The sequence below is a fragment of the Thalia democratica genome, chromosome 8 (genome assembly GCF_965202585.1).
Source record: "Thalia democratica chromosome 8, ktThaDemo2.hap1.1, whole genome shotgun sequence".
Lineage (NCBI taxonomy): Eukaryota > Metazoa > Chordata > Thaliacea > Salpida > Salpidae > Thalia > Thalia democratica.
The window spans coordinates 49,822,013-49,946,212 of record NC_139172.1 but is presented as its reverse complement, the minus strand read 5'-3'; the positions used below and the strand labels follow the sequence as shown (position 1 = coordinate 49,946,212).

Below are 124,200 nucleotides of genomic sequence, written 5' to 3'. Positions count from 1 at the left end.
AAATCTAAACAAAAATTCATACAAACAATAAATAAAACACTATTTTTTTTAAACAGTTTTACAAATATATTGTTATATAGTTATACTTTTTTTTGTTAATTGACGACAATAAAAAAAATAGGCTCAAAATATTTAGTCCTAGGACTTGGTGCACAATGAACCTTTTATTTATCTAGTCGCATCACAATTGGATACCTTTTAACGTTTTGTCCAGGACAGTTTAAACGTTTAAAGTATTGGTCGTCAACCTTTGAAAATCTGTGCACCTTAAGTTCTAAAATACTGAGCCAATGTTTTGAATATTTTTAAAGAAAATGGCTAAATAAAATTTAAAAAGTACTTGATTCTAGTAGTTTATAAATTTTTCCTTAAATTATTTTTATTTTCAGTTTATTTTTAAACATCCAAATTTTATGCAGAAGATCTACAATCACATTTTATATTTAAAATAAAACATAACACTTTTAAAGATGTGGCCTATTTAACTTTTTGTTTTAATTTGCGTTGTCGGAATTTGAGTTGTCATGTAACCGAAAGAAAAAGAAACAATATTAGCATTTATATATATTAATTTATCAAAGCTTAATTTTCATATCATCTGTACCTAACTGGATAGTCAACTGTTTAAATCATGCTTCGCTGATATGAGGCCTTAAATTCCGTATCCTAAATGTTAGATTCTAAATTTTAGGTGATATAACTATTGCAATTTGAAGCATAAAAAGTTTTCAAGTGATTAACCCTATTTTTTAATTTGAATAATTTTAAAACGTTAGTACTTATAAGAATAGTTAACTAATAAAAATAATCAATTTTCAAAACTTTTAAGAATTATTTATTTATAACAAATATTTCAAAAGTTGTTATCTTAAATTTGGGACATACCTGTTTAAAAAAAAAATTTGTATTTATCTATTTAAAACTTAATTTATATGGTCTAATTAAAGCTCCGATTTTAATACCAAGCATTAAAAAGTTGTGCTAAAATTTATTTAGATATATCTTTCTAGTTGAACATTCAATTAACTAAGCACACTAAACTAAGCACTAAAAACAGTACTTTTAGGTTGGTTTTCTAAATATAAATTAACTGTCTTACTTTATATATGGTAAGATTATATAGATTTTATATACTTTAAAAACCATAATTCTAATGTAATGTCTTTGTAAATTCTAAAAAAAAAATCAAGTAGGCTATTAAAGCATGTTCGACTAATATTTAATAACACATACTTATATCAGACTTAAACTCTTAACAAAAAAATTTTTTTTTAATAGTATTTAAAGTCAAAAACTAAAACCTAACACTCTTAGTTAAGATTGATAACCTATAATTTACATACAAGAATCTACAACATTAATTTACTAGAGACAAAATTTAACACAGTTTTAATAAAATTAGTCCGAAGTTTTAAAACGCTTAAACTAGCCAGAGTTTCTTAAAGCTATCCTAACTAGATTGAGTTTCAATAACTATTTGATTTGACTTTAACTGCACTGGGCTTGAGTTGATTTGACTATAAAATAAGTTTATTTTAAAACATATAAATACATCTTAATTATAACTTATATTTATTAAAAGTTTTAAGGTTAAGTGAAAAACTCAAGAACTTATAAAAAATATTAAAATACTATTCTGTAAATGAAGATAAATGATAAATCACATTCTGTGATTTACAGGATACTTAGGTTTTATTTTTAGTTTTTCAATTTAAGCTTTTAATTAAAATTTATTATTCTTATTATTTAATACTGTTTGAGGCTATTGAAAAAGTTTTCAAAAAAACTTTGTAATTCAGTTGTCATATTACAAATGAATCTGATTATTTAGTAATTTTTTAGAAATAAGAAATGAGATTACTAGTTTTTAAGCCTTTCGGAATGGATTTATTGCTGTTTATGAAGTATAGTTTTATGAAGCTTGACTTTTATGAAATCAAAGTTCAAAGATTTTCAAAAACTAACATAATTTTTATTAAACTTAACCTAAAAACTAAACACCAATAAATATTAAAGTAACGATTAATTTTTTTAACAAATAAAACATGTTTGAAGAAAAAAAAATCAGAGCCTGAGCAAATCCAACCACCCTGGTTTTTTTCAAAAGTTTTAATCTACCTTGATTGTGTGACACAGCTAAATTATATTGATAATTTTAGCTATATATTCAAAAGACTGGAATAAAATGTGTTAGTTACAATAAAATAGCTTGATTAAATCACCTTTAGTTTGTTAGAAAAGATGTGTAAACTAATAAAAGAATAAAAAATTACTTGTATGTAGTTAATAAAGGCTGGAAACCTAAAAAAATTAACTGTCTCACATAAGGACTTCAAAGCTAGAATAAAAAACAGTGATGTCACTGGTTTTTAAGAATTTTCTTTCAGGTTTTCGCAAATTTTCCAAGGCTTTTTATAGTGAACTTTTTTGTAACTATTTTTAGAATAAATTAAGCTTTAAGTTTAAAAATGATGTTAAGTAGTATATTAACAGTGAAATAGTAAGTAAAGCTATTTTAAATGTGTTTTTATCAATAAAATTAATGATGAAAAATGTTTTTTAAACCTCTATATGATAGAAACCATAATTTTACTACTTCTACTTAACAGATAAAAGTTGTTAAAAACTCCAGGTTTTTTAGTGATTACTGTTCAAAATTATAGGCCTTTTTTCAAAATTTCACAACTTCAAAATTTTTTTAGCTTAAATTGTCAAATTTCAGGTTTTGTGGTAACCCTGTAAAAAACAAATTTAATGAAAACAGTTTTTGAAACCATAAAAAATAACCTGAAATTTTAGAAAAACTCCAAACTAGCTTAATTTTTGAAAAAAATTGAAGAAACTTAACCAACCTGAGTTATTCAAAAAAAAAACATTTAAATGTTCAAACTAGCCTAAGGTTGTTACAACTCTGTAGTAATTCAAATGTTAGCCTTTTTTCTTAATTTTAGCATTACTTATTAAAATCAGAACAAACACACTCAAATAAATATAAAAATGAAATAATTATCAATAATACTTTTTTAGAAATAATAAGCTACAGCAAACGATAAAAAGTACTTTAAATGTGAAACTTTTTAAACCTTAAAAATATTTCTTTAAACAAACTAAAGTTAACATACTAAAAATAAATTTACTAGTTAACAATAACCAATTCATTTTACTTTAAAGTATAAGATTTTAAATTTTAACAATGAGTATTATGGAAATTTAATATTTATATATAATTTACTTTTGACTATGATACAAAAAAAAACGTTTTTTAAATGTTTGATTCTTGTAATTTTTTTTGAGATACAGGACTTGCCCTTCCCAGCATAATAATATATCTGAAAAATGTCACATGGTTGCCATTCTTTGAGTAAAAAAAAACTATATTGAATAACCTTCAAATGTCCTCAGTCACCCAGAATTTATTTTATAACCTTTAAAACAATTATAAATGAATAAATGAAAATTTTGAGAAATTTTATAATTTAATTTTTTGTAAAGTTAACATATCAAATCATTGAAAATGGAATAACTAACTACTATTTTAGATCTAGAATAATATAGCTTGTGATTATAAAACATTTGTTGAACTATCTGTGTTTGTCTAAAATAACCTTGCTGACATTAGTTTTTAAAATTTTTAACAACTTTGAGTGATCCTAAGTCATCCTGGGGTCTTTGAAAGTTTCAAACGATCATGAGTTTACTGAGAGTGTGGCTTATGTTACTATTGAAATATCCAGTTTTCAACATAAAAATTTTTATACTTATTGTATTTAAAGTTAGTTGGAAAATTTCATTAACAAAAAATGTAAAACGTTTATCAAATTTTAACAAATAGATTAATTAAGAGTATTAACTAACATTTTGAATATTCTTTAATTTTAGTAGTTCAACTTCAAGTTTGATGCTAAAACAATTATATATATTTATTTCTTAATATCATTCTATACTTTCATGACAATTGCTTACCTTTGAAAAAAAAAGTTCATTAAAAATTTTTAATGTAATGGTCAGAATACTAAAGTGGTCAAATAACAATATTGGTTATTAAATTAAATGCAAAATATAATACCAGGGCTGAATTTAACTTTAATGTTAAAAGTAATCGTTTGAATTTAACAATTTTTCTAAGATTTTTATTATTTAAAAATTTTGAATATAGTAAATTTTAGCAACTGAAGATTAAAAGTTGTGTGTTTGGATATTTTCTTGTTGTTGAGGCATTGATAAAATTTTAACTTAACTTTCTGTTGGTTTTGTGTAAAAATAGAAAAATACTAGCATCAAAAGAAATTCATTATATTATTGCTTTGTTTTAACGAAGTAGAATCGTTTAATACTAAGTAAGAATACGAAAAAATATTTATTTTACTTAATTCTTTTTATATAGAACCTGCTTTACTCTTTACAGGGTTGTCATTAATGTTTAGCTATTTTTTTTAGGTTTTAAAAAAACTTGTTTTTGGGTCTTTTCTTAATTTAAATTTTAGTTAAAGGTAAAAAATGTGTTAAATAGTTTAAATGCATTGCAAATATAATGTAAAACTACTATATTCCATTTTTTAAGTAAAAAAAAAATTAACTAGACTATTAAGACTATTAACAATTTTTTTATCTATGTGATAGATGTTTAGTGTCATATTAAAGTTTCACTACTTTAACTATTAATAAAAAAACTATTTGTTTAAAATTCCAGGGTTTTAGACTAAATTGTCGAATTCCAGGTTTTTCCAGGATTCTAGGTTTCGTGGCAACCCTGCCTTTTTTTCAGTATTATTTTTTACAATCTAATTTGAAATTTAAACAGTAATAAGAACTGCTAGCTAGATTAAAAACATTGAATGTAAAATAACATGTTAATACACTGTGACACCCTTCTATGACCGTAACTAATGCTATAGTTTGAAATAACTTAAGTATTCAAAAATCAACACTAAGTTGAAAAACTTCAGTGTTTAGTTCAACTTCCTTTGATGAAGTTTGTTAAAGACAGGTTAGTTTTAGCGATTCTTTTGACAAGCTGTAAATATAAATTAACTTCTTTTAAAATTTGTTTCTATATACTTGAATGATCCAGCAGTTAGTACTATATTTATTAGTTTTCAATATAACTATCAGAGATATTGAAAAAAATATAAATTTTCTTTTTCCTATTAATAACTAGATAATATTAATACAAATATTTTTTAGATTGAGATTTTTCACAATTTAAAAGCTTTGAGTAAACAACTTTTAGCTAAGTTTTGACCAAAAGTCGTACAAAAAAACTTCATTAAAGTATTCTATTAAGAACTTTTTGAGTCTTTTTATATTTAAATTAAGTTAATGGTTCTAATCTAGTGAAACACATCAAAATATATAAAAAAACTTAAATTGTATTATGATAAAGACAAGATCTATAAAGTCTAATTACATATATTTTAACACTTTGTATAAATCAATTAGATTTAAAACTACTTAAAATTGTTAGTAACTTATTAAATAAATTAAACTTAAACCTAGATTGTTTTTATATACTTATGGTTTAAAAAAATATTAACTGTTTTAATACAAAACAAAGAAGACATATGACAAACAAAAAATATTCTTTATAAATAATCTATATGAAACATTTAAAACAGTAAAAGTTCAGCTAAACCATAAGGCTAGTGCTACCTGTAGGAAGTTTTGAGTAGAATGATGCAATAGTAATTCTGAAGGGAAATAAATAGTTTATGTTACGCATGACTGAACATGAGAAAATTGCATCCGAAGCATTTAAACCAAATGTTTTAAACAAGCTATATAAATATGATATATTTAAATTTATTCTTCATAGACTAATAAAGATTAAATATTTAATTGCTTTTGTTTAACAAAATATCTGCTTTTGTTTTATGTATTAAGCACGTTCTCACTTCAATTAAACATTGAGAAAAAAATATAAGTTTAACTATAGTTTTGAATATTTAGTTGTAAATGAAAAATTAAACTTCATAATTATTAAGGCTATATGGTATCTTATGTTTATTTTTTGCAAATTAGTTTTAATTTAAATACACATAGTTAAATTAGGCGTAGAGTAAACATATGAATATAATGCTAACTTTATAATTTTAGTTCGATATTTGTACGATATCACGATAGGAAATTACCTCAACAACAATCATTTTATTTAAGAAAAAATAAATACTAGGTATAATTACAATTACCACCAGTGATCATTTCCAACCCGGTCAAATCCAAGTCGGGTACAACTTCCACCTTCAAATGTTTTATATTATTCATATTTATTTATTCATCATCAATATTATTATTTTTATCTAAATATATTTTTAACTACTACTGTAACCCAAACCCTAAATATGGTCGGTAATTGTTTCTCAGTTTTGATCGGGTAGGAAATTATCAAGTTAAGCGGTTCCCATTTTTTTTTATTATAAATGACTGTTTCTTATGAGTACTAAACACAGGTCTGAATAAAACTAAAATTTTTATTGATTTAAACAAAAAATAAAAATATTAATTACTACAATTATAACAAATGCAATGAGATCACATAAATATAAATCAAAACTTTAAAAAAAAGAAAACAAGTTTAATAACAAATTTGATTTTAGTTTTTCTACCACTAAAATAATTTAAAACCTAGTTCAACTTGTTGCAACTATACTTATAGCTTTTACCTAAAAATTTACAACACTAAATTTCTACTTTTAAGAGTTGATGATTTCTTTAAAGATATATGCTTCCATAATCTTCATCATTAAAAAAAACCTTTGTTATGTTGTCTATATTTTATAGACCAAAAACTAATAAAAAAAGGTAAAGCAATGGAAAAAATTCAAAAAATTTTTAATAAAGACTTTAAGGTATTACTTTATATAATTTTTTTCTTAACTTACAACCATTTCAGGGGTAAAAACTTGGTTACTATAAATAAATTAAACTACAAAAATACCTTTATACTATGTTCCTAAACTTTATTAATCTGAACACCTTAATTGTATTGCTACTAAAACAATTCAAAATTACTACAATAAATCACAAAAACTTGGTTTCGTAATTGAATATTAGTTCAGCAATATGAAAATCAGTTTAGATTTAAGCATTTTGTGAATTAATATCCTTTCATTTCAAGTTTATAGTGGGAACCATAATTGTATCTGAAAATTGTAAAAATTTATATATTTGTTTTAAACAGGTCATCAGACGTTTTAGGTGTAAAATTAACAAATTTTTTTTAAGGGGTTTGTCAAACATTTTTGAAACTTTTTTCAGCTTTTCTAAACTTGTCGAAGATTCTAAAAGTACAAGTTTATTTATCCAATTTTAGTATGAAATTTTAAGGTAAAAAACGGTATAAATATATTGAATAGATAATGCTATGCTACTTTTGATATGTTTTAAAACAATTACAATTGTGAATGATAGAAAAAAAAAATTAGCTTTGTACTTTTTGGTGATTTTTTGTACTTTATCAAAATTAATCAATAAACAAGATAATAATTGTTTGAAATTTCGGGTTTTTTCAGGATTTAGGGTTTTTTGTAACCCTGATTTAGTAATGCTTGAAAGTGATTTATAAAATTTATGGTCCTTAGCTTTATATTCTTGTATAATACTTACATGTTTGTATAACTTTATATATAACTTATATACTATAATTAACTGAATGTCAACATTACAAATCAAATAAGTTTTATGCCATATCATTTTTAAAATAGTATAAGAATAAAAAGAGTTAAAATTTCTATATGATTTGTATTTAAATTAGTAGGGTTTATTAGTTAAGGGCAGCCGTTTTTTTTTTAACTCAACTTTATTACTTTTTGTATGTGGCAACTGGTTTTAGAAATACTGTTAGAAGATACTATATATGACAGAAAGTTTTATATGTCTATTGTATATATTAATGTTGTCTAAATTTGATACAATGATGTAAACATGTTTTTTCAAAACTTAAACTCACTAAAAGCACAATTTTGTACCAATTTTGTAAGTTTCTAGGAATATTTTGCAATTTTAGTCTTACTTAAGAGGATTTTTAATTAAATTTCTACCATTTAAAGGCTTTGGAAAATAAGGAATTTGTAAATATAAACAGACAAAATTTGACTTTTTTTCAAATTTTCTTATATTTTTTCACTTATTTTCAAAAACCCCCATGTTTTCCTGACTTTTGTCTTTTTGTTTTTTAGTTTTCCTGACTTTTACTGATTTTCCTGACATTGTGGTAACCCTGGTACACCTTTGATTAATGTGAAAAATAAACTTATGAAATATGTGTATGCATATGTAATACCTATATGATTAAAAATACAAAAAAAAGTATTTTATTAGAACATAAATAACTTCAGTTAAATGCAGGAAGCCGTATCTTAAATTTTACAACAATAAATGTTATCAATTTATTGCCATGAGGTATCCTATCAATTGAAAACCTAAAGTAGGCTAAGAAATGTTAGTTTAAGCCTTATGTATATTCATTTTTAAGTTAAAACTTGAAAACTTGTTGACTTAATAAAATATAAATTAAAATTTATCATTAAATAGCTTTAAAAAAAAAACAAGTTTTTATGAAGTACAAATTTGTAGGTCTATCTATACTATAATAATAAATTAAGATGGAAACTGTCTTAAATAGTATAAAAAAATTAAAAGATGCTGTAGGGGTACTTAAAATGTGTTTTAAATAAAATAAACAATTGATTGATAATAAGAAAAAAAAATGATTGGGTGTTTGTGTCAAATCTAAATTTAATTGTTTTACATGCAAAAATAGTTTATTCCAGGTTTTAAAGCTTTTCAAATAGATTTTTCTTCAGAACTTTAGGTTTACTTCAAAGTTTCTCAATTTTCAAAATGATAGATTTATTGAGTCAAATATGAATTTCATTACTTTACTTGTAAAATTAGTTTAAAATTCCAAGTTTTGCCAGAGTTTATGGAGAATTATATTCAAAATTCTAGGTTACTTTAAAAAAGTTCTAAAATTTCAAGTATTTCCACGACTCCAGATTTTTTAGCAACCCTGTATATGTTTGCAAAAAGTTATAAAAACATTTCTAAACATGTATTTACCCGACATAAGGCTTTTTAATAAATAACATTAAATAGTTATACTTGGTTCAGTGTTGCAACACACTGTCCTATTTGACATTAAACTGTCCCTACTTATTATGAGTTTTTTCAAAACAATACAAAAAAAAAATTTCAAAATCATTAAAAATAAAGCTCCTAAAAAAGAGGATATAAAATAACAGAATATTAAAACCAAAAAAAATCTTATTCATAATCTAGAAAAACTTGACTCATATCCAAAGAAGTCTTGAAACTATCCAGAATTTATAAAAAAAACTATCCCCAGTAAGTCTGAGTTTGAAAAAAAAACAAATCTAAAGTATCCTGAGTTATTCTGAGTCATCTTGATATTTTCAAAATTTCAAAACATCTTAACTTATCATAACTGTTTTAAGTATCTTGGCGGTGTGGCAAATCGTTTAACTTGTAAAAAAATTAAAATTTTGTTAAAAACTTCATAAAAGATATTTGGAAATATTATTACAATTTTGTGTATCAACAACAAATCTTTTTAAGAACTGTATGATTAAAAACTTAAAGATATTATTTTTTTTTTAATTATTATTTTACAATACCTTTAACCACTTTGTTATTAAATGCAATAAAATACTTTTATTATATAATTTTTAAAAAAAGCTACAAATAGTACTTATTTAAGATTCATTTATTATATTTGTTCCGGGAAAAATTAAATATAGAATTAAAAGTCTCAAACCAGTCGTATTCAACCAGGTACTATAACAACTCAAAAGAGCTCATCTATATGTTTAAAAAAAGTATAAACTTTGTATTATAACATGTTAATTAAAGTTTTCTATGCATTTTTAAATTTAAGACTTAATTTTAGAATATAATTTACGTTCAATTTATACAACTTAGTACTAAGGTTACTAAAATTGAGATTTAAAATGAAATTTACGACCGTATATAAAATAAGTAGTTCTACTTCATTTTTTATTATATAAAAATATGTTGTTGATGCTTTATTTAAAATATGTCGAAAGCAATATCTTCTTTTTTTAATTAAGGTCATGAAACGTTTAATTTTATTCGAAAGAGAATATCATTAATATAACATCAAAATGTACATATACTGTTTAATAAAAGAAAAAAAAAAGTTTAAAACATTTGGTCCAGGACCTGGTGCACGAAAAACCTTTAGGCTATTGAGTCACACACCACGAATACCTTTTAACGACTTGTCCAGGATTTGCAAAAACTAGTAACTTGTTTCATGTGTGCTTTAAAATTGCACATTTTTGTAACTTAAATTTCGACTATTAAAATAAGTCAGTTAAATCTAGAATTCCTAATACTAAATGTAAATTCTATCACTAAAAAAAATTTATGGATACTTTTTGTTAATAAAAGCTTGTTGGGTTATATTTTTTGGGATTAAATTTTGTAAATTAATACTGTTTAATTTGAAACAAAATAACAGTTTTAAAAGCAATTTTTTATATATTAACAACTAAAAAAATTAAGGTATGTTGTTAATGTCTGTATATTAATGAAACTTTATTATTTAGGTTGTAAGTAAGGTGTACTGTATTCATATTTAATTTTCCAAATCGCAGTAGATTACAAAACGCAGTAGATTTTCATTTGCCTTCGAAAATGTAGCCCTAAGCGATATAAGAGCTTCATATTGAAGAAAATTCTGTGTTTCTTAAATAAAAGAAATAAAGTAATAGCTAAATGAACTCAAAATATTTTGAATAAAAAAATTTCAAAATGATTTTAAAGAAGACATCATGACAAAAACAACAAAAAAGTAGCCTTTACTGTAGTTTTTTAGACAATATTATTCTTAAAAGTGCAGAGTTGTTAGTTGTTATAAAAACTGCGCAGCCTTTTTTGGTATAATACTTAAAATACAAAAAGAGGTGTATTGTTAACTGAAAAAAAATGTTTTAATTGCGTTTTTATTTTGTCTTTTAAACGATCTACCTACCGATTTTGTATTTAAATAAAAAAACAAAATTGTTTTAGACAAACAAATAGTGTTAACATTATCGATCAATTTACCAGTTTAATTATTTAAAAACTTAAAAAGATGTATTTACAAATAAATTTTAGAGAAGGTGTTATCATTGCGTTTTATCGAACTTTTTACAACACATAAACTTTTGTTTTGTGTTTTCAGATGACTTTCAGTAGGATTATTTTAAATCGATCTTAAAGTTAAACCAATGTAACTTTATTATTAAAATAAACCAATTTGAGCTTTTTTGAAAATACATACAATTTGGTCGGCTAAATTACAATATGCTCAGATATGTAAAATTGTCTAAAAAACTAACTTATATAACTAGTAGTAGACACGTAAATAAGTTTGGTAATATTATATTTTAAAATCTTGTTAAACGTAGACTTTATGCATAAGTCTTGAATATTAGACTCATCAAATAATTTAAAATTCAAGTTTAAAATTTAGTTTTGTTTTTTCGTTTCAAGATTATTATCGAGGCAAGTATATAAAAACAGATATATGCCTGGGTGCGGCATACTTGTTGATAATTCAAATGATGAAACAAATTTTCCTATACAGCGAAAAAAGTATAGTTAGGATTTTACTTTCAGGTAAATGCTGAAGTGTAAATATAAACAATACATTAAAAAATGTTATACAGTATGCATTTGAAACTTCAGTTTTACATTTATAATTATAGCACAACATGTTTAAACACAAAATTAGTGAAATATTCTATGTTTTTTTCAGATGTTAAGTTAAAATTATATTTTTTTAAAAAGTATTTTGATTTTATTGTTTGCTGTCGGTTTGATAAACTGTTTGAGATATAAAATTTATGTTAACAGATACAAGCCAACTATTATAGCTGTACGAATTATTTTCGATTTCACTTAAAAAATGAAAGATTACTGCAAGCTTGATAAGTTAGTTTACAAAAATATTTTGTGATTAATAATTTCAAAAAGAAATTTAAAAACATTTAATGCTTTAAGCTACAAGCAAAACATGCTGGACAAATGCTAAATCTTAAATGAGCTTTTCAAGTTTTACTTTTACAAACACTTTCATGTTGGCTATCAAAAAACTGTAAAATTAAACGTTAAGCAATTAAATCAATTATTAGTAATTTAAATCCAAAATACTTTAGTTGTTTTAAGTTTTTTTAGTTGCTGGTTGATTTCTTGACTAAAAAACCATCATTATTTTACTGATTCTAGTTTTAATTAGAATCCTTTACTCGAACACTGAATTCTTTTAAAAATAAAAGCTGAATTGTCATGTACTAATTGTGTGGTCGTATTAATCAAACATGATTAAGAAATTCTCACTCCTTTGATACGAGTAGTTTGAACTTTTTTTTACCTCCCAAAGTCGATTTAAATTTATTTATAGTTTTAAACAACAAAGTTAACTATTGACAATGTTATTTGGAATATTCATTAATTATTAGTTTGATAATCTATTTAGATGCATTGCTAAACACAAATATTTATAACATTTTGACGAATATAATATTAAGTTTTATATGTTTTCTTACGAAAAACGTACTTAATGACGTAACGATTACAAATTTTTATGTGTAACTATAAGAGTAATTATTTATACGTACCGTTGTGATGTGGTAATTTTCATTCAAGGTGGACAGCATTTTCGTTGTCAGGAAAGATTAACCAGAGAGTAATATTATATAATGTCAGTTTTATCAATGAAAAAAAAAATTCTCCAGGATCGAACACTTATAATCAGAGATAAAAAAGTTAAACTTTCTTTACTTAAATATAAATTGAAACTCATCAAACGAGATCTTCAGTTGTTTTAAGTCTTGTTCAAATATAGTTTGAACATTGTATTGTTAATAAAATTTATAATTGATCATTTTCCTTTTATTTAAATGGAGAATTTGATTGATACCTTTAAAGAACATTTTATTTGCTCAATTAAAATGCATTTAATTACAGTATAGTGGCAAACTTTTCTACTTATATTTTAGTTTTAATAAAAAAAGATTATTCGCTTTTAGAACTATTTTATATTAGTACGGTTTTAAGTAAGAGTAATCTTTTTAAGTTTGTGTAATCCAATAAGGTATTGAAATTAAAAAAGCTATGGTCCCATCTATTACTTCAAAAACTACAATTAAAAAGCACCTAGATCTTTATCATCAAGTCCTAAACATATATTTAGTGAAGTTTTAAATTACGACCTCATACCCAAGGGGCTTCTTTGGCAAACCTGACCTACTTTTTTTGCATTTACCTTGTTATGAATCTTTACTAGTTCGAACTGATAAACTTAAGCAACTAAAAAGTATTGATTCTAAAATCCGCATTGAATGGGCAAGATAGTTTGAAATTAGATGCACTTAAAATTCTTGATGGTCAGCGGCTTACTCTTTTTTTTGATTTGAATTTGCGAGAGATGTGTTCAGTACAATAACATTATTTGAAGTTGATTCCAGTTCGTCCCAATCTAAATTAGTCTCAAATAAAATATTGAAATTAATTTTTCTTTACAAACTATACCTATATTACTTAATTTTTGATTCATATGTCCTACAAAAAGATAATTTTTAATTGTTATACGTCTTAAGCAGGGTTGGAAATTATTATATATCACTAAAAACTGTCTATTAATTCCTTTAAAAAATTTAACCATTGCTTCAATAAGGTTGTTGAAATTTTATGATAATTGCTATTTTGCTTAAGGAGCCTGTAATTTAGAAAAGTTGCATGTTTGTAAGAAATATCAACGTGTATCCACTGGCTGTAGATAGTTCAAAATTTATATCTTATTTTCAAGGTTGTCACTCATTTGAGACTTATCAACTAATAGCTGTAAAAAATCCAGCCAATTTGTACTCTACATAAAATATCTCAAAAGAACATACCACACAAGATATGGAGTTATCTCAACATAACTTTAATGGCTAATAATATTATACTTGCTTACAACGGGTAGACGTCATATACAAAGGAGAAGTAACTTCTAATTTTACAATAACTCTTACCCTTGGTCGGTAACTTTGTTTTATTACTACTTCACTTATTTATACTATCACTCTTACTCCCTTTTCTATCAGTTTATTATTATTTTAAGAACCCTTCGTCAGAATTTTTTACTATTTTCCTTAACTGTGGGTCACTAATTCTTATGGTTGTTTTAACTCTCGTGCAAACTAAACCTTCGCGCAAATTTGACCCGTCCCCGCTTCCACGGGCTAATTAAACAAAAATTTCAATTATTATTAATAATTATTAACTTTAGTGTCAATTTACACTGACCATAAGTGTATCATGGGAACTTAAAAAAAATCTTATCAATACCTTGTTTTAATACATAAAACAATTTAGTTATTTTTTAACCGGAATTAAACTGTTTCCGTATTACTTGCTCCCTTAAAATGAAAACAAATTTTACTAGAGTTTGTAAACTTTTGACCAGTCTGACTTTTTAGAGGATTTACACGAAATCAGCATACTGTGTTTTTCAAAAAAGAAGTTTAAAGAACACTAAATACTTCAGGGATGTGACTAACCTGATGCTTTTTGTTATCGAAACAAACTTAACTAAATAATAATAGATAAAAAACAACCAAGCAGAAAAATGCGAAACAAACACTAAAAAATAAAGAAGAGAAACAATAAATGATTAACATTAAAAAAACATAACTAAGTTAAAAAAATATTTAAAATTACTATTATAAGATAGTTAAAAAACGGAGTTACTTAAAACAAAAAAAAAACATAATAAAGTATTTTGAAACTAATAAACATTTAGATTACGAAAAATACTTATACAATTTTTCTTTTATAAATAAATCACAAATAAAATTTCACTAAAAAATTTCAATACTCCATTAGCAATATTTAATATTTTTGATACTCAAACTTTGAACCTTATTTAACAATCTGAAGTATTTGTATCTGTTATAAAAACCATTTTATACAATTCATTAAAATGTTGTAAAATACCAAACAAAATAAAATGTTTAGTATTATTCAGAACCAGTCGTCTTTCTGATACTACCTGACTCAAGTTATTAAAATTGATTTTCAAACCTTTAAAACTTTTAACTGCTCTTTTGATTTTAGCCTACCAAATGTAGAAGATTAAGAAGCTTTTTAATATTTTTACTGTTAATATAAGAACTTAATTTACTTAAGCAGTTAAAGTATAACAGTTTATAGTTTTTCTTACAAAAAATAATAATAAGTAAAAAATTTAAATTAATAAATAGAAGTATACTTATTAAATACTTTTTTAAACATTAATGCTGACCAAAAATTTTAACACATAATTACAAATTTAAATAGCTTATCTTTTTATAGAAAGTCCCAACTTTTTAAAAACAAAATTATTTTATTCAACTACTTAAAAACCTGCATATCAAACTTCGATAATAGTATTTATAAATTAAAACAAATTTAAATATTCTAACCGGAAAAATAAGCTTTTTGTTGCACAAACGTCAATTAAACATGCAACAGAGGTATTGAAGACGTTTTTGTGACAATAAAAAGCTTCTGTTTGCAAAATACGGTTTTAACTGTTGGCGTGGTGAAACGACGTTTGGCCAAAAATAATTTCGGTTACTCAGCGCACCCAGTACCATTTGTGGGTACGGCCTTCGCTGCAACAGTTTTAATGTATTTTACAAACATGCATATTTCAAGAAATTAGTTAAATTGAAACAACGAAGCTTGAAATGTAGGTGTGCAAAACTTGTATATACTAATTGCAAGTCTAAAAATTATGAAATTTACAACTTTTATTTAACCAAATTGTTAAAAACCCAAATTGAAAAAATCGAGTTTTGTTCTCGATTTCTGTAAAAAAATTCAAATTTTTTTCAAAATATCTTAAACTCCAGTTTTTTTAAACCTACATTGTCAAATTCCTGGATTTTTGGCTACCCTGAAGCTGATTTCTTTAAATTTAACCCTAATTTTTTATAAGCGAAACTATTTTATTTAACTAGTTGAAAGATTGCATATCAAACTTCGATAATAGTATTTATAAATTAAAACAAATTTAAATATTCTAACCGGAAAAATAAGCTTTTTGTTGCACAAACGTCAATTAAACATGCAACAGAGGTATTGAAGACGTTTTTGTGACAATAAAAAGCTTCTGTTTGCAAAATACGGTTTTAACTGTTGGCGTGGTGAAACGACGTTTGGCCAAAAATAATTTCGGTTACTCAGCGCACCCAGTACCATTTGTGGGTACGGCCTTCGCTGCAACAGTTTTAATGTATTTTACAAACATGCATATTTCAAGAAATTAGTTAAATTGAAACAACGAAGCTTGAAATGCAGGTGTGCAAAACTTAAAAAAAAAACTCTTCTTTCCTAGCCAGATAAATCTTCTTAGTATTAAAAATTTATGATCAGCAATAAAATTTCTTACTTTGCTTAATTTATTTTTTACTATTCTCTAGTAAAATATATAATAAATACTACATAATTATGATAACCTTGGTTGAAAACAAGTCAACTAGATGCATGTAGTACATCAAAACAATTGTCTCAAGATAAAAGAAACTTAAAATGTTCTTGCTATTAATAATTATTAAAAACTTTTCAAAGTTTGAGTACTTAAATAAAACTTTTAAACGTGTCAAGTAAAAAACAATTGCGTAATAGAAAAACTATTTTAACACCTTTATTATTTGTACTCCTAGTTTTGTTCCAAATTCCTTGACGCTTGATTTGTCCTCTATGAATCTGTCATTGTATAATTGTATATTTAGTAAATGCTTACAATAATTTAGTTATTTAGCTTTTAGCAAGAAACGTTATTAAAAATAAAATGGGGACGGGACAAATAAACACAAGACACTTTTGCACAAGAGTAATGCAAAAGTGACCCTTCATGTAAAAGTGTATTCGTGAATATTTGACACCTATCCCAGTAAAATATTCATGTACTCTGTATTATAAAGCTAATACCTAGCAACAATTGTACATGTCAAAATATGAATAGCTACACACTAGACTTAACTAAAAATATAACAGCTTTAGAGTAACTATTTTTGACCCATGGTTATAATAAATTTAAAGCTTTACAGATGTCTAAGCATACAAAGTAAAGTTATACGAAAAGAATAAGCACAAATACTGTTGATAATATATAAGATTTCAAGTTGCTAGTTTCAAATCATGTACACGTGAAGATAAAATTGCTTTGTAAACTATTATTCAAAAAGATGTTTAAAACTTCGTTCGAAAACGCTTATATATCATGTATTAATTCAGACTATTTAATTAAATTAATTTCAGTTAAATAAAAATCTTAAAGCTAAAATGTTTCTAAGTTTGTGAAACACATAAGAAAAAAAATAATCACAAAAACTAATATTTATTTGTCTGTTCTTTAATACAAAATAGACAAAACAGTTTTACAGACTTAAAACCATTTATTGTTTGTTATGGCCATAAGGGGGGGGGGTAAATCACTGTTTTTGAACAGGGTTGCGATTCTTTGCGTCAAAAAACTGTCCTGAGCGACCTTAAACTGTCCTGAGTGTTTTTTTAATTCTTCAGATTTTTATTAGCTTTTGAAAATTAACAAAAATCAAGTTTTTCAACAAAATTGATTATAAAATAACACAATATTGACACTAAATCTCATTCGAACTGTAAAAAATCATTGGAATTAAGATTTTTTAAATATTTATACTTCCCTGAGCTTTTTCATTAAAAAAATATTTTGAAACACCCTGAGAAAAAAAACATCGAGTGTAAAGCAACCCTAAAATTTGAATCTCTTTTATATATATTTTTTTTAATTTGACTAAATTTATCTATTACTTTTCTTATGTTTGATCCCAAATGTTTGATCCCAAATATTTATAAATATACCTAATTTGTAATCTTATTTAAACATTTTACCTTGAAGTACAGGATGATCCTGGCACCTCTGGTAAAATCATTCTCGCAACCTCTGATGGTGATAGAACCTCTGGCTGAAGATTCCTAGCAGCAGAGATCATCATCATATGAGTAATTTTGGCGCTATCAGCAACAAACAAGTCGGAGTAGAAACCAGATTGACCAATCGTGAAAATGTCGGCTCCAGACTATTAACAAAATCAATTAAAAAATGGGCTACTTTAACTACTAAATTTATATTTGACTATTAAAGTATTTGGAGACAATTTATTTATTGATAAGTGTTATTTACATAAAATTGTTGTTGTCAACTTTTTACATTTCACTTAATTTTATATATTTCTGATTTTATCTATTTATTAAGCATATTTTTAACAACAATAAAAAAATTAAAACAAACTAACAGTAAGAGCTTCCGTGTAAGCCTTTGTCTTGGCTTGTCATGACTTTCTTAGTGCCAAGGTTGTTGATCAATTCAGACTTGGTCATACGAATACTGGTGTCCATTAATGTAATGGTTCTTCTGGGATGAGCTCAATCTTGAGTCCATTCTGCTTGGGTGGGTATCATACCTGACCTTGTTAAGGGTCTGCAATATATTTATTTACTTGAATGTGTTTTTGGTTGTAATGTTAAATAGTTTTTAGTTTAATTTTGAGAAAAGGTAGTGACATTGGACAGTTTTGTCATATCATAACATTGTCAATCAAGCTGACTTATCATCGTCAAATTTCATTTAATTTCTGCTGTTGTAACTATATATAATAAAAACTACCTTAATAAACAATTACTTGTACTTAAACTTTAGCCTTAACATATCATTGTAAATAAGAATGCAAAATTTATTTTAAAAAAATATTAGTTTTAATTTACTTTTTGATGGAAATTATTAAAATTTCATTTCAGATATTACATATAAGTTTTTCATTTAATTTATCAATTGTCTAAAAAATATAGAACTCAATTCACTTTTACTTTATTTCCATAATAACCCAATTATCACTATAATTTAGTATTTTTAATAGTAAATTTATTTATTTTTCATTTTATTTGATGTTATTTATGATATCCTTAAGACAGCTCAATTGAAATTCATGCTTTAACTTTTTGAATTAATAAATCACATGTTACAAAAATACTAATGCTACACAACAACAGTTTAATATGCAAGCTTCTATAAAAATTATATAATTTCTTATTTAAACACAAATAAAAAGAGCTTGAAAAAAAAAAGTTTTAATACAATTTAGTTAAACTAGAATTATATATTATATTAATTAATAATTAGTTAACTGACTCATAAGAGTTGAAGACCAATTTTCCGAGGAATATTTCCATGTTGCTTTAAAATGCGTTGGTGATGGGACTCATCAACTGGACAATTTATGCCTGAAAAGCGAAAGTTTTCTTTGTTAACTCCATCAGAAGACACTGTAAAAATAAAGTATCAAGTTCATCTGCATAATGGTATTTAACATTTTGAAATGTCTTGTATGACCTCAACTTATTAAAAAAATAATAACAGGTAATTCAATTATGTGTTATATGGACCATTTTACTAAATTCTATATCTTACACGTCCTCTACTTGGTTAGGATAACTTATCAGTCTTAACTATTTCAACACAAAACTTTACAAAACAAAATTTACCAAAAAAAATATTTATTGTCAAATCAAAATTTAATTGCTTTATATGCAAAACTTGTTTAAAATTTGAGGTTTTTTCATTCTAATTGGCAAACTCAAGATTTTTCCAGGATTGCAGCTTTTTTGGAAACCCTGTTAAGATGTAAAAATTCTTTAAAATTCCATATTTTTTAGTGATTTTTGTTCAAAACTACAGGTTATTTTACAAAATTTCTCTAGATACATGTTTTTTATATAAATTGTCAAGTTCCAGGCTTTTGGACACCCTGTTTAAAATCATAAAAAACTTATTTAGTTTATGACACATAAGTAAAACTCTAATTTATAATTTTTCTATATTTGATAACATAAGATGTTTTGTGTAAAGTATAGAGGAGTGAAAATAGAAGTGAATAAAATATTTACAGAGTATTATATTTAAAAAAAATTAACTAATCTATTGCTTATTTGCAAACCTTATAATCACAAGAAAAGTTTTATAGGTAGTCTTTTCAAAATTCTTTAAGTTTAATAGTCTAAAACAATTCAAGTACACAGATTGCAACTGTTTATAAACAGTTAACACAAACCTGTACAGTGTCACATGTCTGTTAGTGTCATTTTTTTATGTGTCAGGAAAAATGTCAACACCACGTATGTAATCAAACCAAAGGTGAATAGTTTTGTCAACAGACCAGTCTGTTGTGTCAATTAATCCAATATCTCCACTGATACCACACCTCTGTTTCAAGTAGTCAAATTTAATATAGAATCCAAATTGCATTTTAAAATTAAACATACTTACAGTGTAACTTGCCAGCCAATAGTTTTAATTTAAGTTTTTTTTTCAAAAGTATATATATGTCTTTAAAAACTTATTCATACTTTCTACATAAATACTAGTTATATTGTCAATAACTTATTCCTCTTGAACTTAGTAGTAGTTCAACGTTTTTGTTACTTTCTCATTTGTTTTATACATGATTTTTTAGTAAATTATTTTAGTTCATATACACGAAATCTAAATAAACTACAACTTAAATGAACAAAACTACCAAAAGATTTTTTTTCTAACTATAAATTTTAAACAATAATTTTTAATTAGTATGACTTCAATTTAACCCGCCAAAAAGAAGATATTTTAATCAAAAGCCAGTGAGCATAATAAACATTATGAATAATCAAAAATAGGTGGGACTTATTTTAAAACTTGTGACCTGAATTTAGACTAATAATCATAACATTAAAACCTGTAACTTTCACTATCAATAGTCAGTATTTTCAACTTTTTATCATTAGGGGGTCTACATGGCTAAAATCATCTTCAGTGTCTTGTTTGCATGCTGCCTTTTGTTGAATTGTGCCTCTTCTTTAATTCTTCGATTGCGTTTGCTGTAAATTTTTTTGTTCCAAACTTAAAAATTATCTAACTACTAATAATGTTCTAACTGTACAATACAAATTCTAATTAATTAAACAGTAATATATTTTAATCATTTTTAGAACTAACTACATATTTAGTTTATTCAAGTTATCTATCATGTTTTAGTATGCAAGAAAATTAATTATACTTGTGGCTAATAACAATTTGACCATTGTTGATATGGAGTATCTGTAACTTTTAAATTGATAATTAACAAATTAAAATGGGATGAAGGTAGTCTTCTTTTTTTGATTTTAAAGACCGGACAGGATTGAATTTTAGATAAACATAAATAAAAATGGTAAGAACCATTAAAAAAATCAGTCACAGTCTTATACAACCACTTTGAAGAGATTGCAACATATGCAAAAATTTATACATTGGACAGACTATGAATAGCTTTACTAAGAGGTGGAATGCCCACAGAAACATATGGAAAAACAATAAAACTGAACTAAACCATGAAATAAAAGACCAATTTGCTCTAATTATACATTATAATAAATTTCACAAAAACAATATACCAGAAAAGATAGAAAATGCCTACACAGTCCAGTTTTTAGAAAGCCCTATAAGAACTAATTTAGACTACACAGAACAATGGTGGATTAAAAAAACTAAGGCAAAAATTAATTTAAACAGTGTTTTTAAGGAATAGTTTTAATAATAAAAAAGTGAAAATGTCATCAAAAAAATTTTTTTTTATCAAGTACAATACTAGGGAATTTTTTTAATTGTTTGTTGTTTATAGAAATAGTTTTTCTTAGTTACAGTAAACAAAAATAATTTTCCAAAGTGTCTTTTTTTCAGTTTCTCAAATTGAAAAATTATATCAAATTTTACTGACTAATCTCAAATATAAGTGTTCCATTAATTTTAAAGTAAAAGTATGAAACTCAGTATTTTAATAATATGGTAGTGTTTAGTTTTATTTTAAATTTTGCTAAAAATATTTAATTTACAGTACTTAATTTTCTCTAGTTGCTAGTATATTTTTTTGTTTTCTACAGAATTTAAAATGTTTGTTTTTTAATAAACGAAAGATCTCTTCAAAGTGGTTGTATAAGACTGTGACTGATTTTTTTAATGGTTCTTACCATTTTTATTTATGTTGATAATTAACACACCTTGCGCCTAACCCTTAATAGCCTCCAATTTGTATTTAAACCAGGAAACATTTTGAAATTTTAAATTTAAGACTTACAGGTTCTAATCCAAAGTTACATATAGCACTTATTAACCTTGTATGTCAATATTGTGTACAGAAAAATAATTCAAAAACTTTACTTGAAGTTCTTAACATTATTTATAAATCTAATTATGCAAAAAGTGTGATTTAAGATCAACTTATTTAAAATTTCAGTTATTATACTTAGTCCAAGTTTTTAGTAATTTGAACTTTCTACCGTTTACAAAAAATAATTACGATGGTTTTAAGTTTAGATAATGCATTTATAAAACTATGTAAAAAACTTTTTGTTTACTTTATTATATAAGTTAGAATACTTAAATATAAAAAGCATTCTTGTTTGAGGAAGTTTTTACTGAAGAAGCAGCAAACATTGACCGAAATTAATTTACTTTATCAAAATATGAAACACTTGAATTTGGTAAATGAGAAAACTTATTTGCATTGCAAACATCAACACAATAAAAGGTATATAAATCAATTATAGATAGAAATAAGAAATAGTTATACATATCAGACTAATGTTTATTTTATTTTTAATTATAGATAGCTTAAAATAACTACTTACTCTGCTTAAGGTGATAGCTCCTTTGTAGGACAGTTGAGCGCAGGTGCTTATTTACAAAGAAGTTGAAGTTTACTAAAATTTTCATTGTTTGCTAATATTTATATCTGCTGAAAACATTTGTGTATTTTTTAATGTTGTATTGTATACTTTTTAAAAGTAGACGTTTAAAAAGATATTTGAATTTAGCTGCTGAAAAAAAGTGTTTAAACAAAATAATTACTATTAAAAAAGTACAAAAATGATAATTGTAAAAATAATGAAAAAACAATACAAAAAGTTCAACAAAATTTTCAAATTACTAAGTTTTAAATTATTATAAGTTAGCTGAAGTTTACATGTAAAAGATGTATGTATCACTATTTTTTTCTTGCAAATTTTTTAAGTAGCTTAAACATTAATTAATAATAGATCTAATAAAAAAGTGTATGTCACAAAACTTAAACTAAAAGATCTGTTTTTGTAAATGTAAATCAAGTTTTCTAAAAACTAAAACTTTAACATCTGCAACTCCATAGTTAATGAAAGAAATCCACAGCCTTTTTAAGTAGCCAGTCAGTTTTCCTAAAAAAATGCTTGCAACCCACACTGTTTAGCAAAAAGTCTTTAATGGGTCACAGGTATTTTAATCTATTGTAAAAATCAACATAAAAACACTATTTAAGATCAAAAATAAGACAAAAATATATTATAAAGCACCAGTAGTCTGCAACAATTAGAAAAGCTCAACTGTAAGTTTTTAGAAACAAAAATTCCATTATTGTTTTAAAAAATTATGCTATTAGCTGAAAAGAACAAGTCGTTAAATATATCTAAAAACTGATAATATAGAAAAACACGCAATAATTAGTATGAGTAGGGTAAGATACAAGATAAAAAAAACTATTCTTCAACTCAAGTTCTAAAACACTTTCATTAACAAAAACAGTTATTGACCAGTTATACTGAAATTTTGCTTTAAAGCTTTAATTAGACTTTATTAAAACATTATATTCAAAATCTAGCAATACAACTATGAGAAATCAGTGTAGTGGCATGCTTGTCTAGAAAAAAAAACTAATTTCAGCTTTGCAAAAACGTCAGAAAAAAAAAGGCATGAAGATGGTAGGCAATTTAAATGTTGGTCTTATTTTAAAGATCTTTAATTTGGCTAATAGTTGCATTTTACTGTTTCTTATTATAATAATAAGTTTTTGAAATATGCGGGGACAAAGTCAGAGAGTTTAATAGGATTTTTATGGAAGAGCAAATTTAAAAAAAAAAAAAAAATTCATAAAAATCTATTTTCTCCTACAGTTTTTAAGCAATATTTCTCAAACTTTCTCAGTTTCTTAAATTAATAAAAAACAATTTTATTAGAGGAATTTTTTAAATTTTGAGTTAAATTGAAAACTTTTTGGTAATACAAAAATTATATTTTAACTTATTATTAAAATTGTTACAATAGGATTTTTCTCAGAACGCAAGGAACATTTCCTAAAATTTCAAGGTCAATAGCTTGAAAAATGAAAAAAGAGATAAATTTTCAGTGAACTTTTCAAAATCCCAAGAAATTTACCCTGAAAAATTTAGAATTTCATACATTGATGTTCAATATTTTTTTACAAAACAAAATATATCTCTAACTTTAATTTTTTTTTTCTGCTATATAAGTATTTTATAGAGTATACTTTACTCTAAGCTTTCAAATAAGAGTCCATGTTTATTTTGGAACAAAAAAATGTAACCCCCCTATGCCCTGAGACTTTTCTGATATTTTGAATAAACAAAGTGTAATCTATACTTGAAATAAATATATTTTATCAAACTACTTAATCTCAAAACTAGAATAAAAAAATTCTATTTTGTAAAGTCTTTGTTCTTATCCATAGCATTTTTATACAAAAAGCTGTTTTAAATAAATATGTTGATGCTTAGTAGTAGGGTGCTTATTTTAAAGCTCTTTTTACTTTTCTGACTAAAAAAATAATAAATTCAAGAATTATCATAAAAATACACTGTGCTTTGCTTAGACGATTTGAAGAAACTTTCAGCTTGGCTCCAACTGATTTTCTTAAAAACACTCTCAATGCAAAATGTAAGGGATCAAAAAAGTGCAACCTTGATTATTAAGCTAAAATTTTTTTACATGTGGCTAATTATCACACCAATACATTGAGAACAATTTAAAACAATTCAAAGATAGTTTTTTTGTGGAATTTCTTGTTTTTATGTAATTTTTTTAATTTTTGTAAGTTTTCCTATAGTTATACTTTTTTTTTTCAAAAAATAAAAACTGCTACTATAAAATGTTCCTTGAATTGTTCACAATGTGTTTGTGTGATATTTAGCCACATTTAAAAAAATTTTCAGCTTTATTATCCTAAGTTGCATTTTTGGATCTCATCATACATTTTGCATTGAGGTGATTAGAAAATCGGTTGGAGCCAAGGTGAAAGTTTCTTCAAATTATCTAAAATTTTGCACAGGGTGTTTTTATGATATTTTAAAAGAGTAAATATTTCCAGCTAGAAAATATTAAGTAGCTATAAAAATAACGCGCTTTAACTTAGCTAGATTAGCATTTTTTGCTTGTTTTAAAAAATTTCCAAACTTTAGATCTAATTATTTTCCTTATCTTTTAAGCTAACTTTGATTTTTTTTTTCTAGAGTACACTACTTTGCCTTTAATTAAAAAAATCCATTGGATTGGCGTTTAACTTTTAGAGTGGGATAAAAAAAAATGTTTTATAGATACTTTTAATTCATCCGATGTTTTAGCCATATATTTTTTTATTGTTTTTACTTTGTTATGTTTTTAAGGGAAGTGGGTTTTTTTTAACTTGTAATATTTCAATAATGTATACAAGTATGCCCAATTGCAAATTTCAAAGACCCTTAATTTTCTAACGGTCACTGTAGCAAATAAAATTAAAATATGTTTTTAAAACTTTTTTTAATACACTTAATTATGACTATTTTAAATGGATTATGTTTTTTAAGGGCATAGGGGGGAAGGGTTGACGTTTTTTAAACTAAAAATAACATTGGATCTTATATGAAAGCTTAAAGTACAAACTATAAGCCAGTTTTTATAGAATTAAAACATATTATTTAAATTTTGAGATACTATAATTTTTATAAAAAGTTTCTGATACAAACGTATGGACTGCAAGTTTTTTGCATCAATTTTCTCCGAAATTTAAAATATCACTAAAAACCTATCTTCTTCTTCATTTTTTGAGATAGAGACCTCAAATTTTAAGAAAACGTTCTTTTTACAGTTTAAAAGACTTTGAATGTTGGAACTTCAAAAATATAAAAAAATAAAAATTTTGGATATAAAAACAAAAAAATAGGTAGTTTTTTTTTTTATAAAAATTTTATTTTTCAAAATTAAAAAAACTCCTGCATTCAATCTTCTTAAAATTTAAGGCCATAGGGGGGGTAGAAGCCATTTTTTGACCAAAAATAACATATAGACTTATATTATAGTAAGTTTCATAATCTTTCAGATGCTGTTTTTAGATTTTGAAAATATTAAGTAACTTTTTTTTATGACCGGTTATATAAAGGGTTGTCTTTATAAAGGGTATATAAAGGGTAACTTTAAAGCCGTTTTTCTCAAGTTTTTAAAAACAGGCTTTAAAATCTATCTTCTCCTTCATTTTTCAAGCAATCTTCTTCAAATTTTCAGGAAATGTTCCTTACATTATGAGAAAAAAACGTTATTTGTGAATTTTAATAATTTGAAAAAATAAAAACTTTATGAAAAAAATAAAAAAAAGTGATTTTTTATCAAAAATTTTTTTTTTTTCAAAAAAAAGGTATTTTTACTTGAAATTTTTTAAAGTCACAAATAACGTTTTTTTGTTATTGTATAAAGAATAGACTGTAAAAGTTTGAAGAAGATTGCTTAAAAAATCAAGGAGGAGATAGATTTTGAATGCATTAGTCTTTTTTTGCCGTTTTAGCTTTTCCTTCCCCATAAGGAACCTGTTATGCGGCCCGACTTTGGCCGGTCATATCTCAAAAACTAATTCGAATTTTTAAAATCGGTAAAAAGCAACTTGAAGCTTAGTAAAAACTCTATAAAATAAGATCAATTTGTAAAAAACATGGCCTACCCCCCTATGGCCTTAACTTATACACTTTCTGTGAAAATTTGAATAAGATTGCAAAAAAACTGAAGGAGAAGATAGATTTTTAGTAAAATGGTCTTTTTTTTGCATTTTTAGTTTGCACCTTTTCATTAGAAATTTATTGAGGTCACTAACTTTGACTGTTCATATCTCAAAAAATACTTTCAATTATTTTTTTTCTGATGATTAAAAATTTCTGATATCTCAGATAAAACTCTAAAAAATAAAATCAACTTGTAAAAATCAAGGTGGACCCCTCCCCCCTATGCCCTTAATCTAAATTGTTTTTATGTAAGACATGACCCATGCACGTTTTACTAAAATTACCATTATTTGTACTAGTAAAAACTAGTGTTTTATCATAATTGTCTAGAACACGGATTCCTAAAGTTGGACATATGGCCTCCTTGTTGGCCATAAGAATAAAAAAGGGCCAAGGCAAGGGGTGGCGTGAGTAGTAAAAAGGGTTACTTCACAGGGGGCATGAGGCCATAATTTGAAACTGACACTAGATATTCTGGAGTTGATGATGAAGAGCAATAAAAAAAAAGATCTTAGTATCATAAGAAATTTTCAGGAATTTAAGAAACCATAAGCTGAAAAAAAGGCATCAACCAAGTTTTAATTTAAAATTTACATAATTTAAGCAAAAAAGGATGCGTAGCAAAAAAATTTATCTTGGTGTGTTTAATGGATGTTTTTAGATAAATCTTGCAGGCTGGCACCATAGCTATTATTATTTCTTAAAAGGGACCTTATAATAAACATTTTGAGAAACTCTGGTCTAGAGAAACCCAGTGTACTGGGAGCAATGTTTATATAAATACTATAAAACAGGAACAACATGTATAACAAATTCATGGGGGTTGATTAATCACTTAATTTTAATAACTTCAAGTTCGTTTGTATAAAACTTGATAATTTAAATTAGATAATGGTTTGTTTGAGTTTGCAACAGCTGATTGTGAGTTCACACTGGTGGCAGTGATCACATGATTGGATTGTTGATGTGTTTTTTGTTGTAGCGCCTGTGAACACTTCCTCGGGATTTGAGCTTCAAAATTTTCTTACACTTTGTGGCTTTTGGTGTTGCGATTTTAACCTTGTGAGTGTTTGGCTAATAAGTATAATTAGGGGTTTTTTTCAATAAAGGGTTAGTAAAAATTTTTTGAGTATATAGACAGATTTAGTTTTATTTTTAATTAAAATGTAATTTTTTTTTTGAAAATGTTAAGATAGGGCAGATGGAATAACACGTGATGAGCTCAAACTCACTTGCTTGACTTTTATAAAACATTTATTGCTGCAGAGAGGAGAGTGAGTTTTAATGTTTTTCTACCATTAAGGCCATAAGTGGGATCCAACATTTTTTTTACAAAAATTAACTTTGGCTTTTATATGAAAGCTTTAAGTACAAACTACAAGCCAGTTTTTATAGAGTTCTAAAATATCATTTAACTTTTGAGATATTTAATTTTTTATAAAAATTTTCTAATATAAACGTATGGACTGCAAATTTTTTGAGGTCAATTTTCTTGGAAATTTTAAAATTCACTAAAAATCTATCTCCTCCTTCATTTTTCATGCAATCTTCTTCAAATTTTCAGGAAACATTCCTTATAATAAAAGAAAAAAATGTTACTTTATAATTTTAGTAAATTAAAAAAATAAAATTTCATTACAAGAATACTTTAAAAATTTTTTTTTTTTAATTCCGAAGTAATGTTTTTTTGTTATTGTATATAGATTAAACTGTGAAAGTTTAAAAAAGATTGCTTGAAAAATGTAGGAGATAGATTTTAAAATAAATAGTCTTTTTTTGCTGTTTTAGTTTTCCTTTCCCATAGAGAACCTATTATGCGGCCTGACTTTGACTGATCATATCTCAAAATAAAAATTTGAATTTTTTTTAAACAAAAAGCATCTTGAAGCTAAGAAAAAACTCTATAAAATAAAATCAACTTGTAAAAATCATAACTTAGCCCCCCCCCCCTATGGCCTTAAAAAAAATTTACTGCTTATTTAAAATTAAAAAATGTGTATGCAACCAAACTTTAATTGTTTTATAAGTTTTTTTTTGGAAGGCTCAAAATAAAAAAAATACTTTTCTACATAAAATCTATCTTTTTTATCAATTTTTAAGTATTTTTTAAATCTAATCAGTTAAAAAATTTTATAAACAAGAAATATCAGTCAAATAGATTTTTAAATTTTAAAATAGTTTTTTTTAACAAACAAAAAATAGACTTTTTTTTGTTATTTTTACCACAAAAAATTTTATTTGTAATATTTTAAAATTTGGTATAATAAATTTTTTAAAACAGGATATTTTATAAAAATTAAAGGTCCCTAGATCTAAAATTAGAAAATTTATTAGTTTTAATAAAAAACTTAAATTACTTTAGATAACTGACAAACAAAAATTATAGTCCATAGGTTGGAATAAAAAAATAATTGAAATTTTATTAAAAAAGACCGTCATAAAAGTTTTTTTATTATTTAATGGTAAAAACTACTCAAACTAAAAGCTGTAAAATCATACTGTAAGTTCATGGTAATATGAAAATCAATAAGAAAACATTATAATTGAAGAAATTACAACTAACTGTTGATGGAAAACAGTAATCTTCTTGGTAATTTTATTGTGCCAGTAGCATTACTCATCACTAGTGCTTACCATGTTTTGTTGCTATGACTTCTAAAACTATTCTATGGCAACCTACTCAAAATTCGAAACAGCAATTAACTTTGAAATTATGTTTTTTTGTATGAAACATCTTATCAATTCAGGTCCTGCACATAAAACTTTAATTTTTGATAACGTTTATTTTATAACTTAATTTGTAAAACAGAAAATTTATTGTACTTAACAAATGATAGTTATAAATTAATTGTTCTAATTATTTTCAGATTTCACTAAAAAAATGTTTGACCCTATCAAATAACAATAAAATATTAAGTTGCAGTAGGCAATTAGTTTTAAAAAAGTTAATCTAAAAAAAATTCTAGAAAAACACCTATAAGTTAAAATCTATAAAAATAATATACTTTCGTATCTGACCAGTAAATACAAAAATATGTCTTTAAAATTTTTTTATCAGTTACTTTTAAATATTGTTTAAACTACTTTGTTTAATAAACAAAATAACTGCAATAATAAATGCATTTTTATCATTAAAAGTTATTATTATTTGCTACAAATTTACGTAGTTTTTTGCAGCTGACAAAATATATCGTGACTGAAACCCTAGTTTACTATTTTTATAAAGCTATCTACTTCAAGTTTTACTTACTAAGTTTAAATAATTCATAAAATATATTTGCTTTAATAAAAGTCCTTTATTTTTAATTACATACAAACAAATAAAAATTTATCGAAAATATTAAAATAAACATCGGCCTAGAAAGTTTCCTTATTAATATTTCTAAAGGTGAAAATGTAAAATGTACAACAAAAACATTTTTAGATAGTTACAAACTATTATAATGCTACAATTTAGGCAACTGCGAAACTAAACTTGCACTCTGAGGTAGAATTAATATTATCAGAACTTTTTCTTCGTATTCACTGAATCTTTGCATAAAATCTTTTTTGTCGGACTAACTAAAACAGAAAGTGACTTTGTAGCATTGTAATTTAAGCTAAGCTGTAACTTAAACTAATGAACTTCCTCGTTCTTGCTTTAACACAGCAGTTATTTTTTAATTACTTGTTTTGTACAAATCATTTTGACATATCAGGCAGGTCCAGTATTTGGCATTTTTTTTCATCAAATCAGTGATAATAGTAAATTTAGGACCCGGCAAGTCGAGCACAAATATTTCACTAGTATTCTAATTTGTACATCATATTAAGATAAACAAACTTTGTTCACTTTCCATAAAAAAATACTTTTTGTCAATTTCAATGATTAGAAACTTGCTGTATTTTTTTTTGAAAACTGATTTTCAAAAATACTTTGCAACGGATCGCCAAATACTTTATTTCAAAATCCAGTTTGCAACTTTTATAAGTAATGCTTTGAATTTTCCCTTTTGAAGTTTTATATGGCTTTATTAATTTTTCTTTAAATACTCGAAACTATTTATGTTTTCAAAGTTAAGTAATAGTCTAACAAGGACAATTACATTTTATATGTACTTGTAAGAATATTTCTAAAAATTCTTTTTTATAAATAAAAAAACGTTTATTGACCTTAATTTATTATCTTTTAAGGATTTAAAAAAGTATCATAGTAACTAAAACAAAAAAATTATCGGGAAATATTTCTTTATTAAGTGTTCAAATTACTACTGAAAACTAGACATTACTACAAGCATACATGAGGACCCTTTTGAAAAATCTGGTCATTGAATATAATTAAAACAATATCTGCAGGTTTTTAACAAATTACATTGCCAAAATATTTTCAACTTTAATAAAATACTAATAAATCTGGAACTTTAAGTCTATTGCTTTTCAGTTTTTTTTCTGCTCAGGGGAGTTTTTAATACTACAAAACGTTTGTTTACTTTTTAAAGACACTTTCATTGAGACTAATTCACTTAGTCAAAATTTGTTACCATTTTTGTGGACCATTTAAGTTTGAATTTGAAAATATAGTCAAAAACTTGATATTTTTCTAACAAATCCAGTAAGTTTTAACCAAATTTGCATAAAAAATGGTTAATTTTTTTTATATAAGAAACATATACATAAAAAAGTTAATATATATTAAAATTATATCAAGAACTTTGTTTCTTATAAAACACAATTTAGCATTGCAGTAACTTTTATGAATTTTAAATGTATATTTTAACCTTAAGTTTTATTTTATAAACCTTTTAAAAACCTAGAAAAAATTAGAAAGTCAATCCAAAAAAAAAAGAAACACTAGCTTTTTTGATTTGTACAATAATCTCTGTAAAATAATTTCATAACTCAACCATAAGCTTAAATAAAGAAAACTTTTTACTAAAAGGTTAATTATACTCTACTTACTGTCAAACAAATTTAAATTACTATAGTATATATACTAATTTTTATATCTAAAAATCATTATGGACCTTAAGGAAGTTTGAATCATTTCTGCACTTAATTGAAAAAAATATTTAAGAATGAACTAAAAATTTAGAGAATTTGTTAAATATTGAAGTATGATTTTAGTCAAAATACTCTTTTAAGCCTTCTATAAATCCCTGATTCCACAAATTTGGAACCCAAACTAAAACTCCATAAATAATATTTTTTTCAAGTGTTAAAAATGGTCCAATATCTTAGAATTCAGTAAATTAAGATAGATTTTTTAAAACTGAGCAGACATTATTGTTTTAATTTTTGAATCAAGTCTTGCCCTTTTTTTATGTGCATAACTGGTAAACTGTTTGAATTATTTTATTTTTTCCATAGAAATTTCTAAGCATGATTTGTTTTAAATATATAAACCATATGTTGACTAATTTAAAACAAAAGGTCTTTTTTTAGGTTTCTGTACCTGACAATTTATATAGCATAACATAATTTAAAGTAGTTTTTGAGATATGTGAGATCAAAGTTGCTGAGTTCAAAAGGTTTAGAATGGAAGTAGGAAATTAATTTTTTATACAGTTTGTTTTATATCTAACTTCTTCTCTTTATCAAAAAAATACTTATCTCCCTGTTGGCAGTTTACTAATTTGTTTTCAGTTCATCTATAAAAACATGTTGTAAGTATGAAAATTTAGTCTTTAGAGATAATAAATTTCAATAGTTAGTTCTGTAGCTTACTTTTAAAATATTCATATTAGTGTAAGGGTATAGAGGAGGCCCAACATTATTTTTACTCAAAATAACATTGGATTTTAGATGAAAGCTTGAAGTACAATTTTCAAGCCAGTTTTTATAGAATTAAAAATTGTGATATTGTAATAAAAAAAAAATTCCAATACAAACGTAAATACTGCAAATTTTTTGTTTTTTTTTTTAATAAAACTCATATTTTCTTAAAAATTATATAGATTGCTGCATTCGATCTTTTTAAAACTTTAGACTTTCAGTGAAAACTTAAAGAAGATTGCATAAAAAATGAAGGAGATAAATTTTTAGTGAAATGGTATTTTTGTGTTTTTAGTTTGCACCTTCCATTAGGAACCTTTAGAGGTTACTAACTTTGATCGCTCATATCTAAAAATTTACTTTGAATTTTTTCAATCTGTTAAAAATGTCTGATAGCTCAGATAAAACTCTATAAAACAAGATCAGCTTGTAAAAATTGAGGTGGATCCCCCTTTATACCCCTTAACTTTAATAGTACTATTGGTTACTTGTATAAATATGTTTACTTAAAATGCCATTATTAAGCAAAGTAAATGTTTTGTTTTGCTTCTATTAATATTATCAGGGTTGTTACACACTCAGGTTATTCAAAATAACTCAAGCTAGTTTAAAGTAAAAAAAAAGGTAATAATGCTAGTTTGAATGTTCTTTGAAAACTCATGCTAGTTTAGATATTTTTCATAAAACATTGGGTTTTTTTGACTTTAAGTTTTAATTTAATTTTTTTTTATAGTTGTGAACAAAAAAATCATGTGCTATTGTGATATTTAGTTGTTTAATAATAATAAGTTTTTTGAACAATAAAAAATATTATCAATTTTTTTTAACGACCTGGTGTACAATATACCTTTTGATTATTGAGTCAAACATCAGGATACAGTTTTATGTCTTGTCCAATAGTTTTTATTAAGTTGAAGCTTAATTACCAGTATTAATTTTGGATTTTGACCTCTGTTATTTTTTGTTTATGTTCTCATTAAACTTTAGTCAAATTAGGCTGGTTTGATGTAACTCATGCAAGTCTTCGGTCACTCAGGAAAGCTTTTCAGTCTCAAATAGTGGAAGTCCTGTACTAATTCGTATATTCACTTTATTTTTTACAAAAACTTCTTTAAGTTTTACAAAAACTTGTCTAACAATTTAAATAACTTTTTTAGAAGTCTTCAGCATTAAAATTTTAAATATGATCAAAATCAATTCCTCTAGTTTGAACAACTCTGTTGTCTTTTATCTGACATCAAGCACAACAAATGATCTTGGAGACTGGAATTTTTTCCTGACAGATAGCAAAAACACTTGGAAAAGTTCTCTTAACCACATTGAAATAAAAACTTTGGCTGTATCTAATGGTTTTCAATATAAAGATTACAAAAATTTATTGGTATCAGCATTTTGTGAAAATTCTAATGGAGATGGTTTTGAGTTTCTGGTAAATAAAAAAGAATCAGTACAAAATGAGTTGATGTTAAGTTGGTTTCAAGTTTTAAATGAATGTAAATTTCTACTAGCAGATTTAAAGTTCAACATTTTAATGTCAAGTGGAATAAATATGTTTTTGGAGACCTTACACTCATCTTTAAGTTCAACTATAAAAAACGCTCAAAGGGCAAAAGAAAAAAACAACACTTTGGAATCAGATTGTATTTCTTTGGTAACCTTGAGTCAAAATCAAATGAAGGAGACAAAAAGTTGGCTGGAAGAGAACATGATGCCTAAGTTTTGTGCAATTTTGAATGAAAAGAAGAGAAAAATTAAACAACTTAAAAGTTCTAACAAAGGTAGTAGTGTAGGTTCTGTTTGTAAAACTAAAATAAAAAAAGAAGAGGTGGAACCAAAATGTAAAATAAATAAATCAGATAATGATCTAACTCAACTGCCTGATGATTATGATTTTTTAGTTAATAGAATTGACAAAATAAGTAAAAAAGCTAACATATTTGACAATGTAAGTGATAGCTCTGATACAACAATAGGACCAGATGAAATACTATAAATTTATGTAATTAAAGTCAGTGTCATTTCCAAATTAAATAAGCATATGCATTTTAATACATTGTAATCGAAAATATTTGCATAAACAATATCAATATTAAAAGTAATTTAAAAGTATGAACAAAGTTTTTAGACAATAAGTATTTTTTTTAGTTTTAGTGTATTTAATAACATTTTTATGTTATAAGGTTAATATTAATATTTGGTTAAATGGATCTGGTCATTGCTTGCCAAGATCCGAGCCTGACCATATCTTGGTTAAAAAATGATCCTGTTCTGACTGGCACTCAATTTAAATACATGATCTGGCTGAACTAAATTTGAAAATGAGTTTGGCTGGAACTGAGTCTTAATCTAAATTAACATTTGGACGGAACCAAACAGGACCTTTTTAAAAATCAAAATCTAGCCAGAACTAGATTCTAATCTCTTTTTTTAAATAAAAATCTGGTCAGATTTAGATCTTGGTATTCAATGGCCTCATCCACAATTTAAATACCCTCGACCAAAACTAAGTATTTCTGATTGTAAAAACTTTTAATTGCATTATTAAACTTTCAAATTATTTTTCCTATAGTGAAAATTCAGTTTTTACATATTTTAAATTTGTATTTATACACTGTGTATTTTTTTAGATAACATGTTGAAAACATTTTTAGTTTTATTTGTTTGTTTTTTAAAGAAGAAGTAATATTTTCAGAAAATGCAAAATAAAAATAAAAAAATTGTTTTTGTTTTAAAAAATATTTTTTTGATAATGCTAGTTTTGTTTATTTTATTTTTGTGCTTTTTTTTTACATTAAACATTAATTTTAGATGCTGCAAGTTCTGTTTTTTTAATATTTTTTATGTTTGTTTGTTAATATGGATTCTATTTTTGGAACAGATGAAGAAGATGATATGTTAGGGTTAGTTTATTGTGAAAAAAAGCTTTATATGTAAAAAACTCTTTACATAATTAACTTTCAAAAAAGCAAAATTCAAAAAAAAAAAATTAAAAACAAAATTTCGTATTTTCTTAACAAAATTACATGTTTTATGCTTATTTAAAAAAATAAATTTGTATAGAAATTTAGCGTGTAAAACCAACTAAAAATATTTACTTTTTAGTTAAGTTAGAAATGCTACGCAGCTAGCTATATTTCATATCTCTTGTAGTGCATGAAAAAAATTTAAATAGTATCAAGCTACATAAAAAGACTATTGACTACTTATTTTACATATGAATAGTTAAAATTTTAGTTTTAAACTTGAATAACAAAAAATAAAAATGCACTTATTTAACTTTTTTTTTAATGTTTAGATTTATTATGTGGTTTGATATAAGACTTTTATCAAAATTTGAACAGCAGTTTACTTTGTTCTTTGTTATAAAACTTGTTGACAATAGTAAGTAAATTAAGACTAGTTTAGTATAAAGAAAACAGATAAGTAATAGTTTTACATATATAAACTTTGTAATTGTCAATAATGGTTCATTAGATTTGAAAGATAGCAGCATAATTTTATAAAAATTAAGCCCATATTTACATATAAAACTAAGCTACTAGTTGTTTTTTAATGTTTTCAAAAATTCAAAGTAATTTTTAAAATATAAGCAATTAAAGTAAAATAGCTCAATAGTTTCTATATGGGAGGTGCAAATTAGTAAAGCAAAAATAAACTATTTTGTTTAAAGATAATCTATCTTTTCTTCAATTTTTGGGCACTGATTAAAAAGATTAGAGTATCTTTAACATATTTTCAACAATTTTGAGGAAGCATGAATTTTTAATATTTATAAGGTTATATTATTACAAAAATTAAACAAAAAATATTTTTTTTAATTTTTGTCTTTTTTAAAATTCTTTTCCTGCAAATTTTTTGTTATATTGAAATAATTTTTTTTTTTAAATTTTTAGTAAATTACTTTAGAAATAACCAAAAATAGAGATTTTTAATAGGGGTAGGGAGTACAGCACATTTTTTTGGTCATGTTGTAAAATCCATATGAGGAGTCTTGATTTGGATGTGTTTTGGTATCATTAAGAAGAATTAAAAAAAAAATTGAAAAAATTTTTAAAAAACAAAATTGCACCCCAAAAAACTGATCTGGACCCCAAAATTCACATAATTTTTGATTTTTTGACTTAAATAGTAATAAAGTCACTCATACACGTCCTAGACTTATATTTTATATCTTAAACGAAAGCTAATAATTATAGGCATACACTTAATGACATTTCAACTGCTTTTGGAATATTATGACGTCATAATCACACAAAATATGTAAATTTTATCTGTAAAATGGTGCGTTTTGAAAAATTAAGAAGCATAGCTGGTTGTCTAATCTAATTAAAACAAAATATTTTAAAATAAAACTTTGTAGATATACTTACTTACGTTTAAAATTTAGGTGATGTTGTATGTATATTAATGGGATATTTGATGTCATAATTCATTTAGCTATAAGTATTTAAAAATAACCTAAGAATCTTATTCAATTTGCATTACAACAACATAACGAATTACAAAAAAGTTATAATTTATTATAGGCAACATAATGTTGTATGGCATTAAACATTAAGTTAATGATTGCAAAACAAATAGAGACTAGTATAGTAAAGAAATAAAGAACATTGCACTGTATCATTTAGTATTAACACTTAAGATTACTGCAAAATGACTGATACTTTTAAAAATACTAGTATAAAATAACTGTCAAATGATTGATAAAAATCTAACTGACTATATGTACATAATACTAATAAAAATACATAAAAACTACTTTTTAACTTTATGTAAAAGACATCTGTTCTACTATTAAATCTATTTGGACATGGTTTCTCAGTGAAAAAGTAATAGATCTTTCATTAGAAACATCCCATTTCCCATCAACTTTATAATCAAGAATAGAATCTAAATGCAAGTTTAGCAAATCACGTTTAGGTGGGTGTTTCCACTTCGAATTTCTTCTGTCTTGAACTCTCATGAGGTGGTCCATCTTATAAGTCCCATCATCATTTTTACCTTCACACATAGCAATATACCATGTGTCTGATGACCCTTCACTAATTAATGTGACATAAAAATTCCCTTCCATAATATCTTCATTTTTTTCTTTCTGTATATTGGGGGAAGAACCCCCTACATTTAATAATGCATCAGTGTTTGTTGGTAAAGAACATAGAGAGCACTCATCATTTCTGCAACAAGAGCACATAAGTTTAGAAGTCTTTCTTCGTGAGTATTACCATTAACTTTAAAAAGTTCAGGATTGTATAACACTTCAGATTTGTGAGACTCTCTAAAGTAAATTAACTCATTACGAACAATAACTTCATTTCGATCAGGATGAGATTTTAAAATAGAACGCAGCTCTTCCACGCTCACTACAGGCCCACCCCAACTTTTACACAGTTTGAGACGTTTCTGCACATATTGATCCCTTTTTTTCCCTTTTTCAATTTTTTCATTTATCTTTTTGAGCTATAAACTTTTTTGATCTGCTACCGACCTTTGCTCCATTTCATTCAGAAATCTAACAACTTTATTAATTTTTTTTTCATTTAAAGTTTGAAAAGAATCAGATATAAGTAATGTACAGTCATTTCTTATCCCTTTTGCTGTGAATTGTTGGTTTCTAAACTTTGCCACTGCTGCTCGCCTTCCAAAACCAGCAAGGTGTCTTTCAGATTCCAAGTTGTTTGTTGGGAGTCCAACCAGTTCTTCATTACTTAATAGGTTGAGCTCAGTAGCACGTGGTGGATTTGACAAACAAAACTTTCCAAAACCATATTCTCTACCTGTTTGGCGATCAACAACCTGAGCGGCATGGAGACACATCTTCTTAAGAATTTTACATTATATCTCAGAAGTTGGGTTTAACACTTTAATATGTGGATAATGTACAACATAGGCATCCAAAGTATTCATTATTCCATTGCTGAGATCTTTGTATAGTTTAGGAAATACTTTGAGAAGGTCTTGTTAAGAGCTAATGTAAAACAAAGTGTAAAAATGGTAGTGTTACCTTGTGAGTAAAGTAAGAAAGTGCCTCAAGTTCAGTCATTAGAAATTCAGAGTCAAGCAGTCGTTTGACGACTTCCACATGCTGATTGCTTAGGTGCGTTTCATTTATAAGCATGCGAATAAACAGAAGGCTTTGCAAAATAGATGAGGCAGAATACCCAAGTTTGGTAAACCTGCGTTCGTGATAGATTGCAAGGCGATTAACTTGGTTTTCTCTGTTTAAAATGTAGTCAAAGAGATCTGCTTGATTTGTACTGTACGCTGACTTTTCATGACTGACCAAACTTAATATTGATGAAATTGCACACTCAGTTATACTTTTTTTTCCTCGCAAAAATGGTTTAACCGATGGATTTAAAGCTTGAAGCTTTTTTGAAAATCTAACTTTGATTCTATTTCAGCCAATACTGTCAAGTTAGAACGATCAAAGGCCTCCACTGGATGGGATTTGCACAACAAATGAGTTGGTGGTGGAACAGTTGATTTAAAAACTTTAGAAACTTCCTCCCCAATGGTTAAGTTTTTGCTAACAGAATGTGTCATGATTGAAGTTGTATTTTGTCAAAGCTGAACAGGTTTAACTGATTCTTGGGAAGAAACAGTTAAACCAGACAAAATTTGCATATTTTGTGCAATTATGACGTCATAATATATCAAAAGCAGTTGAAATGTCATTAAAGGTATGCCTATAATTATTAGCTTTCATTTAAGATATAATATATAAGTCTAGGACATGTATGAGTGACTTTATTATTATTTAAGTCGAAAAATCAAAAATTATGTGATTTTTGGGGTCCAGATCAGTTTTTTGGGGTGCAATTTTGTTTTTTAGGAATTTTTTCAATTTTTTTTTAAATTTTTCTTAATCAGACCAAACCACATCCAAATCAAGACTCCTCATGTGTCTAGCAAACATCACCCAAGTAATCCCTACCCCTATTTTTAATAAGTTTTTTTAATTCTGAGAAAATCAGCCAAAAATTAATTTAATCCATACATTGGATATTTTTTACAAAACTGTAATATCTCAAAAATTAAACAAATAAAAGAAATCTTATGGTATCTATTCCTAAGTTTGTGAATAGATTCCAAATTAATTTTTTGTGGAAAAAAATTGTCAGACCTCCTTTATTGCCTTAAGTTTAAGGACTAATTTAAATTTCAACAGAGTTTCATTAAAAGCAATTTGATTAATTTGAAATTTCAATCAATTAAATAATATTACAATTATGAAGATTAGTTTAATTGTTGTATATCAACAGAGGTTCATTAGACTTGAATCAAGGCAACAGCAATCTTGATTCACTGTTTGGAGCTCCTTCTGCCAACAAAAAAGCACTTGTATTCACCGCCCCTAAAAAACCTGGTAAACATCCACCCAGTAAGTTTTAACCAGTTTTTAATGCTGCACTGTATTATACTTTTAGCTTAAGTTTGTTCGGTTGGTATAAAAGTGAGTTTGAGACAGGCTTTTTAGCAATTGTCTTATATAAGATTGACCATTTTTTAACTGTAACAAAACATAAACAAATTTAGTAATAAGAGTTTATAGTATAATATTAAACAGTAGTCACACACTCAGCCTAGTTATTTTTTTTTTAATTTAGGCTAGTTATTTTATGACTAAATTCTTGCTTATTAATAGGTTTTTTGTAATTCCTTTTATTATTATTTAGTATATTTCAAGTATTTATGCTTTATTAATAGTCATATTTTCAGTTTTATGTTTGTATGAATTAGTTTTTCAATTTTCTCTTAAACTCAGGCCAACTATATGTAACCAAGGCTAGTTTTTGATAATTTAATCTTCTCTCATAGAGTGGCAGCTCTGGTTTAAAGAGTTGCAAGCCTCTGTATAAGTAGAGATATTGAAGTTGAGTTATAATTTTTGATGCAAAATTCATTTCCAAGTTCATAGTTACCCAACCTGTTTTTTTTGGAAAATATAGTTTGTTAAAAGCAATTTTTGTTTTGCCTAATATTTCTTATTTAAACAGAACATGAATTTAAACATGTAGGTTTGTTGCACTCTAATAAACACAGATTTATCCCTTTTTTATATCTATCATGTTTACTGTGTGCACAGCAGGGTTTCCAAAAGTGGGCGATGACAGAAATTCGGGGGACTGTGAGGGGTCAAAGCAGGGTCATATGTTAATAAATTGAAATTTGATATTCTGGAGTTGTTGATGAAGAGCAAAAAAAAGGTCTAAGCTGCTTTCAATGGTAGTTTTTTAAGTAACTCTGTTTGAGGGGGCCATGAATTTTTTAATTTCTTTGAAGGGGTCTTTTGAAAAGAATTTTTGGAAACCCTGGTCTGTATTAATCAATTTTCTATCTATAATATATAGGTCTATATAGTTCAAAAAGTTCAATCAAAACAAAAAAAAATTGGTTAGTAAAAATAGAATGTGGTTGGAAATTAGACATTTATGTTTTTCAAAGTTTAAATAAACAAAACCATAATAAAACATGATAATTAATAACAATGATAATAAAACTTAATTCATGTCTATTTGAAAAAAACTTTCTTTTCAGAACCCAAACCAGAAACAAAACAGCAACCTTCAGCTAATCCTGGTCTTTTTGCATCTGTAGTTGCTGCTTACAGATAGTTAGTTTTGATTGTTTTATTATTTTGAAATTTTTCAAAAACTTTTAGTCTTGTAATCATTACATTAATGAACTGTTTACAGTGCCAATGGTAAAAATGAAGGAGTAGGAAAATTGGGAATTGCTGTTCTGAAAGACGTTGCTAAACGGGATGTGAGTTCGATTTCTTGTATTTATATTATAAATAAATATAGTATATATATTATATATTTATATTAGTATTGTTGTGTAGGTACTTTTGTAACATGCAAACTTTGTTTTTTGATTTTGTTTTTGTCATAAACATTTTGTTAGTTCATTCAAACAGTATTATTTGAACCAAATTTTTAAAACTAATTTCCATTTTAAAATCATTGAGATCTATAAAATTGTTAACAGATTTACATGAACCATTCAGCTTCAAAGTATAAATATTGTTTGTAATTTTGTTATGGTAATATTTAAATATTAATTTGGTGAATAATACAGGGTTGCCAAAAAGTCTCAAACCTGGAAAAACCTGAAAATTTTAACAATTTTAACATCTTCTGTAGTATAATTTCGATTTGATACAAATAATCTATCATATAGATATATATTTTTGTCATCATCATTTTTTTAAATTAAAAAACACATTTTAAGAAGCTATAAGATATGTTTTCTATGTTTTTATACTGTTTAACACAGTTTCTTAACTTAAGCTTAAGCTTTAACTTAGGCCTAAAAATGTGTACTTTTGAAAACCTGGAGAAAATTTGCCAAAAACATTTGGCTACCCTATTAACAGAAAACATGTTTGTCTTTTTGAAAATATTTTTACTGTTGAACATTTTGCTTTTGAAGTTTCCACAGTATAAATGTAAAAAGCAAAAATCAACTAATTGTAATTATTATTTTCGTTATGAATTTTTTCTTTCAAGACTTGATTATTTTAGTTATCATAAATTTTAGTTTTCAACCAGTAAGTACAATGATTAGTGTTAGTTTTTGAACTTCCGTAAAATTTAAGATTTGTTGTAAAAATTTTCAGTTCAAAATCTTGTTGTACTTATCAAAACAAAAACCTGTGACCCAAGTTCAAATCCATTCCCAACTGACATTGAATGTAAGTTTGTTTGTCTTAATTTGAGATACTTAGTTAAAAAGTTAAATTAGGTTGTTTGTGTTGAGTATCAGTTAGTTTTAATATGTTTTGTAAAGTTAAACATTTTCTGTTTAGTTGTAAAAATATTTTTAAATTAAAAAAAAAAGTAAATTTGTGTTAAATTTTTCTAATAGCTATGAACTATAACAAAAATTTAGTTTTCAACGTTTTTTTAAAACTAAAATAACTAAACTAGCACTTATAAAAAATTCAATTTTTAACTACTACTTAAATCTTAGCTCCAAGCATTGATACTTTAAATGATGTTAGTTTACAATTTATCAAGGTTCAAGGCAAAAATTGTTCTGGATTATTACTATTCTTAATTAATAATTCTTATTTATAATAAGTAAATACATGTACTGACAATGGCGTAGCGTGGTATTTTGGTCAGGAAGTGCGCAAATTTTTTCTCAAAAATCCCCTAAATTAAAACTTTTGGGCCGCAAATTTTTTGGGGTCAATTATTTAAAAAATTATTAAAAATCTATCTCCTAATTCATTTTTCAAGCAATTTTCTTCAAATTTTAGAAAATGTTCCTTACACTACAAGAAAAAAACGTTACTTATGAATTTAGATGATTAAAATAAATAAAAATTTTATAGAAAAAATTGAAAAATGTCTTTTTTTTTCAAAAAAAAAAATTTTTACTACAAATTTTTAAATTTACAAGTAATGTTTTTTTGTTATTGTATAAAGATTGAACTGTTAAAGTTTGAAAAAGATTGCTTGAAAAATGTAGGAGGAGATAGATTTTAATAAAAACTGGCCTTTTTTCGCTGTTTTAGTTTTCCCTTCCCTTAGGGAACCCATTAAGCGGCCCAACTATGACTTGTCATATCTCAAAAAATAATTTGAATTTTTTAAAACAACAAAAATGCATCTTAAAGCTTAAAAAATATTTAAAATAATATCAACTTCTAAAAAACATTGCTTACCCCCCATATGGCCTTAAACTACAAATAAATAGTCAAGTAAGTATAACAATTAATACCTGAAAACATTTTTCTCTGTGAAATTTCATATAATGTTCAATATCTATTTAAATCAACAAAAAAGAATTGTATTAAACTCAAAAAACTCATACTTTTAGTTTGTTACAGGTTTTAATATACTATCTTTACCTTTTATATAAAAATGTCACATCTTCAGTATTAAAATTGAAAATTAAAAAATTTTTTTTAGAAGAAATCTAAAGAGCTAGTTTTTTTTTAACTTCTACATTTTTACCTATATTACAATATAAAACTAAAAAAAAATCTTTACTAATGAAGAAAATCTGAAATATAAACAAAATTAAAAACAAAATTTTTATACCACTTGAACTGCAGTCTTGAGTAATAGCAATATCTGGGCTTTATAACTAGGCTTTATAACAAAGCTTTCAAAACCAATAAATCTACCCTGAGTTAAAAAAAAACAAATCTATCCTTATTCAGCCTGAGCTTAAAAATACTTAAAACATTCTGAGTTATCCTGATTTTTACTGAGTCATACTAAAGTTTGCCAAAACTTCATAAAATCCTGAGTTATCCTGAGTGTGTGGAAAGATTTTACTAAATGTTTCTGATACAAAATGTTTAAAAGATACATTTTTTAAGGTCAACTTTTTTAACGCTTTGAAAAATTCACAACAAATATAACTTTTCACTTATTTTAAAATCATTTTTTCTTAGATCTTTAGGGAATAGCATTTTTTAAAAACTACAAAAAATTGGTAGAAAGAATTTTTTTAAATACCATTTAAAATTTGATTTAAAACTAAATAAATTTAAATTTAAAATTAATCAATTATTTTTTTTAGACTAAAAATTGATTTTTAAAATTCTGTTTTACAAGTTGCTATAAATTTATTCATGATGTGACTAAAGGAATTTCAAAATACCTTGCTACAAAAATTGATTAATTTTTAAACTTTATGGCTGATAGAATAACAAAGTTTGATTTGTTTGTTATCTAAAACATATAAAATAAAAAAAAATACTTTTAATAAAATTTTTAAATTTAGATAATTTAAACAATACTTTTTGTATAGAGAGATTAAAACTGTAATCACAGTATGAACTGTTTGTTTATTTTTTTTTAATTTATTTTTATATTTTTTCTGGTTTTATTATTTTTCTTTTAAATTATGTTGTTTAATAGTTTTTTATTCTTATTATCAATTTATTTTTATTTTATTAGCAGTTGTTAATTGCTATTTTTACTACAGTTTGTTTATTTTTGAATCATTATCACTATAAAACAGGTTTAGCGTTATGGTTTGTTAACAAAATATTAGAATTTGTCCTTGTAAAAAAATCTGTCATAAGGTTATACTACTGCGGTGCACTAACTGGTTGCGTACTGTTTGAGTGTAAATTCTTATGAAGTTAATGAAGTTATAAAACTTTTCCTTATGGAGTTTTTCATCAACATCGGTGCGCATTTGCAATTACGCACCGAATCAGTATACTGGGTAATTTCCCTAACTTGTCACTAATTGGTATTCGAAATTTCGTTTTACTTTTCAAATACTAGAAAAACATAGTTAAAAAAAGACAAATTAACCAGAAAAAATAAACAATAAAGATTATGCATTTTTTTTGCTTCTTTTTTTTTGGGTGGCACGCATGCGCCAGCGTCCCTCCCCACGCTACGCCCATGGTACGTAATATTTTGTCAAAATTTAGTAAATTTGTAAAAAATCTTTCTAATGACCATGAACTAAAACAAAATTTAAATTTTTAGTATAAGCTTTATACAACATTTTTTTTAAACCGAGATAGTTAAACTAGCAATTATTAAGTTGAAAACTTTTAAAACTATTTTATAAATTATTGATTAAAATTTTAATTATTTTAATTATTTATCAAGGTTCAAGGCAAAAATTGCTCTGGATTCTACGATGACAGAAGGCAATACTGGACTGTTGTTTTTGACAATGAAAATTTATTATTTGAATTTTCAAAACAGGTTAACAAAAAACAACAATTGGATTTATATTATCTTTATGTCCACAACATATGATAAACTTTTCTTTTTAGAACACTTTAAAATATTCTTGTAAACTTTTTTGATTTTTTTTAGAATAAAAACTTTGTTTTCTATACTTACAAAATAGATTTGAGTAGGTTCTAAACTTTTTTCTAGGTAGCAATCTGCAAGTTTTATTCGAATCCGGCAAGTAACCAGTTAGTAAGTGTTGATATGAGAGCTAAGAACAAAGAAAATACAACAACTGTTAACACAGGTATGAAAACGCACAATTAAGTTTCAGTTCTTCAATTAAGTTGATTGACTAAAAGAATAAAGTTTATATTTAGAGTAAAGATGTATTAAATGAAATGAATTAGTATCAGGTGAAAATTGTAAAGTGAAATATACTAGTTTTTTATTAAACCACTATTAATGTGTGATACATATTAAATCAATTAAATATTTATCCCAGGTGATAAATATTAAATACATTGATTGGTTGTTACAACCCAGCTTTGATAATATTTATAATGTTGTTTTATGAAAGTATGTATATTTAATCAAATTTCAAGGTGACAACTGTGAAGTGAAGTACACTGGCTGGTTGCTGCAACCCTCTACTGCCTCATGTGGCCAAATATTCGACTCAAACGCCAACAAGGACAAAATGTTCAGGTTCAAAGTGGGTCAGGGTAAAGTTATTAAGGTGAGTGTTTTGATGATACGAACATTATAAAATAATTTTATCAGGATTACTGAATTAGGTTGTTCGGTAAATCCTTTTACAAGTAGGTTTGACTAATGCAATGCTGTTGTCTTTAAATATATCTTATTAAAAAAAAATTATTGTTATTTGATTTTATAAAACAAAATGTCATTGTTTGTTATCTATTTAAGTTATATTAAGACTAGTTTAAAATACAACAATTTGATTAATCAAAACTAGCAACAAAATTCGTCCACCTTAGTTAGAAATATGCCCATATTTTAAAAAGTCACAAAATCACACCAGTCCCATTGTCAGTTGTTGTCCCTTAGGGCCGATATTACCCTTTTAATGAAACCCTGGTTTAAGAACATAATAGTATTTCAATTAAGGCCATATGGGGTATGCCATGTTTTTTACAAATTGATCTTACTTTATAAAATGTTTTTAAAGCTTTAAGATGCTTTTCATGGTTTTAAAAGTTTCAAATTATTTTTTGAGGTATGACCAGTCAAAGTTGGGCCGCATAAAAGGTTCTCTGTAAGAAGGGAAAACTAAAACAGCAAAAAAAAGACTTTTTTTTAAAATCTATCTCCTCCTACATTTATTAAGCAACTTTCTTTAAACTTTCACAGTCTAATCTTTATACAATAACAAAAACGTTACTTGTAAATTAAAAAAAAAAATAAGTAAAAATGTTTTTTTTTTTGAAAAAAAAAAACTTTTTTTTTAGATTTTTGTCATAATTTTTTTTTAATTATCAAAATTCATAAGTAACGTGTTTCTCTTATAATAAAAGAAGCATTTCCTGAAAATTTGAAAAAGATTGCTTGAAAAATGAAGAAGAAGATAGATTTTTAGTTACTTTAAAATTTCCGAGAAAATTGACCCCGTAAAAATTACGGTCCATACATTTGTATCGGAAACTTTTACAAAAAATAGAATATCTTAAAAGTTAAATGATACTTTTGAATTTTATAAAAACTGGCTTATAGTTAGTAATTAAAGCTTTTATATAAAAGCCAAAAAGGCATGAAAGTAGGGAGTAGTTGGTATGAAAAAATATAATTATAAAATTATTATAATATTTGATAAATATAATTGTACCCAAATTTTTCAATTCAATTACAAACTTCTTCCAGGAATGGGAGCTGGGAGTAAATTTAGTTAAAGTGAAACTTAAAATTGTTTAGTAGATCCTTCCAATCATACTATACTAGCGTACAAACATTTATATAACATTTAATTTTGTTTAAATAATTGGTATTTCTTTTCAAATATGTTTCATTTTATTCCAGGCATGGGAACTGGGAGTTGTCGGTATGGAGAAATCGATGGTAAGGTTCTTGGTGGTCCCTCCCAATTTGGCGTATGGACAAAATGGTTTCAAAAAGGTGATTCCCCCAAACAGTGCACTCGCCTTTCAAATCGAACTTATCAGGGTTGGTTTTATGTTAACGAGTTTTTAATACATTTTTATTTAAATTTATACAATAGTTAAAGACACAATAAGTCCATAAATGATTATGTAGCACAAATAAATTTTATATATACATTTTTTTGAGTTTTAATTTATGTTGTACTCGCTTTTTAAATCGAACTTATTAGGGTTGGCTGTATATTTGTTAAGTTTTGATTTGTGTTTTGGGTCAAAATCTTAATGGATATATATAATTAATATAATAAAATTTTATCTGTAAATTTTTTAACATGAAAAAGTTTCAATTTATACTTTAAAGGTTTAGTAATTTTATTGCGTTTTAAGTTTGTAGTATAAAAAGCTATTTTAAGCTATATTACAGATATTTATTAAAAATTCGTATTTTATTGAAGTTTATACTACAATAATGTTGCCATAAAGTAACTAGATTGATATATAATTTCAGATGAAACAGTCGAGAGAAAGATCTTCTACAACAAACAGCATTGAGAATATTCAAAATAATATTGTTGGTGGAATTCAAATGCCGAATAATACTCCAGTTGGAAATGTTCAAATGCCAAATAATAATCAAATTGGAGGTATTCAAATGCCGGATAACAATCAAATTGGAGGTATTCAAATGCCGAATAACAATCAAATTGGTGGAATTCAAATGCCGAATAACAATCAAATTGGAGGTATTCAAATGCCAAGCAATAGTATTGAACTGCCGATAAGTTCCGTGCAAAATACACCTACAACCACTGTTGCCAACAACAACATAAAGTTTGTTCAGTTTCGTACTAAGTATAGATAGATACTTTTATTTCTACAGGATAAATATTATCATTATATATCTTTTAAATGAAATTATCTAGTGTGCTAATGTTCATCTATGTTTATAAAGTAATCAACCTAAAATTTAAGTTTGTCTGTTTTAACTAAATAGTTGATGATAATCATGACGACTTGTGATTTTTCAACACTTAATTAATATACAATATTCTAATAGTTACCCACAGTATCTCAGTGCGATTTATAAACTAAAAAAATTAATGAATTAATATTTAACTCAACATAATTTGTAACTTCAGTTTACCTGTTTCAACAATCCAAGATACATCAACAAGAAACTCAAGTATTATGAGCAGAATACAGAGCATTGGTACTCCAATGATGTTACCAGTTAATCAACAACAGCAAAATAATCAAATTGATAGCCAAGTTGTTGTAAGTTTTGTTGTTTAATGTATGGGTAACATTGGTACTGACTGTTTTTACTGAATTCAGCTTTATTGGCTGAATTAATCATTTGATGTTAAGATAAGAAATTTTGAATATCATTTAGTATTATAAAAATTGCTTAGTGAAGTTTTATAAACACTTAAAACTGAGTTTTACATTTACACAGTTTGTTATTTAAAACTCGAAAAGATGTTGGAGTAATATCATTGTTGTTTTTAGTAATTTTTGACAACATAAACACTGATTGCAAAAAATAACCAACCTGTTTTTTTTTACCTGGTAGTTCAAGTTAGGTTTTTATGCTTTGTATAACAAATTTAACATCATTCCACAGGCATCATCATCTTCATTGACTTCTTTCGCCACGACTCAATCATCGTTCTTATTGGACCAGCAACAACCAATGAGCAACCAACATTCCGTTCAACAGCCAATTAGCAACCAGCATTCTGCACAACAGCCAATTACCGTTCAGACAGCCCAACAGCCGATCATGCATGCGATGCAGCAACCAATGAGCGTGCAGAGTTCTTTCAACCAGCCAATAAGCAATCAGAGTTCTTTCAACCAGCCAATGAGCAGACCGGATTCCAGAATGAGTCAGATTAGCAATTCTACTCTGGATGGGGCATTCCAAATGGTTGGTTTGCTTTTTAATAGATAAGTTGAGAAATTTATTTTTATCAATATTTTTTACGGCATTATCTTAGCTTATGTTTCAAATGGTTGGTTTAGTTTTTATTAAAAGTAGTCAGATCTCAATCATGTTTATCATACAGTATTAATACTTTTTTTCATGGTAAAGTCTTATTGCATTATATAGATTTGAACCTAAGCTACTAATTTTACCATTCGTGTTTTTACTTATATTCAATCTTTTTGCTGAATAAGAAATGTAAATTGTATATGCCGAGTTTTTCTAAGTTCTAAATTACAGTTGAAAGCAGTAAGAAACCATTTAAACTATGAACTTCTCTACAGCAAACCCAACAACAATACTTTAATCGCAACACAACCAGCCAATTATCCAATCAGCAAGCTTCAATTTCGGGTGCAAACCAATCCAGCGATGAAATAATTCCGATGTTGATGATGGAATCAAAAGAACAAAATTCACAGATGAGGATTGTACAGCACAAGCTTGATCATGTTCGTTTCTTGATTTTACATCTTTCAATGATTTTTGATACTAAGTTTGTAGATTCAAAACGCAATTTCAATAATGTTTGTTCAAATTGTGTTTCCAGAGTTTTTGGTTTTGAACCTTAATGAAGTGCTTCCATGTTTTTATTCTAACTAAACACTTATGTTTTAAATTAAATTAATCACGTTCGTTTTTGCTTTTCATAAAGGATTGAACGTTTTAATGAACTTATTTTGCTAGATTCTAAAGTATAATCTATCTTTTGCTTCTTTAAACTAGTTGTGTTTATGCAAAGATTTTTCGTCTTGAAGCTGAAATTATTTTATTTTGACAATAAACTTATGACTGCTTACCTTATATGTAATATTGTAGACTATAAAATTAAGTTTATTTTGAATATAATATACTTTCAAGTTTTTTCTTCTTTTATTGAGTCTGAGTTAAAGTAGGTAAGTTCAAGATGAGTTACTATTTGTGGTTTTTTTATTAAATTTAATCTATTTTATATCATACTTGTTTAGAGTACTTCTTACAAACTCACATTTTTGTTAAAAGAAAAATTCGTAATCAAATATAAAAAAAAGGCAAATAGTGGTATCAATTGATTTGAATATTTTAAATTTAATACCTAATATTAGATCAAGTATTCTTTAGGTACCTCTGTTACAAAATTACATCTTATATGATTGAAATTCATAAAAACAAGTATGAATTGGTTATTTTGGTTTACTTATTTGGTTTTATTTTTTTAGGTGTCTCTGCTACTTCACGAAATGAAAATGGAAGTTTCCAGAACAAACATCAAACCAAATGACATGCCTAATCACCAACATTTGATAAAAGTAAATAGCTTATTTATTAATTTAAATAATAAATTAGTTTAATAAAATGAATCACCTAATCACCAACATATGATAAAAACAAATAGTTTATACAAAATAATGTCTATTAATTATAATAATAGATAAGTTTAATAAAATAGGTCACCAACATCTGATAAAAGTAAATAGTTTATAAACTATAATATTTAATTACTTGAGTAATAAATAAGTTTAATAAAATGACTTACCTAACAATCAACATCTGGTAAAGGTATTTTAAACAAAATAATATTCAAAAATGTCGTTACAGGAGAAAGAAGCTTTGGAGGAAAAATTGAAGCAAAAAATTGCTGAGTTGCAAAATGAAAAAGACACTGTCACGCAACTGAAAAACTCAAAGTAAGATCTATAAAGTTTAAAATTAATTAAAATAGTTTTACATATTTTCTACCCTGCGAATTTAGTTGTGTCAACTTTTAAAGTTATATTGCTCTTATAATAGTGATTAATGAAAAATAACAACTTTCTTACAGTTCGCAAGACTCAACTTTGAAAGAAAGAAGCAAAAAATTATCAGCTGAAAATGAAGAGTTAAGATCTTTAGTGGAGTAAGTCTAATAGTAATTATTAAAACAGTCATTTTTCACATAGTTACTCTAGGCTTTAAACGGATATTTCTAATTATGAATTAAAGTGTTGTTATAAGATTATTGAAGTTTTCAATGCATCTTATGATAATACCCAAAAATTTGGTTACATCGTAAAATACCTTCCCTTTTAAATAGTTTTTTATACCTATGTAATTATCTATGTAAGTCCCTTATCTACTTAATTTTTCATTCGAATTATTTTTATTCAAACAAAAATTCTAGACAGTTAAGCAATAGATGAGATAGAAAATGTTATTATTTTATTTTTCAGACAAAGCAAACACCAATTGACTGAAATGCACACTAAACTCACAAACTACAAGGAAAATAAAAGTATTTTGAAGGAAAATTTTAACAGTGAAAAACAGAGAGCTGACCATAATGAAAATAAACTGAAAGGTATTGTTTTTTTTTTCATTAACTTTTTTAAAGCATGATAGAGTTATTAGGTATTGAGTTATGACTGTTCATCTTTTTTTTTCAGTTTAAAGTTTAAGTAATTTCAGTAACTTGTTTTGTAAAAGTTAACAAGTGACAAAAAACTTCCATTTATTTATTCAAAAAGAAATTTGTAATAAAGTTTTGTCATAACTTGCTTCTAATTATTAACTTCTAAAAAATAGATTTTGAGTATTAATTATTGTGTTGCTAGCTCGTTGAAAGATCTTGTTTGAGTTTTTGGGTCCAGTTTTTAAGAGCTACTACTATTATTGAAAATTGTTTATATTTCACCCATAAAGGTATGACACTTCAAGTTTTAACCGATAAATTATATTTTACAACTTTAATAAAACGTGTTTACTTATTAATTTTGTTTTATTCAGAACTTCAACAAATGTTCAGTGTTGTAGAAAATGAAGTAGAAAAACTGAGAAGCCTGAGTTCAAATGAGGAAAATAATAAAATAATTGAGCAACTACAAATCGAAAATAGTAGAATTGTAGAGGTTTGTAAAAAGATTATATATAGAAAAATTATCAATGTGATAACTTTTTAAGCAACAACAATTTAAAAGCAGGCTAATTATTAAGTTTGATAAACACTATTGATTTAAATTTGTTCTAAAAACACAAAAATGTTCGACCTGTAGAAATAGATGTCATATATTTTGACTGTATTCTGATGTTCTTTAATATATTTTGCACTGGTCTGTATAATTTCAACCATGCAAATGAATTATTTATGTATATTGTTTTCTTGGTGTGCTTTTATTTCAACATAATGAAAATTATAACAAAGCAAAAAGTATCACAGGAACAGTTTTCGTTTTTTTTACTTACTTATTCTCACAGGAACACTCGGAGCAAGCGAAGATTTGGCAGGAGGAAAAGTTGGAGTTGGAAAACAAAGTTGAAAGTTTGAAGCAAGTCCACGAGGAAGCTGGTAATATTTGCAGGGAGGCTCAGGAAAAAGTTATTGATTAATTGTATACTTATTTGATTATTTATTAAATAAAGAAGATGGCAGTATTTGCAGGGAGGCTCAGGAAAAAGTTATTGATTAATTGTATACTTATTTGATTATTTATTACATAAAGAAGCTGGTAATATTTGCAGGGAGGCTCAGGAAAAAGTTATTGATTAATTGTATACTTATTTGATTATTTATTCCATAAAGAAGATGGTAGTATTTGCAGGGAGGCTCAGGAAAAAGTTATTGATTAATTGTATACTTATTTGATTATTTATTCCATAAAGAAGCTGGTAATATTTGCAGGGAGGCTCAGGAAAAAGTTATTGATTAATTGTATACTTATTTGATTATTTATTAAATAAAGAAGATGGCAGTATTTGCAGGGAGGCTCAGGAAAAAGTTATTTGATTAATTGTATACTTATTTGATTATTTATTCCATAAAGAAGATGGCAGTATTTGCAGGGAGGCTCAGGAAAAAGTTATTGATTAATTGTATACTTGTTTGATTATTTATTCCATAAAGAAGATGGTAGTATTTGCAGGGAGGCTCAGGAAAAAGTTATTGATTAATTGTATACTTATTTGATTATTTATTCCATAAAGAAGATGGTAGTATTTGCAGGGAGGCTCAGGAAAAAGTTATTGATTAATTGTATACTTATTTGATTATTTATTCCATAAAGAAGCTGGTAATATTTGCAGGGAGGCTCAGGAAAAAGTTATTGATTAATTGTATACTTATTTGATTATTTATTAAATAAAGAAGATGGCAGTATTTGCAGGGAGGCTCAGGAAAAAGTTATTTGATTAATTGTATACTTATTTGATTATTTATTCCATAAAGAAATGGTAATATTTGCAGGGAGGCTCAGGAAAAAGTTATTGATTAATTGTATACTTATTTGATTATTTATTCCATAAAGAAGATGGTAATATTTGCAGGGAGGCTCAGGAAAAAGTTATTGATTAATTGTATACTTATTTGATTATTTATTCCATAAAGAAGATAGTAGTATTTGCAGGGAGGCTCAGGAAAAAGTTATTTGATTAATTGTATACTTATTTGATTATTTATTCCATAAAGAAGATGGTAGTATTTGCAGGGAGGCTCAGGAAAAAGTTATTTGATTAATTGTATACTTATTTGATTATTTGTTCCATAAAGAAACTGGTAATATTTGCAGGGAGGCTCAGGAAAAAGTTTATAATTATTATTTGCAGTTTTATAAAAAATCTAAAAGCTGGTTAAATACTAGGCACTTTTATGCCTCCAAGTTTAAATTTAGATTCAGTTTAAACGTATTTAAAAAAATGTTTTTAGTTGAATTTGTTTAAGAACAGAGTTTCTGAATAAGAATTAGGCTTACCTGAGATACACAAAACATTTTTTCAGATGAATTTATTAAGAAATAGAGTGTCTCAGTTAGAATCAGATTTAGAAAAGTATTCAAACGACAATGAATCTCAAATACTGAAAGAAAAAGTAATAGCTTTTTGTTATGATATGTATTTGTTTTTACTTTGCATGAAAGTTATAGATGTGTTAGAACTTATTTTAACCAGATTTGATGAAAACTACTTTACGACTTTATAAATAAATAAGCTTACAGATATTTACATTTTTTATTTTTACTTTAAAAAATAACATTGCAATCTAATTAAACTATTAAAACATTTATGAAGTTTATGTCAAGAATCCCATGAAAGTTATGAAATAGTTTTTCTAAAATAATATACAGTCAGTAATTAGGTTTAATTGTCTATTTGTTTTTAAAATAACATTCTTAATCACACACATTTAACCAACTTTAGTTTATATGATATTATTTATGACCTTTCTTTCATAACCTTATTGTTTGTTTACTATATGTTTTTAATTTGTTTCAATTCAAACAGTTGACTTCAGTAAGAGCGAATTGCGAATCTCAAAAAGAAGAGTTGAGTGAATGTCACGAAAAAATACAAGCTTATAAAGAAAGAGTGAGCTTTTATTCTGTTTCTTATATATACAAAAATAGAATATTACTTGTTTATGCTTTATTATTTCAATGAATATCGCGTGAAAATTACAGGCTAGTCTTGATAAAGAAAGTGTGGGTATATTGTTATTTGTTATTTAAATTAAGTAATAAAACACTAACAATTGTTGTTTTCGCTATAAATATTTGTGTTTTACTCTGAGGAAACCTTAATTTATATCATAACTTATTTGATATGTTATTAAGTTAATTCAAGGTGTTATTACTCTTGCTTTGTAAGTCTAATACACCTAAAGTTCACAAACAACTGGTCAAAATATTATTATTTTGTTTCAATGTGGTTTTGCATCATATTATACTAAAGAGTTTTTGGAAGCGTAAAAAATAATTTGCCACATTCAACTGTTTAGAACAACTTGCAAAATGTATTTTTTTGTACATATATTATTTTCATATTTTTATACATTTCTAAGCACGACACGCTACGTAGCAAAGCGGCTGAAATGAAGCAAAAGTACACGAACGAAATACAAAGACTTCAGCAAATATTGCAAGAAAAACAACAATCCAGCGGTGGGGATAATTCTACTGAAGTTAGTAAAAATTTACTTTTAAACAACTGTGTTTAGTTGTATACTAGTTGATAATTCTAAGAAAGTGAGTATGTTAGAACTTACTTATAATTATAAATAACTTATAGGTTCTTAACTACATATATTCTTTTTACATGTTGTTGACATCTAACTATTCTTTTTTACATTAAATACTTTTTATTTACGACAATGTAAAAAAGTTATAGCAATTTTTTGTGTTGCTTTTCTATCTCTAAAATTTTACTTGGTATTTAAAGCATGTTTGACAAACTCATTGACTAGAACTAACAAGTTTTTAAGTTTTTTTGACTATTTAAAGTGATATCAGATTGAATTGATCTAATAATATAACCTTGATTTATATTAGATAATAAATAAAAAAATATAAAAAAATTGCGGAGTATTCGTTAATAGTGTTTTTTCAAAGCTTTTAATAACATTTTTTTTTAAGTTTAATTAGCTTTCAAATATTTCTTGAACGATATTGAAAAAAGTTGAGCTGCATCAGTACTGTAGTTCAAATACTCTCAACTTAAAGTGACACATAGTTACAGATCGATTTGTTGTAGGTAAAGAACATAATGAACAATGTTTTCCAAATGCTGAGAAGTCAAGTTGATATTGAAGAAAGCTACAGCGGAAAAAGCGTGTTAGAAATGTCACTAAAAGTTATTAAGGTAATAAATTGTAATTGATTTGTCGTATTTAGTGCAAAATATGTGCTTTATGTATCACATAAAATTACCAAGTTAAAATTTTGCTACGTTTTTATTTATTTTGTTATTTTTAAATTTTTTTTTCTGTTTTCAACAGAAACTTTTAACTTTTTCGGAGTTTTGGACCAAAAGTTTTAATATATTTTAATTTGCTGCTTTTAAGCTTTAAAAGTATGTTTCATAAAACTTTGAAGTCTCTAGCTCAATTACTAAAAAATAGTAGCTGTACTTTAAAGAGTGTTTATACTTACCATAAAGTCCACAATAAAAATTGCAACCCTAAGTTTGTATTGGAGAAACGTTACAAAATTAAAACGTTACAACTAATTAATTTGACTTTTATACAAGTACCAGTGTTAAGTTTAATGAAAAACACCTCGACCTTTCCTATGGCTTTGTCTGTTGTTAAAAACAGGCATATAATGATATGTAGAATGTAAATAAAAAATGAAATTGTTTTTCTCAATATTCTTTTTACTTCTTTGCTAAATAAAGTTAAGGTTTAAACTACAAAATGCCTATAACATGTTCGTTATAACTAATGGTACCGATATCTGCTTTTCAAAGCTTTAGTTTATAACTAAACGCCATATGTATATAATAATAATTAATTAATTGTTAATTATAAAGTATTATTCAGTCTTGCACACTACAAATGCTGGGTGAAAATAAAAAACCCGATGATCAGAGAAAAAGTGAAAAAAAAGTTTCATTTTCAAGCGATGTTCCACTGGCTTCTATGGGAAATAGTGGTTAGAATCAATTATTTAATTGTTATAAATATTTATTATTTCATAATTGTTTTATTTAGAAAGTTTCATTTTAAGCTATGAACAGTTAACAAAGTTGTTTTAAATATATTTTGATAATCATATATTATATAAAGTTTATAAATATTTTAGTAGAGTACAATGTTTGATAAATTTAGTTTTAAAAATGTACGATTGCATACGTTGTTTTCTAAGAGCTATTTTAATCTTTATGATTTTTTTTTCTTAGATAAACTGAATGATAGCCAAACAGCTGAGGCCAGCCAAGAAGATTCAAATAATGAAACTGTTAATGAAACGTATGTATTAGAATTATTCATCTGATTTGTACGATTTTTTCATTTTAAAAATTAAATGTTTTGTTAGATTAAGTTTCACAAAGAAAATTATATGCACTTTAAATTTATTTTAAAGTTTAGATTTCGGTTGCTAGCAATCTTAAGCAAAAATTACTATTCATCAAAATAGATTTCAACTTATAGATATTAACAATAAATGCAATGTTTTTTATTCATTTAATAGAATAAATTACAAAATGTTTTCAATTTTTTTAAATTGATTTTATTTTTATAATGTTTTTGAAGAGCTGAGAACGAAACTGTAGAAAACCAAGAAGAGAACACTGGAAATAATGATGAAAAAGAAAATAGTGAAGAATTTATTGAAAATAATGAAGAAGTATGTGAAAACAATGAAGAGAATATTGCTACAAACGATGAAATAGTTGAAGAAAAACCTGTTGAAGAAAATTCTACCGTAGATGATTTACTGAGTTAAAATTATATTTTTTGATTACATCAACATTTTTATCATACATTCATCTTTTGTTGTTTCTGTTGCAGTTAAACATTTTGAAAAGTTTTATCTGATTTAAAAATTCTAATAAAAAGCAATGAATACTACATCTTTTTAATGTAAAAATAAATTTGCAAACATCATTCTAAATGCCTTAAATTAGCGTTTTGCCTTTAAAGATATTTTGTGCAATAATTTTTGTGATTTATATGCTGTTATTTAAATTGTTGCAGAAATTTAGACTTCTTGAAGTATGTTATTGTTTTCTTTTGTTTATCATTTTCGTACTTGTAAGCTATGTCAAGATCGTATAACTATTAGTTGTAAAATAACTAATTAAAAAATATATTTATTTATCTATATATATTAATTTAACATAACCATTTTCATTTATATATCATAAGTCTTAAATTTTCAACACTACAGTAAATATTTACTTAGAATAAACTAAGAAGATTACAGCGTTTCTAAGAAGCCTTTACAATAAAAATTAAAATCAGGTTTGCCAAAAAATCTGGAATCTCGAAAAAAAACCTGGAAATTAAGAAATTTTAAAAAAACCTGGTATTTTGAACAAAAATCATTAAAAAACCTGGAATTTTAAATAACTTTTACGTATTAAGTGGTAACATTTCGACGCAAAAATATATTTTATAGATAATTTATTTTTCATTAATTTTTTAACAACATTAAAAGAAGCTCTGAAAAATTTTTTCATTGTTGTTATACTATTTAACACAGTTTTTGCCTCAAACTTAATTTTAAACTAAAAATAGGATGCAAAACGTGTAATTTTAAAAGGCCGGAGAAAATTAGCAAAAAACACTTGGCAAACCTGAAGAAAAAATTTAATACGTATAGAAACAGCTTTTAGTGTTAATGAGACTAGGTTATTATTTAGAGAGAAAAACTTTATTAAAAAAACTATTTATGTGCTCAATACTATGGTGAACAAAATTTCATTAATAAGATCAACCTAGATATCAAATAAAATATTTTAGGTTTAAATAATGAATATTTATGGTTATTTGAAAGCCTTCTTGTTTATTTAAGTACATATTTTGGTTTAAATGACTTTCTTTTTACTTTTAATAAACTACCATTTTATATAATTTGTTCAATATTGGGCAATTTTTTAATTTGCGAGCCAGATATGGCAGTCTTTTGTACATAACTTACCATGCTCCTTATACAATTCGGACCGAACTCTTAATAATTTTTTTAAATTTTAACAACAAATAGCACCTCGTTAACACTTTACTTATTATGCTACATACTTGTAAATTTTGGAAAATTAATTTCTCTTTTTATCTATAACAAGTTTTTAAAATTTAATAACTAGCCGTTGGTACCCTAACCTTAAGAACGAGTGTTGCCCACCCTTATTCCAAAAAAGTTTATAAATCAAAAAATATTTTCATTTTATTATCAGCCACAACATAGTCATAGGTAAAGATTAGATAAGGCCCGCGAAACAGGAACCTGTGAAGTTCTTATATGTTTAAAACAACTTGATCAAAAAGTTTGAAAGCTGAGATTTTATATAACATATTATTTCAAATTCTCTATAGATTCGCTTTTTCGCGTTTGTCAAATTATTATTTCAGTAGAATTTCGTGTTTTTGTATTTAGAAACTGTTTTCTAATATCATTTTCTTAAACTATAAGGTCTGCAAAGATTTATTCTGGTAAATCTGGTCAGTCGACAAAGACTTTCAACCTTTCTACAGATTAAAAAATTAGTCATTGTTAGTTCTGAAAAAATTATAACTTTTTTATTATTCGGTTCCGGCCTGACGTTAAACTTAAGAAAATCAGATTTTGGTAAAAAACTTAATAAAACAAAATTATTAATTTTTTATGAACTTTAAGATAAAAGAATTTTTTGCCGAAATTGCTGCAATAGATTTAAGTTATAAAACTAATAAATCCGGCTAAATTACCCTAATAATAAACTTAACATTAGCTTTGTACAGTCAATTTAAGAAAGATATGTTTATGTTCAATTTATTTAAAATAAAAAATAAAACATGTAAGAAATAAGTTAGTTACGCTCACAATAAAATTTTTAAATGTTTAATGAACGAAAACGTATTAAACAGTAAAATAAAAATAAGCAGTATTAGATAAAGTACAAAAATCATATAGCTTTTTCTATAGCAAGCCAAAATAATGGCTGTAAATAAATAAAGGAGTAGATGAAATAATTACTAGACTTTTACTGAATAATCATTAGCCTACACAGTCTACTGGCTTTTAATATAGTTTGCACTAAATATAACTCAAAATATTCAAAATTATTATTCAAAATATAAAATATTAACCTTTGAAGAATTTATGCATAAATATACAAGTTAAATAAAACAGTTATTTTTTTGAAGTAAATGTTTTACATATAAGTCTAAAAGTGTTAGTAACACAAATAAAATAATAAAAACTGTATAGATTTGAAAAGTAATGTTAAAACTACACCTCAATGTAATTACAAGTTAAATATTAGCTTAAAAAGAGCATATTTCAAACAAATACATTGAATGAAATTTAGAGGCTCATATTTTTTTGTAAACTTTTATTTAGATCTTCGTAAAAAGTAGTACACCAATAACAAAGCAAGTAAAAGAAATATAAGATACTGCAAAAAGTAAAACGTGTTAAAGGATTTTAGAAATGTGAAAAAGTATCAGCCGAATAATGTTATTTATTTTTTTGTTGGAATAAATATATAAAACATTAAAATACTTGGAAACGTTATACAGTGATGTTTTTATAAACTACACAAAAAATTGCAACTTTAAAATACAAACTTTATAAATTAATTGAGTTTAAGTAAAAAGTAAAAAAGGTACAAATGAATAAGCATGTTCAGATTATGAGAAAAAACTGCTAAAAATTAAATTGGCTTCATTTTAAAAGCAGAAAAAAAATTGCTACACAAAATAAAGAAAATTCTAATTAACTTTATTCGGATGGTATTTTACTTAACAAACAGTTTAGAATAATATTTTTTAATGTTTTTCAATTCGAATAGAGTATAAAATGCAATAAACAAAATTTTATACTTACAATCAGTAAGTTATCCACATACAGTATTAAGGTAATATAAAATGAACTAATGTAGAGTTAAAATATACTGGATATATAAATTTATTTTTGAATAATTTGTTAGTCATAATAGTTATTACAATATTAAAAAAAAAACAGCATTTATTCATTAACCAATTACAAGTTTACAAACAATCAAATTGACATAAATCAACTTTCAGCCAAAAACACTCCTTCTCTATTTAAAAAACGCGCCAAAATATTTTCCCGCCAAAATCGCTCTACCGTATCAGTCATCAGCTCTCTTTCCTCTTGCTCTTGCTGGTGAAGTTCTTGAACTTGCTGAGAAGGTTCTTCTTCTTTATCTTCAGAGACGAGGTGCTCTTCGAGTCTTCGTCTTCTTTCTTCGGCGGAGCTTCCGATGATTGGGGTGACTGAAAATTTTTATTAATTAATTCAAATTAAAACATAATAAATATTTCAAGTATATTCGTCTTCTTTTTTCCGCTTCCGATGATTTGGAAGGCTTAAGAAATAAAGATTAATTTTTTATTTAAACACAATAAATACTTTTAATAAAATTTTTATTTATATTATACATATAAGCACCTTCTTTTTTGAGTGGAGCTTCTGACAATGGTTGCGGCAAAGTTGTTAACTTTATTTAAAAAACAATATGTTTAATTAAAGTTGTTGCATGGTGCTCTATGCTTTATAAGCAACTACTTTATGTCAGGTTTTAAAAATTCTTTCTTCAACATGGAGCTGAATAACAATAAATTTAACTCTTTCTTTGTTAAACGTTCTTTACTAAAAAAAAGAGTACTGTTTAAATCTGTTATTATTGTCTAATCCAGTGAACTTGTTTCGCTAGGATCTTCATTAGCAAACGATTAACTTTTTTGAAGTTAATTTTAAATACTGAAGAGCTAAATATGAAACAAAACTAAATACTTGAACACTTTTACAGATCTTTCTTAACCGTTTTATAGCAATAAATATAAATTTTAAAAAATTATTAATTACTTGATTTTGATGAATTTCTGAAACCCTGTCTTCCACGGGACTCTCTCTGACCGAATTTTTTGAAAACTCCGGAAGACTTTTCGTTGTCTTCATCGTTTTCTTACTTATTTTCGGTGATTTTCCGTTGACAATGCCTTAACGTGAATATAAAATTAGATATGAGATTATGTGTCTGTTTTATGTTTTTATAATGAAAAGCAAAGAAGAAAACAAAGAAAACTGCTACAGAATCATAAATTTTTAAACAAACTTGGTAATGTACACATTTTTTCACTTGATAAAAATGTTTTTTTTTGTTATCAAAAAAAAAAACCCAAGAAAGTTGTACCAAATATTGAATGATAACTGTTCAATCAGAGTAATCAACAATAAGGTTTTGAAAAACAACAACACCGTAAAAATTACAAACCTCCAAAAGCACCAGTCTCAGTGTTGGACCTGAACTTGAGAGTTTTGTTCTGGGTGCTTTCCCTACTTTTTCCCGCCGTACTTGCATCATTTCCCGCGCTATTGTCCTCCAAGCTGCTAGTGTATGGAGGCGGAGGGTTCGACAGCTCCTCCTCGGAGTATTCGAAATCCACGGTTGACACTCTGTCCTCGGATACAGAGGGGGTTTCCGTCGGAGGAGTTTCGTCGGCGGGGATTTTTTCCGATGCGGGGGGTTTTGGGGTGTCAGATATTGGAATGAGCGATTTTGATCTGTAAATGATTAAGTTAGATTAAGTTGAGTGAGAATTAAGTTTAGCGCACCTCTTATATAGTATGAAATTTCAACTGTAGCTAAATATTTAAACTTAAACTTAAATATAGATTTGTGACATTTTTAAGTTTCCAATTTAGTAAATTCGATTATTATAAAGAAATCTTAAATTATTAACATAAAATTTTTAGACAAAGGTTTACATTTTGGTTAAACTTCTAAATATTGAGAAGAACACTAAGAGAACTTTAAAGTTGAATTAGAGCTTAAAATAAGCTTCAAAACAGTTTAAAAAAATTGTTAGAATAAATTTGCAGACATGCAACTTATAATGATATAGAAAATTAGGTAACTTTTAAAACATGGTAAAAAATTGTAGTTTCAACTATAGGTTTCTACATTGAATGAGTAAAAAAATTAATTGAAAAACTAAGGTAGTTTAAAAGCTTTTAATTTATTATGTGAGAACTTAATGTCTATAAGTTAAAATTTATACTCTTTTATGAATATTTTTGTTTAATAACAACACAAAATCCTTCCGAAAATATATATTTTAATTTAAATTACTAAAAATACTTTACTTTCAGTATTTCTATACACCTAAATTATATGCCAAGTAAATATAGAAAATATACAATCACCATAAAATGAAAGACGAAAAACTTGTACATATTTAAAAATTCTACACATAGAAAAAATATTTAAAAAGACTGTGACAAGCTTTAAAAAAGCTTTCTGATAATAAACAATCATATAGACCAGGGATTTTTAAACTTTAAAGAAAAAAAGATATGGCCCCCTCCGACAAGATTTCTCAAAACACTCCCTTTAAATACGCCTACGACGTTTTTTTTGCTCTTCATCAACTCTATAATATCTATTGTAAGTTTTAAATTATTTCCTTATGGACCCCTATGCAGGTATAGTCTCCTAAATTTCTAAAATTGCCCTTTTTGGAAACCCCTGCTATAAACTACTTAAAGTACAAAAATACGTAGTGTGTACAAAAAAAAACAACAATAAATTATAACATTATATACCACTTAACATTATATACTGAAATACTTTGAAAACATCTTGTTTTATGTAATTTGTGCTTTAAGTTTTTAAAAAAGATAAATACATTTAGTCTAATTTGTTAATACAAGCATTAAGTACAGCTCAGGCAAACAGTTAAGTGTTTTTTGCATTAAAGTGTTAAATATTTCATTCAAAGTTGTTAGTATTTATTTTGTGAAATCAGACACAATAAAAAGCACATAATGAATCACAAAATAGACGATACAGAGCTGTATGAAGTGTAAAACAAACACATGGTTTGAAAAAAAAGTTGTGTGTAATTATGAGTTACAAAATACACATTATGATGTCGACTGTTTAGGTTCTTTCCTGACCCAGATCTTTTTTGAACTTGGATTCATTTTATGCAAAAACATTAAACTATAAAACTATAAACTGTATTCTTTTAATACTTTTAATGATTTCGTTTTAATTTACTAAACAAAAAATAAAAAACTTTTAAAATGTTATTTTCTTTATGTCTAAAACTTTAATTTATTAGGTTTTATATTTTTTATTTTCAAAATTTACTAGTTTTTTAGGTATTATTTGCAAAAAAATTAACATTTTATAAGGTTTTATTTATGGAACCTGCAAAAACTAGTGACTTGCCATATACTTTTTTTATTTAAATTATATTTAAGTTAATAACTACATTATTACTAGTAAGTTCAATAGAAAGACACCATTAAAATCTGTAAGTGTGACAATTATAACTTGTTCTTTTTACTATTTTTCAAGTAAATTTAGACAGAAACAAAACCCAGAACTGTTAACATTAAACATTCAGCATTAAACACCGTTCTAAGCTTTTTACGAAACATCCAAAGCAATATAACCTGGTTTGAGTGAAAATTTTCACTTTGTGTTTTTTACTTGCAGAGTTCCAGCTAGTAAAGTCTTGACATTATTTCTTATTTGTAAATATATATTTTTATTTTTTAACAATTTGTAAATATATATTTATATTTTTTTAACAATTTGTTATTATTTTAAATCAGCTTAAAACATAATTTTTACAGGGTTGCCACTGTTCTTGGAAAATTTTATACAGGTTTTTAAAAGTACAAGTTTTTGGGTCTAATTTTAGTTAAAAATTAAGTTTAAGGAAAAAAACTGTGTTAAACAGTATAACAACACTGAAAATAATTCTTAAAGCTTCTTTAAATTTTTTTTTGATAAAAAAATTTTAATGATGACAAAACATTTTTATCTATATGATAGGTTTTTTGTGTCAAATCGAAATTTTACTACTTAACTTGTAAAAGCTGTTTAAAATTCCAGGTTTTTCCAGGATTCCAGGTTTTATGGCAACCCTGTTTTTTATGAAAATAGTTTTAATTACGGTAAAGTACTGTTAAAATTTATTTTTAAAAACAACTTAGACTGTTATTATTTTATATTTATGTATCAATTATTTATATTTACGTATAAATTATGGTTACAATTCTAATATAATTTTTAATTTCTATTACTAGTATTAAAAAAAGTTTGTTAAAATTCTATTCACAAAAAAAACTATTTTCCATTTAAAAAATTTAAGTTTATACGTAAACATAAGATCCGGAAATAAAAGTGCTTACTAATAACACAAATAGAAAAAAAATAATTTATTCTAAACTATATTAAATACTTTCTTTAATATTAATTTTATTTCATTTAAGATTGGTGTTAAAATTTATTAAATTAATTTAATTAAAACATAAGTTTCATTTAAAATCTATTTATTTGTTAGACTAGTTTTTTATATCCCAAACAAAGAACCATATCAAATGAAACATACATAAGTAAATTGTAAAGCCTTAATAAATACAAATTATATAAATTTGAAGAATTTTATAGAAATGACAATTGATGCAGCTTTATAATACAATTAATCAAAAAATTACGATTTTACTAACTCAAAAGAAACCTTTGTGTTTTTATTTATTACTGAAAATAAAAATTGGCAGTTTACAGAATTTTTTTAATAAGTTATATAAAAAACTAACTGAATTTATTTATAATAAAACACATTTATAATACTAAATGGCTCAGTAAGGATATGATACAATAATAAAACTTAATAAAATCTCAAATATACTACTACTAAAATATATACACTCTTGCAACTTTGATACTAAACAGTCATTTAAGTTTATGTGAAATATATTTAATAAGAAACTATACTTTTTGAATACAAAAAACATTTAAATAAGAAACAAACTTATTAGATGTAGAAGCAACTGTATTTCTTAAATAAAAAGCATTTAAATAACAAACAAACTTATTTGATGTAGAAGTAAATGTATTTCTTAAACATAAAACATTTAAATGATAAACAAACTTATTAAATGTGGTTGAAATTGTATTTCTTGTTAGACCTGGACTACTTTTGTGATTTGAATCTTTCTCAAGAAGAACAGTTTTTGATTCTGGAAAAATTACATTTAAATATTTATTTATTGTCAATAAAAAAAAACATTACTTAACTTCTGTAGAAACAAGTATATCCTGCCAAAAAAAAAACATTAAGGTATTAAGTTTAGACTAAATAAGTTTCATAAAAAACAGCAAATAGAAATCTATAAAGTTTTTTTTTTTTTTGAAAAGTTCCTTTATATGTGAATTTCGTTTTTTTTTTTGCAAAGTTTTCATTCTACTAATGGTAAAAAATGTCGAAATTAAACAATCGTTTAAAATAAGTATACAATGTATAGTGTTAGTTTCCGTATAAAAAGTTTATGATGTTGATGAGTATATAATGTGTACAATATTTACATTTTACCTTTATCAAAGAAAGTTAAAAGTTAATACTGTGTAAGCAAATTTTATATTTTGATTTCCGTTTTTGAAGTTTTATTTTCAATTTTGATGACATTTAAACATGAACAAAAAGTTAAACTAATCCGGTAAATAAAAACAAAATATAAATATCAATATCAAAGTTTGAAGTTATTACAAGGATTATATTTTATGAGATTTAAAATTATTGCAACTTTGAATGTAACATTTTGGATAAGATTTATTTAAAGCTACGGATATAAAACAAGCCTTTATATTTCATTGTAAATATTTTTGTTGTTTGAAAATTTAAATAAAACTACGTAAAGAAGAAAAAACCTATTAGTATAGTTTACTTTTTAGTATAATAAACTTGAAAATAAAAATAGAGCTTTTTTCAAATTGTTGTGAAATGCATATTAGTTTAGTTTACTGACCTAAACATACTGTATAAATTAATTTTAAAACACCCAATAAGTTGTATAAAAAAAATTAAATAATGTCAATATTATTTATCTAATAAGCTGAATTTTTATTTGTAAAATGTACGTCATTTTTAAGAAAAAAACTAACATGATTTTTTTCTTATTCAAACACGACTTAGCTGTTAAAGTTATCAATTTAAATAAACTAATATTTATAATACCCTGTTAGTACAGTTAATTTTAACAAAACCTGCGTAAGTAAATTTATTCAATTTATTTTCAACCGTCAAAGCTAAATTACCTAATAAAACAAATGTTTAAAAAAGTATAGAAATAATAAACAAGACCTGTTAGTTAGTTGTTTTTACAATAAAAACTACGTAATAGAAGACAAAAGTAATTCTTTGATCTATTACAATTACAATTAAGTTTCTAGAAAAAATTATAACTTAAAAAAAACTCTTTAAATAGGCTTTTTTTATTGATAGTTTTGAAAACTAAAAACATAATTTTTAGCATTCTAACTCTAAATTCATGACATAAACGACAAATATAATTTATTACCATTTTATTTTTACGTTAATTTTTTATTTAATAATTAGAATATGCACATTGGTAATTTTAATTTTTACTTATATTTTGATAATTTTCTACAAAATATCAACGTTTTTATAGGTGAATCCAAAGATTATAAATTTATCAAAAAATAAAACTTTAAATTACTGAAATAAACGATGTATAATTTAAAAGCAGATTTTTTGCGTTAATAATTTTAAAATAAAACATTTTATGCTAATTGTTTTTTTTTACAAAAAGCAACGTAATAAACCAAAAATCGCTTATGTCATAGCATAAAATAAAATCGCTTACGTCATAGCATGAAACGTATAAAAGAACGTGCAAGTTAATAAATATTTAATTATGCCGCAAAACTGATAAATAATTTAAAAGTTTTGTACTACCACTAAGGGTGTTCCTAACGTAATTTTACTGAATGCTAAAAAAAATGTAGATAATTGTACTAGTTTCTGTTTTAATTTTTTCGTTATTCTCTTTAATTTTAGAATGCTTTTTTTATTGGTACCTAGATATAAACCTGTAGATCAGTAAAATGTTAAAATAGTCTGTTTTGTATTTTTTTATTAAAAAATTTACAAAAAACCTATTTTGTTACAAAAAAACTTTACTAGTTGGAGATTTGCTAGCAGGAGAATAGAATAAGAAAATATATTTCAATTAACCTTTATCAAAACTTTATTTGCTAATCAAAAAGTATGAAAACAACCTTTATTGGTTGGAGATTTACTGTTAGAAGATTTGCTAGCAGGAGAAAAATATTAGAAAGTAAATTTCAATTAACCCTTATCAAAACTTATTTTACTTAACATAAAGTATAAAACAACCTTTAGTGGTCGGAGATTTAGTAGTGGGTGATTTAGTAGTTGGAGAAGCTCTCATCTGTATGAAACTCGTACTGGAAGACGAGCTCTTCAAGCTTTTATCGTCCTTGTGAGAACCATCTTTAACGTCCCTGTACGACTCCTTGTACTTCCTGTTGGGTATTATGTTGTACTTGCAAACTTGTTCGATCTTCTGCCACCTGTGCTTGAAGTCCCTCCCGTTCGAGTGCAGCTGTTTCAACGCGTTGCTGTGAAGAAAAACAAATAAAACTTATGAGGTTTTTGAAAAGCCATATCATTACTACTCGATTAGTACTTGGTATAGTACTCATGCTTATAACATTTGTTTTTGAAATTGTTTACTTTAAATAATATATAGTTTGAATGCAGTTGTTTCAACGCGTTGCTGCTCATATAATAAAATAGTTTTTTCAACAATGTCAAGTAGAAAGACTTGTGTAAAACATTTTATTTTTGAGCAAGTGCTTCCTAAAATACAAGTTAATTATAACTATATTTGATAATCAGTATAAACTAAAATTAAGTAGAACTGAACCTAAAAAGTGGTATATACATAAGTAAACTTTATTTGTCTAACACTTAAAACATACGTATATAGTTTACTTAAATAAGTTACTGTTTTTTTCTTACAAGACATTATAAATTGTCATTTCTGTCTTAACCTGTTGCAGTGAAAAAATTTAGGCTTAAGAGTAAAAATGTATCAATTTAACAAGATTAACTGTGTACAAAATAAAATTAATATTCAAAATATTTGGTAATAACTCACACAAGCAGTTCATAAAACAAAAGTTTTCTGTAATTAATATCAAACATTTAATGCAACTCCCTAAAACGAAATAATTATTTGAAGTCAAATTTATTTGTCCCACACTTTAAATACGTGGTTGTAGCTTGCCCAAATAATCTGTCGTTTTTTGTGAAGGAGTAAAATATTGGTTATGTCATAACCTTTTGTGGGAATAAAAAGAAAATTTAAAAACTAACTCCTAGTATTAATGCACAAGCAATTTGAAACCTTAAGTTTTAAAATAATTATTTGGTAGTGAAATTGACACTTACCATATAAACTAAAATTAAAAAAAAAAAAAATGAAACTTAAAAATGCGTTTATATCTAAAAGGTTGAACATTTTTAAAGTTTTTGTGTAAAGTGTTTTTCAAAAAAAGTTCAAACATAAACAAAATTGTTTGTGAAAAGAATATCTACGTAATACTATATATACGTATGTTTGAATTTCACGGTACAGTTTTGCTTAAATTAAAATCCTTTGATTTTAACATTTATACAGGCATTTAAAACATTTATTTAAAACTTTTTCGTAATTTTTCACTTAGGGTTAAAATATAAACAATAACTGGTTTTGTTTTAAATCAAACGTGGAAGCAAAAATATTTCGTTTACATATGAATAAATATTTAAATAATAATAACCAAAAGTTTTAAACACAAAAAGGTTCATGTTTTCATTTATTAAACAAATAACTTCATACATTGAAAAACATGTCAAAAAAAACTAATATTTCAAAATATTGTCAAGTAATGACATTTATGAAATTATCATTCTTGATCTTTTGATATCTTATTATCTCTTTTCTTTGAACTCTATCAATAACATGATATTTTTATATCACAAAAACCTTTAAAATTAAAAAATAATTCAAAAAGTTTTTCAAAACAACTCTTTTTATGGAAAGAAGAAAGTTCTGCTGCAAATACTTTAATTTACAACTCATAAAAATTCTATGTTTGTTCGTAAGCTAAAACCAAATAAAACTTAAAGTACAAACTTTATTAGTAGTTACGTGAATTTATTTATAATTTACTCATAGTTTTCCAATAATATATTTCCTATCATAAACGCATTTTTTATAAACAGTAGTAATTAAGAAAAATTATAATTTGTAAATATAAAAACTAAGCGTAACATTTTGCTTTTGAGAATTTTATGGTAATAATTTAAAATAAATTAACAAAATTAAAGCTGTTAAGAAAACGTTTATCATACTATTTTTGCATTAAACTAAGTATTCAAAATACCTTATTCTTAATAAGGTAACATAATTTAAAGAATCACTAAGATTATTACAATTTAGTTGAACTTTTTTTTAAAGTTAATATTATCAATTTAACAATGGAATTTCTAAACTTTAAATTTAGATAAAATTTTACATCTAAAATTGACGTATTTAAAATATAGAATTTTTGTTACTAACTTGTTGAAATCCTAACAAAATTTAAAATAAAATATTTATCAATTACGTCATAATTAACTAACCATGCTCGTTGGACTTTCTTTTAAAATTTTCATTAAATTAATTAACATATCAATTAAATATGACATACAGTAACCTCTCGCTTATTTACGCACATTGTGTCTAAAGAAAAAGTGCGTAAAGATACGAGAGATCGTAAAGATACGAGAGGTACCAAATAAACTCACTATAATGGCTATTGATATTGTTCTAGTTAAAAGCAGACTGAGGACTTTCTCACTTTTAAAAATTTGTTTTCTTAATTTATATATATGAAAACAAAAGATAAAGCTATACATATAGAAAAAATGATTTAATTTTATATAAAATAATAATACTTGTAGAACAATTTTACTAATTTTAATAATAAGTAGATTTTATCTTTATCTTTACTTATATCTGACTTATTTGATACTTAACATTTATATTCTATTCCACTTAGCAAATTGCTGTGCAAAGCAAGTGTTACAGAAGAAGAACCTAATTTAGAAAAAAACGTCAAATGAAAATTAGTGATATGTTTACTAAAAAACGATTGAGATTTGTTTTAAGTGTGAGCTTTATATTTATTAAGTATCACTGCTACTTTTTCCTAGGAAATTTCATTAAATTTATTTTTTAGGTGTTTATTCATATATAGAGCAAGAGTACTGTATTATTTAATTGTGTTACAAACTCTCATTATTTCATTATACTTTCATTATTTAACACAGTCATATTTCAATTCAGAATTTAAATTAATCTCTTATTGCTAACAAAATTTCTGATATACTGAGGTATAACTAAATGTTTATCAATTAGTCGAGGAACTTAAGTTTACAAAGTATAAAGATATAGAGAGGTGAATTAGTATTTAAAAACATGTTTTACATTAAAAATTTACAATAAACCTAACTTGTGCAATTAAAAAAAAAATAAAAAATTATTGTTTGAATTTTTTTGAATTCTAAAATGCGTAACTAAACGAGAGTGCGTAACGTCACGAGTGCGTAAAGATGTGAGAGGTTACTGTAGTTAGAAACTAGTCAAGCTTGTTCAACTTTCTCTTAAAACTTTTAACAAATTTATAAGTATTATTTAATTATGATGTATGAACAAACTGACCAAGGTTGCTGGACTTTTCTGTCAAATAAATGTTAGTGTAAATAATAAACAAAAATTAATTATTACGTCACAATATACTAACCAAGCCTGTTGGACTTCCCCGTCAAATTAATATTAGTGTAAATAATAAACAAAAATTAATTATTACGTCACAATTTACAAACCAAGCCTGTTGGACTTCCCCGTCAAATTTATATTAGTGTAAATAATAAACAAAAATTAATTATTACGTCACAATTTACTAACCAAGCCTGTTGGACTTCCCCGTCAACTAATATGAGTAAAACTTATAAAGAAAATTATTATTATTACGTCACAATATACTAACCAAGCCTGTTGGACTTCCCCGTCAAACTTGTCGGTTTGTCTCGACGAAATTATTTGAGTTGGCAGAATTCCCCATTTCTTGTTCACTTTCATAAACTGTTTTGAAAATGTAGTAATTATAAATTGTTGTGATAGCTGTGAATGCAACCTATACATGTGAAATTGAAGCATATTGGTTTACAAAGATTCTTATACAATTTCGTGCACAATTTATTATTAAAATTAAAGATTTTCAGTTTGAGGTGTTTGTACAGTTAGTAAACCAAAAAAAAAAGTTTTTTTTTAATTGTCCTCTTTTTTTATTTTCAAGAATTGTTCAAATTATTATCTTTAATAAGATAATTTATTTTAATAACCCAGTAAAAGATAATCAAAAGCTTATAAGGTAAACTAGTAATTGATGTCTGATTTTGCATGTGTAAAATATCTGAAAATAAAAAATTGAACAATTAGCAATACTAAAAGTTTTATAACATAAATTTTTATAACAAAATAATTTTTCAATACTTATGTATTTAAAGTGTAAAATATCTGAAGTTTAAAACTGAAAAATAAAGAGTATTATCAATATCAAAAGTAAATTAAAATTACTTTTAACAAAACTAAAAAGTTTGAATCAAAATTAGCATTCTTAACAACTAAAATATTCAGAATTTGTTTTTACTTTATATCAAATAAATATTTTTTAAACACTATATGTACTTAAAAAGGTATTTGAATATAAAGATGGAAAAAAATAATTTACAACAAAAAACAATAATCAAAAAGCACAAGTTTGATTATTACAAAATAAACTAAATTATATTTTTTTAATGAAAATTCTTACTCTGTTTGGACCAACCATAGTTGTGAACTGTTACAAAAAAAGAAAAGAATAGACTTTAATTATATAAACTTCAAATCATATTTTATTTTTACCTTAAGAATCTGATTTGGTTCATTTTACAGCAAATTTAAGAAAATAGTCAAGAATTCTGTTTTATTAAAACATTTTGATTTTTTTCAATGTTTAAGTATAAAGAACTTCAAAATTACCAAGTACTAATAATTTATTTATACATAATGAAATTAAAACATTTGTTCAGTTTGACACTTCAGTTTAAAAACTACGTTCTTTTAAAAAAATATAAAAACAAATATGACATACTGTGAAAACTTATATTATTATGATATCACATTGATAATGTCACAAAAACATCTAGAAATTTCGAGTATTCCGAATTTTAAAACTATGTAAGAAAAGAGTCGGAAAACGTCAAAAAAAAAAACTGTCAAAAGTGACATGATTATAAATGCCACAAGACTATTTTTATCTCAAGAAAACTCCTAAATTTTTAAATAGTTTCTTTAGATGTTTTAAAATCATACCCATAACAAGTTTTCTAAAATAATATTTTTAAGGCTATATTCATAAAACAGATATAAATATGGATATAAAATTTCAAAGATATACTTGGAAATAATTTCATGATATTTTTTTCAAACTGGAATAGATCTATTAATAGCTAAAAAGTTTATTGCTATTTTTTAGGTAAAAAAATACATAAAACAAACTTTTTTTATCAAATTCTTTAGGAAGTGAAACTTTTCTTACCACTCAAATTCAAATGATAAACTTGAATAAAGTTTGAAAAAAATACCAGTATTTTTCACTAAAATGGTGAAATATTTTTAACAATACGCATAACATATTGTACAAACAAGTGAATAAGACCAGCATATGTTTGTATGTTAAATATTGCGCGTTTTAAAAAAATCTAAATCTGGATTGTGCGTATAACTTAACCTGATTAACTTATTTCTTTTTTAAAATATTTATTACGCAAACTAGCATTTGAATATTCAACTCAGATGTTGTTTGAAATATATTTCAAGTCTTGAAGTAATACTTGTATGAGATGTTTCTTGATTGTATGTAATGTGTATTTGTTTTTATAGAAAAACGTTAAGTTATTTAAATAAGCTCTGATTCTAATCTAATTTAGATACATTTCAGTAAACTGAGCAATCTTTTATAGTTAAGACAAATAGGTATATAGGAAAAACGTTAAAATAAAACCATATTAATATTTACAAGATATTTTATCACTATTTCAAATCTCAAACGTATTGTTTTGTTAAATTTTATGCATACTAAAAAAAGTTAAACTATAAGAATAACCTATTGAAATATAAAGAACTTTTAACTTTAGTTAAGTAACCACAAAATTTATGCTAATATTTGTATACCATGGTATCTTATAAAAAAATAGAAATTAAAAAACTAAAAAAAAAAATAATTTTGCAGACGAAATCATTCATCCAATATAAAACAAATATTTCAGACAAAATTGTGAATATAGCCGCCATAAAATGTGCTTTCTCGTTCAATTGAGAATTCGTCAACACATGAGTTTGTTTAACACACAGCCCAAACTTTCATTTATCAAGTCACACATATTCATAACACACAAAAATAGTGATAAGAGTGGAATAGAACGAACACTTAACGTTTTAACTTTTTTTAAACATAAAGTTTCAAAAGTATGTTGCTTTTACTATTGACAACTCAACTACTTTTAAAACAAAAATATAAACAGCACATGGACTTTTTAACATACAGCCGAAAACTTTCACTTCGTAAGCCACAAATGTACAAAAACAACGAGTTTTATTTGATTAAAAGTATCAGTAACGCTTACATTTCTTTAAGAACTGTTCTGATTTACTAAATTATATAAGTAGTTACTTTTACTTTTTGACAGCAAAAACTACTTTTTAAACAAAGTATAAATAGAAAGTATTTCTGAATTTGCACATTTACTCCAAGCTACATTCTGAAAACACATACAACAATCAGTGAATTCAAAAAATTTATCATTTTAAATGCTATGTACAACAAATGCTCACTGATATTTTCTTATAAATATTTTCTACAACAAATGCACACTGATATTTTTATATAAATACTATGTACAACAAATGCACACTGATATTTTCTTATAAATACTATGTACAACAAATGCACACTGATATTTTCTTATAAATATTTTCTACAACAAACGTAGTTCATAATTGCACACTACAATAAGGTTTATATTGTAGTTAAAAATTCGTTTCTTTTTTTTGATAATTTAAACTACTACTAATCAAAAATACTGTAATAAGAAACTAAGGACCTTCTTCCAACTTGAGAACACATACAATTTGACGCACACACAAAAATACAACAATCATTAATAAGCATATGATGTTTTAAGGTCATTTTTTACAACAAACAGCCCAGGTATATGAAACTTTTGAAAACTGACCGTCAACAATTTGTTTCTGGAATGAGCTGCCGCTTTGTATTTTTGCTAAAATTTAGTTTAAATATTTAATTTTTAAGATAAAAGTGTGGAACTCTTGTTTTATAAACATAATGATTTTTGTAATTAAAAACATAAACATGTACATTTGTTAGAAATATAAATACCATTAGATTAAAATATATAAAGACAGCTAGCTATCTTTGATATCCAAACTATTAAACATGATACTGTACAAAAAAAAAAACTTAAACTGAAGCTTTAAATATTAGTAAAACATTTATACTATACTAGTTTATAGAAACTAACAAATTTAATAGCTTAAAAAAAATTAACTTCAAGGTATTTGATAAAATAACATACTAAGTTGAATAGTAATTAAATGCATTTCGTGATATGATTAAATAAAAATTTACACGATTTTATTAGTAGTAAAACTATTTTTTATACTTAAATCTAATAACTAAGTTGATACAGTTTATAATAACCTATAGAGTAGTGAAATGTAATTTTAAAAATAATTTTTAGCTTCTCTAACTATTACATTACCATTAACTTTTCACCCAATAACTAAGCGTAATCAAACAAATTTTATGTTTTTTAAAAAGTTATGAAGTTAATTTAAACTACTTGACATTTTTGAGAAAAATATTTAAACTTTGGTTATTTATAATTGCAGTATCATGAATAAACAACTTATTTATAAAGTTAGATAAGTACTTAATGTTGTTGATTTTAATGATAAGAAATTGCATAAATTTTAGAACAAACACATTAAATTGTTTGGAAAAAAGTAAACAAAATTGATCTTAAATCTTCTGAAATTTGAAAACTTCAGTTATAAAAAGGTACTTATTATAACTAGGATGAATACGTAAAAACAATTTGCTTTTAATAACAATAATATTGAAAATATTTTAATGATATTTTCATGAAATCAACTATTAAATCTAAAAATTTGCGACCAATTTTTATTAAGTAAGCTAACACATTATAATCTATAAAATATTTTGACTTCATAAAACACATACTTAAACTATATAGTATCCTTTAATTACAAATTTGAACGTTTGCTTTATTTTTTATTCTTTTTTAGTACAAAAAACAAGTGGTAAAAATAGGAACCAGTTTACTTTCAAACAAACCACAGAAATAGCATAAAATATTTTCTTACTAATTCTTTTATCTATAAAGATTACACGTGAAGAAATTTTTTAGATTATAAGCCATAAATAGAAATATAATGTATAGAAAAGCTATTTTTCTCAAAGTTTTAATGTTATTAGCACTTTGTTATTAAATAATATTATCATTATTATTAATAGTTACAAACAAACATCCCAATTTTTTGCTCAAGCAACTAGACATACATTTTTTTACTTTTAAATATTTGATTTTTAAAATAAAATAAACAGTTAATCTTAAACATTCAAAGTAATCTTTAAAAACGTTTAGTATAATAAGGCTTGTTTTATCTTTACAAAATAAAAACTATGTATTCACAAGAGGTGCTTTTTTATTTGTATAAAACTGTTCATTCTTCTAATGATTGAAATATCGAAGGTTAAACGAGTATCTAAGTTAATTTTAATATTATTATAAATCGTCTGGTAATTTTGCGATCGTTTTCACTAGACATCAGACTTGTTTACACAAAATTACTTAAATTAAATAATTGTTGTTTATTCTTTTTACTTAAGACGCAACAAAAATACTGTGCATAGAGGTTAGACTAGTATTTTATGTAAAATAATATTAATCACATAAAAACACAATATTTCTCACATCTGTCCATTTGAACAAAACAAAAAAACACACATTAAACGAAACAGAATATTATTCACTCAAAAACTCCACATAAAAAACTAAATAGAAATATTATTCAGTTTAAAAGCCCAGTTAAAAACTAGAACCATATTTTATCCACTCAAAAAATCCACAAAAAATATTCTAATCAGAACACTCACTACGAAAGTTGTACATACAAAAAACTCGAATCAAAAAATTTTTCAATTAAAAGTTTCACATCGACAAATTAAAAACAAAATATTCCCTTAAAAATCCCACGTACAATCTACTTTGACATGTCGTGTTTTTGTGTGTGTAATTAGTTTTAAATTATAACATTAAAATAGGAATTACATATTTTGTTTTTACCTTTATCGTTTCGTTATTAAGATAGAAAAAAGTTAGTATAAATTATCTGTTTGTCAGATTTTTTCACTAACAACAACTAACTTATATACTTAATCATTATTTTTTATAAGTGTTGTTTTTTTAACTTTTTCAACTTCATCTTTATAAATTTGCAATCAAAATTCAAAATATCTATATACCTGATTTTCAGAACTTTTTCAACCTATTTTAAATATTTTTTACTAAATTACTTTTTAATATTAACTTACTTGGTTTTGAGCTTTTTCAATATTTTATTTAATTTTTAATATTTTATTTAATCGTTATTGAGCTTCTTTTAGTAAATAAATATTCACCTGTTTTTGAAGTTTTAGAACTTTTTATTTTAACTACTAATTATTTGTTTTTGACCTTTTTTTAAACTAGTTAACTTTATTATTTTTTACTAAACAGTTTTTGAGCTTTATCAACATTTTATTTTATTTTCTATATTCACTTACTTGTTTTTGAGCTTTTTCTACATTTATTTTATATATTTTATATCTAACTTACTTGTTTTTGAGCTTTATCAACATTTTATTTTATTATTTTATTTATTACTTGTTTTTGAGCTTTATCAACATTTTATTTTATATTTTACTTACTTGTTTTTGAGCTTTATCAACATTTTATTTTATTTTATTTTTTATTTTTTACTTACTTGTTTTTGAGCTTTATCAACATTTTAATTTAACATTTTGTATTTCACTTACTTGTTTTTGAGCTTTATCAACATTTTATTTTATTATTTTATTTTTTACTTACTTGTTTTTGAGCTTTATCAACATTTAATTTTATTTTTTTATATTTTACTTACTTGTTTTTGAGCTTTATCAACATTTTATTTTATATTTTACTTACTTGTTTTTGAGCTTTATCAACATTTTATTTTATTTTTTTATATTTTACTTACTTGTTTTTGAGCTTTATCAACTTGTTCTTTAGCTTCTTTGTGTTGCCTCGCCAAATGTTCTTGCTCCATCTTGTATGTTTCCTGTAAAAAAAAATAACAATATATGTTCAAAACTATTACTTTTAGACATGTATTATTAGTCTGTGTTCTAAATGAAAATTTTAGACTGAGTAAAACTATCAATATACAGGTTACAGCGTTTAAAGTTTAAAAATTATAAATATAAATGACTATCACTCTACACTACCTAAGATTTTATATTCTGTTTTTTTTTACTGTTTTATATTAGAAAAAATTAAATAAAGCTTCAATAATAGGTAATGCCAACACTAAGTAATTATAAAACTACTATTTTTTATTCAAAAACTAGCAACCAAAAGGATTCTAAATACATGTACTTCCATATGAGTACAAATATTATTTAGAACCGATGAGCAAATGAATTAATTATTTATCACATTTTTTCTTTCATGTCAGCTGAATTAGCCTAATTAAGTTCGGCACACTAAATAGGTTTGTATGGGATTTTCGATGTTTATAAATTACGCTAAGATGCAAATTTAAGCTTGAACTAATTCCGAAATGCGTTTTACATTATACATTATTTATATTTCATTATATAGTAAACTTGTATAATTAATTTAAACTGGCTAAATTAAATATGAAGCTAACTATGGTTTTTTGTGCCTTTTAACTTGTCAAAAAAAACTAATAGTTTTTTTCGTAAGCAAACTTTAAGTTTGGTTGTTAAACTTGTTTTACTTGCAGTTTTTATTCAGTTGATTGATTTAATCAAATGCAGGGTTGCCACTCTTTGAGCCAAAAAATCTTCCCTGAGTGACCAAAAATTTCCCTGAGTAACCTTAAATTTCCCTGAGTTTCCCTGAGTATTTTTCAAATCTTAAAAAAAAAAATTCTCTTCTAACACAAATCTAATTAATACCTCATTCTTATTTTTCTTCTTTAATAATAAAAGGAAGGTTGTATGTGTATGCTTCTGTATTAAATTTATGGAAAAAACTGTTTTCAAAAACTCAAATAGTTAACAACAGCTTTCATTTCTCTAAACTGTTTGATTTTACTTAAGTAAATATAAATTTAAAACTTAAAAAAACTACAATGTTAATACTAAGAATATTGAAGAACTAGCCGCAAGGCTAAAAAAATTCTAAATAACCACTTAAATAATAAAAATTACTGCTTTTGAACAAAATATTGAAACTGGATTAACTAAACCTCATTCTAGATCTAGAAAAAAATTTTCCTGAGATTTCCAAAAACTTCCCTGAAATTTAGAGAAAAAATCAAAACTTCCCTGAGTTTCCCTGAGTTAAAAGAAATATGCCAAAATTCCCTGAGTTTCCCTGAGATTCCCTGAGTTTCCCTGAGATTTTCTACAGTTTGAAAATTCCCTGAGATTCCCTGAGTTCCCTGAGTTTGTGGCAACCCTGCAAATGTTTTGAAAACTGTGTAAGTAAACTTAAGACGAATCGCATTCTGATATAATTACACAAAATTTAAAATAATTAAATACACGAATATAACATTTATTTCAAGCGACTTTACTTTATTCTCAAATAAACCATGAATTTCGGGTTGTGACATTCTTATTATATTAATAAAATTAAGCTTAATATTTATCCCTTAAAAAGAACAATCAAAATAAGAAGTACTTTTTAAAAATAAATTATTTCTTTAAATTTACCTTCATATGCACAATCAATTCAAAAAGTATATAAATAGTTTCAAACAAAAATAAATTTAGGAGATATCACATTCTGATTGATCTAAATTATAATACAGCATTCTGATTTTAAAAAGTATAACATTTACCTTCAAACAAGCAATTAGTTTAGGAAATAGAACGAAATTTTGAACATTTGATTCAACTTACTTTCAAATACACTATAAGTTTAGGAGGAATGACGTTCTATATTTTAATAAAACTCTAATTGTTTACCTCATTTAATTCAACTTACCTTCAAATACACTATAAGTTTAGGAAATAGAACGAAATTCTGAACATTTAACTCAACTCACTTTCAAATACACTATAAGTTTAGGGGGTATGACGTTCTGATTGTTGGATCTCAACTGATCTTCGGCTTTTTCGAGGCACAATCTCGTTTTGTTCAGTTCCTCCTGAAGATCTTCTATTTGCGTCTGGAGAGAAGACTCCGAAGACACTGATTGCTGTGAAGATTTTATTTCACATTTAAAAAAATTGTTGAAAAATGTTTAGATGCTATTCGCAACAATTATTAAGGAAAAAAAACAGATTACTAAAAGAACATTAGTTTGAGTTATGCAGCTTAAGGTTAATTTATTTATAAACAAAGCATTTTTAGGCAATTCAAATGTTTTTGATCTTTTAACGCCATTTATTGAAAAGAATTTCTATCTAAAAGTAAAACCAACATTATTTAGTTTATTATGCAAACTAGTTATTGTAAAAAATAGTCTTTTATATTGTATGCATTACAAGCCAATGACGATGTAAAAATGCCTATATAAAAATTTTTACGTATATTATTAACATAAAGTTAAATAAAGATAATGTCTTTTTTTTTTAATTAAAAGAAATTGTTTTTATTGTTACTTTCTATCTAAAACTTATAACTATTTTTTTGCATTATAACTTCTTTATTGTCTGGTGTTGTTTTTTTACTAAGTTTTAAGTAATACTACATATTTTTTATTATATTATATTTTCATTAACAGACTATAGTTTGAAAATTAAACTAACTTCATCACAGTCTTTTTGTGACCCGGAATTTGCATTTATATCCATCCTGAAAATTAAAGGTTGTAAATTAATTAAAAATGGAAGACATTGTTAAACTATTTATATAGCCATGTTAAATTTATAGTAACTTATTTATTATATAAAGTAATTTCAAAATAAAACTAAATTTCACAATCATACGTAAAAACATAAAAGTTAAACATTTTTAAACTTATAAAAGACATTTTGAATTGTTGAAATTATTATTTAGTCGCATAAAGCAAAACCAAATAAAAATACTTAGTAATTAGTTTTTTCTCGTAGATAAGAATCAGAATTAACACAATTTTTTTAATTTCATACGAACCACTTTGGCATTTAGACATATGTTTAAACTGAATACAATGTACTAGAAATAAATATTTTGTAAACTTTATCAAAATATAAAGACTTGAATCAGCTAAATAATATACACAACTAGACATAAAGGTTAAAGTATTAAGTGGATTATCGAATTTATCAGTTAATAAAACTTTGACATACATTTAACCGCAAGTAATTAACTTTTTATAACACTGTACAAGTAGTTTTTGTTAAATACTGATTAGTCCCGCTTTATAAAAATGTGCTCAATAAATAAATATAAAGATAAAACTAAATAAAATAAATATTGAAGATATAATAGTGTTTTTTTATTATAACATATTTTTTCAATTACGGTAGAGAGTTATCTAAAAAACAACTTTACAACATTATTATAAAAAAACAAGTACAGTGTTGGCAAAACTAGTAACGTAAAACCAATATCAACATTTTAAAACGCAGATAGAGTTTTTAGTTAATTGTAAAAACAGCTTTTTAAAGTTCAATGTCGTATAACTAAAATCTTTCCAAAAAGTGGTTAACAACTGAAGTTTAAACAACACAAAATTTCCAAGTTAGATAACTGGTAAAGATCGAAAATATTTTCAAAACTATTTTCCAACAAACTGCACAAGCAAGTCTCACACAAAATTAAATACCACAAAAAATACTAAAAAAATATTTTAGGGGTTATTTCCGATAAACAACTTGCTGTAGTATGAAAAAAAAAATGCTATTTAATTTTAAATCATTCAAAGTTAGGTAGAATCTAACATATTATAAAACTAGTGAAGTTTATTTTTAAAACAAAATTATTTAGAATACAAGTAATTTTAAGGATTACTGTCAACAAAAAATTTACTGAAATAAACATTATTGTGTAATTCTAAACTTTTAAAAGTTGTGGTTAAACAAGACTAGTAAGTCGACTAAAAAGTTGAAATATATTTCAAAATATTTTTCAAACAATTACACAAGTTAAGCCCAGACATAACAAATAACCAGTAAAAAATTGCCAATATCGTCCAAAATTGTTGTTAAAATCAAATAAGACAAGTAGAAATTTACAAACAAAACTTCCTGTCTTCTCACAACTTTAGAGTGAAATTTTATCGATTAAAGCACCCCAGTGCATTTGTAAGTGAAAAAGTTTTCATTTAAGGGGAAACTTGGAATAAAACTACTGTGATGTAAAACTTGACGTTGCTTCAACAAGCTACAAATCAAAACAACTGGTTCAAAAGGTGAACTTGTTTTTTAAACTTTGTGAAATTGCTAACTAAGTTTAGACAAACTTTTGCTTTAATTCAGGATTTTTATGAGTGAAACAGTCAAAAATTAAAAAAACAAAGTGTTCAAGTTACGTTGGAGGGTGACCGCTTGTTTTTAGTTGGGGTGTTGAATTTTATATTTCAACTCTTTAAAATTACTATGTTTCGTCTGTTTAATGGTATAAACTATGTTTTTGAAATGGTATATTTAAAAAATCTGAGGTTTTTATCAATTAAGTTATACATTGAACTTTATATTTTAAATAATTTTCAAAGCTGTTTCTTAAATGGCAGTAAATAAATTTATTTTTGAATTTACTTAATGATTTTATTTTAAATCTTTAATAATTATTTCGCAGTGTGTAAATCCCTAGTAAAATAATTAATAAATAAAAGCAAGCCATAAAAACAACAGCTGTTAAAATTTCAAGCACAAATAAACTTTTCAAGAAAAATGTCAAACACACATTGACTTTTTAAAAAAGGATTAGCATTTTAACATTGTTAAAGAAAAGTTTTAATTTTCACTATGTATTATTGTACGATAGTAAAAAAATACTTTATATACTTGAATGTTAAGATTTACAAACTCTAAAAGAAAATATTAAACATTAGTAACTTTAAAAAATAACACTAGAACTAATTATCTACTAAGTGTGTTGCTTCTTAAATTATCAGTTGCAAAGTAAAAACAGTATAGAGATAAAAAAAAATATTTTAACATCTTGAAAAATCCTCACCTTATAAGTCAATTCAAGGGTTCAAGAAAAGTTTCTGTGTACAAAACAAAAAAGAAAATATGTTTTTAAGTTGAGTGGACCACGCATTTTTTTAAATTTTCAAGAGGACACTTCCTGAATTTATCAACATTTAATAGTAATTCAGATTTTTGGAAAAAGTTTACAAACTTAAAAAGCAAAAAATGTTTTGGTTCCATTCGTTTGTGTTCTAGTTATAACAATCTTACCTGCTAATTTTTTTTAGTATTCTTTTTTATAGAAGTACTTTTTAAAATAAAGTTTAACAAGCAAATAAACATAAAAGTCGTAAATTAAAGCTTAAAATGCAAACACCACAAAGATACTCATAGTTTACATGTCACAAATTTCTCATTTTCAAGTGCGTAAAACTAGCTACATTTAATTAAAATATCACATAAAAAGAACTAACAAATTTAATAATCTAAAAACATTTTTATACGTAAGTACAATTAATTTATCAATTTATAAACATGTTACCATGTTAAATTAAGTTACCAGCTCATAGTTTGTTGATCTAACTTAAGCAAATAGTATTTTATTTTAAGGATAAGTTATATTAACTTTTAAATTTACTATTAAAACAATATAAACTTTAATTTACCATGACATGGTTTGTTCGTCCAACTTGAGCTGCAAATCTTTCATTTTGAGGTCCATTCTTTCTTTCAACATTTGAGACTGTCTTTGAACGTGGTAGGCGAACGACAAACCTATGCATGCCAATATCAGCGATATGCCCATCATAATGTCTTTGCGGGCTGAATTATCTGTAAATAAAATAACTTGTTTCAATATGTTTTGTTTAATAACTCGTTTATTATGCAAGCCAAAACCAGTGATATATCCATCATAATATTTTCTTGCCGAGTTGTCTGTAGGCTTGTACAAGATATATGAATTAAATTAGTCAAATATATTTATTATTATTACTATACAGGCTAATGTTACTTATATTCCTATCATTATGTCTTTTCTTGCTGAATTATCTGTAATTTAAATAAACTTATTAGTTATATTCACTTATTATTCTTATTTAATTTTATTATTTTAACATAAGTAATTTTACTTTCATTGTATCTTTGCAAATTTAGTAGTCTATAACGTTTTTAAAGGTAAGTTATTCAGATAGTATAGTTTTTTTTTTAATTCATTGAAATACTATGTCTTAATAAAGAAAAGATTGTAATGTTTATTACAAGGTAACTTCTTAGTAGTGTATGTAAATTAATAACCATAATTTATTGTAAGACAGTCACTCTAATTAAAAAATTGGCGAAATAGCCATAACTATTATATGTAAACTGTATACAGAAATAATTAACTAAATAGAGCAAGTTTTCTGTATAAAGTTTAAATAATAGTATAAGTGTTGTAATAACTATAAAAGTTTGTTTATTTAAACATTAAGTACTAGGTTATCGTTATGTAAAGGTGTTTTGACTTACATATTTAACAACACAATAAAAAACTAATAAAAAGTTTTAATATTTTTAGTCTAAATACCTAGAAATTTTATACACAAACAAATTTGCAGGCTTTGTAGTCTGAAAAATAACTGTTGAAAGAGTTATTTTAAAACCCTGACTGTGCTTATTTTGATATTTACCATACTTTTTACAGATATAAGATATCTTTTCAATAAATGTGTAAAGAGCTAGTACTAAAACAACAAATTTCAATTATATAATTGTTTTCATAAGTCTTTGTTGTTCACAACAAAAGAGTTGTGTAATTATTAAAATATCATATTTTAACAATTAATGTATAATTAAATAGTTAGTTTTATTGTTTACTTTTAATCTTACGAAAAATAAAAAGTTGTTTTTTTATCTTTACTCTAGTAGACTGAAATACATTTTAACAAGTTAGTTTAAAGTTTATATTATATTTCTAAACACTAAAAAATATTTTAAACTTTTCTTATGATAACTATGTGTATCTTATTTTTATTGGTTCAAAGGGATATCTTTAAGGCTGTAGTTAAATTCTATGTGTAACTTATGTAATTAAATAAATGAATAAAAGGGTTACGATACAAGATGAAAAAAATGTTGAACAATATTTAAACTTTATTCATAATGTAACAATACTAAACAAGTATCTCTTGTAAACAAAACAATTTATTTTTTTAGGCTAAAAAACCTTTATTAAAATTATTTTATACAGATCAACAAAAATATTGGCAAAATCTACACAAACGAAGCATGGACTTTTATATGCCGTGAGACAAGCACAAATTTACTAGGTTAGATTGTGGTCTGATGATCTAATTGGTATGATCAAACCTTGTTAATACAGATCAACTTATAAAAGTTGAAATAAAAATCGGAATATAAAATGATAGATGACAGTATTTCAATTTATTCTATTTGAATACTAAATTATGAATAGGTAGTATATTAGGCAATTACGTAAAATGTCTCATTTTCTAATACACACTACTATGCAAACAAATAAAATTAATAAAAACCAACAAAGCATAAAGTTTGAAAGTACAAACTAAAAATTATTTGGATGTTTGTTTGACATATATATGGTAATAAATATAAAATTTTAAAACTAAAGTTGTTTTAAAAGCTTAAAGTTTTTAAATAAGATATAACAAATACAATGCTTTGACTTAGCCATAAAAACAAAATAATACAAGTGAAAAATTAAGAACTATTAATTAAATATATAATGTTGAATTAACTATTTTAATTAAAATACTTTTTTTATGAATTTTTTTTTATAAACTGCATATACCTTCACAAGTTTATTGAAACAGGTAGAAACATCATCAAAATTTAATCATATCTTTTCAATAACATTTGAAAAAAATTTTCCTACAAATTATAAAGTTATAAAAGTCTTCAAAAAAAAAAACCTATTTCAAAATAATAACTAATACAGTTCAATGAACTCTATTGTTTACAAAAAAGTTTAAAATGTTAAATGTATGGAATTCATAAAACAAACCTAGTACATTTCTGATCTAGATTAGAGTTTATTTGATTTATGAAGTACGCAATTGAAAAACATCATAATTGGTATATGTTAATAAACTCTTTTAATTCAACAAACACAACAAAGGCATTTTTGGAATTTTAAAATTTGAATTATTAATCTCTACAACAATATAAGTTTATTTGATTAAAAACTACGCAATCGAACCTCATTGTAACTCACACAGTCACATGGAATTACTGAAAAACGAAAGTATTTCGCGCCAATTACTACGTAGCAGCAAAGTTCAAACAAAAAACACATCTGCATACGTCACAAACACATTTGCGCTTTCTGTGAGTAAACAGATTACAATCACCATATAAATATAAGGTTCTAATAACCCTAATAGTAAAAAAAGCAATCAGACAAAAAAGAAGTGGGTCCAATAGTACAAAACTTTGGCAATTTAAATGGTAAACAAGCTAATAATCTATTTTTAAAATTGAAAACTTTTTATAGTTTGGGCAAAAAGATTTACTCTCTCTATTTAAATTTTTGATGAACTTGTGAGTATGCAAATTTTAATCAGCATGAACTTTTAAGATGTATAATGAGGTTCTGAAGACTGACAAATGCAGTTTTAATTTAAAGAAAAGTAGTGCATCCATTAACACAAAACTTTGGCAATATAATTCGTAAATAAGCTAATAAATAAACAAACTATAAAATGAAAATTTGTAATAGTTTGGCTCAAAAGGGCTTACTTGCTCTGTTTAAACTTTTAATGAACTTATGAGTAAACAAATTGTAATTAGTATGAACTAAATACTTATGGTTTGTAGGCTCGTTGTAATATGACGGCATTAACACATGCATTTAAATAAAAAATATATATTTGCATTTGTTTAACATATGGCTTTGAACTTGTTCAGTTTGTGCAGATAGATTACAGCCGTCACAAAACTCAAATGACTATAAATACTACAATATGACGTTATAGAATCATATATTTATCAGTTTAAATAAAAAATTACATGTTACAATGCTTAACAAGCAATTTAATTCTAGCAATTTAAAAAAATAAATTATACCAAAACCTTACATAAAAATTGGAACAAAAGATTTTTTTTGTTTAGTTTTGTTTTTAAACTCAATTTGTATCAGTAAACAGATTGTAACCAGCAAAACATAAACGCTTTGTTTTTCGCATTATGACGTCACAAATTGCGTGTTTTTGAGGGCAAGCGCAACCCATTGTTTGAACTTGATTAATTCGAGCGTGTAAACACAAAACAATTGTTCTTGTGACGTCACAATCGGCTTGATTACACGTTTCTCGAACCCTTGTGACGTCATAAACCTTCTGTCAATGGAGGTGGAAATTTTGCAAAAAGGTTATCAAGCAAAATGAAATATTTATTTTGTTTTTGAATCAGTCGCAACATTGTTGTGGTGAAAAATCTGATTAAGAATTAATTAAATTTGTAAGTAGTTTAAAAGTTAAATATTTAGATATTATAAAAATTTTATTTCGGTATATACTGGTGCTTCCAATAAAAATCATTTATCAGTTGAATAATTGTATATACAGGGTTGCCACTCGTTTTTTCAAACTTTTTTCCAGGTTTTCCAAATTTCTTCCAGGTTTTTAAAAGTAAACATTTTTGGATCTATTTTTAGTTTTAAGTTAATTTCTATAAAAGAAACTGTCTTAAATATTATAAAAATATTTAAAATATGCTATAAAGTTACTTTAAATGAGTTTTTTAATGAAAAATTTTTTAATGATAACAAAAAAAATCTTATTTATATGATAGATTTTTTGTGTCAAATTGAAATTTTAGCACTGAAAATGTTAAAATTATTAAAAATTACAGGTTTTCCCAGGTTTTTTCAAAATTTCTCAAATTCCAGGTTTTTCCAGGTTATTTTTGCCTAAATTGTCGAATTCCAGGTTTTTCAAGGTTTTTCCAGGTAAAGTGGCAACCCTGTATATAACTTTTAATTAATACTAACATCAAAATATCAATTATAATGTTATTAAAAAAATATAATCTACATTTTTGCATCATAAAGTCTTCTGCAAAAAAAAATTATACTTTTTTAAACTGTGTAAAAATTTCGTAATTGTATTTGTGTTGAAAATTGAGGAACATGGTCTCATCATAAAATTCATTTTAAATAAATTATGATAAAAAAGTATCATAAAAGAATTGATAAATGTCAAACAGTTCAAAGTTTACATCATTAAACTAGCAAGAAAAGTATAAAAGGACCAAAATTACAATAGTTATTAGGGAATTCAATTAAACTTCAAAGATTTTTTGTTTAACTTAGGCTTAGTTGGAGATTTAAACGAAAGGTCTAGTTTTGTAAAAGTACTTAGCAAACACAAGATTATAATCAGCATAAATTAAATATTTTTGTGGAGAGCTTATTGTATTGTGAAATCACAGTTACACATAATTATCGAGGTCAAACGAAACTCTCATTTTTTTATTATTGTACATTTTGTTATTTTATAAAGACATAAAAAATAATAAATACACACTAATACATTGTGATGTCGTTTAACTTTATTACATAGAAAGCACCGGTCTACTAGTTTTTTCAACTGGAAAGTAATGAAATTAAAGTGAGTAGAAAAATTCAAAAAAAAAATTTAATGCATTATTTAACAAACTTATATTTAAAGCTTACCAATAGTTCTATTAAGACTACATATACTTGTTAATTTATTGCTGCAACTTGAAAAATAATTTAGTTCATTTTTGACGGGTTCTTGCAACAATAATTGTAATCTCTAAGTGTTACTTTGAAAAATATCCCCTAAAATTATATCAGCTGTTGCTTTTACTTTTTGAAAAAGAGTTTAAAAAAATTTGACGTTAGATTTTAGAAATATAAACTGTTATTTTTTTAAAAGATGAAAACTATAATTTCTACTGTAGAAAACACAAAAAAACAATATTTTTTAATTTCAAGAAGTTGTCTGGAAATATATCCGACACTCTTTTCTTTTTTTTTTTTTGCATTATGGAAAAATCGTTTTCGTATTACAAGACTTAAGTATCATTTGAAAATGTGTGAACTAATAAACACTATTCAAGAAAGTTCCAAAAAAAAATTAAAAGAAGTTTATTTTATAAGAAAAACTTTCTTTTTTACATTTAGATGGAAAATATAAAAATGTATTGGGTATCGGGTATCTTTTATAAAAAAAAATAAACAACAATGTATAAAAAAAAAACACTTTAATTTAACAAACTTCTTATTAATTTTATAAACATTTTTAAGACAGATAAAAAAATATGTACGTTGGTACAAATAAATATTTTTTTAGCAATTTTAGTTTATTATTTAAACTTTTTTAATATATGCTTTTTAAGTTAATCCAAAACGATACTACTGTTTTTTTTTTTTTTGTTTTTTATAGCTCTGTGAAATAAAAAGTAAACTTAGATTTCAAAATAAAATAAATACCACATATCTTTAGCCACAAACAAAATAAATCCGAAAATTAATAAATTCAAAGTAAATATTTAAAAGGAAACATGCTTTTGACCTTATGATTATAAAAAGTTATATTGTAATTGGAAAATTTAATCTAACTATATATGTCAAACAAAATTTATTGTTCTCTTGTTTAACTTGAGCTTAGTTGAGCTTTTATTACCAAAAGTTCTAGTTTCGTTTAGTAAAGGCGAAACTAAATAAATGAAACCGGAAATATTTGGAAATTTCTCCAAAATAAATAAATTTCGCTTATTCATGTGTATAAAACTATATGATTATATGTAAAAATTACCTACGAATATTTTTGGTTTTGAACTAAAATATTTTAATTAGATGGAAATCGGCACTAAAACAACATTAGCACTACAGCATTTCTGAATATTATAAATACATCAATGTGTTTGTACTATAAATCAACTGTTTTTTAAATTAAATTACGACTAAAAGTTTTTTTTTTATAATGATTAAAAAATTTTAATTATCAAACAAGTTTTTAATTACTACATATTAAAAAATTCCGTTGCCTGTTAATACAAAGTAAATTCTAAGTAGAGTCAAACTTTTAACATGTACTTTATTTTCTGTTTAAAACTACAACAAGCTTATTTAAATATTGGTCATATTTTAGTTATTAAAGTGAACTATAGCGTGCAAATAGTTTTAATCATTTGCTTTAATGTGTTGCTGCAATTAATTCAAATATTTTCAAGAACAACTTTTTGTACTAATAAAATACTTATTTCACAATTTCAATTAAAAATCACAATGTATTTAATGGTCTAGGATAAAATAATATCTTACAAATAAAAATTTGTTTATAGTATTAGAAGCAACAACAGCAAATGGAAATAAAATTTTATTTGTAAATCAATTTGGAAAATACAATATGCAAACACAATTATCAAGTAAACTCAAAAATTTAAGATAGTAATTTTAGTTAGTTATTAATATTGATATATAATCAATAAGCAAATTGGAATTTATTGAAAAAAATTCATAAATGCTGCGCAGTAACACAATATTGGAATAGTTATTTGGTTTTTAACCAAACTTAGTATTATCTCCTTTTTCTCAAACTTATTTAAAACAATAGCCAAGTATCAAGTTACTTCAGCTCAATTTTTTCAATCGATATCGCAATTAGCTTAATACATTACGACTTTTAATTTGCATTTAAAAGTAAAACAGTTAAACATAGTAATAATTAAGCCATGTATTAAATTTTTGTCGAAGTTTAATCTACACGCCAAATTTAATAAAGCTAGGTTAAGAAAATTTACATTAAGCCAATAGCGTATATATTGAAACTGTTTAAATTTAGCTATTATAAACAAAACATTTTAAAGAGTACACAAAACTCTAAATCATCAGCTTAAATAAGTGTGTATAATATTATTTTTTATTACCTTTTGAAACCATAAATTAAATTAATCGTGATAAACGAATGAATTGGGAAAGTTTAAAAATTTGGAAATATTTTCATTTTAACTTTTTTAACCCCTGTTAAAATTACCAGTCTTTTCTTTAAAGCAAAATATTAAAACAGTTATTTGTGGTACGAATTTTTATCCGAGTTTAATCTAAAAGGCCGCATTTAATGAAGTAAACTTATAATAAAACTATACCAATAAATGCGTGTACTTGGTAGTAATTTAAACAAGTTGTTACAAAATGAAATTTTGAACATAACACAACATTTTAAACTAATTACAGCTACACTTATTGCGCAACATATCAAAATTGATCAATATTTTTACAATGTAACTTTAATAAATTAAAATTTTAAAGCAGTTGTTTAATCTGCTAACAATCAAAGCTGCCTGGTAACACAAAAGAAATTGAGCAAATATTAAATAAAAACAACATGTTTCTGCGGTTTATTGTGTACATTTCAATATTTGAAAGTGGAATATTAAAATTGCAGTGTAATAGGTGAAAATAATTATTTAAAATCTAGTTATCAATTAAGAAGTAACTATATTCAATATTTTTACCTTATCTAGAAAATATTAAATAAAAACAACATGTACCTTGTAGTTTACTGTGTACATTTCAATATTTGAAAGTGGAATATTAAAAAGTGCATGTCATAAGTGGAATTTATTATTTGAAGTATAAAATCAATCAATTAAAAAACTATTTTTATCTTATTTTAGAAAATATTTTAAATAATAATATGTACTAGCAGTTTATTGTGCACATTTTAATATTGAATTTTTTTTTAAATGCCATGTTATAGGAATTCCAATATACTTTAAATTACAAATAATCAACAACAGGTGCTGTTATTTACGTTTTTATTAACATTAAAATGGTTATTTTATTTTAATGCTGAAAATCATAATTTAAAACAAGTGCTTACGTGATTACATTTCGTACACTTAAATATTAAAAAGAATTAAAAAAATTTAAAGTTAAATGTCAGATCTAAATATTTAACTTTAAATTTTGAATAAATCAATTAAACATATTTTCAAATTCATGATTTCATCACTTACTTTTTTATTTGTTATTGTCTGAGTAAGGCAAACGTTAAAAATATGTTTTTTTTTGGTTTACACTTTTACAGTGGTAATAGTAGTTTTAATTTTACTAAAAAAAATAAAACTATTACATTATGGACTTATTTATCAGACTTATTTTATTCATAACTTTTTATGGACAGTTTAATTTCTTCTCTGTAAAGCAACTTAACAAATTGAACAAACTACGTGCTGCATTGTATAACAGTAACAGTGAATTAACAAATAACGAAATATGCAATTTTATAATTGCATTTTATTATTACTTTTAATTCAAAACTGATAATTTATAGATGTAATATGAATCTACACTTTTAAATATTTACTTTTATTTTTATCCTAACATCGTAAATATTAAGCTAAACAAGATATTCTGCGGTCTACTGTGTACACTCGAAAAGAGGAAAGTGCTTAGTAATAGTTATTTCAACATTTTAAATAAAACAATATTAATTCCAATTCACCAAAGATTCACCAAAAACATATATTTGGTCTACGATGTTGTCTTACTGAGCAAAACTGTTAAATTGTGTAATTTTGAAAAATTAAAATTTATCCCCAACTCATGCAATTAATTTATGTTTTTTATTTATAACGTTGCCTCTTTTAAGTGTAAAACTGATTGAAAACTTTTATAATTGGTTAATTTTCATGAATTATGAATAAACATCTTTTTCATCAAAGCTTTTACAGTTATTAGCGCACTGAATCAATAAATTAGCTACTAGAAAAAAGTGCAGACAATAAAAACAAGTTACATTGTAAAATTAAGTACAAGCAAGTGTAGGGTCTGAAAGGTTATGCAAATATAAAAGTTTGAACAATATAATATTGTGGTTTAATATTGTACAATAAAACTTGGATAAAAAATAGTTTATTAGCGGTTTTTACATTAATAAAAAATAATCTAAAGAGTTGTTTTGATAACATCAGTTTGAAGTTAAAAGATATTTTATAAAAAATAGTTTTAAATGTCTAGATTGATTTTAATAGTTTTATATTTTCAACTTTTTCACGTAAGATAAACTTTTTATTCATAATAAGCCTAATTAAATGAATTAGTTAAAAATCATTATTTTAAATTACCATTTGGACTTAATTTATAAAAAAAAATTAATAACAAAATCAGAGATTTTTCGTAATATCGCTACTAAACATTTAAATTTGAACTATGTTCATACATTCAAATTTTATTTTCTGATGAAATGAAAATTTACGGCAATTTATATTTATTTCAGAGTCAAATGAGTTGATGTATTTTACCCATTTAAGAAGTAATTTTAAAACTAATTTCAATCATAAGCGACACCATCAAAACAAATTTCAGAGTCTTAAGTAAAATAAACATTTCAAATTATTATAAAATTTCGCTTAACTAGTATACTACTGACTTTTGTCATTTTAGAAACTACAAAATTATTAAAACTTAAAAAAAAACGTAAACTATAAATATATAATAAAAAGAAAGAGTTTATTTTTTTATTTTATAACTTTTTTTATACTTATTAATTAAAAGTTTAAATCGTAAAAAAAAATCTCAAATAAAAATATTAATTAAGAAGATAATTTTAAATAACAAAGTTTTAATAAAAAAATATTACTTAGTCACAACTAAAAAGGAATATATAATAAAACCTTAAACAATTTTTTTTTTTTAAGTTGAAATTTTTTTACATGCATAAATAGCTTGTTTTACAGTTTTATCTAATTTAAAAAATTCTAAAGCACTATATGAAACACAATCAATTTGATATTATTGTACTTTATATTTTAACTATTAAAAAGTTTATATAATTATTTTAAGGTACTTTGCACTATTTTTAGTAATTGCAAAACATCCAACTAAACTATGACTCATCAATAAACTTGCAAACTTTATAACAAGACTATTGAATGTTACTACATGTTATTAGAAATAAGTAAAATTTTAGTTTTCAAGTATTCATTCATGTGAAATATAAAAAAATAAAAATTAAAATATTATTTTCATAAACAGAGAAATATTTTATTTTTATTTGCCAAGCAACAAACGTTATAAACATTTAAATTACTAATTATTTCGAATCAGTAGTTTAATATAAATTTAATTAACTAGTGCATATTTAGAACTTAAAACCTACTTTTAAAACAGTATGTTATAAAATAATAAACCTATAAATTTATTAGCCAACAGTGAGTAAATTAAAAAAATTAAATTAACTGAAAAACATATGTAAACACAAGGACAGCATAGAAAGTTAAGTTTTGTGTAACATTAATAATTTAAACTTTGTCTTAGAAACACTTGCTTCTAATAAAACTCATTTCACTTGAAACTGTGTTTTATTTGACATATATTTATCAACCTATTAGTTATACTACAGAAAGGTTGTTCAATAGTTTCAAATAGAAAAATATTTATTATGAAACAACTGAAAATTTTATCAACTACTTTATCACACATAATGGTTATAAATTATTTTACTATGAAAAATGAATTACAATGAAACAACAATGAGATTTAAATGTTGTAAATATCAAGTAAAACCATTTTTTACCTGTCACAAAAATGTTGATAAATATTCAAAAACAAATGGTTTTTCATATAATTTGTCTTACCAGTTGCCTAAAAACAATTTTCTAGTGTAAGTAATCTACATTTTGACCAACATTTGTTATTTTCTATCAGTCGGTACAATTTAAAAATAATGCAAAAGATCAGTCTTTAACAAACAATTTTTTTTCTGGACAAACAATTTCATATAAAATTTTGAAAGTTTTACTTTATTCTTGTTAATTTTTTAAATCAAGTGTGTTTTACCCTTTCACCTATATTTGTTTTTTTTTAATTTATTTTAAAACAAGTAATTTTGTGAATTATAATCTTTTAACTTTAATAAAAAATATTCAGTTTATTCGAATAAGAAATAACAGGACTTTGGGAAGTTGTTACTAACAATGTTTTTTTTTGTAAAACTTTAAATTTTTAAACATTCACACTTGATATACTTAGACTCAATTTTTTTACTTTGTTATAGAAACTCATAAAACAACAATGCACAATAAAATTCTGTTATTCTAGATACAACTGTAAGTAGAAAAAAATTGACAGTTTAAAATAAATCAGTGGCCAGAAATATTTTATTGAGTTGTATGTTCATAACTATTTATGAAGTAAGTGATATTCAAAACTATGGTTTTAAGTAAATGTGTAGTTCTACACAAACAAAAAATATTTTTATGGACAAGAGGTATTACTTCTGGTTCTTTTAAATATTGATAAGACATAACCATTTCAAAGCTAACCATAACCAGTTTCTGGAACCAAATATACCAAAAAAGAATAAAAAATACATAGTTTCTTTGATACATTAGAAAAAGACTAACAATACAGCTTATAAATTACGATAATAATCAAAGACCTAAAAATTATATAACATTTTGTGAAATAAAAAGTTAAACTTAGCTAGGTAAAAACATTCTGAACTTATTTTATAATGTGCTTCATATCTATTTAAGAACAAAATATATTAAAAGAAGCATATCATACAGTATTGCTAAAATCAAGGAGTACCTAAAATATTTCAAATTTAATTTCAATAACATTATAACAACATTTTCACTATTTTGTAGAGAAATGTTAATAGAAGTAAATAAAAAAACTAATAATTACAACATACGAGTGGGTGAAACAACTAATTTATCTAAAATGTTTTATTAAAAATGATACATTAAATCAAACAACTAACGGGTGGATATTCCAACAATGACTTGTGACGCCTTCACTTTCAAATATACTGAATTTTTTTCCGCTATTTTCGACCTCACTTTGCCGTCTGCTGCAAGTCTGTAAAATTCTTCATGTTTTTAATATATACTTTAAATAAGTTTTTAAATACATGCATTTGATAGTTTGAGAAAATATGTATACCACTTACAGGGTGGTCACTGGTTTATAGTTTATATTAGCTTAACTGAAATTACTTTGTTTATACCACTTAATAAATACTACTACTTTTATGATACAGTTAGATATCTAAAGAAAACTCATCTCTATTGAATCAACTTTAATACGAAAAATTAATAAAAACGATCAATACTTGTAAAAAAAGCTAAACAAAAAATTACAGGATATATGCTAATATAATTTAATTTAACGTAAACAAACATAACTATTTTAAGTACTTTATATGTAATTTCAGTGTTTATATTTTGATGTAAGAAAGAAGCTCGCTCTCACTTATATATTTCTATTTTATATAAAATATGCACACATTAAACAAAAACACTTGGAAAAAGTAGTTGAGACAATTTTTTGAGTTTTCTTAAACTTATTTTAGCTTACTTTCTAAAAGCTATTGATGAATCATAAATTTTTATTATAAACTCATGATATTGCTTATATTTTTTTCAATATTATATTGTTTTTTAGGCAAATTTTCTCCATGTTTTCAAAATTTCCTCCAGCCTTTTAAAAGTACACGTTTTAAAGTCTATTTATTAGTTTAAGGTAAAATACTGTGTAAAATAGTATAACAACATTGAAAAGATACTGTAAAGCTATTTTAATAAGGTTTAAAAAAAAAATTGCCAATGACATGATAGATTTTTTGTGTCAAATCGTAATTTCACTACTTAACACATAAAATATGTTTAAAACTTCAGTTTTTTCTAGGTTTTTTTTTTTCAAAATTTCTCAAATTCCAGGTTTGACCAGGATTCCAGGTTTTGGGGCAACTGTGATGCTTTAAAGCTAATTTTTGAGCTTCTCTGTATTTTTAAATAAATGAAATCAAACTCTAAAATAAATTTTTGGATAAAGCTCAATTTTTACTTTATTTTTAAGATGTACAATTTATTTCAAACAATTTAAAGTTAAATTTGTTATAAGGCTGTCAAAAACAATACTTTATTTTTGCTCATCATAGGTTAATTCTGTTGGAGATTAACTTTTAATATTATAAAAGTTTTAATAACTCACATTGGTAATGACATTCCAGTCAGACCGTATTTTCTGACGTTGTTGGCAAAAGGTTTCAATTTCTTTTCAGAACTGAACCACCAATACATCTCATCAACTGTCCAATTGTATGCTGAAAATATTAGAAAATAATTACATTTCATCAAAAGCTCAATTATATGCTGGAAAATTATTTTTAGTCCAGTTATTATAAGCTGAAATAAAATAATATCAAAAAACTAAAAAATATAAGTACATAGAGTTTAATTACAAGCTGAAAAAATGTTTATTTAATAAATAGATAGTACTAAATACAGAATAGAATAAATGATACTACTGGAAAAGAAATAACTAAAATACCGATGCACGTTAGTATAATTTAATCATATATTTTATCTATACTATACTAACATTATTTGCAGAGTAGTTGTAGAATAACACAGAGTTATTAAATAAAAAATAAGGTCAAACGAGTATGCACAAAACGATTACTGTTTCAAAACCAGTATATTTCTTGAATATATAACTTTCATGCCTAAAATAAAGCTATAACTTCATAAAACTATACAAAAACGCTTCAACCCTTAAAGTATAAGCAAAAAATAATGATTGAGTAAAAATTAATACAAACCGGTATGAACAACCAGCTTTAAACCAATAAATGTACTGGAACAGGATAATGTATAAATAATGTATAATAAATGTACAGAAATAAAATTATAAAATTATAAATAGTACAAGTGAACTCATACCTATAAATACATATACAATTAAATTAAATAAAAAAATCTTAGTTATAGACTTTTGCCCTTAATTCAAGATGGTGGTACAGAACGTTTATTTGAAATAAATTAAAAATTTATAAACTCATCACATCAACTCATTAACTTTTTTTAAACAAAATTTAAAATTTATTATAAAAGTTTTGTTTTAAACTAAAGTGGGGTAGACAAATTAAATAGTATATTCTGTTATAATGGAACTTTAAATTATTCAACATGCACAAAAAGTTATTGATTTAAATGTGCTTTCATCCTTTATTGACATTTAAGGAAAAATTAATAAGAGATTTGATCATTTAAAACTTTTTGTTTTAAAGTAATGATACCTTTTAAACTAAATCAACATTTATAAAACCAACTTTAAATTAAAACTATTACCACTTTGTGGTTAAAAGTTTAACTTCAACAAACTAAAAGGTACTTTTTTTTAATTGGATAAAAACAAATAATTTCTTATAAAAGGTAATTAGCAAAAATCACAAAAACAGTAAGGAATACAAAAGCTCAAATTTAAGCCAACAATTTAATTCAAAGATTAAAACAATCACACATGTATCTGTTATAAAAAAGAAACTGTTTTTTATAAGATCTTTAGTGAAGTTTTTTTTTTTACAACAAACCTTCAAAACTAACCCAGAAGTTCAAAGCTCAAATTCAGTGATACAAAATATTGTTTATACCAGGGTTTCCTAAATACTTTTTCTTAAGGCCCCTTTTAAAGAAATTGAAAACTTATGGCCCATCCAGTAACATTACTCAAAAAACCTCACTTAAATACACATAAAACCTTTTGTTTCTCTTCATCATCAACTCAAGTTTCAAATTGTGGCCTCATGGCTCCCCCTTTTACAGCTTATAGCCCCCTTAACTTCTGAAATTTTCCCATAAAATCTAGCATAATTTTTAAAATTAACCTTAAATAGACTTTTTTTTTGTTAATTTAAAATTATGACCTCATGCCAACCTCCCCCTACTGCTTAACCCCCAAAATTTATGCCCCAAAGTGGGCAATATGGCTCACTATACAAAACCCTCGCTTATACAAACAAAACTTGTAATAAACAAGTGTAAATTATTTTAAAACCATTTAGATTTTTAATAGTTTTTACTTCACACTTACCATCAAGATTTACAAGAAACTCCAACATTTCAAATTTAGTAATATAAAATGTTGTTTGTACAAATAAAAACTTACAATATATATTACAATTGTAAATTTCATGAATATTTATTTTTATTGATTTTTAACTTACCATCAAGATTTACCCAAAATTCCCACAGTTCAAACTCAGTAATGCTTCCGTCTGTGTCGGTTTCAAAACCTGGTAGGTTCTTGCCCTGGTTCTTACTGTTCAATTTCTTTTGGCTCACAAACTGACATATTTATTGTTGATTAAATTTAGATATTGCGCTGCTTTATTGCTAGGTGTTTTTGTTTTTATTGTTTAATTCAGTTATTAAAACCATTTACACTGGAACTAATCACTTAAATCTATATTCTAGACTATAGTTGCACACAAACATATTGCATTACTTTTTTTTGTAATAACTTTTTATTATTATTCTTTTTTTTAACTGAGTTACGGCAACAATTGAATAGGCTTCAGAAAATTCTAAAACCTATGATTATAGTTTGTATAAAACAAAAACAACTTTTTAAAAACACATTCTCACTAGTCAAAAACTATAAAATATTAAGGAATAAACTCTCTATAAACATCAAGTTACTTTAAAAACTAAAATTGCTAATTGCATGACATAGATATAAACATTATATTGTGTGTCAAACAACAATAACTTACAATTTAAAAACTATTACCCCAGCTAAAACTAACAAATATATTATAAAACCTTTTTGTTTTCTACTTTGCTAAAAGTAAATATATTTCAAAATTTTATATGTTTGTTAAATAAAAATATATACAATATTATTTACCTCAGCTCCTTCTATTCCATTAATGACTCCATCATCATCTAAGTCTGCATCATCGTGGATCTTTTTCATGCAATCTTTGGCTAATTTGTTCACTTGGTATATATCTAAAAACAAAATTAGTTTTCATTAAATTGACTAACTAGTTTTTTTGGTTTACATCTGTTAAAAAATTAAGTGTTGTTTATCTTAATTAAGAAGGATAATTAATCTTTTTCATACAATCCTTGCCTAACTTGTTTACTAGCAATACATCTGTTAAAAATAAGTGTTATCCTTTTAGACTAATAAGTGTAATAGATTTTTTTCATGCAATGTTTTGCTAAGTTGTTCACTTGCTCTATAACTGTGAATGACAGGCATTTATTCTACACACACCAAATACCATATTGATTTTTGTATTTCTTAATTAGCTTGTACGATTAGTTTATTTGTAGATAATAACAAAACTTAAAAAACTCAAATAATATCTACTGTGAGTTTCTAAAACTGAAACTATAAAGAATTAATTGACTGGTATATTTGTGCAAAAAAACAACGAGAAAAAATTAATATTAAGGTCATTACAAAGTATTTGTTTAATGCCTCCTTTTTCAAAATACTCAATAAACTATATTTCAATAAACACATGATAGTTTTTACATATGTACATTTTTTGCGTTTACATCTTTACAAAGTAAATTTGTAGTTTAATTATTTGTTCTTGCTTCAACAAAAACTCAAAACTTTTAAATCTACATATAACAATAAACTAATTACTGTAATGAAGTAATTTTCATTAAACTTATTAAATTGGAAACTAATACAAATAAAATTCAGATGTCATACATTTAGAAGGAAATTTCCTCAAAAAAATCAAAAGTTTGTTTCAAAAAATTTAAACACAAGTACTGAATTATTAATAACAAGATTTATTAAAGCCATTGGTTTAGGCCACAAATGAAAATCTGAAATGAAATACTGTAACAAAAAACATAGACACTTAAGCTTACCCGTGAAGTTGATGTAATCCACCCCTTTCAAGTGAGTAACTTTCAGTGGTTGGACCTCACCAATGTACTCAATTTGTTTTGGTCCAAGAAAGCCTAAAAAAATTTGATAGAATACCGCAGTGATGGCCACAACTCCACATATTTTTGCAATTTTTGTGTATGCATTGTTCATGTTTTTTGTGTCATTAAGTTTCAACATAACTTCTGTTTGAAAATATTTTTTGGGTTTTGATTATTACTATCATATATTTACGGGTACCTAACACACTATTCAAATGAAAATCACCTTCAGAAGTTTAGATGTAAGTAATTTTCTTTATCAAAGTGTTAGGATGTATATTTTGTCAAAAAAAGTTAAGTTAACTTAAGAAGAAAGATAGTATTGTATTACGATAAGGATTTTCCCACATTTGTTTAAAACAACAAATATTAATACTAGTAGGTAACTTATATTACAAGACCAAGTTTTAACTGATATTTTGTAACAAAAATAGTAGTTTTTTATTTATGTTTTTTTTTTTCAGATATCAAATAAAAAGATGTTTTTAATTTTTAAAACGGCCTCAATGAAACTTTCTTCAAATTGTTTTAATAACTCAAATGCATTTTTGTTATAATTACTACATGTAGAACAGTTTCCTAACAAGAGGTTGAATTTTCAAAGTCCTATACAGTTTATAATGGGCTTGATTTCAAAAAAAATGTTTTCCCTCAATCTATGTTTCTCCAAAGCAGCTTAAAATTTTCAAAGAATGTTGTTGTGATATTTCCTAAATGTAAAATTAACTCCAATAAAAATATAAAGGTCACATTTTATTTATAAGCACCCTAGTATATGTTACTACATATATATTTTTTTTATACTTTAAATGCAGGGTGGCCATAAAAGCTACAATTCTAGGAAAACCTAGAATTTGAAAGTTAAAAAAATAATTTAAAATATTTTGAAAGATAAAACTTAAAAAAACAAAAGTTTTAAACAATTTTACATGTAAAATAACAAAATTTAGATTTAATACAATATTAAATAATTTATTTCTGTGTTATTTGAATTTGTTTACTTTTAGCTTATTTAAAGCAACATTTAAGTATCTTTTAAATTTTGTATTACTATTTACAATAATATTTCATTTATACTTTAAATTGACAAAAAATATTTTCAACCTGGAAGAAAATTCAAAAACTTCAAAGAAATTTATATAAAACCATCCTGTAAAAACTTGGGTGTAGAATATTTGTGTATTTTTTACATTTATCCCACAGGCTAGAACTATTTATACTCAAAATTTTCCTTTTAAAAACTTTTTCTTACTCTTTGTTGTATTTCTCTAAACTGTCTGCCTTACAAAATCTTATTTTCTATTGATTCTGGTCAAAAAAAAACTCTTTTAAAGTAAATTTTAAAACTTGATACATGTGTTGCTTACTTAAATTTTATGCTATAATTTATAAATAAAGTACTAAAGACTACTGCTGATTAATAATTTTTTGCATATGTGTTGACCACTGGTTTCTGATACTACAATGTTCAATTAAGAGAGCTTTTAAGTTTTCAAAACCACCATTAAATCCTACTACAATTTAAAAACAATCTGTAAAGTTCCAAACACATAAAGTGTTTGAATAGCAAGTATATATATATTCAATCTGGTCAGTTGGTCAATAAATATTAATTGAACTGTATTGACTATTTTTCCAACACATGTTATAGCTTTGTTGTAGCTTGGATTATGTGTACTTACCACAAACAGCACACATGTGGTTAAAACTAAAACTACAAATTATACCAGGGATTAAAACAATATTTTTAAGATTTTGTTACAGACTTTAAACTAGTGAACATACAAGAAAACTTAACTTAAATTAATTTTAACTATTAATAAAAAAAATTAGATAATAAAAACTATTTTAGTTATATAACTTATACTTTAGTATGTACTACTTTCTGCAATATAACATACAGTAACAAAAATATTTGTGTTTATGAACTGTAATTATTATTGTAAATAAGTATACGACTCAGCTTATTTGTTTTAATGCTAGGCTAACTACCTTGCTACCTATATTTAAATTTATTCTAGCGCGGTCTATAATATCAAAACATTACTTCTATAATTTTATTTCAGATTAGTAACAGTAATTTTTATTTATTTACATTGCATTGTAATAAAAAAATTGAACTTAAAGCCTTTTTAGTGGTAAGTTGCAAACTAGAAAAAATTGTTGAGCATTAAAAAATGAAAATCTATGACACCCTTTTTTAAATTTCTAAGTAGTAGTTTTAAATTTTTAAGCTGAAAAAGTTAATTTTTAACTTAAATATTCTAAATAATTAGAAAAAAGTTTAAAAAGATATTTTTCTTATAAATTTATCTTATACAAAGTTCCAGTGGTAAGACAATCCTATAAAAGTAAAACTTTTGCTTGTATATATTATTGCTTTAAATAAAATCTATGTAATAAACGACTATTATACAAACAATATTAAATAACTAAACGAAAAAAAAATACAACTGTGCTTTTACCAAACAAATGAAAAATTTGTTTAAATTAAAAGTGTTTGTAATCAACAAAAATAAACCATTTAATTTCGAGTAATTCGAATTCCGACGATTTAAAATCTTTTTAAATTTTATAAGGGCCGCAACTAAAAACTACTCCCTCTTTTTTTTTTTTTATATGTTTTGGTTTTTTATCAATTTTCACTACCACTGTTACCCCTAGCCATAGAAGCCAAATGTAGCTGAAACGCAGAAAATGTGTTAAAAAATGAGCTATTTTCCACAATAGCTGTTAGCTTAGCATAAACCTCTTTTAACCTAAATTTTTATTTTTGTAGCAGAACGGCCTTAAGGGGCATCACGTAAACGTAAAGGGGAATCTCGTTGTACAAAACATTTTGAAAAATAATTTATCAAAGTTTATAAACTGTAGTAACAATGCTTGTAACTACAAGTTGTAAGGTTTAAAATAATAAATTTAAACTGTGACAAGTTAAATCATTGTAAAAGGTTCTAAAGGAACACTGCTCTTCAAATAAAGTAAATTTGGAAATATTTAAAAAATGCTCATGCTCATAACTTTTATAAAAAAAAATCATCAGTATTAAAATGCCAATTTTTAATATGTTTAAAAATTTCAATTAGTTATATATATTTTTCATTTTTTCAGATAGAAAATCAAATAACTTATTTAAATGTTAATTTAAACTTATTTAAACTTTTTTATATTGTTTTACGAAAATAAGACTTTCAGCAAAATAGTAAGCTTAGTAAGTTGTTTATGAAACATTGCCAAATCCTTAATTACACTAAAAATACAAATTTTTAAATTTACAAAGTGTTTAATTTAATATTAAGAAGCAAAATAGAGGAGGGTGGAGTAAATGGTTGATCTGATGGTTGTCTACCATAAAAAATTAAAATATCCTAGAAATAAAATAATAAATTGTGATTAAAGTCTTAGAATACTTAAAGATTTTTATCAAAAAGTTTTCTTTTTATTTAAATTTTGGTATTCTATTTTATATATTTGAATGTTATAATGAATTTTCAAATGCCTTATTTAAATTTCAAATTTTATGATTTCATTCAAGTAATATAGTTTATAACCAAAACATTACTATATTCAAATTACTATTTATTCAAACATAAGTTTATCATTTTTTCAAAAACAAAAATAAGGTTTAACATTTTTTTTCAGTTTTTAGAAATGTCTCTTTGACTTAATTTTTGCACATTTTTGCTGGTCACTCTTTACTCAAAAAAAACAACAGATTGAGTCTTAATGAAATTGGTAAATAAGTTTTCTTGTAACAATCTATCTGCAAGTTTTAATTTAATTATGTCTTGCATAATAAAGTCTAGGACTGTTTGTATAGTAGCCATATACAAAGTAGCCTACAAATGTGCATAATTGTGTTAACCATTGAAATGATGAAATTGGTTAACCTGTGTTATTAAATTAGTCCAGTTTTATAACCTAACTCTTATTAAAAATATCTTTGAAGACTCTCCTTTTGTAACAACTAAATATTTTAACTGTATACTTATTAATTATTCAAGAATTATCTAAATGACTTTAGACTAGTAAAAAACACTTTACCTATTATTTTAGAACTTGACAGTTTTATAATGTTTTCTTTTTAATATTTATCATTTTATTTACTCTTTTTAGCTCTTCTTTGATTTCTTAAATAAGTTCTTCTGTTACTTGATAAATAATTTTGTTACAATTTTGGTTTTGATAAATTATGTTTTACAAGAATTCTAGAAGTTATGATTTTATAGGTTAAGTTTAGAAGTGTACAAATTTTTCTAAAAACAGCTGTGTTTAAATCAAAACTAAACAATGTCTTTTATTCACTAAAAACAATTAATCAAGTATTATGTAAAATAATCCTAAAAAAATTAAAAAAAAAGTTTTGTGTAATAAGTATAACAAAATAATAGTTAAATAATTGATCTTAATCATCTAATTGTTATAAAAAAGAATCATTAAGAACAGTTTTAATAAAATATTCATTATAAAATTTGATGGATTTGCTTCATTAAAAAAGTTTTCAGCTCACATTTCCTATATCCTACAATATATGAGCAAACAAGTAAAGTTATGGCTTTTAAAGCATTCAAATAGTCAATGAAAATGTACTTTAATTTTTGTGGTTGACTTTAGATAAAATGTTTGTGCTAAGAATTAATGTTTCAGTTTTAAAGTTTGTTTGTATCATGTAAAAATTTAACATCAGTAGATTAGTTTTTTTTATAGTATCATCCATCAAGTCTATACTAAGATATTTTATACAACAAAAAACAGTTTCAATTAACTTTTAAGATATATTCAGTTAAAAAAAAGTTTCAGATACATACTGTGTGTGGTACTCTTAGGCTAGTATGAACTTTTTTTGAAATCTCATGCTAGTGTTGATATTCTTAAGTATCTCATACCAGTTTTTATGCCTTAATTATTTCTTATTTCTTACAAATATTGATTTTTTAAATTCTTCTGTAACTATTTAGGTATCTTTTTGTATTTAAACTTAATTAGTATTATTTTTAATCAAAAATTTTATAACAAAAACGTGTTGTTTCTATTTAATTATAAACTTTAACTAGTCTGAGGTAACACAGGCTGACTATTTTGTCTCAAAGAGTGGCAATTCTGATTAATATTAACTCAGCTAAATTATAATTACTTCAACTTAGTAGCTAGAATAGTTGAAAGCAAAGTATACATTTGTAAGTTGTTTAAAAAGTAGGAAAAACATCTATCTAACTAACTAATGAATTTTTTTTAAGTATTAAGTAAAGAAAAAATAATAATATTTATTATAATAGCTTATTACTAACAAAACAATGTTTTACTTCTATATTTGCATATAGGAGATCCTCAATTGTTGTTAACAAATTTGAAAAAAAAGTTTGACCAAATAAATGGAAGTAAAATAAAATAAAAAACAAAATATTGAAATAGGCATTTAAGTCAAGAACTTTAAATTGATTAATTTAAGGCCATAGGGGGGGTCCACTTTGTTTTTTACAACTTGATCTTATTTTGTAGAATTTAATCTGAGCTATCAGACACTTTTAACCGCTTAAAAAAACTCAAAGTAACTTTTGAGATATAAGCGATCAAAGAAAGGGCATTCAATAGGTTCCTTATGGAAGGCAAAAACTAAAAATGCAAAAAAAGACTATTTCACTAAAAATCTATCTTCTCCTTCATTTTTTGAGTAATCTTTCTGAAATTTTTACAGAATATGTATCATTAAACTTTAAAGAGATCTATTGTAGGATTTTTTTAATTTTGAGTAAAAAAAAAAATATTGTCAAAAAACTACCCTTTTTTTTAGTTTTTTGTGGATAAAAGTTTTATTTTTCAAAATTTAAAAAATTCCAACATTAGGATTCTTAAAAATATTAAAAGGAACATTTCCTGAAAATTTGAAGAAGATTGCTTGAAAAATGAAGGAGAAGATAGATTTTTAGTGAATTTTTAAATTTCCGAGAAAATTGACCCCAAAAAATCTGCGTCCATACGTTTGCATCGGAAACTGTTTACAAAAAATAAAATATCTCAAAAGTTAAATGATATTTTTTAATTCTATAAAAACAGGCTTGTAGTTTGTATTTTAAGCTTTCATATAAAAGCCAAAGTTAATTTTTGTATAAAAAAAATGTCGGACCCCCCCTATGGCCTTAAAAAAAGTAACAATATTACTAAAAAAATATGTATAGTTATGATTCCCAATATTTATTTAATCCAAAATACTAAAAAAATATTATTTGTTATTTTATATAGTTAACTTTATAACAGCCTATTTAATATAAAGCACTAAAACATTTATTTGTCACAGCTGGTTAAAAATGATAACTGTCAAAATTGAAGCACCTACTAGGAAGAATAAACAAAAATACACTTCTAAATGGAAATCTGTTCCTGAGTTTAAAGGTAAAGTAGTTGATTATTGCTTTACATAAATAAGACTTATCTATTAAATATAGAATATGATTTTACTAATAGACTGGATTATGCCTGATGTTTTTAGTTCATACCACAGAATGGTGTAGATATTTAAGAAGAGATTTAAGTCTTAAATACCTTGCTAATACTAGCCAACATTTGAAAAAAGTTAGTTTTAAATAATCATCCTACCAAAAATTTTGAATAACAAATAAAAACATAGGGCATAGGGATGTAGATCACCATTTTTACAATTTAGTCTTATAGTATTGAATTTTAACTAAGCTCCAAGTTGCTTTTTATAAATTAAAAAAAATCAAATTATTTTTTGAGATATAGCAGGTCATATTGGACAGCAACAATAGGTTCCTTTTGGGAGGGGCAAAGTAAAACAGCAAAAAAAGACTACTTCACTAAAAATCTATGTTCTTCTACGTTTTTCGAGATAAATGCCACAAACTTTCAGAATATGCTCCTTGCAACTTTTAAAAAGTTGTGTCGGAAGAGAATTTAAACAAATAAGATAGATAATTTGTGACAAAAAAACAAAAAAAAAGCTGTTTGTTTTTTTTTTATTTTTTTATAATTTTGTTTTTTTAATTTTTAAAACATTCTTTCTGACAAAGTTTTGAAGTACTTTAAACAACATATCCTGAAAGTTTGAGGTATTTATCTCAAAAAACGTAGGAGAATATAGATTTTTAGTGAAGTAGTCTTTTTTTTGCTGTTTTAGTTTGCCCCTCCCTAAAGGAACCTATTGTTGCCTCCCACTTTGACCTGATATATCTCAAAATTTTTTTTTTATTATTAAAACCAGTAAAAATCATCTTGTAGCTTAAAAACTCAATAAAATAAGATCAAAATGTGAAAAAAGTGTTAACCCTCCTATGCCCTTGATACTTTTATTAAAATTTGTTTGCATTTCTTGATTTTAAAAATAACTAAATTAATTTTCATACTGCTCTATTATTGGCATGTAGTTTTCATAGATATTCATGATTAAAACTTCAATAACAGGTTTTATTCATTATTTTTTTCATAAATGGGCTAGATTATGCATGCTTGTTTTCTAAAATATTATCATTTTGTATAAACTTTACCGGAACACAGTAAGCTTAAAGCGGCCATTGGTTATAATAAAATAATCTTGCTAAAAAAAAGATTCTACAAAATTTTAAACATAGTTTAACAAAGTTTGATTCTTTTTGTTTTAAAATTGGTTTTGTTGTTTTTCTGCTTGAAGTATTTAAGAAGTTATGTAAGTTTAAATCCAACTAGTTTTTGCCAATACAGTTTGAAAACTACTCCGAATTCTTAATAGTTTTGACAAAATTTTCTTGCAGAATGTTAGAGATAAATTTCAGTAAGACTAATTTAGAGAAACTTTTTTAGCATTTTTCTTAAACTTTGTTGAAATAGTATTGGAAAATACAATAAGTTATGGGCATAAGGGGGGGGGGTAAACACTCTTTTTTGGTTTTTGATCTTATTTTATATAGTTTTTACTAAGCTACAAGATGCTTTTTACAGAATTAAAAAATTCAAAATAATTTTTGAGATATAGCCGGTCAAAGTCGGAGGCAACAATAGGATCCTTATGGGAGGCGCAAACTAAAACGGCAAATAACTAGAAATCACTAAAAATCTATCTCCTCCTATGTTTTTTGAGATAACCACCTCAAATTTTTAGGAAATGTTCCTTGCAGTATTTAGAAAATTCTGTCGGAAAGAATTTAAAAAAATTGAAAATAAAAAAATTCTATAATAAGAAAAAAAAAAAAACTGTTTTTTTTGTTTATTTTTTATATAATTTTTTAAATTCTTTCTGACAGAATTTTCTAAATACTGCAAGGAACATTTTCTAAAAATTTCAGGATGTTGCTTGTATAAACCTAAAATTAGTTAATTTCCTAATGATTGTTTCATTTTGTAAAATTGTACATAGAGTTTTCATCACATTTGCTTAAACATAAAAAATGAAGATATTTCAGCACCAAGCAGTTGAAATATTCTCTTTTAAAAATACTTTGTAGTATATTACCATAAATCATCAATTAAATTTTCAAAAGATTATAAGTTTTAAATTGAGAAAATATACACTTTTTTTTTAATCTTTAAAGAATTCTGACATTTTTTAACACTAAACCAAAGAAATCGAAAAACCTAAAAAAGTTTTTATATAAAAGCTTCTAAAGTATTTTTTAGCAGTTGATGTTGGCCTTAATTTTGATGTTTTTTCAACTTATTTTTCTTTTTTTAAAAAGGAAAAATTTGCTACATTTAAGCTTACATAATTTAATTTTATTCACAGGCCACAAATGAGATATTTATATATTCAATACTTTTATAATTTTTTTTTACTGAGATATTGTTTCTTCCAAAGTATTTGAGTCCACAGTTTTCATTTAATAAGAATGTTTTCTATTAAGTTTTTAATTTAATTTAAAATTTATTATTAAAAATAATTAATAATAATATACTACACGTTCATTTTTTTGCATATAAAAGCAATTTAAATCTAATTAAATTATATTCGAACATTTTATAAACATGATAAAAGTTTTATCAGTAAATATATAATTATTTCTAGTTATCTATTAAGTTTGATAAAGTGTATTTGTATGAAAGTTGTTTTTTTTTTTGTTTAACTTTTTAATTGAAATATTTGTACAAATAAATCAATTTTTAATGTTTTATACTTGAATAAATTTTATAGCTTTCTACTTTTAATTATATTTTTTGTTTAGTATTAAATGTGTTTGTTCTAGTTCAACCTATTTTAGAAAAATTTTTTGACTTGACAGGAATTTATATCACTTGAAGCACTGATTTTAGTAAAGCCAACCGCAAAAAGTTAGTTAAGATTTCAAGAGAATTTTTCAATTTTATAGTGCCTGTCAAAGTTGTAAAACAAGTAGGATTTTAATTGTCCCAGGAGCACTCATCTCTTTAAGTTAGTTTTTGTTTTAATACGTTTATTCTATATAACTCATCAGTGTTTGTAATTTATCTATTTATTTTTTTTAGACCATCTTCCCTAATTAAAAAGATACTTTGGTCTTTAAGTTAGTTAAAAAAAAAATTACCTTTCTAAATTTTTTTTTAAACTTAAATAAAAGTATGATTCCAATTTTTCCACTTCATAATATCTATATTGTTTTTCTAACTCTTTGTTCTAAAATGTATAATAATATTATGTTTAACTACAATGGATTTTCAAATATTTAAAAAAATATTTTTGAGTGATAAACAAGTTTTTGAAATTCTACTTCTCTATAAAAAGTTTCAAATACAAACATATGTAAAACAAAGCTTTTGTAGTTATATTTAAAAGTTTTAACTAATTTACACAACTTTTCTTATGTTCTTAAGCAAGAAACCTTGAATTAAAATTTTTTTTTTGCAATGAAAAAAAACATAAAATTATCAATTAAATTTAGATATAAATTTACTCAAAAATCAACAAGTTTTGAAACTTTTGTATAAAGATTTTTATTAGAATGCTAATCCAAGTTTAAGTAAACATTAGAGATTAAAAATACTCAAAGTGCTTTATTTTTGTTATAATTTGCTCTTGCTTAGTGTCATGTAATACAACTTTCTGATCAAAAGAACTGTAATTTTTATTTTTGGTTAACTTAAGTATTACTTCATGAATACTGTATCAGTTGAATTGAAGTTTAATAGATTCTAAAGAATTTTAAAACAATGTGTAGCTAGATCTTACTTTGTAGACTTTATGTTGTTTATTTACTGTTTATTTAATTTATTAAACAAATTTTGAAATATAACTGTTTAAAATTGAGAGCACAATAATTTTTAAGATATTTAAAAATTTTAAAATTACAATTGTAAAAAAATAAATGATTTAGATAAACATTTAAACTAGAAGAAAAGTTTTAAATTAGCTTTAAATAAATATATATAAAGGTATATGTTCTGTAACTATAAATAAATAAATGTTTGTTATATGCCAGTTATTTCATTTCCTAATTGTTTGCAATTTTAATTATTATACATTAGAAATAACATACTTCACTGCTAGGGTAACTTGAAGTAATTTGTTCTAAATGTTTTTTCAGATTAATAAAAAAAATATAACTCTTTTAATTTTTAATTAGTTTAGTGTATATTTATGATTTTATTACTAACAGTTTTATGTAACAAATTTTGCACTTAAGTAAATTTAGTTGTGTTAAGTATGTTCACAAAATGTTGTTCTTGTGTTTTTTGAAGTTATAGAACTAATAGTTTTATCACTAACTGTTTTGTAAAACAACTTTAGTAATTATATAAACTACTTGTTTTTTAATCAAAATATTTCTTATATTATTTAAAAAATATTATTTCAAAAAATATTTTTCGTTTTATTAGATCTTTTAAGTTTATTTAATTTTGAAGAAAAACATAAATTTCTGGTTATTATTTATAGTCATGTTTATTAAAAGAACAAACATTTTAAAAGTTATATACTGTAGCAATTGACTTTTTAAAGTGATATCACAGATGTTCTTGTGCTAAAACTTTATTCCGACTAACGGCGTTTCACTGCTCTCAAATAAATTTAAGAACAGATCTACGGAGTCTATAAAATGTTAACACACATTAGAAAAAAAGCAGAAAAAAGCATGTATAATTATGTATAGTGTTTATCTAGGTAGTAACTATAAATGGACTTTATGGTTTAAAAACAAAGTTTGGGATAAAAGCGTAAAATTATAAAATTGTCTACAAAAAAAACAAATTTAATAAAAGTAGGCACCAACCTCAAAAAGCTCTAAGAATAGGCAAATTTTAAAAATGAAAATTAAATTGAGTTGTGCAGAAATGTTACGTCATAATAATTTTAACAAATTATTCAATAATTTATACAGCTCGAAAATATAAAGTATTGAACTTGCAAGAATATATAAGTTTTGTGAAATAAATTAGTACATAAATAGACAGAGTTATTTAAAGTAGAATCGTCGGTTATGGGGACAGATATTCGATAAATCTTGCCGCTTATTCAGAAGTAGGTCTTTATCTTCTGCTGCAATTACTGCTCTTTCTGTATTGCAAGTTGGGCAAATTCTACTTACTCCGTTGGATGTATGTTTTATCTTTGAAACAATAATCCACTCCATGTTTGGCCTTTTACCGTACCTGTGAAAAAAGCTCCAGACATAATCCGATAAACGCGTGCTTTGTTTTTTATTTATATTTTTAAAAGTATGTTTATGATTAGCATATCTATCCTTAAAACTACCTGCTGTACTTCCGATATAGATTTTATCTGGGCCCTTACTTTCAACTTTAACTTTATAAATTACATTTTTAATTAAGCAATTACCTTTTAATGGGCAGTTATCTTTGTTTAATTTACGGCAATTACATGTTTTAGGCATATTACTTAACTTATTACTATTAGGGTTAGCTTGTTTTGAATATTTATTTATAGTTTTATTGTTATGCATTTTACTTATACTTTTAGCGCTATTATCACTTACTTGTTCTAAATTTTCTTTTATCATTTTAGAAATACTTCTAGTTATACGTTGATTATTATAATCTACATTATTATTAGTATTATTGATATCGATATTTTCATTATCATTAATATTAAAGTTATCATTATAGCTTATATCTTTAATGTTTAAAGTTTTAATATGTTTTACATTATTGTTACCATAATTAAAATTTTTACTATTAGGATTATTATTATTATTACTGTTATTAAAATTATTATTATTATTATTATTACTGTTATTATTAATTTGATTAGTATAATTAGAAATATTGTTCATATCTACGTTATTACTAACTTTATTACTAGAGTTATTATTTGTATTAGCTTTGATATGTCTATTTTTAAAATTTGAAATTACTGTTTTGTTGTGCGATTGTATTAAAGTTTTAACATTACTCATGCAACTATAAGAAATTTTAACTGTCTTTCTATTAAAAATTTTGTTATAAAAGTGGCTATCGGGGAAGTGTTTATCGACTAGCTTTAAAAATTCTTTACCTAAGTTTATATTAACTGAAGAGCAATATGGAGGATTATACCACATTATATGTCGGTTACGCGGTTTTTTGCGTTTTTTATCTACATCTAATTTTTCATACTTTAATTTACATTTAAAACCTCGATTTTTTAATTCATTTTCGTACGGTGCTTTTATTTCGTTAAATATCTTTTCGTTCGAAGAGAGGGTACTTAGACGTTTTTGTGTCATTACCGGGAGGCATTTTTTTACATGGTAAGGGTGGTCAGAATTAATATTGATAAAGTTTAATAAAGAATTCGGTTTACGGTACGGACGGTAAGTATTATTAGATAAATTTAAAGTAACATCTAAAAAATTCGTTATTTGCGCTCCTATTTCTAAAGTTATTTTAAAACCGATATCAGACATCAATCTAAACGTTAACTTTTTAATTTTTTCGTAAACAAGAGGTTTTGAAAGATCAATAACACCGAGTCCATCATCTCTATACAACCCACAATTATCAAAAATACTTTTGAGTTTATCTAGGATGTATAAGCCTACAAGATCGCATACCTCCGCTCCATGAAAACTACCCATTGGTATATCAAAAAACTATCGGTATCATTTTTCTTCCATACATCATCACCCGAAAAAAGCAAAGAGTCGCACGAATGGAATATAATGTCTGTATCAGATTTATTAAAATTAGAAAATTGGGATGCATAATCTAGTGCGTTAATTAAGTGCGCTTTCGTAATAGACGGGTAAAATTCGACGATATCAAAGCTAATAAAACGCTTACTACTTTTATTGTTAATATTATTAAACCATTGTAATAGTTCACCAGTGTTTTTCCATTGGATTAGACTAGTGGCTGTTCTTACGTCTTTAATTATACTAGTTAAAATTTGTTTAGATATTTTACCAATATGCGTTTTACTTTTACTTATTAGTCTGCACTTGACTGTTGCAGGAAAATTATCTTTATGATCCTTTACTGTTATATATGCTTGCGATCTTTCTAACTTAGGTATACGTTTACCAGTAATATTATTTTCATTTAAAAGTTCTTGTGCACGGGATGTATGATCTTCTTTTTAAAGTGATGTATGTTAAAAATTAATGGTTTCAATAGAAAATTCCTCCTTTGTGTAGTTTTGTTCCATTTCAGTGTTATTTTTAAATCAGAAATAAATAATTACGTGGCTTAAAAATAAAAACAGTTACTGTTTAAAGCGATTTGTTTTAATTGCTTTAGAGTTTCTTTATGTTTTAAGCCAACTTTACAATCTACAATATTATTACTGATGTTTTTTTCTAATCATTTTTATTAAATAAGAGTTTATTTAGTTTTAGTCTATTTAGTCTATTTTTTACTTTAAATGTAAAAATTTACTAATTTAGTATACTAACTTTATTAAAAATTTTAGAAATAGTAAACAGTTTTTTATTCAGTGTGTCAACTTATGAATTGTTGGTTTTGTTAAAACTTATTTGTCTTGTTGATTTACTAGTTTTTTAGAAATGCTTAAACAAATTAGTTGTATAAAACAAGCTTATGTAACATTTCAAAATATTTTTAAATTTAATTTGTGTTTTTATTAAACTGATATTTTCGTTCAGATGCTTAAAACTAAGTAAAATTTTTACCTCGTACCTTGGAAGTTTTGTTTTTAATAGAAAATTTTGATATTCAGTATTTTTGATCTTAAAATGCACTTTAAGCTGTATCTTTTTATCAATTTTCTTTATACCAAATTTAAAGTTATTCATAATTTTTTTATCACAAAAGCTTTTATAGAAATGGAATTTTGAAACTACAAAAGTAAGCTATACTTTTTATGTGAAAACTACCTTTTAAGAATAAATAGTGTAGAAAATATCTTGAATCTATTTGTTTAGTCTTTTTAATTTCACAGTAGATTATATGATGTTTTTTGACCTATTTCTTATTAATTTTTCAAATTAATACCTAAAATAATGACATAAAACAGTTATTAATGAAGCTTAAATTATTACCTATTATTTTTATAATTTAGTTTTAAGAAGTACCAATAGAAGCAATTTAATTCTAATAGCTTTAATCCATTTGTTTTTCATTATTATGATGAACAAAAAAGATTAAAAGACCAGCATAAAATTTGAAATAAGTTCTTCTAGGTGTTTTATATTGTAAAGTTATTGTAAGATAAGTTTTACTGTTTATAAGATGTTTTTTAAGGTGTTTTTTAGTTATGTAAATAGTTTTGCTGGATTTTAGACAGTGAACTGTTTACAATTTCTGCAATTAATAATTTCTGCAATTGCTTTGATTTGTTTTTATTGTTTGTAATTTTTATATGTTGACTATGATAAAGCTTTAGTTTTTAATATATTCTTTTTAGCTAATTTATCGCAAATTTTTTCAACAAATAACTTAATATATTTCAAGTACTGGAAAAAATACTTAAATTAGCTTCAAAAACTAAACTTTAAACTAATGATTTTTTTTACATTTAAAAGTTTTCTGTATCCTTTAGGTAAATGCACCGAATTTGTACACGTCCAATTATTAGAAATGATATCATTTGTTTTTCTAAGGTTATCAAAAAATCCTGTTCACTGTAGGAATATATGCAAACTAAACAAACTAAAGAGTTTTGTTTTATAATATTGATTATAAAACTTATAAATAACCTTTTTTTTAAATACACTTACTAAATTTCAATTTGTGTTCAGTGTAAAAGTCTAAAGCTATATAAATATTAAAGTTTAATACTTAATTACTGTATTTTATAAATTAATCTATTAATAATAAAAAATGCTTTTATCCATTGTTATCGTTAAAATTTAAACCAACATTTATTACAAAAAGGTTACATATTTTGAAGTTACTGTAAATTATAAAAAAATCATAGTCTAAACATTAAGTACAATTTCATTTAAAGATTTTTAAAAGAATCGTCTTATAGTAAAAATTAAAAAACAATCTTATAATTTACTTTTTTTTAAATAAAAGTGTTTATTACTGTTATTTTGAGACTGAGTTTACAGAAATATAAAATTTAAGTTTTGAATTAAATTTATTTCCTTGATTAGAACCTAAAGTACATTTAAAAGTTTTACGTTTTGTTTTTTTTTTCTAAAGTTTTTATATATTTATTTAAATACATTAGAAAATATTACTCAATTTAATAAGTAATAATATTTTGAAGCTTATGTTAAACTCAAATTCACTTAACTTAAAATTGAAAAAGTTACATACTAAGCAAATATTTTAAATTTAAAATCCAAACTTAAACAGCAGTGCGAACTCAAATTTTGCAAATTTAAGCGACTGCGAACTCAAAAAACACGAACCTAACTGATAGACTTCTGCATTTGAAAATTTTAAGTATGAACAAAAAACTGCAAGCAACTTTCAAGTCAGCTAAAGAATGATACCGGAATTTGTACTTTAAGTTTGCAAGAATTATTCTTTTAGTATTTTAGTATATTTCAGTAAACTGAAAGTTAATAAGAATAGCACTATAGTGTAGTATTTTAGTGGTAGACTAATTCATTTACTGAAATTCAAAAAAAGCCAAACTTAGCTCTTGGGCGATACTTAACGGTTAAAAATCTTTATATGTCAATTTTCCAATACAAGTTGAATGAGGGCAAAAATAGCAGAAAAATTCTGGCAACTATGCCCCTAGCCCTTGGTCGGTAAGAAGTTGTTGGATTTGATCGGGTGGGAAATGATCGTGGGGCGGAACTGAGCGGTTTCCAAAAGTTTAATGCAAAAATACAAGTGTTTTTGGTAGATTTTAGTTAATAAAGGCCGAACTTTATACAAAATAATTTTTGTAATTCGAACTCAATCGACAAAACTTTTAATAACAATTTTACGTAACACTATAAAATCATAATGTTTTAAAGAAGCTAAAAATAAAAATAAAATATATATTTAATTTAATTAAAACTAGTTTGTTTTTGCATGAAATCTAGAATAAAAAATATAAACAAAATAAAAAAGTAGAATGAGTTTGAAATGATCGGGTTAGAAGTGATCTGGTTAGAAATGATCGGGTTAGAAGTGATCTTGTTAGAAATGATCGGGTTAGAAGTAAACGGTTTGAAAATGATAGCGGGTTAGAAATGATCGGCTCCCAATTATACTATAGTTTTTATCAATAGCAGAATTAAAAAAATCAGCATTTTTATGGTTTTTTATTGCTTACAATTTTCTATCAAGTTAAAAACAATTTTGTAGCTTATAACTAAAACAAAAACTAACTGTACTGGACAATCGTTAAAAGGTATTCAAATGGTGTGCGACTCGATAACCGAAAGGCTTTTTTCGTGAACCAGGTATCAAGACCAAACATTTTAAGCGTTTTTATTTGTCGTTTAATGAACAGTATAAAAACTATAATTTTAATTGTTCTTTTATTCATTTTAGTACAATCTTAGACGCCTTGTGAATTTTGCTTTACAAACTATATTCAAAACGGTGGCTAAAGTTTTACATTAAGTAATTTCTAAAGATTGTTATGGCAATTTCATTGTATCGCCGTTTAAAGCACTTTAAAATTCCCACTTTTTACGGATTCAAATTCACTTAAACTCTGAAGCCTTTGCTTTTGAATAAAAACATCCAAATTTATTTATGCACAAATAACTTTGCACACTTTTATGTTCAAAGTGTAGGTACTGAATTAAATAATAGTATAAAAGTTGCAACAACTTTGAATTAAAAAATTAAGCACAACCATAGTTGCCAGAATTTTTCTGCTATTTTTGCCCTCATTCAACTTGTGTTGGAAAATTGACATATAGAGATTTTTAACCGTTAAGTATCGCCCAAGAGCTAAGTTTGGCTTTTTTTGAATTTCAGTAAATGAATAAGTCTACAACTAAAACACTATACTATAGTGCTATTCTTATTAACTTTCAGTTTACGGAAAATAACTTCTTTATACTAAAATACTAAAAGAATAATTCTTGCAATCTTAAAGTACAAATTCCGGTATCATTCTTTAGCTGATTTGAAAGTTGCTTGCAGTTTTTTTTTCATACTTGAAATTTTCAAATGCAGAAGTCTATCAGTTAGGTTCGTGTTTTTTGAGTTCGCACAGTCGCTTAAATTTGCAAAATTTGAGTTCGCACTGCTGTTTAAGTTTGGATTTTAAATTTAAAATATTTGCTTAGTATGTAACTTTTTCAATTTTAAGTTAAGTGAATTTGAGTTTAACATAAGCTTCAAAATAATATTTTTAATTGAGTAATTTTTTTCTAATGTATTTAAATAAATATATAAAAACTTTAGAAAAAAAACAAAACGTAAAACTTTTAAATGTACTTTATGTTCTAATCACGGAAATAAATTTAATTCAAAACTTAAATTTTATATTTCTGTAAACTCAGTCTCAAAATAACAGTAACAAACACTTTTATTTGAAAAAAAGTAAATTATAAGATTGTTTTTCAATTTTTACTAAAAGACGATTCTTTTAAAAATCTTTAAATGAAATTGTACTTAATGTTTAGACTATGATTTTTTTTATAATTTACAGTAACTTCAAAATATGTAACCTTTTTGTAATAAATGTTGATTTAAATTTTAACGATAACAATGGATAAAAGCATTTTTTATTATTAATAGATTAATTTATAAAATACAGTAATTAAGTATTGAACTCTAATATTTATATAGCTTTAGACTTGCACACTGAACACAAAGTGAAATTTAGTAAGTGTATTTAAAAAAAAGGTTATTTATCAGTTTTATAATAAATATTATAAAAAAAAAACTCATTAGTTTATTTAGTTTGCATATATTCCTACAGTGAACAGGATTTTTGGATAACCTTAGAAAAACAAATGATATCATTTCTAATAATTGGACGTGTACTAATTCGGTTCATTTACCTATACAGATACAGAAAACTTTTAAATGTAAAAAAATCATTAGTTTAAAGTTTAGTTTTTAAAGCTAATTTAAGTATTTTTTCCAATACTTGAAATATATTAATTTATTTGTTGAATAAATTTGCGATAAATTAGCTAAAAAGAATATATTAAAAACTAAAGCTTTATCATAGTCAATATATAAAAATTACAAACAATAAAAACAAATAAAAGCAATTGCAGAAATTATTAATTGCAGAAATTGTAAATAGTTCACTGTCTAAAATCCAGCAAAACTATTTACATAACTAAAAAACACCTTAAAAAACATCTTATAAACAGTAAAACTTATTTTACAATAACTTTACAATATAAAACACCTAGAAGAACTTATTTCAAATTTGATGCTGGTCTTTTAATCTTTTTTGTTCATCATAATAATGAAAAACAAATGGATTAAAGCTATTAGAATTAAATTGCTTCTATTGGTACTTCTTAAAACTAAATTATAAAAATAATAGGTAAAAATTTAAGCTTCATAATTAACTGTTTTATGTCATTATTTTAGGTATTAATTTGAAAAATTAATAAGAAATAGGTCAAAAAACATCATATAATCTACTGTGAAATTAAAAAGACTAATCAAATAGATTTAATATATTTTCTACACTATTTATTCTTAAAAGGTAGTTTTCACATAAAAAGTAGAGCTTACTTTTGTAGTTTTAAAATTTCATTTCTATAAAAGCTTTTGTGATAAAATAATTATGAAAAACTTTAAATTTGGTATAAAGAAAATTGATAAAAAGATACAGCTTAAAGTGCATTTTAAGATCAAAAATACTGAATATCAAAATGTTCTATTAAAAACAAAACTTCCAAAGTACGAGGTAAAAATTTCACTTAGTTTTAAGCATCTGAACGAAAATATCGGTTTAATAAAAACACAAATTAAATTTAAAAATATTTTGAATTGTTACATAAGCTTGGTTTATACAACTAATTTGTTTAAGCATTTCTAAAAAACTAGTAAATCAGTAAATCAACAAGACAAATAATAAGTTTTAACAAAACCAACAATTCATAAGTTGACACACTGAATAAAAAACTGTTTACTATTTCTAAAATTTTTAATAAAGTTAGTATACTAAATAAGTAAATTTTTACATTTAAAGTAAAAAATAGACTAAAACTAAATAAACTCTTATTTAATTAAAATAATTAGAAAAAAACATCAGTAATAATATTGTAGATTGTAAAGTTGGCTTAAAACATAAAGAAACTCTAAAGCAATTAAAACAAATTGCTTTAAACAGTAACTGTTTTTATTTTTAAGCCACGTAATTATTTATTTCTGATTGAAAAATAACACTAAAATGGAACAAAACTACACAAAGGAGGAATTTCTATTGAAACCATTAATTTTTAACATACATCACTTTAAAAAGTCAATTGCTACAGTATATAACTTTTAAAATGTTTGTTCTTTTAATAAACATGACTATAAATAATAAACAGAAATTTATGTTTTTGTTCAAAATTAAATAAATTTAAAAGATCTAATAAAACAAAAAATATTTTTTGAACACATTTTAATTAAAAAACAAGTAGTTTATATAATTACTAAAGTTGTTTTACAAAACAGTTAGTGATAAAACTATTAGTTCTATAACTTCAAAAAACACAAGAACAACATTTTGTGAACATATTTAACACAACTAAATTTACTTAAGTGCAAAATTTGTTACATAAAACTGTTAGTAATAAAATAATAAATATACACTGAACTAATTAAAAATTAAAAGAGTTATATTTTTTTTTATTAATCTGAAAAAACATTTAGAACAAATTACTTCAAGTTACCCTAGCAGTGAAGTATGTTATTTTTAATGTATAATAATTGAAATTGCAAACAATTAGGAAATGAAATAACTGGCATATAACAAACATTTATTTATTTATAGTTACAGAACATATACCTTTATACATATTTATTTAAAACTAATTTAAAACTTTTCTTCTAGTTCAAATGTTTATCTAAATCATTTAATTTTTTATCATTGTAAATTTAAAATTTTTAAGCATTTTAAAAATTATTGTGCTCTCAATTTTAAACAGTTATATTTCAAAATTTGTTTAATAAATTAAATAAACAGTAAATAAACAACATAAAATTTAGTTAAAAATCTACAAAGTAAGATCGAGCTATACATTGTTTTAAAATTCTTTAGAATCTATTAAACTTCAATTCAACTGATACAGTATTCATGAAGTAATACTTACGTTAACCAAAAATAAAAATTACAGTTCTTTTGATCAGAAAGTTGTATTACATGACACAAAGCAAGAGCAAATTATAACAAAAATAAAGCACTTTGAGTATTTTTAATCTCAATGTTTACTTAAACTTGGATTAGCATTCTAATAAAAATCTTTATACAAAAGTTTTAAAATTTGTTGATTTTTGAGTAAATTTATATCTAAGTTTAATTGATAATTTTATGTTTTTCTTCATTGCAAAAAAAAAAATTAATTCAAGGTTTTTTGCTTAAGAACATAAGAAAAGTTGTGTAAATTAGTTAAAACTTTTAAATATAACTACAAAAGCTTTGTTTTACATATGTTTGTATTTGAAACTTTTTATAGAGAAGTAGAATTTCAAAAACTTGTTTATCACTCAAAAATGTTTTTTTAAATATTTGAAAATCCATCGTAGTTAAATAAAATATTATTATACATTTTAAAACGAAGAGTTAGAAAAACAATATAGATATTATGAAGTGGAAAAATTGGAATCATACTTTTATTTAAGTTGAAAAAAACTTTAGAAAGGTAAAAATTTTTTTTAAACTTACTTAAAGACCAAAGTATCTTTTTAATTAGGGAAGATTGTCTAAAAATAAATAAATAGCTAAACCACAAACACTGATGAGTTATATAGAATAAATGAAATATTAAAACAAAAACTAACTTAAAGAGATGAGTGCTCTTGGGACAATTAAAATCCTACTTGTTTTACAACTTTGACAGGCACTATCAAATTGAAAAATTCTCTTGAAATCTTAACTAACTTTTTGCAGTTGGCTTTACTAAAATCAGTGCTTCAAGTGATATAAATTCCTGTTTAGTCAAAAAAAATTTCTAAAATAGGTTGAACTAGAACAAACACATTTAATACTAAACAAATAATATAATTAAAAGTAGAAAGCTATAAAATTTATTCAAGTATAAAACATTAAAAATTTATTAATTTGTACAAATATTTCAATTAAAAAGTTAAACAAAAAATAAAAAACAACTTTCATACAAATACACTTTATCAAACTTAATAGATTACTAGAAATAATTGTATATTTACTGATAATACTTTTATCATGTTTATAAAATGTTCGAATATAATTTAATTAGATTTAAATTGCTATTATATGCAAAAAAATGTACGTGTAGTATATTATTCTTAATTATTTTTAATAATAAATTTTATATTAAATTAAAAACTTAATAGTAAACATTCTTATTACAGGGTTGCCACTCTTTGAGCCAAAAAATCTTCCCTGAGTGACCAAAAATTTCCCTGAGTAACCTTAAATTTCCCTGAGTTTCCCTGAGTATTTTTCAAATCTTAAAAAAAAAATTTCTCTTCTAACACAAATTATTAATACCTCATTCTCATTTTTCTTCTTTAATAATAAAAGGAATGTTGTATGTGTATGCTTCTGCATTAAATTTATGAAAAAAACTGTTTTCAAAAACTCAATCTTAAAAGGTTTAAACCAATTAAAAATTAAAAACTAAATTTTTGCACAACTTTGTGTAAACTTGTTAGTTAACTTTCTACATAAAAGAAAAACTAAAAATAAAAAGTTTATTAGAACTTTTCAATGAATAGTTAACAACAACTTTCATTTCTCTAAACTGTTTGATTTTACTAAAGTAAATATAAATTTAAAACTTAAAAAAACTACAATGTTAATACTAAGAATATTGAAGAACTAGCCGCAAGGCTAAAAAAATTCTAAATAACCACTTAAATAATAAAAATTACTACTTTTGAACAAAATATTGAAACTGGATTAACTAAACCTCATTCTAGATCTAGAAAAAAATTTCCCTGAGATTTTCAAAAACTTCCCTGAAATTTAGAGAAAAAATTAAAACTTCCCTGAGTTTCCCTGACTTAAAAGAAAAATGCCAAAATTTCCTGAGTTTCCCTGAGATTCCCTGAGTTTCCCTGAGGTTTTCTACAGTTTGAAAATTCCCTGAGATTCCCTGAGTTCCCTGAGTGTGTGGCAACCCTGTTATTAAATGAAAACTGTGGACTTAAATACTTTGGAAGAAACAATATCTCAGTAAAAAAAATTATAAAAGTATTGAATATATAAATATCTCATTTGTGGCCTGTGAATAAAATTAAATTATGTAAGCTTAAATGTAGCAAATTTTTCCTTTTTAAAAATAGAAAAATAAGTTGAAAAAACCTAAAATTTTTATCAAGATTAAGGCCAACATCAACTGCTAAAAATACTTTAGAAGCTTTTATATAAAAACACTTTTTTAGGTTTTTCGATTTCTTTGGTTTAGTGTTAAAAATGTCAGAATTCTTTAAAAAATTGAAAAAAAAGTGTATATTTTCTCAATTTAAAACTTATAATCTTTTGAAAATTTCATTGATGATTTATGGTAATATACTACAAAGTATTTTTAAAAGAGAATATTTCAACTTTTTGGTGCTGAAATATCTTATTTTTTTTATGTTTAAGCAAATGTGATAAAAATTCGAAGTACAATTTTACAAAATAAAACAATCATTAGGAAATTAACTAATTTTAGGTTTATACAAGCAACATCCTGATGCCTATTTGCACTTTTTTTTTTTGAAAAAATATCAAATAAAAAAAATTAAGTTAAAAATTTTAAGTTTTTAAATAACTTATTGTATTTTCCAATACTATTTCAACAAAGTTTAAGAAAAATGCTAAAAAAGTTTCTCTAAATTAGTCTTACAGAAATTTTTCTCTAACATTCTGCAAGAAAATTTTGTCAAAACTATTAAGAATTTGGTTTAGTTT

The 124,200-nt window shown here is 24.5% G+C and overlaps 2 protein-coding genes across 2 annotated transcripts; one reads left to right on the top strand and one right to left on the bottom strand.

The window, feature by feature from the left end:
- Positions 1-35,449: 35,449 nt before the first annotated feature.
- LOC145842193 (uncharacterized) lies at positions 35,450-57,767 on the top strand. Its single transcript, XM_082949593.1, has 25 exons — positions 35,450-35,543; positions 39,909-40,027; positions 41,185-41,260; positions 41,343-41,412; positions 42,269-42,343; positions 45,240-45,338; positions 45,516-45,615; positions 45,914-46,047; positions 47,346-47,489; positions 47,934-48,256; positions 48,565-48,700; positions 49,050-49,355; positions 49,697-49,864; positions 50,612-50,701; positions 50,991-51,079; positions 51,214-51,288; positions 51,602-51,729; positions 52,155-52,276; positions 52,623-52,742; positions 54,642-54,725; positions 55,198-55,317; positions 55,887-55,994; positions 56,674-56,785; positions 57,033-57,102; positions 57,388-57,767. Exons 1-25 carry the CDS (start codon positions 35,500-35,502, stop codon positions 57,578-57,580), a joined length of 3,105 nt encoding a protein of 1,034 aa, XP_082805719.1. The 5' UTR covers positions 35,450-35,499; the 3' UTR covers positions 57,581-57,767.
- Positions 57,768-60,723: 2,956 nt separating this feature from the next.
- LOC145843287 (uncharacterized) lies at positions 60,724-113,857 on the bottom strand. Its single transcript, XM_082950751.1, has 17 exons — positions 113,674-113,857; positions 100,827-101,030; positions 99,838-99,941; positions 99,155-99,275; positions 97,141-97,252; positions 95,909-96,006; positions 83,816-83,981; positions 80,841-80,886; positions 80,135-80,287; positions 78,095-78,175; positions 71,721-71,815; positions 68,017-68,261; positions 65,752-65,839; positions 64,265-64,315; positions 62,076-62,365; positions 61,667-61,800; positions 60,724-61,074 (listed from the first exon to the last, which is right to left on the bottom strand). Exons 1-17 carry the CDS (start codon positions 113,855-113,857, stop codon positions 60,937-60,939), a joined length of 2,310 nt encoding a protein of 769 aa, XP_082806877.1. The 3' UTR covers positions 60,724-60,936.
- Between the last annotated feature and the right edge of the window lie 10,343 nt (positions 113,858-124,200).

Bases quoted from the DNA above. Each gene is read 5' to 3' on its own strand.
- LOC145843287 (XM_082950751.1), bottom strand. From the start codon at position 113,857: ATGGGTAGTTTTCATGGAGCGGAGGTATGCGATCTTGTAGGCTTATAC. The intron at 96,007-97,140 runs GTGAGTTATTAA...AGAATTTTACAG, and splicing joins ACTGGAATGTCATTACCAAT to ACTTGCAGCAGACGGCAAAG. The intron at 62,366-64,264 runs GTTATATTGCTT...AATCATTTACAG, and splicing joins AAAATTTTCACTCAAACCAG to ATCAAAATCGCTCATTCCAA.
- LOC145842193 (XM_082949593.1), top strand. From the start codon at position 35,500: ATGGATTCTATTTTTGGAACAGATGAAGAAGATGATATGTTAGG. The intron at 49,865-50,611 runs GTTCGTTTCTTG...TTATTTTTTTAG, and splicing joins TACAGCACAAGCTTGATCAT to GTGTCTCTGCTACTTCACGA. The intron at 54,726-55,197 runs GTGAGCTTTTAT...TACATTTCTAAG, and splicing joins TACAAGCTTATAAAGAAAGA to CACGACACGCTACGTAGCAA.